This window comes from Antennarius striatus, chromosome 20 (assembly GCF_040054535.1).
Source record: "Antennarius striatus isolate MH-2024 chromosome 20, ASM4005453v1, whole genome shotgun sequence".
NCBI lineage: Eukaryota > Metazoa > Chordata > Actinopteri > Lophiiformes > Antennariidae > Antennarius > Antennarius striatus.
Window position 1 is genome coordinate 17,291,654 of NC_090795.1, and position 143,759 is coordinate 17,435,412.

Consider the following 143,759-nt stretch of genomic DNA (forward strand, 5'->3'; position numbering starts at 1 on the left):
ATTCATAAACATGTACATCAGCAGTTGCTGCTACGGTTGTTGCCAATACTTCTTTCCAATTATATTTCACCATTAAACGATACAACAAACAGCATTGGTGTAAAATGAAGCGTTAGACATGACTCACAAAGTTGTTCTGTTGATGTAAAATTGTACGTCCTACAAAATGTACCGACGCAATAACATTTTTAAACGGCGTCTTTCAGGCTTTTTGTTATCTTTGACAAAAGCTTTCATTGTGATTCATTGTATTCTGCACTAATATTCAGGCTTGCACTAAACAAAGTGAATCCAGGATATAGAAATAGGGTGGCGGTGGGGGGTCAGTAAACATACTTTTCCTATTCAGGCCAACGGCAAGGCCTCAGGCTGAAGTGCAATAGCAAAACAGTTCCCATCACTCACTCCCAGCTTCACGCGGAGCATCACATTTGTTTCATATGTCCTGCTTTTGAAAGTATACTTTTTCAACTTCACACCTTAAATGAAATGGCCTGATATTGAAAAGCGATGTTATTTGAAAGTTGTTAAGATGTTGTGCGAAATAAAGGCCGATGAGAAAGTTTTCAAGTTGTTGGAGTTGCAACAATGACTAAAGAAAGGCTTCACCCTCCCTAACAGGGCACACAGGGAGACCGGTTAGCCAGCCGAATCAATATGAGAGCTTTATGCCTCGGGAGCGAGGGAGGGGAAGAGCCGGGGTGGAGTGGAGTGGAGTGGGAGGAAGAGGAAGAGATGCTGGTGATTCATCAGGAGCACATCTCTGTCTTGGGTTGAATGACTTTTAAGGACTTCCTTCGACTCGGCTCCTCGGGAAAGCACAGCAGCTGTCTGTACCATAACCTCCCACCACAAGCTGTGTGTGCGTGTGTGTGTGTGTGTGTGTGTGTGTGTGTGTGTGTGTGTGTGTGTGTGTGTGTGTGTGTGTGTGTGTGTGTGTGTGTGTGTGTGTGTGTGTGTGTGTGTGTGTGTGTGTGTGTGTGTGTGAGAGAGAGAGAGAGAGAGAGCCCCCCTATAACACTCTAAAGGATTCTGCCCACTTCAGCGTTTACTGCTGAAGCAGAGAAGTTCTATAGCTCACCCAAAACCGGTTATTTATTTAACTTTCTCTGCAATTTTATAATTGCCTCGTACCAATTCATTGTGTCTGTTAAGGTTCCATCAGTAAAAATCCATTACCTTAGTAATTCACCACCCAGCACCTATAAGTTGAAGGTGTTAGTTCAGAGCAGCAGTATCTCTGTTAATGAGCTGCTATAATGATTTGCAGAAATGCTCCAGAATAAGGTCACGCCCTTTTCCTGATCAATATCCACTTCCTGATTCCTGGTAGGGTATTCCACACGTTTCTTCTCCCCAGACACATACACAAAAAATAATACTGCATGTTACTTAATTCAGTCAGTGAGACATTTTTACTCTAACAAATGTTGAGTAGATATGAAAGCTCTCAAATCTGTTAAAACAAACCTGAGTCAGGAGTAAAATGGAATATTTTCTAGTGCGTCTGAACGAATTGATTTGGTTCAATTACCTACACAAATTGAGTAATTTGGTCAGCGCCTTGCTGAAAGGCACCTCGGCAGTGGCTGGGAGGTGAGCTGACACCTCCCACCGTCAGCTCACACTCTGAGGGATGTCCTGGGGGGAGCGGGATTTGAACCCCCGATGGCTGGGCGATCCCTCTTCAAGACATTGCCAGAGTGAGGGACCAGCGCCCCCAAATCCTAAAAGGGCGGAATCGGTTCCTTCTGTTTACTTGATGTTTTTAAGTTGTTCGTTACGTCTCCAATACCATTGAGATGACTTGTTTAATAATTGCACGTATTAAAACTGATATTTGTTAATATATTCTCAAAAAGGTGGTGAAAAATACACTTATTATTACAAATACTCAAACCATGTAATCTGTGAGTCAAATAATACTTTATTTTAAGTAAGTAAACTTGATTTACATGTGTCTATTTCACACAAATATTCCTGTTGGAGTTTCACTAATTAATTTTGATGTAGTCAAATCAAATACTCATCATGATGATATTCAGAATTTTTATTGAGCATGTATAACTATATATTACTGTCACATTGACGAGGTCCTTGAATCAGCTTTTAGAGTAATTCCCAGCTCCTCTAGGGTGATGGAGACATTCCTCAGCCAGGAGATCGTCCCGTCGGTGGGTTCCAGTCTATTGCAGTCTCCTCCAAGTAGGATGTGCCAGTAAGACCTCCATTGCCTTCCACAGGTGACCATGAAGCAAACAACAAAAAGTAGAGGTTAGCAAGCCAGCTAATATTACTACTCTTGTTCAACAGCAAAAAGGCCAAATCTACATGTAAATTCCCCTACGGGGATCAAAAAAGTTCATTTTTTCTCCTCTTCTTCCTGCAGCTATTTCTTTTCTGAAGCTCTTGCCAACCACTTAAAGTCAGCATGACATTTGTTCTTTTCACCTAACTCTTAATCTTTCATTGCGTCTCTTCCTCTTCTTAGCGTGACATCCTGTTTGGTCTGTTTTCCTCTGCAGAGATGGCTGTAGAGCCTGCTGGCCCAGGTTGAAGTGTCTGCTCTGGTCGTTGGCCTTTCTGTGGTGCCGTTCCCTGACTGTATCCTCATCTGGTTCCCCAAGGCGTGGCACCTGGAAATCATCCTCTAGCATCCTGTAGACACAGAGCGATCAGACAGATCAACCACAGATTCACCCCTGGGACAAGAACACAGAGATCTTTACCCATTATTTGTCCAGCTTTGGGACGACAAGATATAAAGGACATCACATTACACTGAAATGCCCCAAATAACTAACATTTAAAAGAGAATGATTTCCTGCAGAATAACGAGAGGAAGAGGGAAGTCGGAGGAGTATGACGTAAAATATAAAAGAAGCTCTAGACTGGACGGCCTCTTCTGTGGATGAGTTAAGGAGCTACTTTAATAAGTTCAGGAGTGACTTTGATAAGAAGTTGGAAGAAAACCTGAAACCGGTACTAGACTGCATGGAAAAATGAAGGAAGACATGAAGGAAATGCAGAAAGACGCAGATGAAAAAGAACAAAGAATGGTTGTCCTAGAACAGGGACAACAAAGAATGGATGAATTGGAACAAAGCATTCGTATAAATGATGTTATCGTCACCGGCATGAAAATCAAGCTGAGGAATTACGACCCAGAACTGGCGTCGGCGTCTTTGGCGAAGAACGTGAATGAATGAATACATAAATAAATACATATATAAACTTTATGACACATGAACAAAGAAACAGACGAACAAATATTTACGTGCAAACCATTTTTATCAACACATCTTCGATGTGGAGCTGTTTTACATCAGAAAATAGCCGGTTTTAGCTCCGTGTGTACATGTAGCCACGGAGCTAAAAATGTGGATTTCTGCGTGGGGAGATAACATTAAGTCTGAGACGTTAAAGAGCAACATCCAGATGTTAGCATTTAAAAGCCTTTAGAGGCTAACACCTGGAAGTGGATGAACGTCTGTCAAAATTCAAAGGATGAACTGGTTGAAAACATGTCGTGTCTGAATTGGCTGACAACATATTGTAATGAGATGTTTGTTGATTCTGGGGGACGGCAATTTCACAAGCCAAATGGCTTCTACCTGTTAGCCCTTTCCTTTTTGGATGTTGTTGATGTTGTAAATGTAATGAAGGTCTGAAATCTGTTATATTAACATGTCCGGTGGAAAAAATTATATATATATATATATATATATATATATATATATATATATATATATATATATATATATATATATATATATATATATATATATATATATATATATATATATATATATATATATATATATATATAAGTAAATGATCTGTTAAAAAAATTAATAAGTAAGATTTTTAGGATATTTTAATCTCAATATTAAGCAGCATGTGAAGTTACAGTTCTGCTTTTTCCATCTAATCATCATTGCTAACTTTCTCACTCCAGCTGGGCTCATGGCATCAGACCTCCAACAGCTCTGTCAGCCTGTAATCAAAGCTAAAAGTTCATACCAGCCTGCTCCACAGTCACACTGACCATGTTAACATATGGATACTTCAATCTCATTGTACTGCTGTGAATAACAACACTTTCATCATCAGATATTTGGGTCATAAAAGTTTTTGTGTAAAACTTCCCTTACAATGAAGATGACTGTATATTTACAGTTGCTGCTTTATAACTTCCTTCCGCCCGTCTGATTTCTGAATGTCAGTACAGGTCATAGGTCATTTACAGCTGCAGGCTGCTACACTTTAGGAATAAAGTGTCTTAAAATCGTTTGTTGCGAGAAGTGGTGTCAAGTCGAATTAAAGTGAGTCTCGAATTGAAATGTACATCACAGAGTGATTCTTTCTCCTTTAGGCTCCTAAACAGGAGAAACCTCCTCCCAGGTTTATTTGATCCATCCAGCTTTATGTATTTTCCCTTCCTCCTCCAGCCAACCTGACCTGCCAGCCTCCATCAGATACCCCATCCGACTGCCCCGCTTCTCACCCAGACTCTGCACCTCCTCCAGCAACACCCTGAAGCCTCCTCAGCCTCCACCTCTTCAGCAAATTTACAAAGGAAGTGTCGAAACCATCTCCTCAGTCTGAGTCTCGCTCCCGGGTCCAGTTACCCCAACAGAAGGACGCTCACCCTTATATACAGTGATATAACACACACCTTACTGCACACTTCCATTAATCAACTGTTGGTGGTTGCGATGCATTGTGGGTAATGTTGACTCAGGGCTTTCACAAAGAGGAGTTGTTTGAAATGAATGATTTGAAGTAAATGTTGATGCTTTTGAGGCGATTGTTGTAGCATTCAATGCTAAATGAAGACACTCAATACAGTTTCAGTGTATTCCGAAGCTCTGAGTGTCTTTTCTTACAATTCTTCTCTAACGTGTTCCAGCTTTTCATCAGCAGACAGTGAGGCGGGGGTTCTCCTTTCATAAAGCCAGCCCTGCAGGATTGTGACCCTTTAACTGCAAAGAAAACACAAGTCTTTCTTTTTTGATCCTCTCTTCTTCTTATATTCCAGTCCTCACTTCTTTCCAGTTTCTTCCAGAACCCAAGGGAGTGAGGGGGAACAGAAATTGCAACCATGACAAATGGAAAGCCCCAAGGTAGCTATTTAACGTGCCCCCTTTGACATGCCCCGGGCACTCCTCATTGAGGGAACCCTGCTAACATCTTAACTCTTATTCCATTGCAAGTGAATATTTGATTTGAAGTCTTCAAAGGCAGAGCCGCAATGCATTGTAATTTCCTCTGCACAGCAGAGAAGATGAAGCAGACATAAGCAAACAACATTTAACAGCTTCAGATTAGTATAAATGACTCGAAATGATGCTCCGTTTTGTGTAGAAGCCTGTTTATTGTTTCCTAAAGTATAATAGAATATAAGAAAATCTTTTGATCCCTGCAGAATCTGCTCCGACTGTCCTACCAGCTAAGTCAAGCACGACAACATATAGTCTGAGTGAAACTAATTACTGGGGGTGAAAGAGAACACGGCTGAGCACCGACCCGCGTTCTGGATTATTGTTTGAAATAAATGCTGACGGAAGGTCATATTTCTACAGTTCATGGATAAGGAAATAATTCTGAGCATCTATTACGTTGACACCAGTCTGAAGGGAAACAGCACAGGATCACCATCTTCAGCTCAGACACCACTGATGTGAACACAGTCCCCACCTCCTTATCCTCTCCTCCCCTGGGGGGGTCCGGCTGATCTGGTTGGATGAAGCTGCAGTGGTCGGTCATCATCCCCCAAAAACCAGGAGCTCCTAATCCATACGAGGAACCTTCCTCTTCACTGACGATGAGCGTGACGATGAGACGGCAGCATCCCGCGACATCATCACATTTTTGTTCCTCTGGCTTCCTGAAAATGTTGCTTTTTGTTTTGTGATTATATCTCATCAGGTTTCAGCGATGTGAACCTAAAAAGATGTACAAGTGAAAATTTGACCTTGATGTATGTAGTTTTTCAAGGACAAAGTTGCGATCTAAATTTCATCCTCCTGCCTCCCTGAATATAACGACTTTCGTTTCGTCTTTCTATCTTATCTGGTTCCTGAGATGTGTGCAAAAGATGCACAAAAGTTGACATTTGACCTTGACCTTGTTTTCTCAAGGTCAAGGTTATCATCTCATCTTCATCCCCTTTGCTGCCTGAGTCATGTGTTTTTGGTTCCATTTTTGGTTCCAAGATATTTGGTGGACGGACGGACGGACGAACACTGACAGTACAACACATCACCGCTTTGCAGGATGTGAACACGTCTCTGCAGAGGACGGGAAAAGCTTCAAAACAAAAGCGTGGCGGGTTACAAACAGCTAACTTAAATGTCAGTCTGCAGTTATTATTGAACGGAAATAAACCTGTTCTCTGGATGACTTTAGAGCGTTTTCCACCACAGGAAATGTGCAGCTGAAATAAATGAAATAAGTGTTGTATTTAGGTGTTCTAGTTTCCCCATCCTAGTGATGTCAGCGCTGGCGCTAAGACTCGTCTCACTGTGACACCTAAACGGACCGGCCGTTATTAACTTTCTTCAGCGCATTTGTGATTTTCCCACAATGACAAGTCAGAAAGTTTTGTCAGGAAATGGATATTTTTAATTCTCATGGCTCAGTTTCTCTCACCCACATGTTTCCGTTTGGCAGGCCCCGTCCAGCCCGCTGAGGGTTCCCGTCCGGCCCCCTCCCTGTTTATTAATTATGTGACAGCAGCTCACTGGCCAGACTACAGCAGGTGAGGCTGGAGATGCTGGAGAATCACTCAGCTTGTCAATCAGATGGAAGACGTGACGTTTATTAGGAGAGCTGTGGGTTTGGTTTGACAGCGTCGGCTATTTAAGAATCTACATATTTTTAGGAGCAGCTTCACACTCACACGGGCTGAGGATGCTGGTGCGTCTCACTAAAGCACTGCATCAGAAGACACTGAAAACCATGTTCTGAAGAGGACGACAACATGGGATCAAAAACGGAACAACGGAGCGTCTGGACGAGCAAAATAAACATGTCGTCCTCTCAAGGCTTTGACTCATTAGTGAGTCAGAACCTCCAGAGGCTAACCAGTCAAACCGTACGTACCGGCTAGGCTTAAATCATTTCTATAACACTATTATATTCATCTCTGATGTCATGACATATGTAGCAGTAGTTTGTTCAGAGGGGCAGTGTAGTCTGTTCGCAGGTTTGTGTGACAGTCGCCATCTAGTGTTGAGGATGAGGTACTACACTCACAGGTTTACTCATTTGACTGCCGACACATCATTCTTTCAGAACGGTGTAAAGACCATTTTACTGACCACAAAATAGATACTGTAGAAATTAACTTTAATTTAGTGAAAGAATAAACTGATTAGTCATTTAAACTAATGCGAACCAAACCATCCATGACCACCAATAGCCTCCAGAGTTTCATACGGGTAGAATTGTTGATTACAAACGGTCAGAAAAATCCCCATTCGTGTGCATCTATCAAGTCCTAGTCTGACCATCATGTGGAGTACAAGCCTGACCTGCACACATGCTCTCTTGATATTTATTCACTTGCTGTCTTCTTACCCCACTTGTCTTCCTCCTGAATTTCTCTAAGTTGCTTCAAAAGTTTGGGATTATATGAACGCGGCTGTTATCTTTTGTAAATGACATTCATTTTACTCCAATATGTCAAATAATTGCAGGATTTATAAGCAGGATTTGTCTTAGGCTAAAGTAGTATGTACCATGTCATTTTAAAAAAAAAGAGTTTTAACTAGCAGCTCCACCTTTCTTTCTTTGCTGCATCTCATTTGTTTCATGTGAGCAAAATGTGAAATGGAAAAACAACCCAGGACGGTGAGTTCTGGCAAAATCCTCCACACAACGATAATGAAAGCAATGCATTTTTACTAAATGCTTGTCAATTACTTGGCTTCCTCCACTGTTATTTGTGTGCAACAGTTAACATGGGCTATTTTGGAGCGAGAACAAGCACGCGAGACGCCTCAGGAGCCGCTGGTTATATGTTGAAAGAGCAAACAGTGAGAGCGAGTTTATAATTGGCAGTTCATTCAAATGAGGCAGAGCAGAGGCAGTTGTTGGTATTTTGGTAGAGTAGAAACATTTCATAGGCAGAGTCTGTCTGAAACATCCATCAAACTGATTTTGTTAACATTCAAAATCATTTTTGGCTAATAAAGTTATAATTTATTGCATTATTGGCTGGATATTACATTATTGGTCTGTTAAAAAAAGCCCTAACCCTTAATCAAAAGTTATTATGTTATTGGTTCAGAACTTTTAATTATGTTATTGGTCTATTGCATTTGAAAAGGGGCAAATTAATTACAATATCAGCTGTTATCATTAATATTATTGGATTCCAGATGGTGAATTATTTCCAAAATGACACAAATTGCTGAAACACTTGTTAGTAAAGTCTGTGGCTTTTCATTCTAATGCTTATATTTCCAAATTTAAGTATTTAATAACACGTTTACAGACTTTGTCTGGGAGTTCAAGTTCAAATGGGGGCATGAGGGGCAGTGGGTTGGGGTTTCTGTGTTTCTGGGCCTCCTTGGGATAAAATAATTATACATATGGAATCAAAATGAAGAGAATGAGCACAGTTTGAAGAGAATAGCTTCAGACAATGTCACCAATGTCACATCTCCAACTTTAGCTGTCAGCGGTTCCGTGCGACACACACTCAGGCGTACAACATTCTACAACACAGACAGGAAGACATTTAAATGAAAAGTTCAGTAAACATCGGCTCACATCAGTCACCGGAGACGTTTCCAGATTTGTGCCAGTCTGAATCAAACACACACACACACACACACACATCACCACCACTTGTGCTGGTGTAATATGGCAGGTTGCATTGTGGGTACATGCCCTCTACTCATGTCATTTCCACAGCAAGCAGATTATTCCAATATCAGAGTGTGAAATTATCCCTTTAGGGAAAAACTGCATGTACTCAATCAACCTCACGAATACAGCAGAGAAGCTGACTGACCGTGTGTGTGTGTGTGTGTGTGTGTGTGTGTGTGTGTGTGTGTGTGTGTGTGTGTGTGTGTGAAACTCACAAGAGACAGATAAAAAGGTGAACACTCCCTCAGCGCACCTGGATAGCATCTTTAGTCTGAGACTGTCGGCGCGGTAACGACCACCATTACTCACACTCAGGGCCACAATTGTTGCTGTAAAATTGTGAATCTCCAAATTCTCCCAGGTAGGATGAGATCACCACAACATCAACACGTTATTGTGCTGATACCCCACCCCCACCCCCAGCCCAGAATAGTCAAACACTGTGAAAACCAGTCAGTGGGGGCTCCACAGATTGACACGCTAATGATGTTGCGTAGGTCAACACGCGTGTCACACGCAAAAGGAGAATGATTTAATGGTTTTCACCTCCTCTGGGAGCCCTCAGGTAAACAAGACTGCTAACACGCAAATTTAGAGAAATATGGATGAAATCTAGACGATGGTAAAAACATCGCAAGTTAACCGTAAAGTTTGTGTTCATTGTGTCAAGAATGAGAGTCAGCCCACAGCCCGCAGGAAATGTCTCACACTTTGTTGTTCTGCCTGTTGTACTGCCTGTTGTTCTGCCTGTTGTACTGCCTGTTGTACTGCCTGTTGTTCTGCCTGTTGTTCTGCCTGTTGTTCTGCCTGTTGTACTGCCTGTTGTACTGCCTGTTGTACTGCCTGTTGTACTGCCTGTTGTACTGCCTGTGCTGTACTGCCTGTGTTGTACTGCCTGTTGTACTGCCTGTTGTACTGCCTGTGTTGTACTACCTGTTGTACTGCCTGTTGTACTGCCTGTGCTGTACTGCCTGTTGTACTGCCTGTTGTACTGCCTGTTGTCCTGCCTGTTGTACTGCCTGTTGTACTGCCTGTTGTCCTGCCTGTTGTACTGCCTGTTGTACTGCCTGTTGTACTGCCTGTTGTACTGCCTGTTGTCCTGCCTGTTGTACTGCCTGTTGTACTGCCTGTTGTACTGCCTGTTGTCCTGCCTGTTGTACTGCCTGTTGTCCTGCCTGTTGTACTGCCTGTTGTACTGCCTGTTGTCCTGCCTGTTGTACTGCCTGTTGTCCTGCCTGTTGTACTGCCTGTTGTCCTGCCTGTTGTACTGCCTGTTGTACTGCCTGTTGTACTGCCTGTTGTTGTACTGCCTGTTGTACTGCCTGTTGTACTGCCTGTTGTACTGCCTGTTGTACTGCCTGTTGTCCTGCCTGTTGTACTGCCTGTTGTACTGCCTGTTGTACTGCCTGTTGTTGTCCTGCCTGTTGTACTTCCTGTTGTCCAGCCTGTGCTGTACTACATTTTGTACTGCCTGTTGTACTGCCTGTTGTACTGCCTGTTGTACTGCCTGTTGTTGTACTGCCTGTTGTACTGCCTGTTGTCCTGCCTGTTGTCCTGCCTGTTTACCGTGGGTCAGAGAGGACTGTGCTCTATCTGTGCTGTGTGTACATGTTTGGTACATTTATCAATAAAGCTGACTTTGATTTATTTTTTAACTTTTGAACTACCAGTGACCCTTTTTCTCGAACAGAGAGTCATTCACATCTACGGCCTTTGCCGGTTACCCCCCCCCCCCCCCCAAACCTGTTTCCTCTCCAACTTGTGTAACTGTAAGCCTTTGGCCAGGACTCCTAAAATAATATATAGAAGTAACAGATCTATTCCTACCAAGAGAAGCCTACCAACGTGAAGCCTCAGAGGAACGCCTCCTTTTCTCAGTATAGGTTATATTTTCCGTAACATAAGGTGACAGAGATGGGGTGTGGCCCGTGATGTGCCTGACCCGGTTACACCTTCCCAGTGTTAGTTTGGCCAGTTTGTACAGCTTCTCATCTCCTGAGAACTCCTGTGTCCCATAATTCACTTTGACATACAATCAAGAAGAAGGTTCCCTCAATGAAAGAACCTGAAAGAAGTTTTTTTTTTACAAAGTTTGAAATGTATTTCGCTTATAGGAATTGTAGACTTTGTACATTTTTGCAGAGGTGAATGTTTAGTTGAGTCGGTTCAAATCCTCCTGGGGTGTGAAGCTCATGTCGGCGTCTATAATCAGACCCGTCCCGACACGCCGTCCCAGGCGACGCTTGGTTCTGGTGGATTTATCGGAAGTTCACCGCTGCATATTTTATTGTAATCAATTCAAGATGAACTAATATGATTAACATGCTGGTCCGGGCCTTTAGTGAATGCAACGGGGCACTTCAAACATGAACGGGCATCTTCAGCGGGTATGTCAGGGGATTTCACTGGTACTTTATCATTATCACTAATGTTTAACATTTGTGCCAGTTATCACTGGAAGGCCAGTATTTTCTGCACTATAAGGCACACTGGATCATAAGGCGCACCTGCAATGAATGGCCTATTTGAAGAAAAAAAAATTCATACATAAAGTGCACTGGATTACAAAAGGCATCTGAGAACTCATCTTAAATGAATGGTCTATTTTAAAACTTTTTTCATATATAAGACATTTTGAATCATAAGAAATTGAGAAAATTAAAGGCTTTTAGGTGCAATTTATAGTGCAGAAAATACTGTAATCCAACATTTAATCCATGCCCATCCTGAAGTAGAAGCCCGTATCATCAGGTCTGCTGCATCCGCTGATGGAGATGCACTCACGTCACTTCAGAATTCATTCTGCCGTGACGTAGAAATCCTTTCAGAGCTTTTCTCTTCACAGCAGGACTCCTCTGCCATCGACCCGCCGGCGTGAAGCTCAGCGATGAGTCGATCAGGTAATCATTACGACGTAAGTGGTCTTAAATGTCCAGGAGGGTTTCTATCTCAGTTCTGCCTTAGATAACTTTAAAGATAAAACAGTGAAACTGTCGTGTTCTGTATGTACTGTACATTATATTCAGACATTTTCATGCAGTATTATCAGCCTGTGTTTGCTGACGGCTGGAACATGGAGGACTGAGATGTAGAAACTTCCCTGAGACATAAAAGTGCTTTAAACAGTCTATCAGAGTGTGGGAGATGGAAGGTGGTTTAATATCGGTGTGGGGAGGGTCATAAACTTTTGCTTTTTGTCCAGTTTGTAAGGACGGAGATCTTTGTTAGTGGAAAACCATTTGTGGAGTCGACCCTGTTATTTCTCAGACATCTTTCTAATTATTTGTTTGTGATCAGGTGGGGAGTGGAAGTGGGAGTCGGTACATTTAGCTGTTCTTTGTCACCTCACATCCACCCAGTTATATTGTGTGTCAATCATAACCAGTGTTTTTACCTCACAGATTTCATCTGGATCCATCGAACCTGTTCTGTCACTCGTTTTACAAAGTAGCAGCACTTTTCTTTGCTGCATGAAGAATGGACTTCTATTTTCAGTCCTACATCCAATAATACACTCTATTGTTCCAAGAAAAAGGGAAATGAGGAGGGGGTTAGGAGCACGTACTACCAGGAGCTACTGTGATTTAATGGATTATCATGTGGTTAACCATCATTTGCTATTTTTATATGCACCCTACAGACTGAAGGTGGTTTGACAGAGGCATGGATGTGGTTGGAACCAGCCTAGTTTATCAAGATTATTAGTTTATATAGTTAGTTCTGAGATTGAGGACGACGCCTACATGAAGCAAATAAACGTGTATTTCTCTTAAAGAACTGCAGCAAACGTTCAGTCAGCGTCGGACATAGATCATTATGGTTTATTTCTCATCCCGTCCGCTCACATATGCTCTGTGTTAACGTCTGCTGTCAGCGTGTGAAGCCCGGGTGGAGCTCTCAGCTGTTCTCATCAGCTGCTCGTGTTGATCTGGTTGCTGTCTTATTAAATATGAGTCAACAGCAGATTATCTGGATGTCATTCCTGCTTGAAATGGAAAAATCTACTTTTTTTATGTTGGTTTTTGAGTAAATAGAGAAGTTATTGACTTTAACCATCAATTATGTTGACACTGATTTAGGTTTTGGACTGAAATAAACAGCAAGGATTGAATATTATCTGCATTAAATAAAAGTAGACAAATACATTCTCTAATTTTCTTCTGTAAGTTATAACTTTAGCAGTAATTAATTATTTTTTTTTAATTTTCAGTATGGTTTTTTGCTTCCTGGCTCTGCTGACATTTATGAATGCTCAGCTGGTTTTATAATGAATGCATTCACTCAAATGAAATGTTGAACAGAGAGTATCATCAGAGCAGGAACTAGTTTAAGGTGCCACGTTAACAGGTGACGAGTGTAGCATCAGTTACCATGGTGATCTGGTGTCTTTTGACAAACCACATTCTACTTTGTCATTTGTTCTGTATTTGTGCTTCACCTCCGGTGGTTTCCTATTATTCCACAGTAAACTCAGCAGGCTCTGTGACAGCCAAGAAAAGTGGGATGTAAACACTGCAGGTTTCAAACTTTGAATCTGTTTTATGAGAAAAGAAGCACATTTACCACCTTAAACCTGGAGGACAGGATCCAGAGTGTTTCATTGCAAAACCCAGAATATATGCTGATATATACTTGACAGTTATGTGCTTAAGATGGAATGTGTTCATGACTTCTGAGTAAATATTTGATGATGTTCTTTACTGATGTGATGTTTGGTTGTTCCTTCCCATCTTAAGAAACGACTACAAAAGGCTACGGAACAGTTTTACAGTGGAAAAATGATGTGGAGATGGAGAACTAAACACAGTGGATCGCATGAACAAGAAGACACATGAAGAAATGTGTTAAACACAAAGAAATGTCCAGATAGTTCACGTTTCAATGGAAAACTATGAACAAAAACGGTGGAAAAAAATACTGTATATAAAGATCAGTGATCCCTAGGAGCTGCAGCCACTGCTTATTATGTTCCTACAGGTTTATCAGTGTGACTGTTTAATGTACCATGTAAAGTAAAAACAGAAGACAGGTAAAGGTGAGGAGTCGTAGAAGTCGGAGCATTCGTGTCAGCTGATGTTGTATGGCACATCAAAAACATTGATTTGAAGTTCAATTCTGAGGCTGTTCTGTAAATAGCTTTAAATAAACAATAAATATAGCAACATCTGATCAATCCGTATCAATTTCAGACTTAAAATAGTGTACCGATTTAAGCCCCACCCATTTCCAGTCAAACCACACCCACTTCCGGTTTAAACCCCGCCCATTCCGAGTACAGATGCGGATACAGATAATGTTGATGGTTGAACAGATACAGATGTTGGTGTACTCACTCATCACCAATTGCCACTCCCTTTGGGAACTAATAAAGTTCTGAGATCCTTTGAATGAAACCCTTCCCTATGAACAAGGAACAAAATAAGACATCAAAGTGAAATGTGGGCAAAACAATAGCCGTTATATGTGAGGGGTTTCAGTTAAGTTAGATGAGATGCTAATGACGCCTGCAGGGAATCAGGGTACCACCATTGAACTCACTGGTAAAGGTAACTAAGAAGCTTTAAAGCTCCAGTACATCCACCAGGAACACACCTGCCTCCATTCAGCCAATTCAATCATTTTAAATTGATATCCAACCATCCATTTTCCTATAGACAATACACCATAGTCGTCCCGTCTTCCATCGTTTTTCCGCTTTGCAGGTCATCGTTGTTGCTGGAGCCGACCCCAGCTAATTACGGGCGAGAGCTGAGATACCAATACACGTGATGACGGTGCATTGTGGGAATATGTCGATATATTTGTGACTAAAGAATGAGAAATTATAACTCTAAGGTACAGCCCATTTGATGCATGATAAAGAAAAGGCCATGTATGTTTATTTTAGCATGTTTGCAATAAAAGTTTCATGTCGGCCTCTGTCACCTCTGTACCAACGTGTAAATGTGTAGATGTTGTTTGTGTGGTGAAATGCTTTGAGTACAGTCCATTTAACATTACATGCATCACAATATAAAGGTAGTCCTCAAGATACAAACATTCGACTTGAGAACATTTGGAGACACAAAGACGTGCACCGCTATATCCGATTATGTCCTGCAGTTCCACTTCCTGCCACAACTCCCTCTGAGCAGCACTGCTGTGTTCACACACCTTCAACACTCGTCCCCCCCTCTTGTTGTTTGTTGCTGTCTGTTAGCATCTCAGAGTGTCAGGTTGTACCTTTACTGTAAATGAATCTGAATGAAAACGATCATGTGAATCACGAGTGATGCTTAACGGTAAATATTGGAACCATACGTACGTATTTTAATATGATTATATGGTATTACTTATATATTGTTCAGCGACATGATATTATGTGCTTTTAATGGTTTTTCTAGTGATTTTAAGGGTCCAGTGTTTGTGGTGGACAGACGTTAAATCAGGTGAAACAATGTTAAACTTGATTTTTATTTTTGTGTGTTTTTTTTTTTTGGACCGCCATATAATCCAGAACAAATTCAGTCGAAACACCCTGTATCTGTATTTTATTTTATTACGTGTTGTTTTTATGTTCTGTTATTGTTTCCAGTCAGTACTAGGGAATAGTACTTTGGTACTTAGAGGAGTAACATTTAATGACATCAAATGGCGATTATAGATTGAAATTTCAGAACGACTTACGAACAATTCAAGTCTGTTGGATAATATTTAATTTAAACCTGATAATTAAAGGCATTTTGCTGAAGAACACAGTTTGCTAATAGTTGTACAGATAAATTAGCCATCATGACATCACTGCAATGTTTACAACAAATGGGTAAAAACATATTTAGTGCAGGTTTAAAGATAATCTCTTAAATGGATTGGGTTGTTGTCATCAATGGTTCTTGTGCTGCAGTCAGTGAACACATTCACTGAATGGGAAAATAAAACCTCTAGTTATTGTCACTATTGCGTTTATTGTATATTGAATACTGTGTCACCCTATGACACAAACAGTAAATACAGTTGCAGGCAGTGAAGCCCTCTCTGTAGTAGAAATGATATTTCCTCTTGTAATTACATTCTTCAGTGGCTCAGGTCGTTTCTCCACTGCTTTGTTTTCACCAGTGACATGTGGTGAGGTTCACGGCGGTGAGGCGCTGACGTTAACGCCAGTTTTACGAGCCAAACAGAGTTGGGGCTTTGCCGTTATTTTAGAGTCCGACAGAAAAAACTGGTCAAAAATCATTTACGACAAAAAGTGCAGCAGCTAGCGGCTGAGACTCTCCTCCGATTGGACCACCGATCGAAACAAGTTTTAATTAATAAAAGAAACCCAACATCGGCTTTGGAGACCAGATCAATAAAATAATCCAGCTTTTATCCACATGAATAACGCTCACATGGGAGCCTCAGTAGTGATCATGGATCATACATTCAAGCAACAAGGCAGCATGATGCATTTCTTCATTAAGTCCATCAAATAATTTTGATCTCCATTTGGGTGAAGCAGAAACTTGTAAAAGAAGAGTAGAGAGTGGAGTATAACTTTATCGATCCCTTAAGGAGGTTCCATCAGGTAAATTAATTTCTCCGTCGCACACAGCACAGTAAGTACACAAAACACAGAAAAAGCACACAGAAAGCACCAGCACATAGAAAGTAGTACAACACCAAATAGAAAGACTAATAAATAACCCATCAAGAATATATAAATAGAAAAACATAAATAGGCATAGAAATAACAAATAAACAGGCCTGGTCACACTCCCTCCCCAACACACCACAGCGAACGACAGGACGCTGGCGACCACAGACTGGTAGAACATCCACAGGAGCTTCCTGCAGACGTTGAATGCCCTCAGCCTCCTCAGAAAGTAGATCCTGCGCTGAGCTTTCTGGTCCAGCTGCCTCGTGTTGCTGGTCCAGTCCAGCTCGTTGTCCAGCCACAGCCCAGGATATTTATAGGTCTGCACAATCTCCACCTCCTCCGTTCCTATCAGAACTGGTCTAGGTTGGGGTCTGTCCCTCCTGAAGTCAAAGACCAGCTCTTTAGTTCTGGAGGTGTTGAGCTGCAGACTGTTGCTGTGACACCAGTCAACAAAGTCCTTCACCAGGCATCTATACTCCTCCTCCTCATTGTCCCTGATACATCCCATGATAGCTGTGTCATCTGAGAACTTCTGGGTGTGACACAGTTCTGAGTTGTAGCAGAAGTCCACCGTGTACAGGGAGAAGAGGATTGGGGACAAGACAGTCCCCTGTGGAGCACCAATTCAGCTGACCAGTGTCAGACGTGATGTCCTTTAGCCTGATGACCTGTGGTCTGTCAGTGAGGTAGCCTTGGATCCAAGCAACCAGGCCGGGGTCCACTAGTATTTGTGAGAGTTTTTCCTGTAGGATACAGGGCTGGTTGGTGTTGAAGGCACTTGAAAAATCCAGAAAAAGGATCTTCACAGTGCCGCTTTCCCTGTCCAGATGCAAGTGGGCTCGGTGTAGCATGTGGAGGATGGCGTCGTCCACACCGACCTTTTCCCGGGAGGCGAACTGTAGGGAGTCCCCGGCATGTGGCACCTGAGGCCTGAGGAGATTGAGGAAGAGTTGCTCCAGAGTCTTCATCAGATGGGATGTGAGCGCCACCAGTCAGAAGTCGTTCAGCTCGCTGGGCCGGTTCTTTTTGGGAACTGGAACGATGCACGACGTCTTCCAGAGGGGGGGCACCTTCCTGAGACGCAGGCTCAGGTTGAAGACCCGTTGTAGCGGCTCCCCAAGTTCAGCGGCACAGGCCTTGAGTAGACGGGGGCTCGCCCCATCCAGTCCTGTGGCTTTTCGGGGCCCAAGCTTCCTCAGTTTTCCTCTTACCTGGTCCGCCGTGAAGCAGGGAGGGGGTGGTGGTGGGACCTGGGGGGTGGGGGGAGGGTGTCTGACAGAGAGGAGGACTTGCAGGTGAGATAGTGGGGGAGGGAGGAGTGTGGGGAGCTAGGATAGGTGGAGGTGGGCTTGAGGGAGGTAGAATAGGTGGTGGGATGGGGGGAGGAGGACTGCTCCACTGCTGCAGAGAGGGGGTCAGTAGGTTTGGAAGGACTGAATCCTCACCTCATGACGTCCAAAATTCACTCACATTTTTGTTGCTTTGATTCCCTCAAAGTCTGTCTCTTCGGCTGCTGCCGAAAATGTTCTGACTTTGGAAAAGGTTACCAATTTTTATCACCTTTCTTTTGAGACGTCAGCTCTCAGCCTCATCCCATGCTGCCCTGAGAAAATGTAAGTTAAAAAAGAAAAACCCTCAAAGGCCTCGCTTCATGAAAAAAAAATAGAATTATAATTTATTTATTCAACCAAATATTCAGCATAAGTCAGCGTCTATTCTCCACAGGCTGATGGACAGTCCATCAAAGGTTATAAAACAGGAGTTTAAAGTCTCCAGCGTTTGGATTTTACTATAGAAAGGAAATTTATTTTTAGTTCCACATTCCTGGCCTCCATCCACATCAGTACAGGAACTATCTGAGTTTTATTTTCAGTTTACCTGGAAAAATATGGATTTTCTGACCACCATGCAGATCTACAGACGAGCCACGCCATCCGCTGGTTCATTTTCTTGTTCCAGTTATTCAGGATTGAATCAGAACAATTCTTTTCACGCTCATTCATCAGAAGCTGCCCTGGGTAATCAGGAGGTTGTGGGTTTTGCCACTATCTACAGTTCTGTAATGACGCCTTTAATACTCAATAACTCTGTCGTACTCAACTGTCACTCTCTAAGGACTTCATTCAAACTGATTCCGGCAGAGCGGCTGTCAGGGGGGCCCAAGAGAACGTTTTTTAGGTCAGAGGAGACATGAAATCCAGACAAATGCTTTTATTGTTTTAAAAGGATTGGTCCATTTTTTCAGTTTGCACATTTGTGGCATTGTTAACACCCCTCAGCATCCACTGAATATGATGTAATTCACCAGGTGATTACTGCTGATGGGGCAATAATGAAACAATTAGGTAACGTCTGTCTGGACGGAGGTTAAAGTGTACGTAATGACGGGTCAGTGTTCTTGTAAATCATGTTGTTTTAATGTGCTCCATACATTTACATAGATAATTATGTATATTCACACCCTGCCCAGCAGAACCAGTGTGATATGTAGGCCAAAGGCAGCTTGACTGCAGCAGCTGGGGATTAAACACCAAAGGAACCTCAGCAAAGAGACGCCGACACTTCATCCAGAAGATAAGAAGAGTCAAACACTGTGAAACCATCTGACGTGAAGTACAGATGTGAAAATGGATACAATTCATTTGTAGAAAATAATATAATAATAAATAAAAAAGCCTTCTTAATAATTTGTAGATTTGTTTGATGAATTAGACACATTTTTTTAAAAACGCTGCATGTCTTTTCTAATCAATGCAGAGGAAATTATGAACAAACACTCTCCTGGATCCACACCAAAGTTCCTCTCCTGCCAATGTCTCATCCTTCCAACAAGTTTTATGACAATCTGTGCAGTACATTTAGCATATTTCTGATTATAAGAAAATAACAACAAGCATTGGCAAAAAACCTCCACCTCCTGTAGAAGTAAGTAAAGATATCACACGACTTCAGAATGTTGCTTTACATGACATATGAACATAAACATGCCGAAGTGCATCAGACAAAGGAAACACGTGTTTATCTGTTTATTTTTTAGTATGTACAGACATATGTAATATGTGCATACTGGCCCGAGCAAACACACACACACACACACACATACACACACACACACACACACACACACACACACACACGAGGGGCCTGTATACATGCAAATTCAGACAGAATGATGGTGCAGTGGTGGGTAGCTACGTACCGCCCAAGGAGCAGCTTGTGGGGGTCGGTGCCTTGCTCAAGGGCACCCCAGACCGAGCCCCTGCCACCTCCTGCTGTTGTTGCAGCGATGGTTCTTTAAACAGCTCTAATGAAGGAGACGCGGCTCTGGGTTCACCGATGAGGCAGTGGACTGAGAAAGAGGAAGAAATGGAGCAGATCCACCGTTTGAGTGGAGACTAGACCAGAGGAGCTGGGCTCATCAGCACTGGGCCGTGGGTGAAGCTGTTAATGACGTCCATAATGTCATTATACCGACAGGGTAAGTGTGTGCTCCTCTGCTTTACTTGCCGTTTGCAGACGAGTTCCGTATAGCTTTCTCCCAAACGCAGTATTTATGATCCGATCCTACTTTTGTCTCTGGACTCATCTGTATTCAGATCTGCATCCTCCCACCTCCATCCCTGTGTGTTACTTCCTGCTGTCAAGCATTTTAACTGGGACTTAGAGTTGCAAGTTTCTCTGATGAGTTGAGGTGAAAGGTGCGACCAGTTAAGACAACCACCATGTGGAATATTTCAGCGGTCATTGTCCATCGCTGTGCAGTAAGAACAGCCATCACTCCAGTGGAAGAACCAGCTGTAAACCTGTCAGAGATGAGAGCTGGATCCTCACAGGGGAGCGGAGCTGGAACGCCACGCCAAGCACCGTGGGCAGAGGCAGCCACTGGAACTGCCAACCCACTGGTCCAACCAGTCACCTCCTGATCCTCCTGTCAGACACCCAGTCGCTGCAGCGTCCTCACACCGTCCAGCTGCTACGTCACGCTTGGTTTTCAAATCAGGAGAAAATGCAGAATGATTGAAACACGGCGCTTTCAGGCAACACGTTGAAGCATCATGGAGGACAGGAAGAGCTTCCTTATTAGCCAATCAAACGGCCTCCCCACTCTGTATTACTAGACGAGTCTGGTTGTTATGTTGTTTTTCAGCAAATAGACTGATGAGCATTTTAAAGTGCAGTAAAAATCCCAGACATGCATGCAGACAAGCGTACCGGAGCTACTTGATGGCTCATAATAATGTTATCTCTGCCTCGGTGGGGTAAACAAACACGAGTGCAGATTCCGGCGGCTCTCTGTACGAGTCTCAGCGGAGGAACGAGCCGGCTAATTAAAACATAACCAGCATCGCATCTGTTTGTGTGTGCGTTTCTGTTTCTTTGCATATGTCAGGTGAAGTAATGCGGCCGGCGGTAAACACCAAACACTTTGCAGTGATGGCCGTACTTTAATGTGGAAACACAAACACTCCATCCACACACTGATGGTGTGATTATTCCGTAGCCATTCCGCTGCGCCATTAGCATTCACTCCACAGCGTGGCATTTAAAGGCAAACCGCTGATTTTCCACCATCAGTGCATTGTGGGTAGTGTGTTCCGACGAACAAAGCTAAAAACTCTCCTCATTGTGCCGCCGCCCACGCCCACGCCCACTCGCTTTCCACTGAAAACCTCTGAGGAACTTCAAATACAGGTTGTGCTTCGGTATCGTCGTCTCCAAAGATCCTCGACGTCTGATGGAACCAGAGCGACACAAAACACCTTTTATGAAAAACAAAAGAGTTGCTGATGAAAAATCAACTACAATAATGTTGAAAAAAGTACTTTGGTACAAAGAACTATTTAGGACAGGACCTGACTTCCCACAAAGCACCAATTATGGAATATTATGTTAGGTTTTCTAACTATAGACCAGAGGTTCTTCACCTTGTTGGAGGTACTGAACCCTGTCGGTTTCATATGTTCACTCACCGAACTCTTCTTTAGTAAAAAACTTTTTTTTTAAATGTCAAATTTCAGACATAAGTGTATGTTTTACTGGTGTATTTAATGAATTGTGCATTAATGTCACCTTTTACAAAGAACAAAACAAAGACAGTGCATGAACTCACATGAAATGACCTACCTGTAAATCAGTGTGACCTCTGCTGTTGTCATAGAGACCAGTTCAGATATGCGTGGCTTCACCTTGACAGGTGTTACTCTGATGTCATTTTACACCAAAGTCTGTTTCTGTTGTTTCCATCAGCTTCAGGAAGTGTTCCTTTATTTCTACCAGCACCAGACTAGAGTTGTTCACCTGACATTCAGATCCTGCAGAACGCTGACTCCCATCACGTTCTGTTATACAGTACAGGTACATTCAGGTTACACATGTTCGTCAGACCACTTTGTTTTTTTTGCTCAACATAGTTACGATGGACTAAAATATTAAGAAGTCAATCAGATGACGTACCATCATGACAGGCATAGATCCACTACTGAGTGTGTAAAATCACCTGTAGCACAGGTAGGCTAATCGATGTAGCGTCACGTGATCACCTGCAGCCAGTGATGGCTAAGGGGGGCGTGTCATCACCTATTGACACGATGTGTCAAACGTACACAGTGATTCGTGGATGTTTGGCAAAAACACCCGACACATTGTGTCGGGTGTTTTTTCTTGACCCCCGTCTCCGCCGAACCCCTGAGACCCACTCACCGAACCCCTGGGGTTCGATCGAACCCGGGTTAAGAACCACTGACCTAGAGTAATACCTCATGCATTCACGCATCAACACACGTGGCTTCACCTCGGACTTCCATGAGACACAAAAGTGTTCAGGGTTTGGGAAAAGGTAATACAGATAGAAGGTGGTTCAATATCAGTGTTGTATACGTTTAAATTACCGTAAATCACAAAATAAAGTATTTGTCGTTATATCACAGATTTCGGTGGTTCCTTGAACACATTAACAGTGAGTAACGAGGGATCACTATAGTTCCAAAAAGAATGTTGGTACTTTTCTGTTTCACTTGGTTGTGAACAAAAGAAATATTTCCCCTGACAATCCAGCTTTATGGTCACCTTTGACATATTTGTTGATGTATGTAATCTATATCCATCATCACAATTTAAACTGTATTAATGCTCTACATGCATTTCAAAATAAAAACTCAGCTTTTTTCTGTATCAAAAACGTCAAACATTATTTTGCTAATTCTCATGGATTAAAAAAGTGACCATAGATTGAAAGAGGAGCATCACGATCGCTAATGTAAGGACACACAGAGAACGGAGCTGACACCTGCTTATCAATACGTTTAATAAATGTGACGACTTTGCAACACAAATGTTGCTAAATTGACTTTTACCAGGTTAGCAGGCAGCATTTTGTTAGTAGTGTAGCGACAAATGTACAGAAACCATCACTGTAACACGGAAAGTATGAGAAGTTTAACAATGAAAACCAAACCTATCTGTGTGTGTGTGTATGTGTGTGTGTGTGTGTGTGTGTGTGTGTGTGTGTGTGTGTGTGTGTGTGTGTGTGTGTGTGTGTGTGTGTGTGTGTGTGTGTGTGTGTGTGTGTGTGTGAAAGAGAGAGAGAGAAATGGAAGAACAATTCTTTTAACGAATCTTAATCTCTGTTTACAAATGGGACACTGGTTTGTTCATCATTCCACACACACACCATGTACTTCATGCTGGATCATACAAACCAAACAGACACTAATTCTAACTTAATTAAAACACAACCAAGTATCCACCACAGTAACAAATCCCTAGTAAACACACACACACACACACACACACACGTTTGATGTGGATGCTGGTGAAATGAAGACGTGTCGATCCGGACCCTGGAGGGACATTGAGTCTGAACCGTCCTCCAGCCTGAGGCCACGCCCACAGGAACCTCCACTAGAGAGCCTTCACCCAGAGACATGTCAATATTACAATTTGTACGGAAACTGATGATAAACTTTATATTTAAAGTGAAGCGCTGAGCGTGCATTCGCTATGATTCCTGACAGATCTTTATCCACAGTGGACATGAGAGTCCACCATGTCCTGGTGTGAAGTCACCATAAATGATTTTTTGATTGGTGTTGAGATTTGCTTGAGCGGTTGCTGTGTGTTCATGTCTATTTGTAAGACTGCCTCGGGTTCCAAACTGGCTTCACACACGTTGAAAGGGGAAGGAAGGACTTTCAGCGTCTTTGTTGGACATTTAGGATTAGTGCAGTAGATGTGTTCTCATTATTCTCTTCTATCTGGGCTTGATAAAAACACAGAGAGGAAGATAAGAAAATACTCGGTGGGAATAATGAAACATGCACCAGCGGATGAATTACATTTGATCTGAAATTGGAGCCAAGGCAATCTGTAATTAGTGTACTGAAGTAATGCAGTGTTCACCGCTGTGTGCAAACCACAGACACTGACGTCCTACAGACTCACAAAAAAAGGAAACAAAGGAAAGGAAATTCTACCTACGGACAGCAAACAGACACAAAAAACCTTTTTTCCTGGAACATAAAGGCTACCGGATAAGACTCAGTTCTTTTTTAGATGTGAATAATGTAGTCACTGGTGTAGGACAGGGAAGAGCAGAGTGAGAAATCATCAGTGCACTTAATTCTATAAATATTCCCACAAAAAAAAAAATTTTTTTAAATCTGAACTAAATCTGAGAGTACACTCAAAAGACTAGCAGATGGAGGAGCGTGTTGGAACAACAGGTATGGATGATGCGTCATATCGAGGTTCCTCTGGTGGACAGTCACCTACCACAGCTTCGTCACTCCTTTTATGTCAGTTTTGAGCTTCATTTTATATGATTGGAAAATCAATGAAAAGGAACATTCAGCTTTCGAACATTTGGAGCTACAAACAAACACGTGTCGCTATATATATATATATATATATATATATATATATATATATATATATATATGTGTGTGTGTGTATACTGTTGTCCTGCAGTTCCGCTTTCTGCCACAACCCCTACGGAGCAGGGGTGGACAGTAACGGAGTAAATTTACTTAAGTACTGTACTTACCTGTAAGTACAGATTCTGAGGATTTTTACTTTACTCAAATATACTAGAATTCTTTCATACGTATTACTCTTACTCGAATACATTTCCAAGGCAAAGATTTTTTTACCCTTACTCGAGTTAATTTCTGAGAAGGCTCATGAATACTCGTTACTTTTAGGTTTGCCTGTTATTGCCCCCCCCCCCCCCTAAAATGCAATTGGCCACAAGCAGTGTTCAAAGAAGGAAATCTATCACAGTACACGTTCTCAACTGGGATTTACGTAAAAGTGGAGATACGCCACCCCCTACACAATCAGCTCAAAACAAGACCGCGGTGGCGATGGAAGAAGAAGCCTCCGTTGAATCTGATGAACATGATGAACCGGAGTTTTATGAGGCGGAGGAAGAAAACCCATGGCATCGTCTTAAAGATACTGTATGTTCGAGTTTGTAGAAGTGAAAAAGGACAACGGAGACTCAGACAAGAAAAAGTAGATTTTCAAATGCTTATTGTGTTCACTGAAGAAAAACTGACAAAAGTCACACCTGGAGACCTCTGGTCACTTCATTTTACAGAACTACAGACTGACAGAGACTGGAGGACACAGGGCCACAGAGACACACAGACCGGGGGCCAGGGGGAAACACACAGACAGACAGACAGACAGACAGACAGACAGACAGACAGACAGACAGACAGACAGACAGACAGACAGACAGGTGGGGGGAGACAGACAGACAGACAGACAGGTGGGGGGAGACAGACAGTATGTTGAGACAAATATTGTGGTCCTGGGACATGTCCTTCCTGTAAACATTGAGTTGTTGAAAGCAGAGATTTAGTTTGTTGTAAAGCAGTGGTTCTCAACCAGTAGTCCACCAGGGTGTCCTTTAGGGCAGTGGTCCCCAACCCCCGGGCCGTGGACCGGTACCGGTCCGTGGGCCATTTGGTACTGGGCCGCACAGAAAGAGAAAATAATTTACATTACTTCCATTTTATTTATTTCTGTCTGGAAGATGATTTATTTTGAAAAATTTCCCAATTCTCTGTCACATCCGTCTACGTCAGTGGTCCCAAACCACCGGGTCGCGACCCCGTACCAAATCGCGGAGTAGACCGACCGTCTGACACACACTTCAGGTGTCATATTCTCCCGTTACCCCTAGATGTACGTTGAATGCACTGATTGTATGTCACTATATTTCAAAATAAACCTCATCAGTGCAGTCACTTGAATCGAGTTTTTAATATAATTATTTCTTAAGATTATTTAGTTCACAGAAATGTTGATAGTCAATTTATGACAAAAAAGGTTGTTTACTGTCTGCTGATGTCAGCATTTTACATTGAACCACTGCGGATGATTTATTATTAGATTACAGCTGTCCTGGCATCATTAACTATTATCGAGCAAATGAAGATATCGTGAAAATATCGTCTAAGATGAAACCGGTCCGTGGCGCAAAAAAGGTTGGAGACCTCTGCTTTAGGGGTTCCAGTTGGTCCCCAGTTAAACCAGTTGGTTGGGCCTGTATCCATTTGGTCTTGTGTGTGTATGGAAGGGGGGGTTGTTTAATAAAATGTGAAAATGACATAATTGTCCTCTTTGATGATTCCATTAATTTTATTTCCATTGTTATAGATGTTGGGGAAGGCTTGGTACAGTATAACATGATGGTTCTACAGGCAAGAACATCAGTGCAGGTGGTTTCAAAGAGTTTTCTCTGAAACAAGACATACAAGGTACTATATACTGTATACAATTGTAAAATGACAGTAATTCAGTCAGGTCCATTCTCATCAAAGATTAAAAAATAGGAATTTACTCTTACTCTTACTTTAAGTACATTTAAAAGCCTTTACTCTTGGATACTTAAGTACTTTTAAAAGCAAGTACTTTTTTACTCTTACTCAAGTAATGTATTGACTGGGCTACTCTTACTTGTAGTAAATGTTGACCAGAAGTATTTGTACTCTTACTCCAGTACTGGGGTCAAGTACTCTGTCCATCTCTGCTACCGAGCAGCACCGCGCAGCTCCGACACTCGTCTCCTCCTCTTGTTGTTGTTTGTTGTCTCTGTTAGCATCACTGTTGTTGTTGATGATCTTAAAACCTCCAGGAGAGTTCCTTGAAGTGTTTCTTCTCCTCCTCAAGGATTAAATTATATATGTGGGCAAAAGTTTACTGTCAACCAATCAGAATTCCACACGATAACGTGAATCATGAGCGACACATAGCGTTACTTGGAATCGTACGTATATATTTTAACATGGCTATATGTTTTTAATCTTATTGATTCTACAGTAACATGATATTATGTGTTTTAACGGTTTTCTAGTCAAGTAAAGTGATGTAAACTTGATTTTTATTTTTTTGTCTAGTTTTGTTAAACTGACGTTATATTCAAGAACGACTAAACTTGTCTCTGTATTTTATTTAATATGTGTTGTTTTTATGTCAAGTTATTGTTTCTGCTCAGTCTTAGTATTTCGAGATGTGATGACATTTAAGTGACCCCCAAATTGTGATTATAGATAGAAACTTAATAAATGATGACTTACGAACAATTCAGTTTGTGAACAGCTCTCGGAACCAATTGTGTTCATATGTTGAGGACTACCTGTATATAAAACGTGACGATACATGATCAAAAACCTCCTAGATTCACGTGTTAGATGAGGTGGGGGAAAACACAGCCAAGTGGCCACCACAGGAATAAAACCCTCGTTTAAATGCTTTGACTGATGTGTCTGCTGCTGAGAGGAAGACCTGATGATCCACAGCCTGGGGGGACAGCAGTGGTAATTGACTACCTGTTGATAATATTTCTCCATAGCCTGAGGTCACTCCCCAGCAGGACGCGGGAATCACCAGTCCAGACCAGTCACTTAGAGACTCGTCAATAATATTAGTATTAAAAACAGCCTGAGTGCTGATCCGGCCTTATTTTCTTGCAAACACATCAGACGACGTTACCTTCAGGAGACCCCCCAGCAGAGAACAGAGGAGGAGTCCTCACAGCGTGTGTGACCTACACAATGCGGTGTTGATGGTGGCGATGCAGCAGAGGATACACACGAACATAGAACTCAGCCGATGGTTGAGTCAAGAGACCAAACATATTTGCTTTTGAAGGAGCACACAAGCATCTCTGAGATGAAAGCTTCTGAGCTTCCTGGCCTTCAGCAGACCGCGGTGAATGAAGCAGTGATTCTGTCCCAGCATGCAAACATACAGTGTAATCAAAAACAAGCAGCGATAATCAAACGCTTTTATTCTAAAACTTGGCTTTCTTTCACCGAGTTCAGAGTCAAAGAGCTTCTTCCTGCAGTTCTCAGAGCCTGTGGTGTTCTTTTCTCTTCAACTCATTTCTTTTCCAATCATCGTGCTGATGGAGCAGCGCTGGCAGGTGGAGGGTCTCCAGCGAGGGCTGGGGGGAGGGAGGCGGACGGGGGGGGGGGCACCAGCAATGAGAGAAAGAAGCGACTGAATTATTTCTCTTTTCCTAGAGTTGAACTCCTTTTGTACGTGCATCCTGCGTTGTCCACACACACTCTGATGTCTGTGGAAAGTTTGGTATGTAGTATACAGCTGCAGCCGGGGGGGGCTTCTGTTAGTTAAAGGGAACATTTTATAAGCATGTTGTCAAATAGAAAAGGGATTGCAGTCCTTTAATTATTGACTGTTTAATCTTCGTGCTGCTTTAACACCACCAGTCGCTCCTCTTGGACCCGGGGGTCAGATCTCTGTGGCGGCAGCCTTGTCCTGTACAGGAGGATTGGCTGGAACACACGATGGTGGAGGGGTGGAGCACGATCCGGACGAGGAGTTGTTACCTTCTGGTCCAGATCTGAACAAACTGATGACTTTTTAAGGTGTTTTTTCATGTTGAACGCAAAACTACTGACTTGGATTTGAACCCAAATTTAGTGACGTTAATCCTCGGTGGACGTTTACGTCCTCCAGAGAGTTGTTCTAGTTGGATCAGAATATTTAACTCCAAATAAAATACATTTAAAGGACTCTTTTTATCCTTATCTACACAATATTGCAAATCTCAAAAACTTGTGTTTCCTCCAGCAGAACTGGCAAACAAATTATGGTTCATCACTAACTTATATGCTATATGTTATATGAAAAACTGAATGCATTCTATTTGAATGGATTCTCTGAGAATCAATTCAGATTTTGGTATATTTAAACCTGTCTGAAACAAGGAAACTACCTGATGCACATTCAGACCCCAGTGCCAGAGCAATATTTAGAGAAACACATAACTGGAGAAAAAAAGCCTTTGGCCAGAGAGGATTACTGGCAAGCAGGGAAATATTTTGTGTTTAATCCGTAGAGCAGAGAAAGATCCCCCCAATCCTGGCAGGAGAATACCCGAACAAAACTTCCAGGAGCTCACTGACCTCAGGCTACTTTCACTTCTCTCAGCGGTGATAAGGTCATCCTGAGACTGCTTAAGCAGCAGCTTGTTAACGGGGGTGAGTTGTTGGTAGTAATTTGCCCTATTTGACTCTTTTATAAGCACCTGGAGGACAAAAGCCTCATTTAATAGTTGTAAACTGACTTAATGTTTCCTTTTTACACAGTCTCTGATTTCAGCTCCTAAGCTCTTCTCAGCTTTATGTTTACATTGTCTGGTGGCCCCAGAGCTGGGGTTTACGGCCCCTGGTAGTCGCCCACTGGGGCATCACAATGGCGCGTTCTTCCCCTCCATTGGCCATCTTTTATCCCTGTTGGTGTCACTATAGACAGATAAACATTTCAGTTTTCTTACCACAATGTTTTTGTCTGTCGTGTCCAACGTGATTGGGCACCTCATGAGTCTGGCGTTGATGTTCTGTCCCGGGGTGGTGATAGCTTCCTGTGGCTGGATTCTACTACAAAAACACATCACGTGTTGACTCGGGAGGACGATCTTCACCTCTTCACCCCACCCTCCAGACCGTCGACACATTCCAGAGAGGAAGTAGAGGTGAGAGATGAAGCATCTGAAACATCCACTGGCAGTAAATGTTTCTCAGATTTCATTCTCTGACTTTCCTCCATGTTCAGAGTGAAACCTCCCACTTGTTTGGATGAAGATACTGGATCACGTTAGGACTCATCGTACTGATGAGGCTACCTGCACTAGGTGGATACACATCTGCAGAGCAGGGAAAGTGTAACTGTAATAGTGAGCCATAATAGTCAGATATAACTCAGTTGTGATTTGCAACCTTCAATGGGTTGTTCAAGCTGCTGTGGGGGGGGGGGGGGGGGTTTCTGTGCTAGGGGGTTCCCAGGTGCACCAGCTGTATTCACTGTAGATCCGAGGCCATGTGGCCCCGTGTGGTAGCTGCTCTGACAGTACATAAACCACTGTGTGTGATGAAGGAGATCCACCTTCCTCCTGTGCCACAGGAAGTCGAGCCTCTGCTTGAAGGAGGGACATGTCAGGGGGGGGGGGGGTCAGCAGGGGTCCTCTGTGATGTGTGGCCCCAGGAACATTGTTCTACTCATGCCAACCATGGTGAGCACCAGTAGGTCTTTTTAACATTTAGAGAGGGGGGGGGGGTCCTGCACCCTGTGAGCACTGACCCTCCCCCACCCTGACCGCTGTGACTTCATCAGCAGTTTGATGGTGAGGTGGAGGAGGATGAAGATGATGTGCAGTCGTGTGTCAGCAGGGTGGGCTGGTGTGGATGGAGCACGTGTGTGTGTGTGTGTGTGTGTGTGTGTGTGTGTGTGTGTGTGTGTGTGTGTGTGTGTGTATGTGTGTGTGTGTGTGTGTGTGTGTGTGTGTGTGTGTGTGTGTGTGTGTGTGTGTGTGTGTGTGTGTCTGTGTGTGTGTGTGTGTGTGTGTGTGTGTGTGTGTGTGTGTGTGTGTGTGTGTGTGTGTGTGTGTGTGGGTAATGATGTGGAATCCAGGTCACTTTTTCGCTTTACAGGTAGTCCTCAACATACAAACACAATGGGCTCTGAGAGGTTGTTCGTAAACTGAATTCCGATCTATAATGGTATTTCAGGTTATTTAAACATCATTTCTATTCTGAACAGGGAAACACGATTCCCTGAGACTGACCAGAAACCATCACAGGACATAAAGACATCACATAATCAAATAAAATGCAGGTAGAGGTTGTGTGAAGTGAAGTCATTCTCAAGAGTATGTCAGTTTAAAAAAAAAAAAAAAACATGAAAAAATAAGAATAAAGTTTACGTCATTTTACTCGACTAAACATCTGTTCACCACAAATATTGGAATCTTAAAATCACTAGAAGACTATTAAAAGCCCCAACAACAGCAAGATAGGGAGATGAGTGTAGGAGATGCTTGAACGCAGCGGTGCTGCTCGGCGGGGGTTGTGGCAGAAAGAGGAACTACAGTGGTTGGGGGGGGGGGTTTGTTTGTACCTACAGATGTTCAGAAATCGTATATTCGTATCTACTTGTACTTAATATTTTGTCCATATCATGAAAATGAATGACCCAAACAGAAATGAATGCTATTTCTATGTTAAACATTTAATTCCACCGCTTTATAGCAGCAGAAGAAAAGTGGGATCGATTTTTTTTATCCGTTATTGTATAGAAATTATTTAATACTTTCCATTAATGACACTACTTTCCTCTAAAAAGCTGCTTTTTTTTACTTTAATAGTTCGTTTACACATTTATGTTTCATGTATATAATACATCCAATAGTTTTTTAGAGAACCGAGCTGGCTGAGTCATTCCACAACATTCAGGAGATGACGTTTTTCCCCAAACATATTAAAAGACTTGAAGACGCAGCGTGTCTCTTAAACACAGAGCAGCCTCTGTGCAGCAGGAGGAATTTAAACAACAATCTGAGAGGACGCATTCATCATCGGCAGCGAGATAAAGCGTGATCTCAGTAATCACCTGCTGGCTGCTGTGCTGTGGGCAAACTTCACTTCACTGTGTTCACTATCATTCAGTCCTATAGCACAGCTCGCTCTCTTGTTTATACTATATAATCTACTGGCATCACAAGGGGAAGTGGAGGATTTCAAACATGGAAACACTGAATAAATCAAATTATCTGTCCCACATGATTCCCCAGTCCATCTACTAACACAGTCTCGCCTCAGAGATGTTTTAACCTCACATCCAGGTAGAGGCTGGGCATCAAACTCTGATTCTATCAGAATCCTGAAGAAATCTTTTTGACACTGGAACCAGTTTGTGAATAAATTCCACCAGTGCCATTGTGGTGAGATGTAGCGTCCCTACCTTCCAACTCACAGGTACCTCTAACCATGGAACACAATGAAAAGCTAAATAAATCCACTCCATGGAGCCCAGCCAGCAGAGCTCCATGGAGCGGATTTATTTCTCTGACAAACGTTGGGTCAGGACAGTGTTGTGTCCGCGCCAAACTTGTTTTGTACACGGAAGGATGTGAAATTAACATTTGAAACACTTTACCTCCGCTGTAGCAGCGACATCGTAACATGACACAAATGAGTGACACAGTCTGCGTGAAGAAGGATTCGTACGACGGGTGGGGGTGGTCGGTTTGGGTGGGGGTGGTCGGTTTGGGTGGGGGTGGTCGGTTTGGGTGGGGGTGGTCGGTTTGGGTGGGGGTGGTCGGTTCGGACCCCACCTTCAAAGAACTAAAACATTTTAATTCCAATAACTGGAACATAAAAGAATTGCCATCAGATTCTGTCACATCTAAATGATGCCTCTTCCTGTATTTAGAGTGACATTTTTGCCAATACTTCTATTAGTAAATTAATTGATTAATCATCTTAGATGGTAGTTCTATGCATTTAGTATGGTTCTACTGTTCAGTTTCTGTGTCTGAGACTTTAAAATAAACATTTTGACCACACAATTCAAAGAATAAAAAACCCCTAAAATGAAAATTCAGTCATTGTCTTAAACTCAACTGATCCCAAACCGTAACTGACGGTGAAGTTCTATTTTTGCTGCATCCTTGAATTTCTATTTTGTGTCTGGAAACTTCTAGGCAGCTGATTTATCAACATATATCCACTCCTTCAGGCTTCCATAACTATGCAAACATTATTTTAAGTTAATATGAAGATATCTTTTTGAGTCGTTTTATGCGTGGTGCCATATAAATAGAGAATGGAGTCTTCCTGTGTTTGTTTATCAGCGCCTGCAAAAAATGTCTTGATTTTTAGTTGTGTCTGAATTTTTCCTTCAAAATGCACAATTTGAATGGTAATTAGCTGTTAGTTACACCTATAAACTCCTTTCCTCTGACTGAACACAGGACTGACGACTGCTGTCCTGTCATCTTGACTGAAATGAGATCTTACGTGATAAGCATTCAAAGTTTCTTTTCATAGCACCTCCTGCGTAGTTCCATTTGGTCCTCGGACTACAGAGGACCTCAGTGAGTGATTATCAAATATTTAACACACCATTTTACTGCTTTACTATTGACTCATGATGGACACTTTAAATATTGTTACACAGAGGCAGCTGTGAAATGTTAAAGGTCAGGAATAACCAGAAGGACGCCTCTGTTGGAAACAGAGAGCTGAAAGTAGTGTGAAAAATTAAAGGCTGTCTCAAAACGTGTGCTTTTTGTCAGAACACTATTTTCTATTTCAACTGAGAAAAATTCATGAAAAAACATATATTGTTGCCCCTGGACCGAGGGTCACCAGTTAGAGGCCTGTGGGCCAAACCGGCACCGCCAAAGGCTTTTGTCATAATGGGGTAAAACGGTCTATTTTTGAACCTTTACCATCAAAGTGATTTTGAACAGGCATGTTGTGGACAGCTCAGACGAGCCGCAGCATGATGATGAACAGCTTGGAGCTCTGGTAGTCTTACATAGAAACCAAGAGCTTTCATGTAAGACACTGTTGTAGCATGAGTGTTGTTGGACTCCTGCACCGTGTGCATGAACTCGTCGACGCTGGGGAGAATCACCCTGCTGGGAAAATACCCAGAATTCAATCTAGGTCTTCATGAAAAGTAAAACTCCCCTTCTCATTTTTAAACTCAACAAGCCATACTTTCTAGCCCCACCCCCACCCCCCACCCCCACTCCTTCTCTGTTCCATCCCAGTACAACTTCTGATTTCCTCAGTAGAACACATCTCTTGTGTTACAGTGGTTCATTTGAACCTCTCTGTTTCTGTTTCTTTGTCGACTCCTTCTGATTCACAGCACCGGTCCTCTGTCATTTCCTGTAACTGGCATCTTGATGTTTGGTTGGATCCAGAGTGACACCCCCTCTTTGGTCAAACCAACGTCCAGATGACTAGTCTGGACTTTGGTCTGGGGGAGGTTAAGATTAAATGAAATGAGATAGTACAGTATAATCCGCACCATAAGGCGCACTGGAGTATAAGGCGCTGCCATTTCTAAAACTTTTTCGTACATAAGGCACATGTCAGGCATCAAACTGACGTCTGAAATAGTGATCCCGAGGCGCTCAGGTGAGTGACGTGGGCCTGATGCTGTGGAACAACAACCTGCTGAAGAAGAACTTCACAAAGTTTTTCTGTTGTTTCATGCAGGTTGTAAAAACCAGGTGAAAATCATCACACATCTCCAGCCAGCTTCAGGTGGGGGTGTCGAACGTGGAAGAACAAGAGACTAGTGAATTACTGAACCGCTGCACTGACACCTGGGTGTAACACACAGGTGTTACATTGGTTTCCATGAACTGCAGCGCGTTGAGGGGATTTACATGTTGTGGCTGATGGAACTGTGGGAAGTCATTTTCTCCTCTCCTTTTGTTAGGGTGCTCTGATGTGTCCTCTCTCTGCCACGGGGGGAAATAAAGGAAGCAATGAAGCGCATTTCCTCCCTATTCAGGGGATTCAAGCAGCTCTGATCACGGCTGCCACTACGACACCGCCTCACCCATCAGGCCCCCACCCTCCTAAGTAATAAGAAATATTTGACAGCTGCCATGGGTGAGGAAGAGACGGTGTGAATTGGATGGAAAGGAAGAGGGAAACATTTAAACATACATGACAGTTATCCCTATCAGTCTACATCACCCAGGGCTCAAACTCACAACCCGACAAAGAGACGTTCTTGTGAAACTACCAGACCACTCGTAGATGTCCTCACACACACATTCTGACAGTCATCCGGTCAGCATGATGAGCTAGATTTCAGAGTGTTATCAGAAGTCGTCTTTTGTACTTTAAACGCCTGGAGCGTTAGTTTTTTTGTTTCCCCCATTTACTGCAACAGTTTTCACAGGCATGTGATTCAATATGTCGTCAAAGAGAATCTGTTTACGGGGAAATATTTTGCAGGATTGATCGTTTAAAAATCAAGCTGGATCATTTACGGAGGTCAGCGTGAAGATGAACGTTTGACATCAATTCAACAAAACGTGGCTTTAATTAACGGTCCTGTTTGAACGGTGGACCTCATGTCTTCAGTCAGCCCAAAGCGCCTCAGAGTTTCTGCTCCATTAGGCTGACATTAGGTCACGAACACGAAGGAGGTTTTACTTTCTGCTCTAGCTCCTCTGTATGTTTGTTAGTCAGCAGAATAACTAAAAACCACATTGATTTCGATAAAAAATGGTGTCAAAGATAGAAATCCTTAACTGTTGGTGCTGATCCACGACTACTGAGTGACTGACACGGGGGATGTGAAGGTTTTCTACACATTTTCCCCAATCAAAGAAACATTTTCAGACTAATTTAAGAGACGTGATGCATCACCAGACACATCAAACATACATATGTTGGGATTTTTTTACCTTTAGCTTTATTTAGTTACCTTGCTGTAGAGCCAAAACTGAAAAACCAAACTAGATGTTCAGGACATCAAGCTTGGGATCAGACGAAATGGGGTTAATTTTTATGTGTGAGACAAAAGAGCAAGAAGAACACAAAGAAGATGGAGAACTTCCAATTCCCTTGTAAGAACTAATACGTTTTGTTTGGATTAAATACTATTAGTATTTGAATTTCACTGACCTAAACTATGTTTTCCCTATTGTTCATTAGAATTCATTTGTTGGTTTGGTTCTTGGTACTATTATGCAGAAACTGCAGGGAGGAAAGAAGGAAGTGCTTCAGACCAGGAAAGATCCCAGTGTACACTCAGTAGCTCAACCTGGATGCTAAAGTTTTCCACAGTTTCGACATTTTCCCCAAAAATACATCAAATCTGAGCTGATTTTCATTCAAATTTGAGGAGGGTTGGGTCAGGAGAGAAGCCTTTAAACTTAGTAAGTTAGGTTATCAAACCACTGTCTCACAGTAATACAGTGTACTTGATTTTGTAATGAAATTATTATGGTATGTAATAGATGATAGAGTCACCTATGACAATATAGACTGTGAATTCACTGTGAAACTTCCTATAAACTATGATCCCCTGCAGTGAGGACTCTTTCCTGGTGTACATGTGATGCCTGTTGGGCAGGAATGGAAGGACATTTGATATTTTGCCATTTGGGCCTGTCTTGTCTCAACAATGCTCCCTGTAGGCTACTGTCCTTATCAAACAGCCACATATGCAGGACGGCTTCAGCTATGTGCCACAGGTTTCTAGCTGACTTTGAGTGTTGGCTTAAATCGGAGCAGTGTTGCTACCGCGACAGCCTAGAGGTGTCCCCTGAGCTGCCTGTTCATGCTGGTTCCACTAATCTTGCTCCTGCTTCTTGGTATTTAACAGCAGTGTGCACAAAGTTCTGTGGAATAACTTATCATGTGGTATTTATGACTCATTTGTACAGTTTTATAGAAGGGTCTTGACCAATCGGTTTTGAGCATGTGCCACAAGCAGTAAAACTACCACCAATAGTCCAACCTTTGCAGAGGGAAACACAAAAACATTGAAATATGGTCGAGCACTTTTGCACCATGTCCAGGTATTGCATTACAGCCATAGAATGTGTGGAACCCAATTATGACCATCAACTCTGACCATGGATTAAAAAATGTGCCTCCCCCAAACCCCCTTAGATCATTTGCTTTGTTCTCTCAGTAGCTGTCTGCCTGTGTAATCTGATAATAGCCTTTTAACATACAATCAAATATGGAATTTTAAAAAGTGTCTGTTCAAAAATATTTGCTGACGTTCCATCATTAATTTCTGTCTTTTTTCAGAATGGAAACATTCCCTAAAACACTCCATATCTGAAACGAATGTTCTCCATTTTGATCCCTAAAGTTTTTTTTCATTCACCTAGCCAACCCTGGAACTAGTGGAGAATCCCGTGGGACGACTGCCTCCCGTATTGCAAACCTCCGCAAACCTTGGAACTACAATCTAAGTTTTGCTAAAGTTTGCTCAATCACTGAACTGTTAGCTGAGCTGATTTCTTCAGGGTATTTAATATTTCCTAAGATGCCGTCTTTATCCTGTGGGACTGATGAACACTTACCATTCCTAAAAAGTCTCGCCTTTGCCTAAAATCCCAAATTCAAGAGCAGGAAGCATTTTTTGAGCAATGTCTTCAAGTTTCCAGAGCAGCTTACACACTCAAAATAGCCAATAATTACAGAGCACTTTAAAGCATCGCGTGTCTCTTATCACTCTGGTTTTGTAGGGATGGTGTCACACTCAACTCAACAAATCTGTCAAATCAGTGTATGCATGCGTTTGAATCATTAGCTAGGGTGTGCATTCTTAATTTCCCTTCAGGGATCAAAAACAGTATATTTTAAAAAATAATAATAATAAAATATTTTTTTAAAATATATATGTGAAAGTCAATATCCAGTTGTGTTTGCAATGGTTTGGATTGTTCATCTTAGTGAACTGGATCCCATCCTGTGTTAGGTTCTCCAGAATGTTTCTGACTACCTTTGTGACTGTTTTTTCTTGACTAAAAGGTGATTTGAACCCAATGTTCATCATCAACCTGTTGTGTCAAATCACGTGTTTAAATGTATTCACACTACAGTGATCCCTCGTTACTCACTGTTAATTCATTCCAGGAACCACCCGCAAAGACGAAATTCCAACATATAGCGACAAACTATTTATTTTATTATTTATGGTAATTTAAACATTTATGAACCCCCCCTATACTGATATTAAACCACCTTCTACCTGTATTAGACTGTTTATAGACTGTTTCAAGCACTTTTGTGTCTCCGAGACTCACGAAACGCAACGCATTCTATTGCCTTCAGCCAATAGAATGCGAGTAGGGTATCAGGTGACTACCTACTAAAAATCCGTGATGAGGTGGAGCCATGTGTGTTGATGTGCGAATGCGCGAGGGATTACTGTACTCGCTGTGTCAGTATGAAGTACACTATGAGTGCCCAGATGACATACTCATACGTCGAGTGGGCACAACTCGAACTCAAAGGTTGCTATTCTTACGACAGAGTGGAAAGGGTAGAGGAGGGGGGGTCTCATGAGACTAGTTCAAGTCTGTGAAAATGGCCGCAGTTACAGCAAAGACCAGCAGAACAACACACAGTCCAGACAACACCAGCACACTCCACCGTCTTCCAATGGAAGCACATGATTTCAGACACTTCCCCTTGATGTGGGATGTTTTCTCCCATGGTGCACTGGGTCCTGTCCCCGTGGTATCTGGAGGTGCTTACTGTGGTGTCATCCTATCATTCAGAATGTCTTCACAGCTCTGTGTCATCTTCTCTCCCTGCCTCCCTCTCATGAGTGGGTTTGGAGAAAGCAGACAGAGTGATCACATTAAGTGAGTCCTGGGTGCAATGTGTGAGTCTTGTGTTGGCTCGGGGTCGTACTGTTCACCCTATATTTAGCTGGCTGTGCCACATGTGCTATAATTATATTTTCAGTGGTGGTAGGAGTCCTGGTCTTGACACAGGAGGTGAGACAAAGTCCCTACATGCTCCTTTCCTGACTGTTTCCATCTTCTATGACTAACATCCGTGTTTGCTTATCTCCAAATGAAACACACCTATACGCATTCATCTAGAGGTTCATTATTGACACATCCCTAATTGAAGTAGGGGGTGTGAGTTCTGCACTGATACAAGTAATGGGTGTTTGGGCTGCAGGAAACGAATGAATGTCTTCATTCTGGTGGAATTACCAACAGGAAGGGAGTGCTATCAGAGAAGTTATGAGCTTATTATGGTGTGTGTCCTACATACAACCTGCATACAACCTGCATACAACAGGTTTCATGGAACACTTGATGACCTGCAGACATGTTGTGTCATTACATAGCCTAACATGTCAGATAGATAGATGGATGGGTGGGTGGACGGACGGACAGGTGTGTGTGTGTGTGTATGTGTGTGTGTGTGTGTGTGTGTGTGTGTGTGTGTGTGTGTGTGTGTGTGTGTGTGTGTGTGTGTGTGTGTGTGTGTGTGTGTGTGTGTGTGTGTGTGTGTGTGTGTGTGTGTGTGTGTGTGTGTGTGTGTTTGCACCCTTTAAGACTATAGATCTGGTCCAGTGGTCCGTGACCAGGATGAAAACAGCATTGTTCCTCCTGGACCTGAGGTTCAACTACTGTCAGGGTACGTCCAGGGCAGGATTAATCAATCAGCCAGTTCTATGATTATATACTCAAGTCATACCCAATATACTCAAGTTATACCCAATATACTCAAGTTATACCCAATATACTCAGGTTTTCATTTCCTACTTCTGATAACTTCAGCAACACGTTCAACCATTATGCAGATATGCATCAGAACATGCTAGAGCCAGAAGACGTACTGTAAAACCTAGAGTTGGAGCAGTAGTACCTGTTGTAGGAGTATCAGTTATAATAGTATTGTCAGAAGATAGAAGTACACGGTAGTAGTATTAGTGCCAGCAGACGCACAATGAGTGATATTACATCATGTTACAAGGACAGCAAATTTTGAAAAAGAACAAAAAGAGAGAGAGAGAGAGAGAGAGAGAGAGAGAGAGAGAGAGAGAGAGAGAGAGACAGAGAGAGACAGAGAGAGAGAGAGAGAGAGAGAGAGAGAGGAGAGAGAGAGAGAGAGAGAGAGAGAGAGAGAGAGAGAGAGAGAGAGAGAGAGAGAGAGAGAGAGAGAGAGAGAGAGAGAGAGAGAGGGAGAGAGACAGAGAGAGAGAGAGAGAGAGAGAGAGAGAGACAGAGAGACCTGACTGAAGACATTCTGTTCATTTCAGAGTCAGCAGACAGTGTTCTGTTACACCGAGTTCAGAGACGACCAAAGACTGCAGCCAGTGTGTCACACACACACACACACACACACACACACACACACACACACACACACACACACACACACACACACACACACACACACACTCACACACACACACACACACACACACACACACACACACACACACACACACACACACACACACACACACACACACACACACACACACACACACACACACACTCACACATTAACACACACGCACACTCACACATTAACACACACACACACACACACACTCACACATTAACACACACACACACACACACACACACACACACACTCACTCACACATTAACACACACACACACTCACACATTAACACACACACACACACACACACACACTCACACATTAACACACACACACACACACACACTCACTCACACATTAACACACACACACACACACACACACACACTCACTCACACATTAACACACACACACACTCACACATTAACACACACACACACACACACACTCACACATTAACACACACACACACACACACACACACACTCACACATTAACACATACACACACACACACACATTAACACACACACACACACACACACTCTCACTCACACATTAACACACACACACACACACACACACACTCACTCACACATTAACACACACACACACTCACACATTAACACACACACACACACACACACTCACACATTAACACACACACACACACACACACACACTCACACATTAACACATACACACACACTCACACATTAACACACACACACACACGCACGTGCACACATACACACGCGCATACGCACACACACACACCTACCTCCTATGTAAAAACAATGTTGTGTGGTGGTGACACACACACACACACACACACAGACACACACGCACACACACTAACACATTAACACACACACACACACACACACACACACACACCTACCTCCTATGTAAAAACAATGTTGTGTGGTGGTGACACACACACACAGACACACACACACACACACACACACACCTACCTCCTATGTAAAAACAATGTTGTGTGGTGGTGACACACACACACACACACACACACACACACACACACACACACACACCTACCTCCTATGTAAAAACAATGTTGTGTGGTGGTGACACACACACACACACACACACACACACACACACACACACACACACACACACACACACACACACACACACACACACACAACGTGACGGACAGAGAGCTGAGAGCCTTTTCATCGAATCAGGAAGAGGGAACCCGCAGTGTGAGAATGACCACACTGCCCCCCAACGGCAGACCGCGGTATTACACCAGGGAACCACAGATGACTTCATCCTCCGGTGGCTCCCACTATGACAATGCTTTTATCATCCATGCTCCTCCCTCCAGTAGTGTCTACCATTATACATTATACATTATACATTATACACATTCATGATACATTCAATATGTTCTTTATGCCTTAATCAATATACAGTATTTGTAATAGTATCAAATCTCAAAATTGAATTCTGTTGATCGGAATGAAAAATCAAAGAGAATCATTTGACATCAGAGTGAAATTGTTAGTGATATTTCTTATTTTGTCAAATTAGAGGAAAAACTAAATAAAAGTAAAATAAATATAGCAGTGGGGCGAGGAAAAGGCTCAGTCTGTCAGATTACAGTGCCATTTTTATTACAAGAAAGAATACAAGAAACATCTTTTCATAGCTAGTCGATATAACAACATCTTGCTGTTGTTGTGTGATTGTTGCATTAAAGGACTGAAAGACCAGAATCATTTGTTCAGTATTTCCAACCAGAACACTGCTTGTAGGAGCAGCACCAGGTATGAACAGTGATGCACGAGAGCAGCGGAGGGGAGGAAGGAGCGGGGCAATGCATCTGTCCATAAGCAGGTAATTACACTTCAGAGTAGAGAGGCACTCAGTGGATCAACTACCTCTGCTGGGACACTCCAGCCCCCCCCCCCAATGAGAGACGTTACCAGTTTCTGTCCCAGTGAAGATCATCTACCATTTATACGAGAAAATTACAGATTTTATTCTAACAAAGAGGAGAGGAGCAATCACCTGAAAATAAAGTACATTATTCAACACATTCAAGACGACAGGAACTGTGTCTGAGAATGAAATGAGGGGGTTCACATGAGGACTACTAATGGTTTAGATGCACCACACACGGTTTTCTTTCATAGGATTTGAAATTCATCAACATATTTCCAGTTCACAGGAAGGGCTGGAGAAAACTAAAGATCTGTAGTGGATCTGGAAAAACATATGGACATGTGATCAAATATGGCAATAAAAGATCATTACAATTACTTACATAGAACATTACAATAATGCTAATATTTTGTAACACTACACGTGAAAGTATCTTCATTTCTCTCATGTATGTTGCTCTATTGTAGAAACTGTTTGACTCCTGCCACGACACGTTCATCCTTCACTAACTGAGGGTTTACTTGAGTGCTTTGAATTTTTTAGAGCCTCTAAAAATAAATCCAAAGTTCCTGACTTTAAAGCCCACATCTGTTAGCATCTTGTGGTTTAGTGCTCTCCCCAGGTGCCCTTGATGTTTGGACAAACTCTCTGGAGAACCACCCTTCTAATCAGAAACAGAGAATGCTTTTTAATTATTCTCCACAGTGCTTTGCATCAGCAGCCCAGAGCAGAATTTACTGAAGCTGGTGTCATTTTAAAGGTAAAGGGAGAGATCTGGCTGCTTTAAGTGCAATTAAATTACTGTCACTCCTGTAATTAAAACCCCAACACCTCCACAGTCCTCACATCAAGGGCTTTCCGTCTCTCACTGCTGCTAAATCACAGTTTCATTAATTAGAAAACAATGTTTTATTGTCAATAAAGCAATCCAATGTGTCTTCCCAACTTTTTAATGAGACTGTATTTGCTTCCAATCAAATCTTCTTCTGCTCAATGACTGACCTGAAACAGATGACATCATTTGTGGCTACTTACATTTTAATGGCAGTTAATGTTTGATTTTTAATTAATAAAGCATCCGAATGGCTGTTGAAGAGCACTCCTACTGAAGTAGATAAAATAATTATCCCACTTAATGACAAAGTTACTCCTAAAATATGCTGATAAGTGATAGCAGAGCACATGTACTGGCTGTGTAAGGAGACTTCCACATTAATATCCATAGCTGTGCTTTATTATCAGAGGTAGTCCCATTAGTGGTGGTCACCATAACAGCATCGATCATTATCCAGCCTATAATATCCACAGGGATTGTTCCTGCCCAGCGTCTACCTATAGCTGCTTAAAAAGGCAGAGTAACTGAGTCACTCTTCTTCTTAATGCAGACACAGGTTACTGTTTGGATGCTGGGTGACATTGGGTGACATTGGGTGACATTGGGTGACATTGGGTGACATTGGGTGACATTGGGTGACATTGGGTGACATTGGGTGACTTCTAAAGATCCCCCTACTGCTGGAATCTCCACCGGTGACTGAAAACGTCTTTGTCAGGTCGGTCATGATGTCTGGACTCCTTTCTGGTTAAAACAAGGACCTTCCGAGGTTCTTGATTGAGGGGGTCCAAGTGGACTATTGACAGTATGTAACAGCATCCAGAATTCATATGTTATACATCTACCTCAACGAACATCCCAGCGTCTTCATCTATTTTCTTTTGTTCATTTGTTTCTAATGGATGTAAGCAGACAAAGGGGAGTAAAAAGTCTTTTTTCCTTTTTTCTTTTTTGCCTTTTAGCAATTAGCATCAGTTCAGTTCAAAGTTTAAAGCTGCTGTAAATACAAAATGTAATCACTCTCATCCAAGTCCTTCTTCACTTCAGTGTGTGTGTGTGTGTGTGTGTGTGTGTGTGTGTGTGTGTGTGTGTGTGTGTGTGTGTGTGTGTGTGTGTGTGTGTGTGTGTGTGTGTGTGTGTGTGTGTGTGTGTGTGTGTGTGTGTGTGTGTGTGTTTGAATGTGCTTACAACAAGTTATTTTATATTTTCTGACGGTTACACAGACCCAGTAAAACAAAAGGTGCTGGTAAGTGTTCACTCCTATAAATATTACTCTATGTAATATAATTACTCTATAATTATCATGATATCATGTACAGATTCATGTACATGATATCTATATTATCTTTTCCTGCATGAGACTCACAGGGTTTTTTTTATATACTGTATATATTTTAGGGTTCATAGGGTTCATCCTTGAAAGAGTTAAATCCCAGCATCACATGTTAACTATTATCAACATGTAAAACAAGTAAATGTCTTTTCAAACTAAAACGTAAATAATAAAATGGGCTCTTCTATCAACTTATGGAGACAATTCAAAAGTTGTGAATGTAATTCTAAGGAACATTTTCATCAGTTAATGGCAGGACCGTTTAGTTATTGATTGCCTTGAAGATGTTGACTCAACGGATATGGAAATGTAAAAAAGCACTTGAGTGTATTTTTTGTGCATATAAAGAGCTGGACCTGTTCTTGGTTTTGTGCAGTGCATTAAAACAGGTTACAGAAACAGAAGCTACATTCGTGGGCAGCTTTACAGGATCGGTATGTGGGACTGATTTATTCTAGACGCCGCATGAAATGTCAAAACCATCTGTCGCAGCCGCATCAAATTGATTTTAAAGTTTTTTAATAACTGAATTGTGTTAACAACAATACAGGCTGTTACACACCGTCTTTATGTTCTGTCGTGTACTGTGTGACCATCATGAGGTGATTTAATGGGACGGATTCAGTTCAATCCAGGACAGGATATTCAAAACGCCTTCAGTCAACTCGCCCCCGGCCTGATTTATGTCTTTTTTCTGTTAAATAACCAATTAAATAATCTCTCCTCCAGATACACAGAACAACCCAAGAAGAAGATCACTCCCCGGAGAAGTTTAACAGGGAGCAGAAAAACAATGGAGGGAAGAAGGAAGACAACTCAGTTGGTAGACGAGGCTGTTATCTTCACAATGTGGGGCAGGGGAATACCGAAAGGTCAGGAAATGTTAAATAAATTAACTTCTTTCAATTACAGCTTCTCTCTCTTGCTCACTCTCGTCTCCTCTTCCTCCTCTTTGTCTTCCTTGCTGTCTCTCTGTTTTTGTTGGAGATGAGGTGCATCACGGGGGATCCTGAGGCAATTCCAGGCCAGTTGAGGTAACATGTCCCTCCTGTGGGTTCTGGGATCCCACTGTGTCTGGGAAACCTCCAACGGGAGGCGTCCCTGTGATCGGCTTGAACCACCTCCTTTGTGCTTTTCATGCTGAGAATCAGCATTCTGTGTGTTCTGTCTCATTATTTATAGAATAATCTATTGATAATTTAATGCAGTTGCAATTAAGAAAGCAACTGCCAGTCAGGTTAAGATTGGAGGTAATATAGTAGAGTAATACTACTGTAGTAACAGAGACTTCACAGTGTGGAGACGCTGCCTCACACAGCTGTCGTCCCATTAAAGTGGGATTAACCACTTGTTTTAGATGGAATGAAGCTTTAGAAATGAACTTCTTTGACAAATTGTACTTTTATTAAACAGCACATTTTACAAGTCATTCAATGTGCTTCTCTTTAACTAATAGATAAAAATGAGGTACAAAAACTATGAACATAAAGCCCATAAATATAAGGAGTTAAAGGAGTGAAAGAGGGGGCAGATGTCTGAAGACATTCCGTGAGGGTCTTCCTCCTGCTCCTTGATTTTTTTTATCCTGGATGACCTGCAGATCTGTGTCCTGGCAGGAAAAGCCATGGATCTCCATCCCAGGATGGACTGTAGAAACTCTCTGGTACCCAAAGAGAGGAACACACTTTTAACTGCCCCCAGAGCAGCTTTCAGACCAACCCTAAGTACTTCCGTCTAGAAGGCCACGAGACAAATCCATTAGATGTGTCGGTACATCCGGGCTGTAGAACTTTATTCTACAACTCAGATCCAACCCAGATTGCGATCTGACGGATGTTTGATTTTTGTATTTTTGGTTGAGATCAAACTGAAAACTTCTGACCAAACAAGATGTTTTTTATCTCCGTCACCTCCGTGATGCGACACGGTGACATCTGCTATTGTGACTGAAAATGTCTTTTCCTGAGATTTCTAAAAGTTCAGATTCCCTCTCAAACAGATTTAATAATGGTTTTATCCATCCTCTGTGAAAAAGAAGCCTTATTTAAATAACATATATTGAAATTGTGTCAGTAGATGTTTTTGTTCAAGAGGAAACGGATACAAACGCAGACATTCTTTTATACTCTCCAAACTATTCCAAAGGTGTTTACTGTCGAAACCTGTTGTGTTTCTTTAGTTTGGAGACAAGCTGAATGTGTTTTTAATTAGAGATGACTTGTTCTCTGGCAATATAAAAGTATTTCTTTTTTGTGTTGAAAAATCCATTTCTCAGAGGCTTGCTGAATGGACAACAGGTCTCATGTGGTATCATCTGCAATGCATGAGAAACACACTCTCTTGTCAAGCTATTGAATAAAAAAAATTATTGGAAAACAGGAAAGAGAGTGTGCTCAGATCCAAGGACAATCACACACTCAGCCTTTCCAGGAAAAATTCTGAACTTGTTCTCAGAATTTTATCTTTGGTCTGAGAAATCAGACTTCAGACTCAAAGCCAAGAACACAATCTAAGATGGAGGAGAAGATCAACTTCATTAATCCCCTTAGCGGGGAAATTACTCTTCTCACTCTATACATCACTATTGTGTGTTACATACGGGATACATTTGGCCCCTGAAACACACAACACACAAGGGGCCTGTCAGCATGCAGTTAGTCAGCACAACACAACACAACAGTACATGGGGAGGCAGAGTCAAGGGCAGTTACTTCTGGTAGCGCCCCAATGGAGCAACTCGTAAGGGGACAGCGCCTTGCTCAAGGGCGCCTCGGCAGTGGCCGGGAGGTGAGCTGACACCTCCCACAGTCGGCTCACACTCCAAAGGTGTCGGATGTCCGGTGGGAATGGAACCGCCGATGTCTGGGCGGTGTCTGGTTGGGAGACGTCCGCTCTCCAAACTCACACCTACAGACATTTTAACCAGAACACCCAGAGAGAACCCAGAGGGACAACAGACAAACAGAAGGGACTCAAACCTGGAACCTTCACCCTTCATTCATTCAAGTAGATCCAAACCCTCCTGCTCTTTCTCAGTCACACTGTTGAGGTGGTAGGTGTGACGGTGTGGCTGTCGGACATAAAAAAGCAGTTCTAACTTTCCGTTCCCTCGTGCCCAGCTCTGTGTCTCCAGCAGGGATGGAGATGAATAGGCAGCTGTTGCTCTTTGTACCTCAATGAATCACTTCTAATAGAGGGAGCTGATGGGGAGCAGGGAAAATGTAATCCACAACTTGAAGTAGGGGAAGGAGGAGAAGGTGACAGTGTAAGCCTGAGGAAGGGTAAGCTGGAAAAGACAGAGTGCATTGAAATGAAGAGTCATGAAAAGGAATCAGAGATCATGTGAAGGGGGTGGAAAGACAGGTAGATGCAGAGATGTCAGGGGGTAAAAAGAGCAGCCAGCCAAGAAGATGTAAATGTTGGTTACTCATTTACATTCACAGGGGCGCCTTCTTTCTCTCCCACTCGATCCTTCTTTCTATCCTTTCCCCTCCCACACAGAATGTGAACTTGAACTGCGTAGTGTTCCATTCTGCAGTGATGGTAAGGCTACAGAACAAAGATAATGGCTGCTGACAGGCCCAGCGGGACTCTAAGAGGGAGCGGGTATCCTGTGGCCATCCAGCGCATTGACAGCCTCCCTCCAGCAGGTGACAGCACACCAACGCACCATCACGTCTTATTTCAAGCTGAATCACCATTAATGATTGAAATATGATGTGAATTGTTTTGTTTTTTTTCTTCTGGGTAACTTAATCCTGGAAAGGAAAATAACCACAGCTTCAGTCTGACCAGCAGTGACGAGACGTTTCACGTCTGCTTCCAGAGAGAAGAAACACTGGATCATTTGACCCATTTCAGCTGGGATGAGTTTCATGAGTCACAACCTACAAAATGTTAGACGCACACAGTAATATACAATAACATAATACACAATAAATAGTATTTACTATTTACTTATGTTATATGTACTTTTAAATACTGTCACGGCCCCAGGACCCATTCATTGGGAATGTGGGCGCCCTCTACTGGCAGGGTGGCTGTATATAATATAATGTAATTCAATGTGTTAATCCTTGCTTGTTATATTGTAGCCATATATTATTGGAAGTTGGTTTATGGTCATTGGGCCTTGCAGGTTCAATAAAGCAATAAGAAATATAGATTATTTGTTCATGCGTGTATATTTAATATAAATATATACATATGTGTTTGTGTGAGTTTCATAGGAGGATTAGTGGGGAAAAAAACAAGGTCTGTGTTGTGAGATAAAAGTCTGAATTTCCAGACGTGATCACAGCAGCAGCACCGGCTTCATCCTCACGTCTGGATCGGTAACGCCTCATCACTGACGACGGGTTGTTACTGTACGTCATTCCCAAAGCGCCGACATGAAAACACAGCAGCAGCAGAGACTTGTTTAAAGCAAAATCAATCACAAAATAACGATACAGTTTGTATTGTGTCATCAAAGCTTCCTGGAACCCTACTTTCAATGTGAAATATGAACTGTAGCTGTCGAGCTGAACGGGCTGGTCGGCAGCATCACTCTGTGCAGCGTTCTCTCTGCTGGAGATGATGGAAGCTTCCAGGTGGCAGGTGAACACCATCAGTAGGGTTATTCTGGTCAGTGCTGGTAGGTGTTTGCAGCGCCTTCCCCCTGCATGACAGTGTGAGGAGTTTCAAGCTCCCCCTGAAGTAGCTAAAAATAAGTAGCCCTGAATTCTGAAAAATATTCTGGCTTGTGTGTGAAATCTTTAATGGTTCCGTTGTAAAAAGCACATCCAGTAGTGTTTCAGCTCCACTGACTTGGTTTGGCCCAGACGTCTTTCTAAATCTGCATGGGACATTTTTGTACAGCCTCATTTTAAGGCTCTTTTTAAATTGATTCGTTTCCTTAGCTTAATTTTCTCTGCCCTCCAGTGCAGGTAAGCACTGCATCAAGTACAATAGTGCCACCATGTGCACTCCTCACAGTAACGCACAGTCAGGACACTGAGCAGCAGCCATCTAAAGCAGCAGGATCCAGAACCAGTAACAGAACTGGTGTCAGGATGGAGTCTGTTCCAGTTTGGTGTCCAACAGGTAAAAGACAGTCACACATGTCAGTGCCAATAAATTGTCTTTACCTCATTTCTAAAGACACATAAATCTTAGAAAGAGGGAACAAAAAATGAAACTAAATACAAAGTGAGACGATCTCTATGACACCAGGCTGGATGTGTGCACACTGTGTGCACAATTATTAGGCTGCGTAAGTTAGTAAGTGTATTTTGACCATATCATATTTTTATGTACATTATCCCTCTCCAAGCTACATAAGCTTAAATGTTAATTGGATTAAAGTATTATCAAGTCTATTGTGTGATGAGGGAGGGTGTGACCTAAACTGATGTTAAAAAAACCTGTATGAATAATAATCAGGCAACTTTTCTCCCAGGGTGTACAGGCAGAGCAGACATTTAAGATGACTATTAAAGGTCCCCTATGCCACTCTTTCAGATATGAAAGGAAATGTGACTGGAATCGGATTTGGCTGCAGTCTGATCGCAGCCTAACAGGCACGAACAAAACCCAGAGACAAATCAACAGCAAAAAGTCAACAGAAACCTTAAAGCAGACAGAATAATGACCCCATCCTGACCTGATCTAAACCCCACTGACAACTTTTAGGTCCTTGGTAATTGTGAGGTTTAATGCACTTCTTTGATCACTATTTGTGAGGTTGTGATTGGTGCGAGCTGGTCTTCAGCAGATCCAGAGACTGATTGACTCTGATTGGAAAGCATCTGATAGTGATTGAAAAGAAGGGTGGCCATCGCTCACTGGGATCTGTTTTTTTTTAAAGTTCATTAATAATATTGTTTTTTGGGTTTTTTTCACTTCTGATGAGATGGAATTTAACTTTTCCTAAATGTTTAGTAACATTTTGGATTGACAGAAAACACTGTAGGTGTACATTAATTAAATGAATCCTAATTCATTTGGAAATTCAGCTAGTATTCTAATAAATGGGCTACAAACGGGTTTATGTTGGAAAGCCACAGAAAGCTTCACAACATAATTTTGTAAAAAAAACAACAACAAAAAACTGAAGGTGTCTCCTGTTTGTCTTAAAGTCCAGATGTTTCCTCCGGAATATAATCTGTCATGTGTTTACCTCTTCCTGTCTGAGCGACACAAAGTACTCATTCCTTTATGTATTTTCTATATTGTACTAATAAGTATGACATTGACCTAGTTTTCCACAGGTGAAGGTCGTCGTCACATTGTTGTGCCTCTGGCCTCCTGAAAATGTTGTTCTTTGTTTTGTGATTACATCCCATCAGGTTTCAGAGGTGTGTACCTAAAAAGGTATGAAAGTGAAAATTTGACCTTGACCTAGTTTTGTAAGGTCAAGGTCATGATCTAATGTTCCTCCCCTTGCCTCCCTGAACATAACGCCTTTTGTTTCCTCTTTCTCTCGTATCCGGTTCCTGAGAGATGTGCAAAAATATCTCAGGATAGAAAATAACTCAGACCGTAGATCAAAATTTTACCCTGACCTACCTAGTTAGTGAGTTAATCTGAAACCTTACTTAGTTGGTTCCAAAACCAGTTAGTTTAAACCTAGTTAATGATAATATTTCACATTAACAGTGTAAACATAAACAATAAACATAATTAATAACATAATTAACAGAAGCACACCGTTTATGTTAAACAACAATTCATAACCTAGTTAGCTGTTCAAAACGTAGTCAGTTCCAAACCCATTTAGTTTAAAACCTAGTTTGTTAAAAACCTAGTGGGTTAGTTAGTAAGTTCAAAACCTAGTTAGTTTAAAATCTAGTTGGTCAGTTTATAACCTATTTAGTTAAAGACCTTGTTAGATCAAACCTAGTTAGTTGGTTACAAAACTAATGAGTTAGTTCAAAAACCTAGCTAGTTTAAAAACATGGTTAATTCAAATCCTAGTGAGTTAGTTCAAAACCTAGTTGGTGCCAAACAGTTACTTCCAAACCTAATTAGTTAAGAAAATTAGTTTAAAACCAAGCTAGTTACTTTATAATCTCATGAGTTTAGAACATAGTTAATTTTAAACGTAGTTAATTTTAAACGTAGTTCATTTTAAAAGTAGATAATTTTAAACGTAGTTAATTTTAAACGTAGTTCATTTTAAAAGTAGATAATTTTAAACGTAGTTATTTCAGGTCTGGAACACGTGTGTTTGTGTTGAGCCCTGATTGTTTCCCTGCTGCTGATCATTGGTTTGGTATCACACTTACAGTCAGTCCTGCACCATCTGTCACCAGCATCACTGAAGGCATGCTGACTGTAAGCATTAATTAGCTTAGCTGCATGACCCTAGTAATTCACTACTTATGAAAATTGTTAATGTTATACAAACCATTCCCTAGTTTCACTGGCTACCTTGTGTATTTAGTTAACCATGAATAGGATACAATAGAATACCGTTAATGTCATCATACACAAGTGTACAATGAAGAAAAAAACCCAAAAAACACTATATATGCACAATAATACTGTGATTTAGTTATGGTGTCCATAAAAGATGGATGAAAGATTTAACGCCAGGTAAACCTTGAAAGAACATATGATTTATATTAATTTATTCACTGCACCTGCTAAGTAGGGTAATTATACCGTAAGTAAAAACTATTGAATGTTTCCGTCGGTCTCTCTCTCTGGAGTGTGTGGCGTCACTGCGCATCTATTCACTACATTTTTTTGCTTTTTTTATATATTTTTATGCACTTTTGTGTAACATAATTTAACCACCATTACGTTTTGGAAGTTTGTGAGAGGAATGGATGAGAATATGGTATCTTTGAGTGTTTATTCATTCTGTTTTTTTTGCTTTTCGTACCCGTCTTTCCTCTCAGTCAGTGACAGTTCCATTGCAGTTACTTTGGTAGTTTGTGGAGCTTTTGCGGAGATCAGGAGGCGATATGGGAGCCGCGAGACGGGCAACCGCAGACGAAAGAGCCGCACTGCCAAAGCTCACCCAATTAAAACGGTGATCGTATCGAACGCACCGCCGTACCTCAGCGACGAGGCCCTGGGGAGGGAGCTGTCAGGACACGGTCGGCTCCTGAGTCCTATATGTTCCCGGCCGGCGATGCCACTCAGGCATGTTACGCCTCCCAGGGACAGGTTATGATGATCCCTAATCGGATCAATGAAGAGCTGAACATCACACTCACGTTTAAGATTGATCATTATGATTACCAGATTTAGGTCACCAGTGGAAACACAAAATGTGGGGGAGGGACATCTCATCCACAACTGTCTGGAAGGAGAGGGTGAGCGCTGGCCGTCGGCTGCTGTGGGGCAGGCGACTGTGACCGTGGGGGGGCCGGGGGCCGAGGCCGCTAGGCAGCCGGCTGCTGTGGTTACTGCAGAAGGAGGAAAAAGATGATATTGTGATAGATGAGGAATTATTAAAGATAGCTCCTAAGAGTAAAAAAACACTGACACAAACTTAATACAGCAAAGAAAACGTTACAGAAACACCTGAGACACCTTCTGATAGCAGCAGCTCTCAGAACGAGAATTAAAACAGTCTGAAAGAAGCCAGTACAGAAAAATATTAGGTGGGGTTTTTTTTCAATTTTGTCTGCTTTTTTTAAAAAAAACCCTGTGTTTTAAGTACTTTGAATGTGTACTTGAAGAGCCTCTGGTTTTAGTTTGATAAATGTTAAAAGATTAAATGTTTTCTTTTGTTCAGTACTGTTGAAATCCGACCATGATTTGTTTTTGAGATGTGAATTCCTTTTTGCGTGAATCTCTTTTGGATTTTGTGTCGACGTGATTACTTTGTAATTTGGCTTGGAGGTTGTCGGTCGGTGGAAGGAACACTTTGAGGAACTCCTGAATCCAACTACCCCAACTGACCCGTCCTCTGTTGCAGAGGCAGAGCTGGAGGATGATGGGGGATCAGAGTCAATCTCTCAGGGCGAAGTCACCGAGGTAGTTAAACAACTTCACGGTGGCAAAGCCCCGGGTGTTGATGAGATTCACCCAGAAATGCTGAAGGCTCTGGGTGTTGAGGGGCTGTCGTGGAGGACACGCCTCTTTAACATTGCGTGGAAGTCTGGGACAGTGGTGAAAGAGTGGCAGACTGGGGTGGTGGTTCCTCTTTTTAAAAAGGGGGACCAGAGGGTGTGTGCCAACTACAGGGGCATCACACTCCTCAGCCTCCCTGGGAAAGTTTACTCCAAGGTGCTGGAAAGGAGGGTCCGGCCGATTGTCGAGCCTCAGATTGAGGAGGAACAATGTGGGTTCCGTCCTGGTCGTGGAACAACGGACCAGCTTTTTACTCTCAGGGATCCTAGAGGGGGCTTGGGAGTATGCCCATCCAGTCTACATGTGTTTTGTGGACTTGGAGAAGGCGTATGATCGAGTCCCCAGGGATATACTGGGAGGTACTGCGGGAGTATGGGGTGAGGGGGCCTCTCCTCAGGGCCATCCAATCCCTGTACGCCCAAAGTGAGAGCGTCGTTCGGGTTGTCAGCAGTAAGTCGGACTTGTTCCGAGTAGCTGTCGGCCTTCGCCAGGGCTGCGCTTTATCACCAATTCTGTTTGTGATTTTCATGGACAGGATATCGAGGCGTAGTCGTGGTGAGGGGGGGTTACAGTTTGGTGGCCTGAGGATTGCATCGCTGCTTTTTGCAGATGATGTGGTCCTGTTTGCGTCATCAGCCTGTGACCTGCAGCGCTCACTGGTCCGGTTTGCAGCCGAGTGTGAAGCGGCGGGGATGAGGATTAGCACCTCCAAATCTAAGGCCATGGTCCTCAGCAGGAAACCGGTGGACTGCCTTCTCCAAGTGGGGAATGAGGTCCTTCCACAAGTGAAGGAGTTTAAGTATCTTGGGGTCCTGTTCACGAGTGAGGGAACAACGGAGCGTGAGATTGGACGGAGAATTGGGGCAGCAGGAGCGGTATTGCAGTCGCTTTACCGCACTGTTGTCACAAAGAGGGAGCTAAGCCGAGAGGGAAAGCTCTCCATCTACCGTTCAATCTTCGTTCCTACCCTCACCTATGGTCATGAGCGATGGGTCATGACCCAAAGAACGAGATCGCGGATACAAGCGGCTGAAATGGTCTTTCTCAGACGGATAGCTGGTGTCTCCCTTAGAGATAAGGTGAGAAACACTGCTGTTCACGAGGGGCTCAGAGTAGAGCCGCTGCTTCTTCACGTGGAAAGGGGTCAGTTGAGGTGGATGTGGGGGGGAAAGGGAAGTTTGGGGCTCCCTGTTGAAGCTGCTGCCCCCGCGACCCGACTACGGATAAGCGGTGGAAGATGGATGGATGAATGAATAATTGCGATTTTAAAACTCAAAAATCTCTCTGCCTCTCCTTAATTTTGTCTGTTGTTTTTTTTTTAGTTTGATAAATGTTAAAAGGTTAGATGTGTCTTTGTTCAGAAATCACACAGTACTATTGAAAATCTTTAAGTGAATTTCTTTTGGATTTTGTATCAACGTGATTATTTTGTAATTTGACTTTTATGTATAAACGTAATGTTAAAAAATAAAAAAAACTCTCCCTCTCCTTAATTCTGATTGTGACTTGAAGGACGCTTCATGTTTAATAAATTCCACTTGTGGTTTACTTACTACCTTAAGATTGGAATAAAACTTAGTATCTATTGTAATGTGATATATATGTAATGTAATATATAAATATATGATATATATGTAATGTAATATATAAATATATGATATATATATAATGTAATATATAAATATGATATATATGTAATGCAATATATAAATATGAGTACTGTTAACATTTAAGGCATAAACACGAATAAAAAAAATACGCGGCAGAAATGGATGGATGGACATATAAAAATAAATAAATACTCTAAGTCTTTATTTATCACCTGACTGCTGTCCCAGTATTTTTGCGGCAGGCTGAAATGAAGGCTGTCGTCATGGCGCTCTGCCTCTGCTGTCATCGCCGTGAAGGGAACCGACAGGATGGAGAGGGTCAGGGCTGCGTGCTCCGGTCGGAAGCGGAGATGTGACAGGCGCGCCCTCTGATTGGCTGTGAGGCGCTGGTACCCAGCTCCGTCAAGTGGCACACATTTACGTCAAGTATGACACCAGTGGGCCCTTCAAAATAAGACACCGTTTTATGTTGGAATCGCCTTAAATGGTATTAAACAGTTATTGGGATCATAAATATCCTTAAAAAACAAATAAAATTCATTTTAAAAAATAAAATACACTTATTATTGCAAGTATTGATTAAAATCCGCGCTCTGTGTTTGCGCCCCGTGTGCCGGAAGTGGCGGCCGTGTGTCGCGGAGCTTTACTTCGGTGAGGCCGGAGGAGAGGATGTGACTGGAGCCTCCGTGTAGCGTGCCTCATCGGGTCCATCGCTCCGTTCGGGTTCCTCCTTTCTTTACGGGGTTCCGTGGAGATTAGCGTGGCGTGTACCTGTCTGACGTCTCGTCTACGAGCCTCGGAGGATGATCCACCGGCAGGTCATTTTGTCCCAGGTAGGTCGGCCCCATTGTTGCCGTGTAGCGGGTGATGCAGGCGGGGGTAGCAGCGGGCCGTCGCCCCGTGACTTCAGCGGTGACACCGTCTCCTCTGCTGGGGAAACGATGCCTTGAAGTCTAATTTAAAAACGAGGTAATAAGTCGGATTTAACGGGTATTGATCATGAGAGGACACCAGAGGTCGTCTTGTTGGTGTTCTCCAGATGGTGCTGGTGTTGGGGTTCACCTCACGTCCACCCACGGATCCCCACTAGCCTGTTTTCACGTCCTTGCTAGGAAGCGACATCCATCTGAAAGTTGGAGTTGGTCAACTAAAAAGGGGAAAAAGGTGTTTAATGTAGGCTGAATATATCAAAACAGATTTATTTTCATCATGTATTATTGTGACATAAACCCGGGGCAGGGGCCGGCTGCTGTTGGGATCAGATGTCGGGGCCATCCTCCCTGCTGCGCCCTAGTTTCTCTAGATGTAGGACGAACCAGCGTCCTGGTGAGGAGGCTCCCCCGGGTCGGGGTGGGGATTCCCGTCCTGAAAATCCTCTTAACTACTGGAGGAAACCCCACGGACAGTCTTTGTTTTTGTCAAATCAGAATCCTGTAATAAATCCTCAAATCCTTTATTCATAGAAATCATGTAATTCATCAATTCATAGGAAGCCCTTACATTAGTGGGAAGTAATGAATTGGAAACCTTCACTGGTTTATTGACAAGTTATTCTATTTATCAGCTGTTTGCAAAAAAACAAATAAATCAATAATTGTTCACTAATTTCAACCGGTATCACCAGTGTTTACCCAGGTACAGATGAAGTGTTTTTAACTGACTGGTCCTCTGATGGTCCAGGATGTGATGACCAACATATCATCCTAGCAGCTATAAGCTGCTATAAACCTGATTTATATCCAGACGTCAGATTCTGGCTGAACTTCGTTCCTGAGGAATCTTATCTTATTCCTCGTGGACGAGGGCCTCATATCTGGTTCATCTGCAGCTACAGCATTCCAAGCCTGACCATTTTTCACATTCTAGACTGACTGTGACAGTCGCTCTAGAATCTGTGGTCATGTTGGTCATGTCTTGAACTTTTTCAGTTGCTTTGAATGCACTAGCATGCATTTAAGAATCTAGCCTTGGTGCTCTAATGTATGTTTGGGATTATTGTCCTTTTGGAACGTCCAATGACAGTCAAGCTTCATTTTCCTCACCAACGGTGAGACAAACTCTTGTAGGATTACTTGATCCTTGATGGAATCCACCTGACCCGCTACACACTGAAGGTCTCAAATGTTCCAGGAAGCAAAGCAGCTCCAGAGCATCACCTAGCCTCTGCCATTTCACTGCAGGGAGGGGGTTCTTTCCATTTTTTACCGCTCCATGATGCGTGAAGCTCTTCCTTCTGGCACCTTGCTCTTGCGCCGCGTACAGTGACGTCACCGTCCGCCATATGTTTGGAGCTGTTCAGACTGAGACATGTCCGTCCATATCCGATATAAAACTACCTCCCGAATGTGGTTTCAATCCGTTCCGCAAAAATCAGATATCATGTGGTATGGGACTGTTCAGACTACAAACAAGATATCCAATGTCAATTTGGACGGGCAAAAAATTGGATTTTGGCGACCAGTCTGAACTGACAAAAGCAAAATAGAATCGCCAGTGCCAGTTCTATGACGGCTGATTTTCAACAGCTGATTTGTCATGAGACATGAACCAAGAGTTATTTGAAAACAGTAGTGTCATTAAAAGAAGCATTTTTGTATGAATATGAATGCAAAATTGCGTTATTTAACCTGCTGGAGAATCCATCCTCTAACAGTGAGTTACACATCTCTATTAGTTGTTGGTGAGGCTAGTAGGTCTTAATGTGTATGGCTGCCTATCAAATCCTACTGTGCAGACAGAAATAAAAACATTCTTTTAATATGCAGCTTTACTTTTTGAACGTTAGATCACATATTTCCTGTAACTGATGGTTTGTTTCTTGTAAAACTAATGTAAAAGGTATGCAAGCCTTTAATCAATCCTACAAACAAGGAGGGTGACCTGGGTTCCTGTTTCTCAATGCTGTTTAGACACGTAAATATGCAAATAATCTTTTTGTGTCAGTTAAGGATGACGACGTTTTTGCTGCTGCTGATGTGACCATCCGTGGAGAATAGTTTTAATCAATAATAAACAGCAACTAATTACTGATGTAACAGCAAGCAGTTGTTGATCTTTTGCTCAATCCATGAAACGACATCATATCTTTAGAGTTCTGTACAAAGCATTCTGTGCTGTTGCTTCCTTTCTCTGTCCATACTGAAAATGAAAAGGAGCATTGATGTCCCGCCGTCAAGGTGTGTTTTATTTCAGTGAATCATGTAGGACACAAAGTTTTTTGTGTCTTCCACACTGACCATGATTAAACATGAGCAGACAGTGTGATGATGCTAACCACGCTATATGATGGTGTTAACCTCTCTCTAGGATGGTGCTGACCTCTCTATAAGTTGTGAATGATGATAATAACTTCTCTTCACTGCCTGCCCACTGGGAAAAATTGTACCTGTGTTCTTCTTCACCAATCTGTGTAAAATGCACATACATGTAAAGTGGGCTAGTTGTTGCTCCACCTGTGACCGGGTGGTAAGGACAGGTAAGGATGTCTGTATACATTATGTGTGTGACTAAACAACAGTGGCAACATTCACAGCAGTCCTGAGGCTCTTGTACATCATGCTATCTAACAGAACACGGGTGCAGCGTTACTGTTGAGTGTAAAGAAACAGTGGGGGTGTAGAGAAGGCTTTAAGTATGGGGCTGTTGTGCAATCTTGTGTTAAATTTGTTAATACTTTCCTATTACAATCACAAAGTAAGGAGTGTGACAAAGGAGACGGGTGTAGGGGTATCAACCTGTAGCATTCAGCGAAAGAAATGAGACTAGATCATATCCAGCTCCTTATCTTAATGTCCCAGTGAATCAAAGTCTGTGAACTGTCAAAAATGATGAAATATTGTGACTACATTTGAAATAAATGTTTGCTCCTAGAGAGAGAAAAGAGATTATTGGATAGACCAGAATAAATATGTCCGTCATGAGTGAAACAGTAATTACATCTTATGTTTCTCTCAGCTGAGAGCCACGATATTGAGTAGAACAGTTGTAGTTTGTTCAGATATGTGGGCTTTTCCAGACATCTAGAGAGAAGGGAAACAACACACACGCGTGATGGTCGAACAATAACAGCAAAAGCTTTTGAGATTTAAAGTGGAAAAAAAATTGTAGACTCTTAAAATGAATTGAACAAAAACACAACTATCGGACCTACAGACTCCCTCCTACCACCAACTCAGGGAAAGACACAGTAAGGCCTACCTGGCTGAACTACTGTTAACTAACATAGTAACTATTGTGATGATGTGTGAAGATAGGATGAACATGACAGAGGAGGGCCTGACGAATTGTGTTACATCATACATTAACATTTCTTTTACAGCAGCAATTTTCATTAGTTTGCTTTGAAGTGATTTGGCCCACTTGAAATGAAAAAACCCAAAATCTTGTTTTTTATGAGATGTTATATGTGAGGGTCCTGCTTTGACCATGGGACGAGCGCTGCTTTGGTCGGTGAGGTCCAGTTGTGTCCTGGTTTAGGGTCCTGTTCTGGAAGAAATGACACTGACATAACATTTTGTTCACATTAAAACATTCACATTTTGCACGATGACGTGTGTTGTTGCTTGTGATACAGAATAAATTCCTGTAACTTTTGGTCTGTACAGTATGTAATTACTTTTTTTTAATTGGAATTTCTACTGCCCAGAAATTATCTAGTAGTAAGAGAACTTAATGATTTATATCCATAAATTAAAAAAATATTATTAATAAATTTCATTAAAATATGCACAAATCTGACCTAAACTTTACCTTATTTTTCACCTGGTTGTACTTTGTCCAGGTTAATGGCTCCGTCTGCATCTTGCTTTGAACTTTCTCATAAAGAAAATAATCTCACGCAGTTTCTCCGCTTGTTCTTCTATTTGCATAAACAGTACTCATTCCATCTTAAAAGAACCGCATTTCTTCTTTACTTTGGCACAGAAAACAATATTATTGGTCAAATTAGTGAGATTAGGTTTGATATTAGATATTATTTAATATTTTTGAATATTTTTTATTTTTAATGCACTGCGTAGATTTTCTTGTGCGCAGAGAAGGTGCGAGCTGTGCACAATTGTGCAAGCATGCAGCTTAGAGGGAACGCTGACAGGGACAGTCACAAGGGAGATCCCTCCAGAGATGATGACGCCTTGTTATCACAGAAGTAAGGCTCACTGGACTACTGTAGGAGATTTCAGGCGTTGATGAGCCCCGACGAATAGTTAAACCACATCTTAGTGTGAAGGAAGAAAAACAGTCAGAGATTAGTGACTGTAGCAGGCTGGTCGTGCACACAGAGTGTCGCCTGTAAAATGTCTTTTTCCTCAAGAAGTAAGTGTCATGAGCCGAGTGAGTTTGAAGCCGTTGGGTTTCTCAGGTGAAAAGCTGCTCTGGGTTCAGATGTTTGCTGGTACTAGGTGACGTTTGGGTGAACATGAACAGAACCAAAGGTAAACGCTGTCCTGAACTCTTCTTTAATACCCAGCTACAGGATGGGGTTTTATTCTGTGTCCAATTCACCATCCCTTAATGTAGAACAGATGATCAAAGTGGAGTAGAGCTGAATCTTCAGGTGATTTGAGCTCTATTTAAATAGTTTGTTGTTACTCTCATCATTAATGTGAGTCTGTCAAACCTATTCCTGTTCCACATCCCCAAATCCTCTAAGGTGATAGTAAAGTAACTTTACACGCAGCATTAATTATATGGTGTTCTGTTTATGGTTTCATCAACAGAAGGATAGGACTTCCTTAATAACTTGCTGCGTCCCAATTCAAATGTCACAGAATCCCATTACTTTAAAGGAAACATGTATATCCATAAGCTGCAATCAAGCGTTGCTGTATATAGAATCTGTATTGATTTATAAAGTGTATGCTGCCCTGTACAGAGATGCACTGGAGGACCTCAGGGCGATGATGTCATGTTTGAATCTCTCTAAATGGTCTTGAGGGCCTGAGCTGTCAGACGGATGATGGTTGCCATGCTCATTTTCATGAATTGATGTGGGGAAATTGGTTCCAGCAGCAAGAAATACTCATCAGCCTGAATCAGGATGTCTTTGTCTGTATTGGGTGAAACATTTGTCTGCCAATCGGAGAAGAGCTGCAAATGGGTCGTCCATGTAAAATTTGACATAGCAGACCCAATGACGTTTTTCCTGCAATGTTTGACACAGCCTCAAACCATGACAACAGAACAAGACCTGGAATTGAACCCAAACTTTGGCTTGATTGCCTGGACACCATGAAGTTCTGAATCTGTGTGAATTCTGGTTCTGGATAAACATGTGAACACCTTCAGCTCAACAACATCTGCCATTCAGTAATTTCAAAAGTGATGCAGAATTTGGTTGTTTGTTCCTGTTTATCATTTTACTGTCCTCTTTTCTTTTGACATTTCAGTAAATATGATGTTGATTTAACTGACAGGTGGTCATTTTATCCATCCATAATAATAATAATAATAATAATAATAATGCTTTATCGTTGTCCCACAGTGGGGAAATTTGTGCGATAATGACATATTAATATATATCATATCAAAACTTTACATTTTCTATTTACACTGCAAAACTATACACTACAAACTACAGAACTGCAGATTACATTGGTCATCCAGATTTTGAATGTGGTGTTCTCTGACTGGTCCGCTGGGAGGATTGCTGGTTGTAGACTCTGACAGCCGTGGGCAGGAAGGACCTGCGATAGCGTTCCTTCACGCATCTCGGGTGAAGCCACCTATCGCTGAAGGAGCTCTCCAGTGATCTCAGTGTGCCCTGCAGAGGGTGGGAGTGGTTCTTCATCATTGATGACAGCTTGGCTGTCATCCTCCTCTCCACCACCACCTCCACTGAGTCCAGGGAGCATCCTAGGACAGAACCCGCCTTCTTAATCAGCCTGTCCAGTCTCTTCCTGTCGGCCGCAGTGACGCTGCTCCCCCAGCAGACCACCGCATGAGGCTACTACTGTGTCATAAAAAGTCTTTAGGAGTGGCCCCCGCACTCCAAAAGACCTCAGCCTCCGGAGCAGATAGAGTCTGCTCTGACCCTTTTTGTAGAGGGAGTGAGTGTTGGTACTCCAGTCCAGTTTATCGTTCAGTTGAACACCCAGGTACTTGTAAGAGGACACCACCTCGATGTCCGTACCCTGGATCTTCACCGGTGTAACCGGGCAGAGTGATCGCCTGCAGAAATCCCCCACCAGTTCCTTGGTGGTGGATTTCACTAAACTATACTTCTAAAACTGTCTACAACTGTAGGTAAGAACAGGACGATATGCCATGTCTTGATGCAAGTGTTGCACAAATTTGGTGGATATTGGGTTTAACAGTATCAGAAGCATCAAACCCCAGTCTGAGGGTCAATCCAGCACTTGGGCTCACAGTGAAATGTCCACCACTACCTGCTGGTCTTAACAGACATTCCATACATCAGTATGAACCACACCCTTACTCAACAAACAATTTAACAAAAGATACACAAGATCTAAATCTTTAAGAAGTCACCTGCTGCATTTACTTTAGATACTCTGTTAGACAGCTAGCTAGGACACCTAGCTAGTATCCGCACAAGGACTTGTGCAGAGATTATCGGATCATTTTGAAGTTTCCATTATTTTATGTGAATATTTCAGTTCATACTATCTACAAAACTGGTTTCTCACAGCTGGATCACAATAATTGAACTGATGAGTCATGTTAATGGTGTCAAAGGGGTCAACAGGATCGCAGGGATTAGATCGTAGCTATGGTTAGTCATGCTTTGGTGGACAGTGAGCTGAGACGTAGCACTTGGCTCTTTAGGAGATGCTTTCTAGGTTATTATTCATCTGCTTTACATATATTCTCAATTAGTAGTCATGTTTTCTTGGTCGTGATTATGGTGCGTATCCATGCGAGTGTTGGAGAAAGTAGGAAGAACAAGTGATTATATTCCCCTGGAGATTATGATTTGTGTCAATTAATGCAGCGATATGCGAGGGCACCACACTAATGTGGCACTACTTGACTAATGAGACTGCAGGGATTGAGCGTGATTGGGAAACCTTTTTGTTAGCGCCTGTACTCTTAAATATTAGCATAGTGTGCCAGATTGTGCACACACTGTGTTTACACTTCTGATTTCCCTCCTCTCTTGTTAGCGTAGAAACAGAACGATACTGCTAGAGACGGCAACAGGATGGTGTCGTTGGACAAGCAACAAAAAGACAAGAAGGACATCAGGGGAAAAGATCACGTTAACTTGAAAGTTTTTTTTGGATTCACCCACTTTTTCCTCTGAAGCTGGATCACAAACGTTATGTAGACCATCCTTGAGTACAAAACAGCCAGTACATTCTATAGAACGCATTCTTCCACTCGAAAAAGAAAAGCAAGACTTGCTTTTCAGACGCTGACTGATGAGTTCATTGATGTCAAACTGTTAAATGAAAAATGTTGTATGATAACAAAAATGAAGGATCTGTTTAAATGCAGGTAGACCGCCTTCTATCCTTGTCAAACTTTAAATCAGACTAAGATAACTTGATGCTGACTTGGAGGAATCATTCTGAAACGCTTTACTGGACAAGGCCAGTGTGTTTCCTCTCCACCTAACCCAAGTAGGGGATAGTCTGCAAAGCCCCGTTGCCACAAATATGAAAGTGCCTGATTGGTTTTGTCGCCCATTCTGTTAATAAGGTGTTTCAGTGGAGGTCAGAGGTCACCACCAAACCATAATTCCTCTTCCACCACACGTGACAGTCAGCACTATTCTTTGCATCAGCTACTGTTTTCCTGGTGTCCGGCAAAGCCAGATCCATTATTCAGACTTCCAGAAATTGGAGTTTGATTCATCCTTCAGTCAATAATTTAAGCTCCTCCAGAAAACTCAGCAGTGGCTGAAATTCAGACAGTTCAGTACGTTCAGACTTCTGATCAATTTTCATTGTTTTCCTGCATAGATAGTGAAGTGAAATGAGTTTGTCAGCCACTAAAGAATAACGACCCACACACGTTTAGCATTAAGGCGACAAGTGGAGATCTTAGCTCTTCTCAAATCAGAGGCTGGGTTTATGGTTGATTTTGTTCCAACACGAACTAACCCCCATCTCCTCTAGTTGTGTAGGAGACGACAGTCAGCATGGATCCCATTAAACTCAGACCCTTGGGGTCAAACCCATCAGACATCCTGACATCACCTCTTGTTTCTGTTTGTCCATCTGTGCTTCTCCCCCCTCACATATTCATGTTCTGATCTGACAAAGATGCAGAATGAAAACATGATGCTGCTGTTTTTGTCGTTCTTCTGACACACACACACACACACACACACACACACACACACACACACACTCCACCTTCACCTGCTACATTGGCTGCCTGTGCTTCCTGGTTCTGTGTTTGTAACTCGCCACCCTTCTCCCACTTCCCTCAGGTTTTGCTCTGCTTTGGGTTGACTGGTCATTATGCTGATGCAGCTCTGTAGTATCAAGGTCAGTGTCCCCCCAGCCGCCACAACACCCCCACCACCCTCTCCCTTTCCCTGCTTACCCCCACCCATCTCACAGGTTGTCTGGAGGACTGTTGGTTGTTTCCACCTCCTTTATTGTCAGTTTATTTTACTATTATTCAAAATATAAAAATTGCTTCATATGATGTTTTTACAAAGTAATTGGAAAATATTTGGTGGTATGACTTTTCATTAATATTCATATCATGATCCAAATTGTGCATTTCTGCATGCATAGTCCTTGAGCATTGACAGCGATGTGGCCCCGGCAGAGTCGGGCCCTGGAGCCGCCTCCTAACTGGAGCATCCTCTAATCTGAGCTGAGGACCCAGGATGCAACTCTCCCTGCCTCAGAAGGGGTTGGTGGTGATGATGCTGCGTCGAGCAGCGGTCACAAGACACTGAATTCTGATTGGGTCTTTCCACATCTTTAGACGAGGTTTACATCTGCTTAAGGGTTAATCATTTTTAGTTGAATCCTGGGTCTGACAGTAGTTTTATGATCCTGCCAAAGAAATGTTTACACACCCACATCTCCTGAAACAGACAGCATTCAGTTAAATATATTTCTCTGTGCTTTGCAGAATAAAATAAGTCTAAAAGATGTTGGTAGTTTTAGGATTATCATCCAAGAAATGGAAACACAGAAAAATTAATTTAGTCATTGTCTTTTGTAAACTATGTGTCAATAAATGATCCTCCTTTTTTGTAGGAAACAGTGGGTGGAGGCAATAACTTAAACATCAACTACATATAAAAAAAGACATTTAAGATAGTTTGTTTTGACTTATCGAATATTACCTATTCTGCCCCAAGATTGCATGTTATAAACATTATAATAACCCCATGTGGGTCTACTGAAACCAACAAAAGTAAGTAAAAAAAGATAATTTCACATCTTCCAAAGAAATTTTTAAAAATGATGTTTAATATTCTGAAGTATTCTGGGATTGAAATGATAGATGAAGGAATCATTTCTGCTGCTGGGAGATAGCTGCAGATAACGTAGTTAAAAGTAATTACCTCCGTCCTCTCCGCCGTTAATCAGAATGAACGTTTTCTACGTAGCGGAGCCGCGATCTGTCCACTGTGATCAGCGTGCATCACTGGGCCCATTATACACACGTGTGCAGCAGCACTCCTCCTCCTCATCACTCAATCAGTGCGTTTCCTCACAAGATGTCAGACGGAGTTGTTGATGGAACGGAAGAGATGGTGGAGGAGAGGGTCTGGCCTTCAGCTGGGAGGGGGGTAACATCCTCAGTGGAGCTGTTGTCCACTAACAGTGAATGATTCAGAATTTCAGACAATCCCACTAGGCTTCCTTTGACTCTTCCACGTGCCTGTAGATAAGTCGCGTTCCTTGAGAGACACATGTTATGGATGGAGTTCATGCATGCACTAAACATACATTTCAGAAACGGTTTATCTCAGGGTCACACAGAAAGACGAACGCCCACTAAGCCACATTTTATTGGGAGGAAACTGGAGAACCCGGAGAGAACCCATGCAGACATGGGGGGAACATTCAGACTCCATACAGAAAGACTCCAGGAAGAATTGAAATCACAGCACTGCCCGCTGCACCATCATGCTGCCTTAAACAATTCAATTTTAACCAAAAAGTTAACATGTTTTCCTGAATCATGCCAACCTAGTTCTCACACACACACACACACACACACACACACACACACACTTCACATTTGTCAAGCTGTTCTGGTTGTTTGGGATCAGTTGAGTAACGGTTTTGTATCTAACTCAGTGTTTTCAGACTCCATCCTGCCAATAGCCAAAGCTGCTCCCGTCACGCCGTCTGAACTGCGTCATCATTAGTTAGTTATTATAGTTATAGTTATAGTTTGTTTGCTTTTGTGTGCAGAGGTCCAGAAGATGTGTAATGCATGCGTGTTATATTTGTGTTTGTGCAGTCAGTGTGATCAGTGTCAGTGGTGTTCAACCCCCGGGTCGTGGACCAGTACCGGTCCGTGGGTCAATTTGTACCAGGTCACACAGAGAGAATCCAGAACTTACAGTATTTCTGTTCTATTTCTGATCTTATTCTGAACATTTTTTTTTTTAATGACTGGATTCTCCCCCACATCTGTCTGTGAGTCACTCTTTACGTTTGTCAAGATGCTTGCCTTGGTCACATGACTACAATACTTTCTTAAAGGGGCCGCTCCGGCCGCTGACACAGAATCCAGTTCAGCTAAACTGAAACTCCCAAGCTAGCAGAACCAAGAAGAAACAAATGTTGGTGCGATGCTACGAGGACACTGCTAATGAAGTTGATACACATTGGATTCATGTTTACAGTTCACCATCGTTCTTTGTTAATGCGTTCCAGGAACCACACGCGATAAATGAATTCCGCGATATAGCGACAATTTATCTTATTATTTACGTTAATTTAAACGTTTCTGAACCCCCCCATACTGATATTAAACCACCTTCTATCTGTATTACCTTCAAAACACTCTGATAAACTGTTTAAAACACTTGTGTGTCTCACGAAAGTCCTAGACTCATGGAACGGAGCGCACTTCAGGATGCTGTCAGCCAATAGAATGCGTGTATGGTATCATGTGACTACCTACTAAGAATCTGCAATGAAGTCACAAGCTTTGATGTGTGAATGCGCGAGGGCGCACTGTAATATTATATTTAGAAAAAATCGTTTTCCTGCTGATAGAAACCACAGCAGCTGTTGTCGGGTTCTGACACCATGAAGCACATGTCAGCACATCCACCCTCAGACAAGCTAGTGTTTACCTCCATCTGAGGAGGAACACTTCATCCACCGACAGGATTGAGCCGGTATCCGTCAGCATCCCTCTGACACACTCAGGCCCCATCCACACGTAGCCGCATCCTTTCGAAAACGCAACTTTTTTCTCACGGTTGTTCCTTCCGTCCACATGACAACGCAGATATCCAGGACGAAAACACAACTGAAGCCAAAGTCAAGTTTTTTTGGAAATGCCGGGTCTGCGTTGTTGTGTGGACGCTGTAACCAAAATTTTTTCCATCCATGTGCGTTTCCCTGCAGTGAAAACCGCTATTTTCCGACGTATAACAACTTTGTCTAAGTGGGGTGAAAAAAGTCACGGTTTCAAAAAGATCCAGCTACGTGTGGACCTTCTCTTAGTGAAGTCTGTACCTCACCGTGTCATTATTCTGGGTTAGCTTAGCCGTTACATGATACTGTTTTCATCACGACTTTCAGAGCAGGCTTGTAGTTTATGACAACACAAATGATTGAGACTAATATGGTACATCAGCACCAGCCAGATGTACCAATGCGGTACTGTATCCGGTAGGTTTTGTGTTGCCCTACAAACAGAACCAAGTTTTATCCTTTCTGAAACTGTTGATGCTTTCTGATGAGCTCTGTTTCGTCTGTTTGACTGGAAGCTCTTTGCTGATCATTTTGTCGTAGAACTTGTACCAGAATCGATTCCTGGGCCTGGCGGCGATGGCCTCCCCGACCCGCAGCAGCCAGACCCGCCAGCGCTGTAAGGATTCGGTTCGTCACAGCTACGGCCCGGACAGCTACGCCGTCAACGGTCTGAACCAGGAGGCCTTCATGCTGGGCCTTTCAAGGTCGACCAGCGACACTGACCTGGTGTCCCCAGACGCGCGCTCCACGCTCACTGTCAGCTCCTCACACTACTCCGTAGGCCAGTCTGAAGACCTGGTCATCACGTGGGACATCAAGGAGGAGGTGGACGCAGGGGACTGGATTGGAATGTATCTCGTTGGTAAGGAAACACCCTGGAACTGAACATTCAGGTTGTGTTGTTACACTTTGAATGGTGAACATTTCTGTACTTTTAAAGATGTTCTTCAAAGTTGCAGCAACAAACAACACAACAAGCTCTGCTGGCGTCTTTGGAATGACTCATGTCTGTTTTAGGACATGGGAAACACTGACGTGATTTAAAACGTGAACAAAACACAGTCAGCGTCTTGCAGTGATTTTAAAGAGGCTCAATTTGTGACCAAATAAAATCAAACGTGTTTAGAACTCACAAGCTAGAAAAAGACCAAAGAAAAACCTTTAGGAAGTTTCTCTGCTCAGGGTAAAAGAGCCAATGAGGAGACAGAAGAACCAAAGACTACAGAGAAAAAGAAAGCTGCTAAATACCCGTTTTTATGCTGGTATCATCTAATTTTTTTTGTATTCACCCCCCACACCTTAAAGTCCTGTCCATGAAGATACTGTCTGACTTTAAACTGGTCCGTGGAGTAAAAACCAATTGGAGACCACTGCCGTAATGGAAGCCCTGATAATACTTATTGCAAAGTCATCATCCCTCATTCACACCCCTCACTGTTTGCCAACCACTCACTCCTCTAGGTTGCCATGGACACAAGAGCTGGGCAGATGCTGCTTTATTCATCTTGACATTTTACCATTCACACATACGGACAACTAGAACCTCGGATTTTCAATACGGCACAGGTTGACCGGTCACAGCGTAGAGGGTTTATCATTCAGACGACAACCTCATCATGAACGGTACAGACAGAAGCAAGTGAACCCCAAACCCACTCAGTCACTCAGAATGAGTGACAGCTGGTGACCATCAAAAGCTGCCTGGACTGGGACCTACCCTCTATGTCCCCCCAGCCTACACTCATCCCAGTTTGAAAGAACAGAAAACTGTTTGTCTTCCTCATGTTGTGACGTCTCATTCTCATTAATTATCCTATTTCATATTTATGTTGTTACTAATGATAACCACCTGAGCACAAACAGAACCTGAAGTTGATGGACTACGTTATTTTACAGGTCTAAAGCTATTAGGTCACATATAAGTTGTGTCCAACAAAATCCCTTCTTCTGGCCTCATCATGAGGTGACACGCTCTTTTATTTAGCGCTTATAATTGATGGGTGTGTTTTAAGTGAAACAACTCAAAATTGGAATGAATGAGTGAATGCACCAATATTTATCAGCGAGAGGAAGACCGCTGAGGGGTTGCATCCCTGTTTACAACACACGGATTGCAGTGTGTGGATCGGGTCCCAAAATGCATCATTTGGGTTAATAGTGGACTTGGATGCAGGTGGGTTAAATGACACGATACACAGTGTTCATTCTCCGAACCCATTTTCCACTTTTGTGGGTCACGGGGGTTGCTGGAGCCTGTCCCAGTGCACTAGAGGACAACAGATGGGAGATGCTCCTGACCAGCACATCACAGAACCACAACTGAAGACGAGCAACCAATCACACTCTACGAACAATTTATATTACAGTAAACCTTCGTTACTCGTGGTTAATGCGTTCCGGGAACACCTGCGATATTGCAACAAACTATTATTTATGGTAATTTGAACATTTATGAACCCTCCGTATACTGATATTAAACCACCCGTTATGAGCCATGAGGCAAAAGCAAGGCCCGGACCCCTGATACAGAGTACAAGAGCAAAACGTTTATTAAGCACAAAGTTACAACAGAAAATCACCTTCAAGGGAATAACTTACCTAATAAAGTAACAACAGAGAATCATTGTCTGAGAAATAACTCCAGCTAACAAAATAAGAGCGGAAAATCACCTTACTCAGGAAAATACTCGCAAAGACCAAAAAACAAGACACTGAACACAAGAGGGAAGGTGGCTAAATAGGCCCCAGGTAGTCAGCCTGATGAAACTCAGGTGTGGAGACCAGGCTCCGCCCAAGAGACCAGACCCGCCTCCTGTCATGCATCAGCACTGCAGACCAGGGGAGGGAGATTAGAGCAGAGAAACATGACCAGAGCAACAAACACAACCATGAGACCACCGTCTATCTGTATCACCTTTTCCCACACTCTGATAGACTGGGAAAGCGTTTCTTTAATACACGGAAGTGCTCTGTGCTAAGTGAGTCTTGGAACGCAGCGCACACGGATGCTGCCAGCCAAAAGCATGTGCATACGGTGTCATGTGACTACCTACTAAAGAGCTGCAATCTCGTGAAGTGTGAATAAGTGAGGGATTACTGTACTCCCTTTAGGTTGTTGGTTTGACCTCCATCTCCTGCAGTCTACATCTCAAAGTCTCCTTAAGTAAGATGCTGAACCCAAAATGTCTTTGTGAGCTCAGTGTTGGCGTCACTGCTCCTGACTGTCCCCATGACAACCATAAAGTCTATCTTCATCGTCTTCTGCACACTTGAAGGCTAGCACATGTAGTCCAGGTTCACAAACAAACTGTTTGCAGTTAAAGATCCTGAACACCATCAGAAATGTCTAAAAGTGATAACTGAAGAGGAAAACCACTGTATGTTTCCTTATATATATTCTAAGACACGACTCAAAACGTGACATCAGTCAAAACACGTTTGTCTTCTCCTCGCAGACGAGACTTTGTCTGAGAACTTCCTGGACTATAAGAACCGAGGCATCAATGGGTCCCACAAAGGACAGATCTTTTGGAAAATTGACTCCAGCTCTAACATCACTGACTGTAAGTAACAAAACACTTTTTGTGCTACAGACTATGAAATAAACTTGTACCAAACTGGAAAGTCATGATTAACAAAAGTCCTACAAGTCATATGCTTCTTGTTTACTGGTGCCTGTCATTCACATTCCATCAGCTCTTCGTTATCCATAAACTAGTTATCACATGAAGTTCAGAGTTGCTCAACAGAAAGACTACTAGAGTCACTAAACAAAAAGGAAGAAGGTTTGAGGTTTAGTGGTGGACCTGCTTTAGGTTGGTGGATGGCTGAGAACATGAACCAGTGTAGTTCATGTGAGCATCCAATGTTACAACTACTACATTGTTCTACAATACTGGTGCTCTAATACAAACATATCATGTTTGATGAAATCTGATCAAATCCCTCTTGTCAAACATTTTTAGACGACTGATATCGGTGAGACAAACCAGAAGTGAGAGCGATCATGATCTAGCCAGTGTGCGTTATCATACACTCGAAGCGTTCTGAACAAGAAGAACCATTTAGTAGTTTTAAAAACTTAGTTCAAAGATGACCTTTTTTATTGAGTGACAGGATCAGTTTATGTACTTTATCCATCAGAGTGGAATCGCATTCACCAGAAGACTTTATCATCTAAACTAGTTCAGGACAGGAACCTGGCGCCAGTGTTGTGTCTGTCGTCTGTCCTTCTTCCCTTTTCCTTTGTAACTTCTGTGGAGCACATAGATGTACAGTAATGCTGTACAAACACATTACAGCTCAGTGTTACTGGGAACACTAATATGTGAATGTCATTATGGGATGGGATTGCTGTGTGTTGTTACAGTGATTATTAGCTTTAATGGCTAAAGGTTCCAAGCCAGCGGCCGATCTGGCTCACATCTGCTCTTCCTGTGTACGTTCAACACATTTAACTTTGTTCTGTTAGCAGCGTGTGCAGTAATGGATCCTCATTCTCATTCAGAGTGTACTTAAACTGAGGACTCATCACGTTCATTGTGGCGGTCGTACCGTCATTTATAGTTGAACAAACATTATTGACGTCACAGTTTTCTGACAAATACACAAGTGTGTAAACAGTACCAACCTGTGTTTTACCCACTCTATCTTATTGATGTTTCTAGGGTTAGGGTTACATATGATTATTCTGACTCATCTTGATACCAGTACAGAATCTGCTAAATTGTCAAATGGAGACATGATTTTTTTTTCAGTAAGTATAACAGACATCAGCATCTCTTTAAAGGTAGAACAACAACAACTAACTGAAGAGAAGTTAAAGTACGTCCAGTTAGGACAAAGAATGAATGTAGTAATAATTGCATACAAGGCAGTTTGCCTAATTAGAGCAGAGACATTCCAAACTGGGCCCAGCAGATACTGGAAAAACACATGAACCAAGAATATCACGACAGGCAGGTGTGTGGGAAGCCTTCGTGAAGCCCTCACGATGCATTCTGTCTTTATGTATGAAGACAGACTTTATTTATCTCATCCAAACACTCCAGATCAGCGCGTTGAGGTGAAGAGGAAACAGGAAGTTTGGGGCGATTCCGTGTGACGTGAATCAAATTGTGTTCCACAGATCTGTCCGTCTTTTCTCAAGTCCTCATCGTTCACATCAGCAGTGATACAACCAAAAACTGGTCACATGGTTAAACAGGAAGTCATTTACGCTGATTTAATGTGAACAGAATCGAATGTGGAATATAAAGTTGTGTAAATATTTCTGAGTCTGTCAAACCATCTCCACCAATCAGGAGCTGATGTTCTACCCATCTGTATCTCCTCCTCAGCTGAAACCCAGGTGTGTTTCCGGTACTACCACGGTGTCACCGGCGCCCTGAGAGCGACCACACCCAGCATCACCATCAAGAACAGTCCTGCACCCGTGAGTTTCCCAGCACCTCACGGCGTGAACCCCGTGTCACACGGGGTTCACGAAAGTACACTGTTACCTTGGATCATAGGGTGGTGTAATAAAGTTAGCCATCCATCCATCCATCCATCCATCCATCCATCTTCTTGTAAAAGAAACAACCATAATCCTCTCATCTACAGCCATTTTTCCTTCTTGCGGAGAAGAACCCATGCAGATACGGGGAGAACATTCAAACTCCAAACAGACATCACAATGCTACCCGCCACGCCGTCATGCTGCCTGAAATAATTCAATTGTAACCAAAAAGTTAACATGTTTCTTGAATCATACCATCTTGGTTCACACACACATGCTTTTCTCACACTTTTCAAGCTGTTCTTACAGGAGAGATTATGTTAACTCGGGACTGGTCATTTGGGATTAGTTGAGTTAAGGTTTTGTAGCTAAAAAACACGCAAAATACACAAGAAAGAAATCAACCCAAGAACCTTCTTGCTGTGAGGCGACAGCATGAGCAACCGGTACCCACACTGAAAACAACAAAACTAGTATTAAATGACTGAATAAATGAAGTGTGCTGACGAGTAATCCTAACATCACAAATCCTGCCGATATGATTTCCGGGGTGGCAGGGGCTCAGCGGTGGAGCGGGTTGTCCAACGTTCACCTTGAACGAGGTGCTGTCCCCCCTTCAAGCTGCTCATTTTGGGGTGTAACAAGAAGACGCTGCCCATCGCTCTGCCTCCCACTGTCTATTAAATTGCATGCTTACAGGCCCCTGGTATGTGTGTGTGAGTGTGTGTGTGTGTGTGTGTGTGTGTGTGTGTGTGTGTGTGTGTGTGTGTGTGTGTGTGTGTGTGTGCGTGCGTTTGTGCGGATGGTGTGTGTTTGTCTCTGGTGTAGCCCCTCGAAGAGCTGGTTCTCATCTGGGGTGTCCCCACCTCTCGTCTGTAGCCGGTTGAGATGGACACCAGCTGACCGTGACCCCCATGAAGTAGCTGTGGCGTTGGTATCACATGATGGTATTATCTCCTTCACAGGACAACGGATGGATGACTCTGATTGAATAACTCCGTTTCGTAGGTTCTCCCACCAGCATTATTGTTCAAATGTGTGGGCGGGTGTCGGTCAGCCGTTTCAGTCGTGCTGAGTTGTGTGTTATTCCATCCCGCTTCTAAGAGGTGTTGTGATTGTCAGTGTTTGTGTGTTAGTCGTCCGTTAGTCCAACAAATACCTTTTCAACCGCTGCAGATAGAAAGATGACACAGAAGCACACGACTCAGGCAGCAAAGGGGATGGAGATGAGATGAAGACCTTGAAAAAACTAGATCAAGGTCAAATTTTTATTTTTTGTACACTCCGGAACCAGATTAGAAAGATGAGGGAGAACGCCAGTGTGAGTAAGACCATAGATCAAAGCTAGTGCGCTGATCAATAACAGTAGGTCAGAGCACTAGCTTTGATGTTTGACCTACATAAGTAGGTCAAGGTAAAAATTTTAATTCAGGGGTGTCGCGGGACGTTGCAGTCTGTGACTGCCCTGGTTCCAGTTGTACATTTGAATCAGAACACGGGTTAAGGGAAGTCGGCTTGAGGTTTGTGTTTACGGCGTCAGGGGAGTTTTGTCCTTGACTGTCTGGGGTTCAGGACTACGTCTCTGCTGCTGCCTCTGGTGTCTGATCCAGGTGCTCTGGATCTGTGGCCCCCATGGCTCCACATAGTTTGGACAGGGCTTACAGGACGCTGTGTGAGCATTCGTATCCAGTCTTGTTTCTAGCGTGTTGTCACTGTCCTCTGAAGCCGGCGTTATGTGGAGGGTGTCCAGCTCAGTGATTGGATTTCACTGCTTGCTTTTCCTTTCCGCTGCTGAAGCCCCCTAGAAATGCTGATAGGCCTAGAACTTGATCTGCACTTGCTTCCGGAGGACAAAGGATTAAAAATAACTGCCATAGGAGGAGAGACGGGGCAGGAGGCGAGAGTAGAGACAGCACGAGTCTCCTCCAGCTAAAAGAAATAAGAGGGGGGGAACGGACGGGTCAGACTGGACTAAAGATGGACGTACCGTGGAGACACTCTGATCCGTGTTGGTGTTTTGTGTAGCTGCTGTGATTTTGTGTGTGTGTGTGTGTGTGTGTGTGTGTGTGTGTGTGTGTGTGTGTGTGTGTGTGTGTGTGTGTGTGTGTGTGTGTATGTGTGTGTGATGGACAGCATGTGTCTCCAGCTGGGGCTGCTGTCTCCCACCCATCCTGAGACAAGGAGCAGGAGAAGGACGAGGCTCAGCTGGATAGCCTGGGTAACCAGAAACGTTCCCTCTGTGCATGCCTTCCTCTTTCATGATGAGCTCATGAAAGCTCAATCATCATCATCCTCATCCTCATCTTCCTTTGTTCCTTCTTTTCATTGATAGGCGTGCGTCTGATTGGTCGGGTGCAGGTCATTCTGTAACATCTGATCTAATGTGGAACAATGTGGCTTGTAAACAGTTGTTTTGTCATTTAAATGGTGAAACTTTATTGGACAGAGTTCAGAAACAAAACAATAAGTTTCCCTTCCCATCAAAGCTCTAAGTATCAGTGACAGAACAAGCATTAGATGACAGTTTTTGGAGAGGACCTGGATCAAAACCGGGTTATTATTCAGTGTAAAATCAAGACGTTCTTGACTTCTTTATCATCTGTTTTGCTTTTGTCAGATACATAATGCTATGTTCTGTTTGTGTTGGGGTTTGTTTTGTGTGTTAACCTTCCAGTCTTTAATGCCAGATTACATGAATCCATTCCTTACATCCTGCTCAGCGATGACATGGTGTAACCGTCAGTGTCCGTGTGTCCGTCCGTCCGTCCGTCCACCAAATATCTTCACAACCGTTGCAGATAGAAAGATGAAACAAAAAGCACATGACTCAGGCAGCAAAGGGGATGAAAATTAGATCACAACCTTGACCTTGAAAAACTAGGTCAAGGTCAAATTTTCACTTTCATACCTTCTTAGGTACACACCTCTGAAACCTGATGAGATGTAATCACAAAACAAAAAGCGACATTTTCAGGAAGCCAGAGGCACAAACATGTGATGACGACCTTCACCTGTGGAAAACTAGGTCATACTTATTAGTACAATATAGAATTCACTGCTGCGACCGTGGGTGAAAGTAGGTCAGGGTTAAATTTTGAGTTTGGGGGTGTCGCGGGATGTTACAGTCTCTGTCTGCCTTGTTCATTCATTCATTCATCGTCAACCACTTCATCCACTGTCGCGGGTCACGGGGGGTTGGAGCCTATCCCTCTCTTAGGGCATAGGGGGGTGGGGGGGGACCCCAGGCGTGACGCCAGTGCACCGCAAGGGCCACACAAAGACACAGACAACCACGCACACACTCACACCTACGGGCAGTTTGGGACCGCGAATTAACCTGAAACGTGTTTTTATAGGTGGGAGGAAACCAGACAACCAGTCCATAATATTTATTTTATCACATGATGTACAAATAAGAAAGGAAAAACACGCCTGTGTCTACATTCTGTATTTTCCGCACCATAAGGTGGACTGGATTATGAGGCGCATTGTTGGTTTTTGAGAAAATGAAGCGCTTTTAGGTGTTCATTGTAGTGCGGAAGATACTGTAATGCTGTCGCTGTTGTTTCCTGGTTTGCTTTGTTCTAATGATTATACAAAAAGTACTTGATAGGATTTCCTGGAACTTTGTGGAGGAAGAACTTTTCCCATTTTGGTGCAGATTATTATAAAGTCGAGGATTTAGGAAAGTTTCTCATTCAGTTTTTTAACGTATTTTTGTGATATGGAAACTGGTCTTCATTGAATGACACATTATGTAAGAAGAATAAGTGACTTATCCAAAGGTGTGGGGGTCAGCAGGACGCCGCCACAGACACCTTGATGCAGATATAATGTTAACAACAATAGAAGTTATTGTTTGCCGACCAACTTCTTCTTTAATGTGAACAATTAAAATATCAGCGGTTTAACACTTCAAGATCTGCAGAGTTAAATGCTAAAGCAGCATTTTTGTTTTTTCTTATGATTTAATGTTGTTATTCTCTGACTCACAATAGGCTCCTTTGGGGTGTGTGGTGTCTGCCTGTGTGTGGGCAAATGTAGGAGTGGGAGGTAGTTCAAATTGTACATATAAATATTTTAAACGTAGCAATACTGTTTTCCAGCCTGCAGCCATGGCAACGCAACACACGTCAATGTTTCACCAAGTATTCTAAAGTTGCATGACGTGAACTGTCCACATCCAGATTTCACATGAAGAGTAATGTGTGTGTGTGTGTGTGTGTGTGCGTGTGTGTGTGTGTATGTTTGTGTGTGCGTGTGTGTGAGCGTGTGTGTATCTTTGAATGAAATAAGTTGTGTCTCCTACAGGAGAGTCACAGGAAATAGAACTGAGTTAATCATCAGTGCAGATGAAGACATGTTTTTCTTGGCTACTTGTTAACGTGTCTTGGCGTTATATACTAGTTATATTACTTATATTACCAGAGTAGTCGTGCCTTGAGATATGAGTTTAAGGCGTTCTCTGACTGAACTCGTAAGTCAAACAACATTTCTCCATTTCAAATAACTAAAATCATTTTAATCCATTCTGGCCTCGTGAAAAAGCCCCAAATCCCCTAAATTATGAAAAACATTTTATCAACCAATAGACACACAAAGTGTATCATTAATTATGTATGAGTTACGTAAACGATGATAAAGAATGAAAAGGAACGCAAAAGTCAGGAGAACACACGAGTTATGTCTTTACTCCACCAACGAGAACGAGATCCGGTCTCACTGATGTCGTATCCATCCGCCAACACGTGGTTAAGAACGAGATCCGGTCTCACTGATGTCGTATCCATCCACCAACACGTGGTAAAGAACGAGATCCAGTCTCACTGATGTCGTATCCATCCGCCAACACGTGGTAAAGAACGAGAGCCGGTCTCACTGATGTCGTATCCATCCGCCAACACGCGGTAAAGAACGAGATCCGGTCTCACTGATGTCGTATCCATCCGCCAACACGTGGTTAAGAACGAGATCCGGTCTCACTGATGTCGTATCCATCCGCCAACACGCGGTAAAGAATAAGATCCGGTCTCACTGATGTCGTATCCATCCGCCAACACGTGGTAAAGAACGAGATCCGGTCTCACTGATGTCGTATCCATCCGCCAACACGTGGTTAAGAACGAGATCCGGTCTCGGTGATGTCGTATCCATCCACCAACACATGATAAAGAACGAGATCCGGTCTCACTGACGTATTCATCCACCAACACCAGTGGTGTCTTGAAGCACGACTCTTATCTTGGATTTCCTTGTGTGCTGACCAAAACTGTGAGGGGGGGGGGGGGCTTTTTGTATCTCAAATAACTGGTATGTTGAGCAGCCCTATCTTGAGGTACTACTTACTCTAATTATACTCGTTAGCTTGTATGTATTTATCCATTCCTGTAAATAAAGTCAACAACCAGATCTCCATCATGATAAATGTGTTTTGATGCGTGTACTCCCCAGGACTGAGGCCCCCCAGTGCTGACGTAACGTCCTGTGAGTTAAATCTCTCAGCCTCTCAGTCTTAAAGGCACTGACATGGATCGTGTGTGTCTGACCAGTAATCAGATGTGGATCCACTTTGTGAGTTCAGACTGTCTCCAGTCTCCCTGTGGCTGCTGTGAGGAGCGTCTTTATTACATAAAGGCACTCAAAGATGGTCGTAAAATACTTGAGCCTATGTTTAATTTTTTATTCAATAAAAATTAATGTTGTGATATTAATACAAAAACCACTCACCCAGAGCCACACCCTGTATGTCCAAGCATCACTTCTAGATTAGTCCTGGAATTTTACAGTTCATAAAAGTTCAACTGGCAGGGTTTTGAAATAAAGAAGCCAGATTCTGGAAGTTGCGATCATCCAGCGTTAAATCATAAATACAAACACATGCATGAATTTTTCTGCATCTTTTAGACACAGAATGTGTCTCATGTTTGAAGTATTATTCAAATGAAAGAGGACGGTCCTATGAATTTGCTATAAGGGACACCAACCAACATATTTCTGATGTGTTGGGAGCTGACGCAACACAGAAGTATTTACACTCTCGTCCACTTCTTCCTCTCTCCATCAGCTCACCCCACACACACACACACACACACACACACCAGTGCTCCTCCTCTTCCTGGCTGCAGAATCAATGTCACGATAATGAAGACAAAGTATTGATCCCAGGACGCTATCAGAGGAGCTGAAAGTGGAGCTGTAGGGAGGTCGTGTTGTAGCGATGCTGGATGCTTTGTGCCTACCTTCACACACACATTTGAAGTCACGTCATGTAGGTCATCTTCCTTTGTTGGAACAGTTACTCAATTGTTATTCAGTCGCAATTTAATCTTACATTTAATTGCTATGAAATTTTTATTGGTCAATTTTTCCTTTTTCTGTCTTTTCTAAAGCGTTACCTGTCTTTGTTTGGCAGCAGTGACCCACTTTTGTTATAGCCGTCATTAAGGTTTCATGGAACATCATTCCAGAACCGTCTCTATAACCTTGTTTGTGTCTGCAGATATTAAAACCAGTGGTGAGTCCTGAAGTTAACCACGGACTGGGGAACAGAAGACTGATTAACTTTTCCCTGTCAGGTAGGCCTCAGACGTCAGGACTCTTATTCTTTGGTGTCATTCCTGTTCAGACCAGCGGTCCTCGTCTGACCCCCCCCCTGAACCACAGCTCTCTGCTCCAGTGTCTGCTGCGTCTCTACAAACAGTGGTACAGGAAGATCAAGGCCGGCCCGAACCATTATTCATTTTGCTTTTTTGCTTCCAAATTCCTCCCTCAGACATCCAGGCGGTCGGTTTGAAGAAGGGGATGTTCTTCAATCCTGACCCCTACCTGAAGCTCTCCATCCAGCCTGGAAAGCACAGCATCTTCCCCTCGCTGCCACACCACGGCCAGGAGAAACGCTCCAGAGTGGTCTGCAACACGGTCAACCCACAGTGGAGTACAGAGGTGCACACACACACACATACACACACACACACACACACACACACACACACACACACACACACCTTTGACTCGTTAGTGATCAGTTTCCTTTTAACAAATTAACATTTTTTGGATAAAATATGAGGTCAGGAATCAGTTTGGTTGACAGTGTGTGTATTTCTGCTCTCCGCTGTGCGGTAGGTTTGCACAATTTAAATATATATTGGTATGTAGTATCGTGATGTCAGAGCGATTGTGTTCTAGACTTTGTTTTCTGAAAATCTGTATTCTGGTAAAACTTAAAAGTACAAAAAAAAATAGGAGAACTTTCTTGTAGCAGAACATAAATTCTCTTTAATAGCAAACCACAGTCCACCAGGAATGTAGTCTGTAACTTTATCAGGACACAGAAATCAAACACACCTCACGGTCCTGCTGTAGTCATGCTTTAGTCATGTGATCGTATGTTACGTCAACACACCTGATGACGTTACACTCGTAGCTCGCACTTTTAAAAATGATCTTACTTTCACTTTTGTGTTCAATTTTAATTTTTTATTTGAATGTTTTTCCACATTTGGTCTACGAGATAAATGACACCATTGTAAGGTAGCTGAAACAGGTCTGCTTCACAGATTCACATTAGTACAGATAAATCGGTGGTCAGCAATTGTTTTGTATGGACTTCACACACAGTGTGTGGAACAGTCCATATGTGCCTCTAGTGGTGGACTCTCACCGTCCTGTCTCCAGGTGACCTGGATGTTTCTGTTTCCACTGGTAATATTTATCTAAGAACCTCCAGCAACAGCGCCGCAGCAAGATGTGTGAACACTCCTTCTTCACATATTTTTTTTATTGCTTTTCTGTGACAACAAATAAAATGCTTTTAATATCGGTAAAAAGTATTTGCAGTAACCCTTCGCTTATCCGTACGGCTTATACGCACGGCTTCACTACATGGCGGATTTTTAGTAGGTAGTCATGTGATACCATACAAATACTTTTCTTTAATATAAAAGTGCTTTAAACAGTCTATCAGAGTGTGGGAAAAGGTAATACAGATAGAAGGTGGTTTAATATCAGTGGGGGGGGGGTTCAGAAACTTTTATATTACCGTAAATGATGAAGTAAATAGTTTGTCGCTATATCGGGGAGTTTTGTTTTTTGCGTGTGGTTCCTGGAGTAACGAGGGATCACTGAGTATAAATAGTAACAGCAGTAAGTGCAGTGGGTATGATAGGCTGAAGAACAACTCAGAAAGAGTAGATGTAGAGGAGGGGATGTGATTCAGCTGAACTCTTGTTCACTACTGGACTTAGTGAGACACAAACTGTCCTGAAATAATTAGTTTCTCAGTATAAACCCCTCACAGCGGCTCTACAACACAAAGGGATGTTTGGTTGCAGCAGTAAAGAGGATCAGTGTAATCCATGAAAATCGTGTTTGCTTTGTGTAAAACAACATCCGTCAATTGATTCTTCTTTTGTTTTGTTTTTTTATTTCTGGAATAAAACATGTTTCTGGAAGGTAGCGCTGATCAGCCAACTGAAAAGTTTACTGGTCGGAGCAAAATGATCTTAAGAAAAACTTAAAATTTGGAATGTGAGGTGTGATGTTGGGAGTCATCTAGCAAATACACATCCAGCATAGGAGGTAATAGAGAACAGAGGAACTGCAGGCTCCAAGGTGTCCTGGTAGGGCTTCTGATGTTAGTGGTAGGACGTTAGACAACAGAAGACATGTGACAGAAGACCTTGACATTCTTGGCATGTTGAGGTTCCTGCAGAAGGGGAAGTACCTGCAGTCCAGGAAAAAGAACAGGTGCTGATGTCGCCCTCCAGGATCACCAGTTTTAAGATGCAGGAACACAAACCTAACCTTCTGTGGTTCTGGTGGGTTTCCACCAGGGCTGTGAACCGCTTCATGGAACGAAAACGAAAATGAAAACTTTATATTTTTTAATGTTCCGGAACAGAAAATAATTGTAAACCGGTTAATACCGGGTTTTGTTCGTTCCTGAAAAAAATATTTGACCACATGTTTCACTTCCTGACAAGTAGCGGCTATCAGCAGCAGGTAAGAACAGGGAGGTCTCCCAGTCACCATTAATCATTACAGGTGAACACTGAGCGTGTCAGTCTGAACATGTATGATTTAGACATGAACTCAGTGGCTGCAGTCATTTTCAGAGCAGTGTGTTCCCGTACTGCCAGCGCTTTGTAGTAATACTGAGCTATGGGAGAAGAACTATGAAGATCTGTTGTTCAGCAATAAATGACATGGTGGAAGTTATTCTGTTCTAATGTCATGTAGTGTCTAAGTAGGAGGCATAAGCCTGAACTACATGATATAACTGTCATAAAGCAGAGGTGTAGTGCTGTGGTACTGTTTACTGGAGGGTGGGGGCATATCTATAATTATAGTCCATAGTATATTAACTAATTGTTTTAGGTGTCAATTTAAAGTCCTTAAATTACCGTATTTTGTGCACCATTCAGCTCCTTGTTTAAGAGGCTCAGTCTAAATAACGGAGTTTATTTCTGTACTTTAACCAGACACACGGCGCTCATTATTGTTCGGAGCACGGTCGCTAACGGAAGCAGAAAGGTGACTGTGGTTGAACTGTGTTGTACTATAAATTTAAAAAAATACACCGACATTATCTTTTAAATCTGTTTTTATTTCTTTATTTAGTGATAAATGTGTAGTAAATCCCTGAAGTCCTCGTCTCCGGTCTGCATTGAATCTGTCGGTAGTTTCTCCACCGCTGACCGGCTGGTTTCCGGGGGTCTGTCCGGTAATGATGCGGCTTTAGAGAAACATCGGACAGAAGTCTGAGCAGACACGTTAGTCCAGGACCCACAATCCACCACATGTTGGGGGGTGTAACTCCTCTGCACTGCCCCCAGTCCTGGTAAACGTGTGTTCACGTCTCTCATCCATCGCTCCACGACCCCCCAGCTTCACTTTAAAGCCTCTGTTCACACCGATGTCCAGCGGGTGGAGGTCTTTGGTTAATCCTCCAGGATGAAGACAAGCTCCGAGTTCAGCCGCTGGACGTGTTTCTGACAGAAGCTGTGGTGTGGGGGGGACATGGAGTCACAGATCAAAAGAGATGTTCCGGTCTCATTACGTGAACCGGAACAACCGGAACTGATAGCCTGGAGTTTACGTGTTGTGCCGTAAGCGTGTCTCTTCACTGACGCCATCGTCGGGGGTCTTCAGCCAATCAGATGTGGTTACCAGCATACCTGCGGTCCAGTCCCGGTATCCCCCCTATACCGGTACCTACCGGAGGTGTGCCGGACGGAGCCTCGCGTCATGTTCTCTGATTGGTCCATCGCTGCCGGCGTACGTAGTGACGTAATACGTCCTCTGGGTGGACAATGGTCGGTCTGGAGGATCTCTGACTGACGTCACAGAAACATTTCTACAGATTTCTGAACTCAGTGAACACAGAAGACGCTTCATGTCAGAAGGAGCAGCGTTGGTTTTTGAGAAACTTTAAGGCTTTTAATCGCGTAAAATACGCACCTACATATTTATATTTACAAGGAACGTTATTAACCAGTTCAGGAACTTTATTTTTTTGTTCTAACCGGTTCAGGAACGTCAGTTCATGGGTGGAACGCAAAACCAGAAAAGTCATAATTCCGTTTCGGTTCGGAAGAACCGATTGGCAAAACATTCTGGTTCAAAGCCCTGGTTTCCGTACATCAGTGGACCGTCTGGAGAAGTCTTCTGTCTGACTGCAGCACCTCTCTCAGACTCATTCTGTATGCTTTGTCCCCCCAGCCCCCCCTGGAGACTGGGAAGTGAGAATGCAGAGGTCCTCTTGGCAGCATCGTCTCCACTCAAACACACTTTCCTTTTCCAAACAGCTCCCATGTAGGGAGTGTTTTCTTGGCAGCAATCTACTGTTTTATAACGCTAATGGGTCATACTTGCTGAGTCAATACTCTTTCCATGCAGCAGTCCAGTGCTGTCCTGACTTAATACAACTCTGCATCATCATATAATTAAGTAAAAATGATTAAAAAAATACTATACAAAACCCCAAGTAGTGGAATAGAATCTTTTTCAGATATATTCTAGAATTAGTGATGCTTACAGGAGGGGGCTACACCCCGGACAAGTCAGCAGGACATTCAGGTGGACTGGAAATCAGCAGTGGTGTGGTGAGATATGATTCATAGCTATTAAATTAAGTTATCAATACTTAATATTTGGCTCCAGTTTAAATCTTCTTTAAACTTTACAGTCTAAAAGTCTAAACATAACCCAGACAAACGGTCAAGACTCGTGTGGCATTTGGTCTCCTGGGTGATTGACAAAGCTTTTCACAATCTGACTTAATTCACTGCTGATGTGTGGACAAGGAATTTGATGCCAGCATCACAAAGACACCAAATGACAAAAGTGAGAATTGAAATAGCAGAATAATTGTATTCCTCCCTGTGATACTTCCTTTTTTAACCAGAACTCTACTCTACTACTCTAAATATTAAAGTACTATTCTCTAAGACTGACCAGAAACAATTACAAGACATAAAAACTGTCACGGGTGTGGTTAGGACCCACGAACAGCAGGGGAGAAGTCACATTCAGGAGAGTAGGACAAGTGAACAACGACCTTGCAACAAACTGAGGTCAGAGTAGAGGTTAAGTAGGCGGAGCCTAATTGGAGATGGAAAACAGTTGCTGAAAGGAATGAGTGGATTGAGTGGTAGTGGATTCATTTACAGAGGACAGAGAGGAAAGGTGGAACTGGAGACCACGACTTAAAACATCACGTCATGAAATAAAATCCTGTAGTACAGTAATGGAACTTTAACAGCTCCACCTCTCTGAATGGATTTTGTCCTGGGGGGTGTAAAGGCCAAGCCCAGCTTTAATCCCCCACACTGACAGGAAATGATGCGCTGATGCACTTCCTGGTCATCAAAAGTCAGACACGCCCCTTTATGTTTGATGACTCTATTTTCTTTTAAGTTTCTCAGTTAACACGACCAATAGTTAACGTCAAACAGCAAAACTCCCTGGGTTCAGTTTTCAGCGGTCAAAAAACCTTCATGCTTCCAGGCAGGAACCTAAACCGACACATTGGTTCCTACATCATTTAGTTCCTACAGGAGGACAACATTGGTTCCTACATCATTTAGTTCCTACAGGAGGACAACATTGGTTCCTCCATCATTAAGTTCCTACAGGAGGACAACATTGGTTCCTACATCATTTAGTTCCTACAGGAGGACAACATTGGTTCCTCCATCATTAAGTTCCTACAGGAGGACAACATTGGTTCCTCCATCATTAAGTTCCTACAGGAGGACAACATTGGTTCCTACATCAATTAGTTCCTACAGGAGGACAACATTGGTTCCTCCATCATTAAGTTCCTACAGGAGGACAACATTGGTTCCTACATCATTAAGTTCCTACAGGAGGACAACATTGGTTCCTCCATCATTAAGTTCCTACAGGAGGACAACATTGGTTCCTCCATCATTAAGTTCCTACAGGAGGACAACATTGGTTCCTACATCATTTAGTTCCTACAGGAGGACAACATTGGTTCCTCCATCATTAAGTTCCTACAGGAGGACAACATTGGTTCCTCCATCATTAAGTTCCTACAGGAGGACAACATTGGTTCCTCCATCATTTAGTTCCTACAGGAGGACAACATTGGTTCCTACATCCATTAGTTCCTACAGGAGGACAACATTGGTTCCTCCATCATTAAATTCCTACAGGAGGACAACATTGGTTCCTACATCATTTAGTTCCTACAGGAGGACAACATTGGTTCCTACATCCTTTAGTTCCTGCAGGAGGACAACATTGGTTCCTACATCCTTTAGTTCCTACAGGAGGACAACATTGGTTCCTACATCCTTTAGTTCCTACAGGAGGACAACATTGGTTCCTACATTATTTAGTTCCTACAGGAGGACAACATTGGTTCCTACATCATTAAGTTCCTACAGGAGGACAACATTGGTTCCTACATCATTAAGTTCCTACAGGAGGACAACATTGGTTCCTCCATCATTAAGTTCCTACAGGAGGACAACATTGGTTCCTCCATCATTAAGTTCCTACAGGAGGACAACATTGGTTCCTCCATCATTAAGTTCCTACAGGAGGACAACATTGGTTCCTCCATCATTAAGTTCCTACAGGAGGACAACATTGGTTCCTACATCATTTAGTTCCTACAGGAGGACAACATTGGTTCCTACATCATTTAGTTCCTACAGGAGGACAACATTGGTTCCTCCATCATTAAGTTCCTACAGGAGGACAACATTGGTTCCTCCATCATTAAGTTCCTACAGGAGGACAACATTGGTTCCTCCATCATTAAGTTCCTACAGGAGGACAACATTGGTTCCTCCATCATTAAGTTCCTACAGGAGGACAACATTGGTTCCTACATCATTTAGTTCCTACAGGAGGACAACATTGGTTCCTCCATCATTAAGTTCCTACAGGAGGACAACATTGGTTCCTACATCATTTAGTTCCTACAGGAGGACAACATTGGTTCCTCCATCATTAAGTTCCTACAGGAGGACAACATTGGTTCCTCCATCATTAAGTTCCTACAGGAGGACAACATTGGTTCCTCCATCATTAAGTTCCTACAGGAGGACAACATTGGTTCCTACATCATTTAGTTCCTACAGGAGGACAACATTGGTTCCTCCATCATTAAGTTCCTACAGGAGGACAACATTGGTTCCTACATCATTTAGTTCCTACAGGAGGACAACATTGGTTCCTCCATCATTTAGTTCCTACAGGAGGACAACATTGGTTCCTACATCCTTTAGTTCCTGCAGGAGGACAACATTGGTTCCTCCATCATTTAGTTCCTACAGGAGGACAACAATGGTTCCTACATCATTTAGTTCCTACAGGAGGACAACATTGGTTCCTCCATCATTAAGTTCCTACAGGAGGACAACATTGGTTCCTACATCCTTTAGTTCCTACAGGAGGACAACATTGGTTCCTACATCCTTTAGTTCCTGCAGGAGGACAACATTGGTTCCTACATCCTTTAGTTCCTACAGGAGGACAACATTGGTTCCTACATCCTTTAGTTCCTACAGGAGGACAACATTGGTTCCTACATTATTTAGTTCCTACAGGAGGACAACATTGGTTCCTCCATCATTAAGTTCCTACAGGAGGACAACATTGGTTCCTACATCATTTAGTTCCTACAGGAGGACAACATTGGTTCCTACATCATTAAGTTCCTACAGGAGGACAACATTGGTTCCTACATCATTAAGTTCCTACAGGAGGACAACATTGGTTCCTACATCATTAAGTTCCTACAGGAGGACAACATTGGTTCCTACATCATTAAGTTCCTACAGGAGGACAACATTGGTCCCTACATCATTTAGTTCCTACAGGAGGACAACATTGGTTCCTACATCCTTTAGTTCCTGCAGGAGGACAACATTGGTTCCTACATCCTTTAGTTCCTGCAGGAGGACAACATTGGTTCCTACATCCTTTAGTTCCTACAGGAGGACAACATTGGTTCCTACATTATTTAGTTCCTACAGGAGGACAACATTGATTCCTACATCATTTAGTTCCTACAGGAGGACAACATTGGTTCCTCCATCATTAAGTTCCTACAGGAGGACAACATTGGTTCCTACATCATTAAGTTCCTACAGGAGGACAACATTGGTTCCTACATCATTTAGTTCCTACAGGAGGACAACATTGGTTCCTCCATCATTAAGTTCCTACAGGAGGACAACATTGGTTCCTACATCATTTAGTTCCTACAGGAGGACAACATTGGTTCCTACATCATTAAGTTCCTACAGGAGGACAACATTGGTTCCTCCATCATTAAGTTCCTACAGGAGGACAACATTGGTTCCTCCATCATTAAGTTCCTACAGGAGGACAACATTGGTTCCTACATCATTTAGTTCCTACAGGAGGACAACATTGGTTCCTCCATCATTAAGTTCCTACAGGAGGACAACATTGGTTCCTCCATCATTAAGTTCCTACAGGAGGACAACATTGGTTCCTACATCCTTTAGTTCCTGCAGGAGGACAACATTGGTTCCTACATCATTAAGTTCCTACAGGAGGACAACATTGGTTCCTACATCATTTAGTTCCTACAGGAGGACAACATTGGTTCCTCCATCATTAAGTTCCTACAGGAGGACAACATTGGTTCCTCCATCATTAAGTTCCTACAGGAGGACAACATTGGTTCCTACATCCTTTAGTTCCTGCAGGAGGACAACATTGGTTCCTCCATCATTAAGTTCCTACAGGAGGACAACATTGGTTCCTACATCATTTAGTTCCTACAGGAGGACAACATTGGTTCCTACATCATTAAGTTCCTACAGGAGGACAACATTGGTTCCTCCATCATTAAGTTCCTACAGGAGGACAACATTGGTTCCTCCATCATTAAGTTCCTACAGGAGGACAACATTGGTTCCTACATCATTTAGTTCCTACAGGAGGACAACATTGGTTCCTCCATCATTAAGTTCCTACAGGAGGACAACATTGGTTCCTCCATCATTAAGTTCCTACAGGAGGACAACATTGGTTCCTACATCCTTTAGTTCCTGCAGGAGGACAACATTGGTTCCTACATCCTTTAGTTCCTACTGGAGGACAACATTGGTTCCTACATCATTTAGTTCCTACAGGAGGACAACATTGGTTCCTCCATCATTAAGTTCCTACAGGAGGACAACATTGGTTCCTACATCATTTAGTTCCTACAGGAGGACAACATTGGTTCCTACATCATTTAGTTCCTACAGGAGGACAACATTGGTTCCTACATCATTTAGTTCCTACAGGAGGACAACATTGGTTCCTACATCATTTAGTTCCTACAGGAGGACAACATTGGTTCCTACATCCATTAGTTCCTACTGGAGGACAACATTGGTTCCTACATCATTTAGTTCCTACAGGAGGACAACATTGGTTCCTCCATCATTAAGTTCCTACAGGAGGACAACATTGGTTCCTCCATCATTAAGTTCTTACAGGAGGACAACATTGGTTCCTACATCATTTAGTTCCTACAGGAGGACAACATTGGTTCCTCCATCATTAAGTTCCTACAGGAGGACAACATTGGTTCCTCCATCATTAAGTTCCTACAGGAGGACAACATTGGTTCCTACATCATTTAGTTCCTACAGGAGGACAACATTGGTTCCTCCATCATTAAGTTCCTACAGGAGGACAACATTGGTTCCTCCATCATTAAGTTCCTACAGGAGGACAACATTGGTTCCTCCATCATTAAGTTCCTACAGGAGGACAACATTGGTTCATCCATCATTTAGTTCCTACAGGACGACAACATTGGTTCCTACGTCATTTAGTTCCTACAGGAGGACAACATTGGTTCCTCCATCATTAAGTTCCTACAGGAGGACAACATTGGTTCATCCATCATTTAGTTCCTACAGGACGACAACATTGGTTCCTACGTCATTTAGTTCCTACTGGAGGACAACATTGGTTCATCCATCATTTAGTTCCTACAGGACGACAACATTGGTTCCTACGTCATTTAGTTCCTACAGGAGGACAACATTGGTTCCTCCATCATTAAGTTCCTACAGGAGGACAACATTGGTTCATCCATCATTTAGTTCCTACAGGACGACAACATTGGTTCCTACGTCATTTAGTTCCTACAGGAGGACAACATTGGTTCCTCCATCATTAAGTTCCTACAGGAGGACAACATTGGTTCATCCATCATTTAGTTCCTACAGGACGACAACATTGGTTCCTACGTCATTTAGTTCCTACTGGAGGACAACATTGGTTCGTACATCATTTAGTTCCTACTGGAGGACAACATTGGTTCCTACATCATTTAGTTCCTACAGGAGGACAACATTGGTTCCTACGTCATTTAGTTCCTACTGGAGGACAACATTGGTTCCTACATCATTTAGTTCCTACAGGAGGACAACATTGGTTCCTACATCATTTTTTTCCTACAGGAGGACAATATTGGTTCCTACATCATTTAGTTCCTACAGGAGGACAACATTGGTTCCTACATTATTTAGTTCCTACAGGAGGACAACATTGGTTCCTACATCATTAAGTTCCTACAGGAGGACAACATTGGTTCCTACATCATTAAGTTCCTACAGGAGGACAACATTGGTTCCTCCATCATTAAGTTCCTACAGGAGGACAACATTGGTTCCTACATCCTTTAGTTCCTACAGGAGGACAACATTGGTTCCTACATCATTTAGTTCCTACAGGAGGACAACATTGGTTCCTACATCATTTAGTTCCTACAGGAGGACAACATTGGTTCCTACATCCTTTAGTTCCTACAGGAGGACAACATTGGTTCCAACATCATTTAGTTCCTACAGGAGGACAACATTGGTTCCTACATCATTTAGTTCCTACAGGAGGACAACATTGGTTCCTACATCCTTTAGTTCCTACAGGAGGACAACATTGGTTCCTACATTATTTAGTTCCTACAGGAGGACAACATTGGTTCCTACATCATTTAGTTCCTACAGGAGGACAACATTGGTTCCTCCATCATTTAGCTCCTACAGGAGGACAACATTGGTTCCTACATCCTTTAGTTCCTGCAGGAGGACAACATTGGTTCCTACATCCTTTAGTTCCTACAGGAGGACAACATTGGTTCCTCCATCATTAAGTTCCTACAGGAGGACAACATTGGTTCCTACATCATTAAGTTCCTACAGGAGGACAACATTGGTTCCTACATCATTTAGTTCCTACAGGAGGACAACATTGGTTCCTACATCATTTAGTTCCTGCAGGAGGACAACATTGGTTCCTACATCCTTTAGTTCCTACAGGAGGACAACATTGGTTCCTCCATCATTAAGTTCCTACAGGAGGACAACATTGGTTCCTACATCATTTAGTTCCTACAGGAGGACAACATTGGTTCCTCCATCATTAAGTTCCTACAGGAGGACAACATTGGTTGCTACATCATTTAGTTCCTACAGGAGGACAACATTGGTTCCTACATCATTTAGTTCCTACAGGAGGACAACATTGGTTCCTCCATCATTAAGTTACTACAGGAGGACAACATTGGTTCCTACATCATTTAGTTCCTACAGGAGGACAACATTGGTTCCTACATCCTTTAGTTCCTGCAGGAGGACAACATTGGTTCCTACATCCTTTAGTTCCTGCAGGAGGACAACATTGGTTCCTACATCCTTTAGTTCCTACAGGAGGACAACATTGGTTCCTACATTATTTAGTTCCTGCAGGAGGACAACATTGGTTCCTACATCATTTAGTTCCTACAGGAGGACAACATTGGTTCCTACATTATTTAGTTCCTACAGGAGGACAACATTGGTTCCTACATCATTTAGTTCCTACAGGAGGACAACATTGGTTCCTCCATCATTAAGTTCCTACAGGAGGACAACATTGGTTCCTACATCATTTAGTTCCTACAGGAGGACAACATTGGTTCCTACATCATTAAGTTCCTACAGGAGGACAACATTGGTTCATCCATCATTTAGTTCCTACAGGACGACAACATTGGTTCCTACGTCATTTAGTTCCTACAGGAGGACAACATTGGTTCGTACATCATTTAGTTCCTACAGGAGGACAACATTGGTTCCTACATCATTAAGTTCCTACAGGAGGACAACATTGGTTCCTCCATCATTAAGTTCCTACAGGAGGACAACATTGGTTCCTCCATCATTAAGTTCCTACAGGAGGACAACATTGGTTCCTACATCCTTTAGTTCCTACTGGAGGACAACATTGGTTCCTACATCATTTAGTTCCTACAGGAGGACAACATTGGTTCCTCCATCATTAAGTTCCTACAGGAGGACAACATTGGTTCCTACATCATTTAGTTCCTACAGGAGGACAACATTGGTTCCTACATCATTTAGTTCCTACAGGAGGACAACATTGGTTCCTACATCATTTAGTTCCTACAGGAGGACAACATTGGTTCCTACATCATTTAGTTCCTACAGGAGGACAACATTGGTTCCTACATCCATTAGTTCCTACTGGAGGACAACATTGGTTCCTACATCATTTAGTTCCTACAGGAGGACAACATTGGTTCCTCCATCATTAAGTTCCTACAGGAGGACAACATTGGTTCCTCCATCATTAAGTTCCTACAGGAGGACAACATTGGTTCCTACATCATTTCGTTCCTACAGGAGGACAACATTGGTTCCTCCATCATTAAGTTCCTACAGGAGGACAACATTGGTTCCTACATCATTTAGTTCCTACAGGAGGACAACATTGGTTCCTCCATCATTAAGTTCCTACAGGAGGACAACATTGGTTCCTCCATCATTAAGTTCCTACAGGAGGACAACATTGGTTCCTCCATCATTAAGTTCCTACAGGAGGACAACATTGGTTCATCCATCATTTAGTTCCTACAGGACGAAAACATTGGTTCCTACGTCATTTAGTTCCTACAGGAGGACAACATTGGTTCGTACATCATTTAGTTCCTACTGGAGGACAACATTGGTTCCTACATCATTTAGTTCCTACAGGAGGACAACATTGGTTCCTACATCATTTAGTTCCTACAGGAGGACAACATTGGTTCCTACATCATTTTTTTCCTACAGGAGGACAACATTGGTTCCTACATCATTTAGTTCCTACAGGAGGACAACATTGGTTCCTACATCATTTAGTTCTTAACTTTCAACCTGACCTGAACTGTCTTCAGTCTCCATGTTGGTGAACGTCTCCATGAACAGAAATGCATTGTTGGTTCATTTCCTGCTCAGAAGTTCACAGAGATGTGGAGAAAAGAAGGAGGAAACGCTGCAGATGACACCAACAGGAAAGACCAAAAGACCACAGGAAATCTGACATCAGAGCAAACTGTTCATTTAGTGATCTGATGAGTCATTTTAACATGACACGTGAAATCTGAATCTGTGGGTGTTAATGTTACGCTGCTTGGCAGGGTTTGTGGCAGAAAAAGGAACTCCTCTGGTTGTCCTCTAGTTGTCTGGTTGTCCTCTGGTTGTCCTCTAGTTGTCTGGTTGTCCTCTGGTTGTCCTCTGGTTGTCCTCTGGTTGTCCTCTGGTTGTCCTCTGGTTGTCCTCTGGTTGTCTGGTTGTCCTCTAGCTTGGTTCCACTCGTTGTACTACAGGTTGTACTCGTTGCTGAGACAACAAACACTCTGTCCTCTCCAGTACAGACTGTCTGTCCATCGTCCACCGGTCACAAGATGTTCGTTCCATCTGCTCCCTTCTGCCTCAGGTTGTAAATTATTCACTCGACTCCTTTTCATCCTCCTCCTGTCTCACCGTCACGCTGGTCCTCCAGCTCAGGCTCTAGCCATGATCCTCTTTGAACCACTGCATTTCATTTTATTTGTTGCTGCCAGGTACACTTTTTAGATTTCTTTATTTAGCAGCTTCCTTCTTGCTGTGTGTTCCCTCATCCGCGTTTCCTTTAATCTATTTGGTATCTGTTTTCTCGCTCAAGGACTGAAAATTGAATATCATAGGGAGTACAAGAAAACCAGTGTGATGCACACAGCCACTGTCAGTCCTTTAGGTTCACTTAATCAACGAGTAGACGTGTTAAAATAGTGAAAAAAGGTAAAAACAATACAAATTAAAATAATAGTTGCAGATAAAATCAAAGGTGAACTCTCATTTACATTCAGACAAAAACTAATTCCAAAGCAGAATCATTCACACGCTGTTTCCCTCAGTTTTGTTCATCATGAAGAATCTTTCCAAAATGTCTGCAGTCATTTATGTGATCAACTTTTTCATCTGAGATCTCTTCCAGACAAGTTTTGTTTTTTGTTTTTTTTTACTTTAATTATTTTGGTTCACAGGTAGAGTATTTTGCTGATCTGACCCCCCCCATTTGTGGCTTGGGAGTTCCTGGTATGGGGGTTTATCCTTTGTGTACAGAAAAAGAAAGTTTGCTGCTTCTTCACAGCATCTGTAAAAGTTAATCTCACGGTTTCTGCTGTATATGATAAATAGAAAAGCGTGATAATGTTTAGGTTTACATAGCAGAACGAGAATGTTCTCTCAGATGTTTCATTCTGTAATTCACATGTAGGAGCTAAAGTGAAATAAAACATGGGTTTGATTGGCTCTTCCTTTGTATTTCCTGCGTGTGGCATTGAACTAAGTTTCGTGCTTTTTCTACAGGGCAGATCTGATTGGCTTGTTCTTCTTTTCCTGTCAGCTTTTCCCTTCAGGGGTCTCCACAGCCAATCAGTGTCCACCATCTAACCCTGTCTTCTGCATCCTCTTCTCTCACACCAACTACCTTCATGTCCTCTTTCACTACATCCATAAACCTCCTCTTTGGTCTTCCTCTAGGCCTCCTGCCTGGCAGTTCAGAACTCAGCATCCTTCTACCAATATATTCACTATCTCTCCTCTGGACATGTCCAAACCATCTCAGTCTGGCCTCTCTGACTTTATCTCCAGAAATCACAATGTCATCTGCAAACATCATAGTTCATGGAGAGCAGATCTGATAGGCTGAAGACACTAAATAAAATGTGCTTACTTCTTGCAAAATATGAGTTGACACAGAAGAAGCGGGATAACCAGACCTCAACAACAAACCAGGAAGCGGGTTGTGTTGTTCAGAGAGTGGATCTGTAGCGGTTCTCCATAGGGACGCTGCTGCTGCAGGCCTGTTCTGTTCTGTAGCACAGCAGGACTCCCTGAAGCTCCACATCCACACATCAACAGATGTAGGAGGCTTTAATAATACCTCTACGTCTCAGGAATATTAGATCTGATACAAAGATGAGCACCAGTAAATGAATCGTGAATGAATCTGCTGATATCATATCATTAGTACCAATGTTCATGTCATTGTTTTGAGTCTGAATGCCTGACATTGAGGATGTGTCAACAGGCTGTCAGCAGCGCCCAGTATTTGATCGTACGTTGGGTCTGTTGTCTGAAGGGACGTGAACAGAGACACAAATGATTCATTTCGTCAAATCTACAAAGACGTCTTTAATTGGCTGGGGGAGAGAAAATCCAACAGGGACTGTGATCGTTGATCGTTGAGTCCAACTCCAAACACACAGTTCATGAACACAAACGCCTGGAGGAGATCTTACCCCAACTCACCATGAGTCCATCAGACACGTTCATACAGCAGGCAGGATGAATCATATCAGCTCAGTGTTCCCTTAACTGTCCTTCAAATTAAAAACACAATTTCATGACTTCATCATTTCAGAAAGTTCTCTGGGAGAGGCTTTTGTTTTCTGAGGGGACAGAGGGAACTAGCTGCATCTCAGCTGTGTTCAAACAACCTCAGCTGTAAAGCTAAAGCTTAGAAAAATCAAAAGACTGGCGACCGAACTGAGGTGAACCTCAAGCATTCAGACCCGCATTGGGACCGACATGGGTTTAATGGGGATCCGTGTGGTCTTTTAGTCTCCAACCCAGCTAACATCTTGGCTAACATTGCTCCAAACACTGTAACAGGTCGACATCACACTGAAATAACTGCTGGCACATGACTGTTGACATGGTGTTTACTAGCCCTCAAAGCTGTGTTAGTCATGAGACGTTCTCAGCCAAAGCAATAGAACGGTGAGTCGTTTTTATCTGCCTGAGGAGTCAGCAGCAAGCAGGGAAACAAGAAAACAAAGTACAGCGATCCCTCGTTACCCGCGGTTAACGCGTCCCAGGAACCACCCGCAAAAAGGAAATTCTTTGATACAGGGACAAAACATTTGTTTTATTATTTACAGTCATTTAAACATCTATGAATCCTCCCCATACTGATATTAAACCATCTATATCACCTTTTCCCACACTCTGATAGACTGTTTAAAACACTTTTAAGTGTTTCTTACATTTCGTGGTGTTGTGTTGTAATTGTCAGTGTTTGTGTGTTCGTCCATCTGTCTGTCCGTCCACCAAATATCTTCACAACTGTTGCAGATAGGAAGATGAAACCAAAAACACATGACTCGGGCAGCAAAGGGGATGAAAATGGGATGATGACCTTGATCCTGAGAAAACTAGGTCAAGGTCAAATTTCAACCCTTGTACACTCAGGAACCGGATAAGATAGGAAGAAGAAACAAAAGGCGGGAAGGTGATGAAAATTAGATCACAACCTTGACCTTGAAAAACTAAGTTAAGGTCAAATTTTCACTTTTATACCTTTTTAGGTACACATCTCTGAAACCTGATGAGATATAATCACAAAACAAAAAAATAACATTTTCAGGAATCCAGAGGCACAAAAATGTGATGACGACCTTCACCTTTGGTGTAAAGCCAAATCCTCGACAGAACAATATAGAATTCATTGTTGCGACACTTATGATAATTGGACAGGGTAAAATTTTGAAATCAGAGTGAATTGAGTGAAGTGTCTGAACACACTGATCCATGACTCTCATCCCTCTGTGTTTCCAGAGGTTTAACTTTGTGTCTCTGCCCACCGACGTCCTGGAGATCGAGGTGAAGGATAAGTTTGCCAAGAGTCGGCCGATCATCAAGCGCTTCCTGGGGAAGCTGTCCGTCCCGGTCCAGAGGCTCCTGGAGAAGCATGCCATTGGGTAAAACACACACACACACTCACACTGTACACTGAGAGCAGGTAGTGTGTGAATCATCCACATGAATATCTCCTCAGCAACGAATGATTCACACCTGTAGAGCTATGGAGAGAATCCCACAGTCACAAACCCACACAGACAAACGGCTGAGAGGAAGGCTGTGGGCAGCTGGAGCCAGTTCAGATGGGATGTGACCATCTGCCCTCGGCTGCATATCATTGGCTACCAGGCAGCTTTTGTGTTCTTGCTTGTCAGAAAGTGACATCAAAGCAGCTTTCCCATTTGTAATGCGCCTCTAATCTAATCTAATCTAATCTAATTCTAATCTCGTTTTCTGCGTCCACAGGGATCGGGTTGTGAGTTATTCTTTGGGTCGCAGGTTACCAACAGACCACGTCTGCGGCCAGCTGCAGTTCCGCTTTGAGCTGACCTCTGCCATCCACCCAGGTACGCGGGCCATCAGGGACACGGGTATTATCACCGAAGCTCCGTCTGGTCACAGTCACACTGATGATGTCTGTCTTTCTATGGGGGACGTCAGAGTCTCGCTGCTTTGGTGGTACAATCACACAAAAAGAAGTATTTCAAAGTGTTTCTACTGGTCACAGCAGGGCAGGAAATTTAGATTTAACCCTTTAAGGCCAGGTGGATCATATTAGATTCACTCGGCCTTTCAGGATTTTGAGACTCCTACACCAGCTTTGACTTCCCTAAAGAAACTGATGTGTATAGTGTATCTGCTTTAAAAGCTTGGGACGCAAGCTTATATTAACGCTGCAGTGAGAGAGGAGTTAGTTCGACCCCCCAGAGAACAAGAAGAGTCCTGTTGGGTTTGTCTGTCTGTTAAAGCGCTTTGGAACGTCTGCTGATGGGATTAAGTGCCAACAAAAACACCAAGCGACATTCAATGCTTTCTTGAACTTTTTTTATATTGTACTATTGTTAAACTCATTCCTTGCGTACGCTTCTATCATATATTCTGTTATTACTTTGGGGATGCATACATTTTTCTGGAGGTAACAGGAACTCTGCGTGTTCTGCTGTGTGTTCTGTTCTCAGATGATGAGGAGGTCTCCCTGGTCATAGAGGAAGCCTGCCCTGATGCAGAACACGCAGCCAATGACGATCCAGCTGCTGACGCACATGACGATGACGCACAAAGTGTGGGACCTGACATGCCTGACCTTCCAATGGATGCCCCCCCTGACCTTGAAACATCTGCACCAGTGGAACCCACAGTGGAGACCTCCATTCCTGAGGCGAGCCAACCTGCTGAGGAGGAGGAGGAGGAGGAGGAGGAGGAGGAGGCTGATGCTGCGCCCCAGGCTGAACCAGGAAGTGTGGAGGAAGGGAGCACAGTGAGGGAGGATCCCCCATCTGCAGAACCTCAGGTGGATCAGGAGGATGGAGCTGCAGATAAACAGCAGGAGGAGAACAGTGAGGCTGGGAAAGAGCAAGGAGAGAGAGAGGAGACACAGGAGGGAGATGAGGACGAGCAAAGGGCGGAGTCTGTCCCTCCAGCTGAGGAGGAGGTGACAGCTGAAGAAAAGGAGACGCAGGTGACACAAGATTCTGACAGTCCTGTAACAGCAAACGACAAACAGGGACACATCACACCCCAGGAGGCCTCTGAAGACCCCCCAGAGGAGCCCCTCCTGGAGGCGCCAGAGGGACAGGGCAGCGCCCCCTGCCCCTGCCACTCCCTCTTCTCCAACTACACCTCCCACGCCCCGTCGCGCAGGAAGAACCGCCCCTGTTCCCTCCCGGTGTCGGAGCTGGAGAATGTGATCGCCTCGGCCTGTGGGGAACCAGAGACCCCCAGATCTCACTACATCCGTATCCACCACCTCCTCCACAGCCTCCCCTCAGCCCAGAACCGACCCCCCAGCCAGGAGGAGGAGAACGGGGAGATCGAGGACCCAAATATCACTGAAGGCACGACGTCCACATCTCCAACAGTTAAGACCTCAGGAGACGACGGGCAGGAGGACGAGGACGAGGAGGACACGACCCAGTCTCCTTCTCAGGTGGGGCTCAGCCTATGTAGGCCTCCTTTCTCTGAAGCTAAGTGAAGCCAAATCCAAGTTTTAACTAGAACCGAGGCAGTCAGAGACTGCAACATCCCGCGACACACCTGAATTCAAAATTTTACCCTGACTTACTTTCATAGGTCAGGGTATTGGTGAACTACGGTCTTATTCACACTGGCCTTCTCCCTCTTCTTTCTGTCTTATGCGGTTCCTGAGTGTACCAAAGTTGAAATTTGACCTTGACCTAGTTTTCTCAAGGTCGAGGTCTCATCTCATTTTTATCCCCTTTGCTGCCCGAGCCATGTGCCTTTAGTTTCATCTTTCTATCTGAATGGTTGTGATGACAACGAACGAACATACGTATGAATGAAAGAACGAACAAACGTACGTATGAACGAACAATCGAACGAATGTACGTACGAATGAACGAACGATTGAACGAACAGACGAACGAACAAACGAATGAATGAACGAACGATCGAACGAACAGACGAACGAACGTACGTACGAATGAACGAACAAACGAACGATCGAACGCAAGAACAAACGAGTGGACGATTGAACGAACGTACGTACGAATGAACGAACGATCGAACGAACAGACGAACGAACAAACGAATGAATGAACGAACGATCGAACGAAGGAACGAATGGTCGAATGAATGCCTATGTGTAAACGAATGGACGAAGAACAAACAAACAAACGAACGCAAGAAGGAACAAACAAACAAACAAACAAACAAACAAACAAACGAATGAACAAGCGAACGAACACAAGAACTCAACAACACTGACAATCATAAGACATCCTCTTAACAGGGTGTAATTGTCCAGTACTCTGTCTGTTCTTCCTCGTTCTGATGTGTGTCCCTGTGATGTTTGTCTCCTGGAGGTCCCAGAGTGTCCGGGCCCCTGCTGCCGTCGCTCGCTGCCCCGCAGCCTCTCCATCGAACGCCTGTCGGAGCTGAACCAGCTCCTGGAGGGGGAGGGCGTGGGCTACACGCCGGTCCGGAGGGTCTCCCCCTCCTGTCTGGAGAGCGATTCAAGTCACGAAGGAGGGAGACGAGTTGGCGGGAGCGTCCACAGACCTCCCGGAGAGAACGAGTGTGAGTTCTGCGACACCTCCTGTTACAGCACCTCCTGCTACAGCACCTCCTGCTACAGCACCTCCTGCTACAGCAACTCAGGCCACGAGGGGAGGAACCGCTTCTGCAGCCACACCCGCCTGTCCTCGGTGGACAGCAACCGGCTGTCCGGCAGCACCGTGTTCTCCTCCCAGGATGAAGACGACGACGAGGAGAGTCCCTTCGGTTCCATCCCTGACACCTGCCCTACCACGGAGGGGCCGGAGACGGGCGGGGCAGGTGGAGAGAGGAGGAGCGACAGGGGGAAGGAGGCCAGGAGAGGAGAAGAAGGGGAGCCTGCTGCAGCGGGGCTCATCGGTAGGAACGACTTCATGACTGAATGTGAGCTGAAAGGTGACAGGAAGACATTCTGGGGCGAAGAGAGAGAACATTCAGAGTGATTTTAAGAAGGTTTAGATTTTATTAATAATCCAGAATGAAAATGAGATCATAGGAATAGAACTCCCCTTAAACATCCCCTTCATTACGCCCAGTCAACTGAGTCTTGGGTTGGGTAACAGAGGGTTGCTGGTTCAAGGCCCACGTGGACCAGAAGATTTAGAGTGTGAACTGGTTGTGCAGAGGTGAGAGTTCACCTCCTGAGCACTGCTGGGGTGCTCTTGAGCAAGGCGCCGTCACTTTATAAGTTGCTCATTGGGCGCAACATGAAGGAGCTGCTGTTACAGTTCCATTATTTGCATGCATACAGGCCTCTTTTGTGTGTGTGTGTGTGTGTGTGTGTGTGTGTGTGTGTGTGTGTGTGTGTGTGTGTTTGTTACGAGCCTGTGTAAATAAACAAGTGTGTAATATAACAAAAATATAAAATTTCTATGAGGATCAATAGTTTAGTTCTTTTTTAGTTGGGTTGAACTTTGAATAGTAGTGAGAAACAAAATCTTCTGAAGTCTAAAGAGCGTGTTTTGACGCAGCCACATGGCGACTCGTCAAGGATGTACCCCGCCTCTCAATCGTCTTGTTTTAAGACGATAAATGAACGACTGAGTGAATGAATGATGGAAGGAACGAATGAATGACTTAACGCGATGCAGTAGAGGTCAGCTGGTTCTCCAGGTGTGAAAGGATGAATAGAGAAGCTGTGTTTTGGTCGGTGGAGAGAAGACGTCTCATTCACTGGTCTCGTTGTGAACAACCTCACAGAAAACAGAAATGACAAAACCAATTATTTATTTAAAAAGAAAGACATCATTCAGCACAGAATTTACTCTTTAGGCTTATAAATTTAGATTTAAATAAAGCAGCCGCACAAGAATTATTGATAAATTATTTTACATTACGATTGTTTTGATGGAAAATTAGGTCAGACAAACAAAAACACACACACACACACAGAGTATATAATGTTGTCGCATGAACACCAAACTAAAGTGGTCCAGTGTTATCATACATCATGTGTAGACAAATCTTTAAATGTGTATATACTGCTGTCCATCCCTGTTGTAAAATCTTAATCGACTTTGTGGGAAACCAGATTCTGTTGAGCTCATTCAGAGATTATTTTACACGAGCTTCACACACATTCATAGATGATTTTAAGTAAAAAGGCCCCATAAGATCAGAGCTTGAGTAAAGGGGGGGCGTTATTCAGACGATGACAGTTTATCTGCTGGTGTGATCAGTTCAAATGTGTCAGACGGGTTGCTTCCTTTGACATGACACGAACACAACGATGTTCTCGGCTCTTTGTAAATATCCCCGCCGTGTCACTGTGGACGTGTTCCTGGCTGGGTTCTTTATCTTGGCGCTGGTGAACTGTAAACTGACTTCTGTTCGGCTTCCTGTCGTTATCGTTCCACAGCCGTCAAGAGGCGTGAGTGAAATGAGTGATCGGTCTGATAGACCTCAGCTCTGCTTGTCAGGACGATCGTAGAGGTTCTGTTAAGAGTAAAAGACCCAATGAGATGATTGATTGGAGTAATTCATCCACATGAGAAGTGTCGAGTTGTTCTACAGATGTCCATAATTTAATACTGAGTTTAAATGTCCGATGGAAAAGTACAGACTATGTGAAGTCTGGATGGAGTGTGTGTGTCGTCTTTAGGGCTGGCCTGAGCTCATGGGTGTGATCCGGGTCAAATAGAGCGGGATGTTTTAGGGTTCATGAACACTAGGTGGAGCCGTTTCCCCCAGCCTCTGGTAATTGTATGGTCCTGTCTCCCTGTAGGCTCAGACCTCTCCCCTCCTGTCGGCCACCTTCCAGTCCTGCGACCCAGCCATGACCTAAACCATTTTCCTGCTGCCACAGACCCAGCCTTACCTCCAAGTAAGAACCAGCACCTTACTCTGGAGCCACGCCTCTGCATCTCCACATGTCTGCTTGTGTGTGTGTCTTTACCTGCATGCTAACTCCACCCCCTCTGCTTTTGGCTTCATCATCTCACCCCCACCCCCCTCCATGCTTGTAGTTTTAGGTTTGGATTGGGAGCTTTGTGCTGCTTAGTTCTTGGTCTGGATTGAACTCAGTGGTGATTGTAGAACGGCTCGCCGCTCTCTGCTGCTTCAGAGCGGGACAGGCTGATGGCTTTGATGTCTGTTACGTCATCATCAATCTGAGCCTTAAACCAGGAAGGTGCGCGCTCTGTTTTCTGGTTCTTCTTGTCCAGGTGTACAGCATCAGTCCAGAACAATCCCAACATGACCTCTATCATCACACCACAACTACTTCCCTCAGTGATAATGTCAGAATATTTGCGACTTCCAATGCTATGAAATGTGTATCATTCTACAAGTCGTATGGGACTACCAATGGGATGGCGCTGTTAAATCGGGATTACAGAGAATCAGTTCTAAAGTAAAAATTCTGAATCTTTTTTACATCCCGCGAAGCGGCGATGTATTTTAACGGTCAGTGTTTGTGTGTTGTGTGTAGTTATAGTTTCAGTAGTAAACTACTTCCAAACACTGTAATAGGAGAAAGTAAATTTATGAGGTAAATGAATCGAATCATCCTTGAAGAATGAAATGAGCCATGTTTTCTTTACAGCGAGAAGGAAAACGATTCTTTATAACGCTGGACAATGAAAAGCAAGAGGAAGTAGAATTATTGGTTTATACCAACCAGCTTGAGTTAGATCCCCCAACATATGATTGTTCAGCACATTCTTCACAGTAGACGAGAAAACACGAGTGACTGCCACTCATCCCTCTGTCGTCACAGACTGGGAGGCTCGCATCGACAGCCACGGCAGAGTTTTCTACGTGGATCACGTCAACCGGACCACGACCTGGCAGAGACCGAGCCACAGCGGGAAGTGTCACCACGGCATTCCCCGTTCGGGATCCAACCAGCAGATGGAGCAGCTCAACAGGAGGTCAGAAGGAAAACCCAGACAGTCATCAATGCATCCACAAGTACCGGCAACATGTCTGTCTCTGGACTGGAGACCAACTGTAGACACTGTAGCCTCTAGAAACCCTTGAGTTGCTCATAAAATATGTTGGTAAAGAACATTTGTTACATGACAATGAGTAATAAAAAATAAAAGGGCCTCACAAGAACTATACATTAACACAATACAACCCAAATAACGCTGGGTTTGTCATACAACTTCAGAGTTCATTTCCCCTCCACAAAGCAGTGCATCCCTGGGATGCGCTTCAAGAAAAATGTGTGCATCCCAACATGATGTTTATGCATCCTAAAAGTAATAACAGAATATATGATAGAAGCGTTTTTGCCAATAGTTCAATATAAAAACAAAACTGTTAATTTAAATGTGTTTATTAATAAAATCATAACTGTTTAAGTACAAAGAAAACTAGAGTAAAGTTAAATATTAGTTTTATCAAAATGTTAAAGTCTGAAAGTCATTTAGAAATAGTTTTAGAAATAAAGATGTAATACAGTTGTTGTTTTTTTCAATTTTGCTTTTAACTCAATAGTTTTCTTTACCTTTAATTCATATATTCTCCTGTGGACCTTCACACACATTTCAGTAATAACTGTAGTAATATCTGTAGTATTATCTGCAGTAATATCTGTAGTAATATCTGTAGTAATATCTGTAGTAATATCTGTAGTAATATCTGTGGTAATATCTGTCTCTGTTCATTAACTTTTGATTGTTTTTTATTTAAGAAATTACTCATTGTCACTTGCTCTTTTTTCAACTTTTGCATCTTTTTGGGGGGCATGGTGATAATGAGAGACTAACTCCTCTCTCGCTGCAGCGTTAAAACCAGCAGACGTCGTGTTGACGTTCGGTCGGTTTTAATAAGACAGAATCACGCAGGTGAGTCTCGTGACCAGAAACTCGCACGAGATCAAAACATAATGGAGAATTCCAGGTTCGAAATTGAAGTGGAGAAATGGAAAAATTGTGAATATTTTTGTTGAATGAAGGTGCATTTTTTTCATGGAAAAATGTAGCATTGAATTTTTTTTTTATTGTAAGTATTCAAAGCTTGCGTCCCAGGGATGCATGCTGTCTGGCGATCATGCATCCCTGTCAAAGAATGTGGACACACACAATTGAGAACGCTGCAACTTAAAATAAGTCTTTCTGAGAAGTGTGGTTTTTATACCTTCATCACCTGTAAGAGTACCGTGTTTTGCTGCAGGTACCAGAACATCCAGAGAACCATGGCCACTGAGGAGGACGGTGGAGGTCCGAGGCTGGAGCGGAGCAGCAGCACAGAGACTGATTCAGATTCTCCTCAGACAGGTTCGGTCCTCCTCTCATGGCCTCAGATGACGATGGATCAGAATGAACGGTCCCTTCTGCAGAGTTCACGCTCATGTTCCTCAGTGTCATCCTTCACATCATGACATACTGGATGAGAACACACTCCAGGCGTCCTGCTGAGTCAGCCACTTGCTCTTTATCTGTCTGCAGGCCCGGCGTCGCCCGTCAACCACCAGAAGATCAACAATCTCCTCCAATCACCTGCTGTCAAGTTCACCACACATCCAGAATTCTTCACTGTGTTGCACAGTAACTATGTGAGCACTACACACACACACACACACATGCACAAACACACTTGTGAACTGCTTGTGACTGACTGTCGTGAGCGATGCACTCTAACGATCTAGGGGTGTCAAACTCATTTGGATCGAGGGCTAAATCAGCGTAACGGCTGTCCTCAAAGGGCCAGATGTAACTAATAAATGTAACTCAATGTAACTCAGTGTAATGTAACGTAAATGTAACTTATGTTTGTTAATTTATTACTTATTCAAGTTACAAACATTACAAACATGTTTGTTTGTTTCTCTGTTCTAACATAAATCCTTGTAATTTGTCAGGTTATTAAACCCACAGAACTCCATCAATCAAGGATCAAAATACCGAAGAGAATAAATAAAAAAATTAAAATGGGCTTAATTACTGCATTGTGGGAAGTGTAGTTTTGGGTCAAAGCCACATAAAATGATGTGGAGGGCCACATTTGGCCCCCGGGCCTTGAGTTTGACACGTGTAGGCTGTGTTAGTGAACACCTAGTCTAAATGCCCGGCTACTTCCTGAACTTGACCTTGTGGCCGTCCTCCATCAGGCGGCCTATCGGATGTTCACCAGCAGCAGCTGTGTGAAGCACATGATCCTGAAGGTGCGTCGAGATGCCAGGAACTTTGAGCGCTACCAGCACAACAGAGACCTGGTGGTGTTCCTCAACAAGTTTGCAGACACGCAGCTGGAGCTGCCTCGAGGCTGGGAGATCAAGACCGACCCCCAGGGAAAGGTAGCCGCGAGCGTCCTACTAGAGCTCTGCCGTACCCTTTGGTACCACAGACTGAGAGGCCACTGCGCAGGACGTGAAACTAAAGTTCACTGTGAAGGAACAGTTTACCAAAAATAAAGGTCACCCAGGAACTGTGAATTAACACAGACACTAAACAGTTTCCATTTTATTCGTAGATAAAGGTCAAATAATTTCAGTTTGAGGGATTTGTTCTCAGATCTGAACTTCAGGAGGAGTTTAGTTGTTATTTCATGACGCATAAAAAAAAGACATAGAAAGTTTCAAGGGGGGTGTTTTTGTTGTTGTCACCAGAAATTATGTCAACTTAATTTCACAACTTAATTTCCCTGGAAAGGAAACTCAAATAATTTGAGTGCGTGAACGGATTTGGGTTTGGATGAATGTGAAATGAATTAGACCAATGAGAACGCCCGCAGCCGTTCATGACAAACTAATGAATGAATGAATGAATGAATGAATACTGGACTCTGATACTTGTGTGTTGAAAGTGCATAATGTACAGCTTCCCTTCCTGCTTTCTTTCCGTCAGTCCTTCTTCGTGGATCACAACAGTCGAGCCACGACCTTCATTGACCCCCGCATCCCTCTGCAGAACGGTCGTCTGCCGGGACACCTGGCCCACCGGCAGCACCTGCAGCGGCTACGCAGCTACAGCGCTGGGGAGGTGCTCACTAGTTATACACCGTTATGTACGGAACATGAGCTGCCTCCTACAAGATCATTCCAGAAGGAGTGCTGACTGTATGAGGACCAAACATCCCATAATAGCACCACACTGGGTTTAGTCAGTGATAATCACCACGTACTAGGGGGGTCTGATGCCCACTGGCTCCTGCTGATGGTCTGAACCCAAGACCAACATTGGTTTCAAGAAGAACAACGGAAGCTACATTTTTTATTAAAATGTGAAAATAATTTGCCCATTATTTTATAAATATTTGACCACATCCAGCGTTGGTCCTTCATGCCAGACGATAACTCACAGATGACATGGGAACATGGCACCCGTCTACCTGACTCACTTCATTATAGTGACGCTGTGGGGGGGTACGTGAGGCTGAGTGTCTGTCCTGCTGTCATGTCCACAGGCTTCTGACGTGTCCAGGAATCGAGGGGCTTCTCTGCTGTCCAGGCCTGGAAACAGTGTGGTGGCCGCCATACGGGGCCAGCATCACGCGGAGTCCCCCCAGCTGAACGCTCCCTGTAGGCCCCGCCTCATCATCCATCACTAACCAACATCAACCTAACATCAGCCCTAGCATTAACGGTCTGGTCTGTGTTGTGTCTCCAGCCTACAACGATAAGATCGTGGCGTTTCTACGACAACCGAACATATTCGACATGTTGCAGGAGCGACAGCCCAGCCTCAGCAGAAACCACGCACTAAGGTAACCTGTCAGTCCTTCGGGGGTCCTCTGGTTCTACCATTAGTATGTCTGGAAGTGGGGTGTAGAGGGCAGGGGTAGAAATACCGTTTAAATAAAACATCGCTTGTAAGTCCGACTACAGCAGACCTCGGTTTACGACCACAATCTGTTCCTGAAGGCTGTTCGATTAGCGATTGGTTCAAATACATTTTTCTCATTACAAATAACGTAAATGGTCTCAATTTGTTCCAAGACACTAGAAAACTACCTTTTTTCAACATAACATGTTATTTCATGATGTCATTTATGTATCAAATTGTATATTAATGAAACATATCAAAGAAATGTAAAAGAAAGAAGAAAACATGAGAAAGAAAGAAAGAAAAAACATATAATGAGGTTAGCCTGAGGTACGAGTTCCCGACTGAAGTTTACGGTACCGTAACTCGTACCGTAGGCAATGGAACGCAGACTAAGTGAAAAATTATTGAATACAGTCAACTAAAATAATAAGTACGTTACCGTCACGTTTTCTCTCCACTTTTCTCACCTTTATTGCGCTTGGCGGTGAAAAATAATAATATAAATGGATTTATTTTTAGATAGCGCTTTTCTGGACACTTAAAGCCACTTTCCATCGGATCCGTTATTCATCCACTCCTCATTCACACTTGGTGATGGTAAACGTGTGTAGCCACAGCTGCCCTGGGGCAGACTGACGGAGGCGTGGCTGCCAATCTGCCCCTACGGCCCCTCTGACCACCACCATCAGAACAATCACACACATTCACACACCAGCGATGCCCCACTGGAGGCAAGGAGGGTAAAGTGTCTTAACCAAGGACACAACGACAAATACCTCGGCGGGAGCGGGAATCAAACCGCCGATCTTAAATCATTGGACGAGCTTCTCTACCGCTGAGCCACGGTCGCCCCCAAAAGGCGTTCGATTCGAGTTGGACTTCCAAATATTTGTTCGACTTCTAAGACAAAAAAATTCTGAATTTTTTGGTTGAATTCCGATTTGTTCGATGTCTAAACCGTTCAAAAACCAAGGTTTGCTTGTACTCCCCCCCAGCGAGCTGCCCCACCCCACACGCATCACAGAATGTGGACATTTTTAAAAGCAAACTCAAGACTCACCTTTTTAACTCAGTGAACTCGTTCAATAGTAAACAATCTTTATGCTGCTTCATGGTGGATTTATTAAGACTTGTTTGTTCTTCTTTCCCCCCTCACACCCACACTCCCTCCTGATACTTTTTCTTCTACCACTCCCAGTCTCCTCCTTCCTTTTTCCCAATCACAGATCTCTAAACGCATCTCAGTCGATGTTAGAATTTTACTGAATGAATTCAGCTGCTGAGATCTTGTCGTGTTTGCTGCTCAGGGAGAAGATCCACTACATTCGAACAGAAGGAACTCAGGGTGTGGAGAAGCTGTCGTGTGACGCTGACCTGGTCATCCTGCTGAGGTAGAGGACGTGACTCCAGCTTCCTCCTGCTGGATCCACACCGGTAACGTCTCAAATCAAATAACGTCTCCTTCGCTCTGCTGCGTCCTGCTGCAGTTTATATGAAGAGGAAATCATGTCCTACGTCCCTCCTCACCCCGTCTACCCCGGCTTCGGTTTCTCTCCACGCTGCTCCCCCGCCTCCTCCCCACAGAACTCTCCTGGTAGGTCACGTGTTGGTCACTGCTGTCTGGAGATACATCTGTTGGGGAAAGTTATTGTCACACACACACACACACACACACACACACACACACACACTCACACTCACACTTACACAGATACACACACTCTCACACACACACACACTTACACACTCACACACACACACATACACACACACACACACTTACACACACACACACACACACACACACACACACACACACACGCATGACAGCACTGTGCAGCCATATCTCTGGTAACTCCTGCAGTCTGTATGTCAACACACAATAAATACAGTTCAATTCATATCAGGATCAGTAATGATAATAATAATAATAATTATTATTATTATAATTATATTATAATATAATTATAATATAATTATAATTATAATTATAATATAATTATAATATAATTATGATATAATTATATTATAATTATAATAATAATAATTATTATTATTATTTTGTTTCACATTACCATTATGTTTTTGTTGATATATAATATATTCATTTTTAGTTAACTTTATTTTAAATATTTACATCTGTATTTTTCTTTTATATAATTAGGATGCCAGTCAGTACACAAACATAACAAATGTATCAGTTTATGCTGAATTTGACTTGTTTTTATGTCTTTATGCAAATGGTGGAGGACCGGTTTGAATCAGAGTGCAGCTGGATGCTGCCAGAATTGATTTTTCCTGAACCTTTGGGCTACCTTAACCAATTACAGCTGAATTGTGACATTACAATTTGCATATTGCGCCCAAAGATCTCTAGTGCGCCTTTCGGGTACATGACATGTACCTTAGCCAATCACAGCTGAGTTGTCACGCAAAACCAAGAAAATTAAGCACAAAGTTAAAATAAAAAATAGATTTTTTATTTTTTCTTGGTAATATTTCCAAGAAAAACAATACAAGGAGGCACACAAAAAGTTTAATGGGGTAATATCAGGTACAATTTGATTTCTTGATCAAGTTAACTACAAGTTACAATTAATATTCCATATCTGTAATATTCAAGACAGGAAAATATCTTTATCACATCAAAAAGGTTCTTTAATTAAATTTTTTCTTAAAGTACCTTGAACACCATGAGTATTGAAAACTTCAAAACGTGTTTCCTGAAGTTTGCTTTTTGTAAAAGTTTTGGACAAAAGTCCAAAATTCATGTGAGAGGCTCAATTCAATAAAATGTACGGCATCTTTTCTGGGCCTCTGTGTGTGTGTGTGTGTGTGTGTGTGTGTGTGTGTGTGTGTGTGTGTGTGTGTGTGTGTGTGTGTGTGTGTGTGTGTGTGTGTGTGTGTGTGTGTGTGTGTGTGTGTGTGTGTGTGTGTGTGTGTGAGATTGATGGGTCAGTTCAATGAGGAGAACTGGGTCACAGCAGGGGGTTCTGGCTTTTAATTGTGTGTCCTTCATTAACACTGCTGCTGTCTGGAGTGGAAAAAACACAGGATGAATTATTGTCAACTCAGCTCCACATTGGGGGGGGGGTCATGTTCCTTCCTCAACTGATTAACTCTGGTGTGTTTTCTGTGATGATTGCTGTGTTCCTGAAGGGTTGCAGAGAGCCAGGGCTCCAGCTCCGTACCGCAGAGACTTTGAGGCCAAGCTCAGAAACTTCTACCGGAAACTAGAAGCCAAGGGATACGGCCAGGGACCGGGCAAGATCAAGTAAGGCTCAAGTTACCGTAATCCATTTGTTGACCCGACATGAACTAATCCCCCACAGTGCAACAGGAATGGTGTTTGTTTCTGTGTCTTTGGTTCGAGCGGGGTGTGATGTTTGGCTCCTCCTGCTTGCCGTAGGCTGCTGATCAGGAGAGAACACTTGTTAGAAGGAACCTTCAACCAGGTGATGGCGTACTCCAGGAAAGAGCTGCAGAGGAACAAGCTCTACGTCACCTTCCTGGGAGAAGAGGGGTAACACACACACACACACACACACACACACACACACACACACACACACACACACACACACACACACACACACACACACCATGAACAGTTTACGATCTGTTTCTGTTCAGTATGTGATGAAACAGCCTGTGTGTCTTTGTCCGTCTCCAGACTGGACTACAGCGGTCCCTCCAGAGAGTTCTTCTTCCTCTTGTCTCAGGAGCTGTTCAACCCGTACTATGGTCTGTTTGAGTACTCAGCAAACGATACGTACACCGTTCAAATCAGCCCCATGTCAGCGTTTGTGGAGAACCATCTGGAATGGTGAGCTCTGCAGGAAACGGTCAAATGAACACGTACACACATTCAATCGGTGTTCTGGGGGTGTTGACTCCTAAAGCAGAGCACTGGTCCTGCTGGTAAAGGTGGGGTAGATCCGCCGCAGCGACGCAACCCGGCCCACAGTCACACACAGCGCCACAGACGCCAGCAGCGTGGAAATCCTTCTCGGGACAGATTCTAGTACGATCCAAAGTTGTTTCAGTCAATCCAACAACTTTGGATGACCGTGACCTGGATAACTGGGGGCCGACGCAGATTCTTGTTTGACCAATCGTGGGGCGCAATGAGACGCCTTGGGGGTGCATGTGACCCTAGTAAATGGGTACGGCTAAGCTACCGCTTGCTTTTACATTGACGGAACAGACTAGAGCAGGGGTCACCAAATGGTCCGGATCTGGACCTGAGATGGTTCTGTCCGGACCCGTGACCACTCCATGATAAATTCACCAGAGTAGATTTTCTTGGCACATTTTTACTTGCAGTTATCGGCTACAGACGGCGGGCGCTGCTCCTCCAGTTAATACGGTAATAGCTCCACTCAGTTCAGCCAATCAGATCGTTTGTCTACCCTGCACTGTCAGCGTACCAGGAAGTGAGACAGCTCTCTACCGCTGAGAGTTTACCGCTACAGGGGCACAGAAGAAGGGAGACAGCAGCGCTCCAAACGAAGGTGCCTGTGTGCCTGTACACAAGGTGTTCACAGACACACAGACACTCCTTGTGCACGAGGTTACTTGTGCACAAGCAGATGACTGTCAGGCCTCATGCTGCTTTCTCTCATGAAGAAAGTTCTGTTTGCGTTTTTCCCCTAAAAGATTTTTAACAACATTTTATTTTTAACAACATTTTTTTAACAACATTTTATTCATGCTTTCTGAACATGTTCATGTGTTTTACTTGAAGTGCCGACTTCAGTTCTTTTGGCTGGGACGTCTTTAATTTACGAGAAAAAGGATTATTCAGCTCTTTTTGCACTTAAAAGATAAAAAAAATAATTCTGAGGTTTGTGTGTTCTTCAATCCAACATAAAGGCTTGAAATGTATTTTCCTGGGTCTACTTTTATTTATAGTGAGGTCAAAAGCTAGCTGTGCCCTCACTTTAACAGATCCTGCATTGAAAATTGATAATAAATGATAATGTGGATGCAGTGGCTGTAGGACACGAGTTGGACTTGTGTTCGGACCTTTTACTAAGAGGACATTTTTATAACCTCACCTCCGTGACTTTAATTTAAACGCCACTGGACTAGAGTGTAGTTGCACATCTGCTACAGTAGGTGGCAGTGGTGCTTTCATGTCTGCATGTAATATGCTAGTAACTGATTAGTAGAGTATGTACAGGGAGACTTAGCTTGTCTGCTATTATGTAGGGTAGTGGTGCAAAATAGTTTTTTATATTTTATGTTTTTATTCAATATTTAATAAATATTTTAAATATTTTTCCTGGGGGGGTGAACAGAAACCAATTGAAAAGTACTGGTTACATCTACTTCTCCTTGTAAAACATCGACTGGTCACTCGATTCACTTGTTCGTGTGTGTGTGTGTGTGTGTGTGTGTGTGTGTGTGTGTGTGTGTGTGTGTGTGTGTGTGTATGTGTGTGTGTGTCCAGGTTCCGTTTCAGCGGTCGTATCTTGGGCCTGGCTCTGATCCACCAGTACCTCCTGGATGCTTTCTTCACCAGACCTTTCTACAAGGCGCTGCTTCGACTGTTAGTACTCACACATTGGTCATGTGACTTTACTCACACACTGGTCATGTGACTTTCACGTCTGTCAGAGGTCAAACCTGCAGTCTGACACTTATCTACAGACGTATTGTGTTCCATCTGACAAGTAAAGGACCTGTCTTGATTTATTTGTTCTTTCATACAGTATAACCTGACAGGATCGCAGGTCAGAGGTCAGGGGTCGTTGGCTGCAGGACAGCCTCTGGTCTTACTTGTATGTCTTCTGTTTTAGTCACTGTTGTCATTGACAATGACAAAGATTTTATTTCCCACAAGAGACCCCTATCAGGGTATAAGAGAAATTACAAAGAATTTGAGCTGTTTGTAATATAAAAAAAAAACAGAAGTAAATATGTGGCCAAAAATATGACACCTACTGGACAATATGACAAGAAAAAAATATTTTTTTATATAAATTACTATGACAGATAATCATGGGAATGCAGGGCAAGAGCTATTTCCTAAAAATATACATCAGTTCTTTGATCAATTTAACAAGGTTTGACAGACTTTTTTTATTGGAAGATGAGAATAACTGCATGAATTTTAGGCAATTTGGACTTTGATATTTGCGTCATAACCAGGAAGGGATGTCAGTTTAAAACTATTTTTATTGCTCTGATCATAATTCTGACTAAATACTGATGTCAGTACCACACAGTGTATTCTTGTGTTATGGAGACACGCTTATCAACAAACGCATTTGAATTACATCCATGTGACTCGAGTCAAGCCAGAGGCCTTTCTCTGGGTGTGTGTTTGGAGCATGGACCACAGAAGGTGACAGTGTGTGTGTGTGTGTGTGTGTGTGTGTGTGTGTGTGTGTGTGTGTGTGTGTGTGTGTGTGTGTGTGTGTGTGTGTGTGTGTGTGTGTGTGTGTGTGTGTGTGTGTGTGTGTCCTCCCCACAGACCCACAGACCTGTCAGATCTGGAGTATCTGGATGAGGAGTTCCACCAGTCTCTGCAGTGGATGAAGGACAACGACATCACGGACATCCTGGACCTCACCTTCACCGTCAATGAGGAGGTCTTTGGCCAGGTGTGTGTGTGTGTGTGTGTGTGTGTGTGTGTGTGTGTGTGTGTGTGTGTGTGTAAACTGTTTAAGTGTAACATGTGAGCTCCACACCGACGAATGGCTGCGTTGCCAGGTGACGGAGCGGGAGCTGAAGTCAGGAGGCTCACACCTCCAGGTGACTGAGAAGAACAAGAAGGATTACATTGAGAGAATGGCCAAGTGGAGGGTGGAGAGAGGCGTGGTCCAGCAGACGGAGGCGCTGGTCAGAGGCTTCTATGAGGTAAACAACACCATCAGGGGGACGGCCACACACAGGAAGCCCTCTGATGGTGTGTGTGTCGTTGTGTGTGCAGGTGGTCGACTCGAGGCTGGTGTCTGTGTTCGACGCCCGGGAGTTGGAGCTGGTCATCGCCGGGACAGTGGAGATCGACCTCAGCGACTGGCGGAGCAACACGGAGTACAGAGGAGGTGTGTGCCCTTCAGCTAGCAGCTACATGCTAACCAGAGGGGGGAGCAGGGGGAGGCCCATCAGTCTGGTGTGGGTCCATCTGGACTCACATCAGTTTGACTTTTTACGTGAGCAATAATGCTCTCAGCGTTTCAAATAGAATGTAGACTAATACGTGGGTTCACCCCCCCCCATGAAAGTGGAACTTGTCTTGGTTTTGGTTTCGTTTTTCTTGATGTGTTTTGTAAGGTGTTATTTCTCTTCTTGCATTTGTTCTCCTCCTTCCTGTACAATTAACTTCTTGCAGTTAGCTTCTCATGTCCCTCATTAGCTTCTCATGTCCCTTGTTAGCTTCTCATGTCCCTCATTAGCTTCTCATGTCCCTTGTTAGCTTCTCATGTTCCTTGTTAGCTTCTCATGTCCCTCATTAGCTTCTCATGTTTGTCCTTAGCTTCTCATGTCCCTCATTAGCTTCTCATGGACCTTATTAGATTCTCATGTCCCTCATTAGCTTCTCATGTCTCTTATTAACTTCTCATGTCCCTCATTAGCTTCTCATGTCCCTCATTAGCTTCTCATGTCTCTTATTAGCTTCTCATGTCCCTCATTAGCTTCTCATGTCCCTCATTAGCTTCTCATGTCCCTCATTAGCTTCTCATGTCCCTCGTTAGCTTCTCATGTCCCTTATTAGCTTCTCATCTCTTCTATTAGCTCCTCATGTCCCTCATTAGTCTCTCATGTCCCTGATTAGCTTCTCATGTCCCTCATTAGCTTCTCATGTCCCTCGTTAGCTTCTCATGTCCCTTATTAGCTTCTCATCTCTTCTATTAGCTCCTCATGTCCCTCATTAGTCTCTCATGTCCCTGATTAGCTTCTCACGGCCCTCATTAGTTTCTCATGACCGTTATTAGCCTCTCATGTTCCTCGTTAGCTTCTCATGTTCGTCATTAGCTTCTCATGTCCCTCATTAGCTTCTCATGTTCCTCATTAGCTTTGCATGTTCCTCATTAGATTCTCATGTCCCTCATTAGCTTCTCATGTTCTTCATTAGCTTCTCATGTTCCTCATTAGATTCTAATGCCCTTTATTAGCTTCTCATAGCCCTCATTAGCTTTTCATGTCCCTTATTAGCTTCTCATGTCCCTCATTAGTTTCTCATGACCGTTATTAGCCTCTCATGTTCCTCGTTAGCTTCTCATGTTCGTCATTAGCTTCTCATGTCCCTCATTAGCTTCTCATGTTCCTCATTAGCTTTGCATGTTCCTCATTAGCTTCTCATGTCCCTCATTAGCTTCTCATGTCCCTCATTAGCTTCTCATGTCCCTCGTTAGCTTCTCATGTCCCTTATTAGCTTCTCATCTCTTCTATTAGCTCCTCATGTCCCTCATTAGTCTCTCATGTCCCTTATTAGCTTCTCATGTTCTTCATTAGCTTCTCATGTTCCTCATTAGATTCTAATGTCCTTTATTAGCTTCTCATGTCCCTCATTAGCTTCTCATGTTCTTCATTAGCTTCTCATGTTCGTCATTAGCTTCTCATGTCCCTCATTAGCTTCTCATGTTCGTCATTAGCCTCACATGTCCCTCGTTAGCTTCTCATGTCCCTCGTTAGCTTCTCATGTCCCTCATTAGCTTCTCATGTTCGTCATTAGCCTCACATGTCCCTCGTTAGCTTCTCATGTCCCTCGTTAGCTTCTCATGTCCCTCATTAGCTTCCTGTGTTCTGTTACTTGAAGTACATGTGTAAATTCTAGCCACTGGTCAATAGCTCCACTGACAGTCGAGCTGATGATGATGACTCATCAGGTTACCATGACGGTCACATCGTGATGCGGTGGTTCTGGGCCGCTGTGGAGCGCTTCAACAACGAGCAGCGCCTCCGCCTGTTGCAGTTCGTCACCGGGACGTCCAGCGTTCCCTACGAAGGCTTCGCTGCGCTGCGGGGATCCAACGGCCTCCGTCGCTTCTGCATCGAGAAATGGGGCAAAGTCACATCGTTACCCAGGTGCCTCCTGTCCTCACGCTCCTTCTGTCCCAACATCGCTCTGTCGCTCCAAAAGTGGTTCATTGAGGGGCGCACCACTCTACCCCCCACTGCATGCCTAAAGACCCCTTGTGTGTGTGTGTGTGTGTGTGTGTGTGTGTGTGTGTTCAGGTCCTGTACACACTAATATGTATGCATGTGATTAATTACAGTGATATCTCTGTACTCGACCGCCTCTATACTCGACCAAATCGGTGCTCGACCAAAAAATTCGAGTAGAAAATGTATCGGACCCCGAACAGATTTTCGGTACTCGACTAGCCGAGTCGACCCGAACGCGCTCCTCGGCTGCGCTCCTCGGCCAGCGGGTAAGCGTCAGTTCGACTCAGACCGCCAGCGGAGTAACACGTACGCAAATTACGTACGCAAAGACGTACGGAAATTATAGCAAAATATGAAAGTAGTGTACGAGTGTCCGACCTCGCGTCGCAGTACGAAATGGCAAAGTCAACCATTTCCACTATGTTGAAGCAGAAGCAACTGACAATGGACAGGTTCCTTCTTAAAGAAAGAGGAAGGCTACTGCCCAGCCAGATTCACCTCCACGGAAGAGAGAGAGAAGGGAGGAAACCCCTGGAGGTGCGTTACCTAGTGTCATCATGGAAGGGATTCCCCTTCCATGATGACGCTAGTGCCATCAACCACTCTCTAAAACGTAAAGTAAATTATACAAAATGGTTTATAATGCTTTATCTTTATCATGTACTGCTTGTGCACATTTACGTCTTCATTGTTGTTTAGATACACGTTCTTATAATATTTTAGGTATTTTTCTAAATGGTAAGAACGGATTAAAATACTTTCCATTATTTCTTATGGGAAAATTGGTTTCGGTGGTCGAACAAATCGGTGCTCAACCACCACCTCAGAACGGATTATGGTCGAGTACAGAGGTATCACTGTACTAGTTTGTGCTACTAATTACCCTTTGGGGATTATAATCAGTACATGAAATAAATAGAATATCACATGTATGTAGTTGTTGATGCGCTAGTACGATCCTGTCTGCTCTATAACTTCCTGTCTGCTCTATAACTTCCTGTCTGCTCTATAACTTCCTGTCTGCTCTATAACTTCCTGTCTGCTCTATAACTTCCTGTCTGCTCTATAACTTCCTGTCTGCTCTCTCAGGGCTCATACCTGCTTCAACCGTCTGGACCTGCCCCCGTACCCGTCCTACACCATGCTGTATGAGAAACTGCTGGTTGCAGTGGAGGAAACCAGCACCTTTGGCCTGGAGTGAGACACGAACCAACGCAGCAGCCAGTGGGCTATAATGTGTGTATTCAGCAAACGTGGGCGTAATGCTTCATGGAGCTAGCTGGATCGTACTGGACTACGTTTCTGGTGACGTGGATGTACTGTCTGTGTGTCACTGTTGTGGTTGTGTGTTAGTCTGTCAGTTAGCTGCAACGATCTTCATGACGGCACCACAGCTGGACCAGACGTCCTTTATGATAATCACTGAAATTGCAGAATATGAAACACAGATGTTCTAAGTCTCTCTTTATGCATTTAAAAGGGTAAGAAGGTGAAATCAAGGCCATTTACAGTCCTATGTACCAACATGCGTCATCCGTCCAATGAGGAGGATGCATGCAGCAGCAAGAATAGTAAAAACTAGAATTACACAACCAAACAAGAACAAACACGTTAACACATTTTTCCATGGCATCTAGATCAAATATATTTATTATAGGTGAACTCTTGAATTCACAGAAAAGATTTCAGCAATAACGTTTTAAAATATATATCTTAAAGGAGGCTGATAGGAACAAAAAAAGAACACACACACACAACACAAAGCTTTAGGCTTCTATGAGTATAGTTCTACTTTAAAATGTTGTCTATTCTCGAAAGAAAAATTATAAATTTGATTTTCGTCCTTTAAACTTCTTTTTTTTAATCTTTCCTGTGAATTCAGGGTTGAATGATGAGTGCACACTAATTCTCAGGTGGTTTTCTGCTCTTATAAATTTAAATAACCTTTAATTTATGTAGCTTTAGAGAAATGCAGTGCAGATTTCTAAAAAAGGCAATGATCATGTCTGACTTTTAATCTTAGCACTAGTAAAGTCCTGAAGAGGGTTTGAGACTGACGTTAGAGACATATATGATGGGACTTTGTTTCAACACCTTTGGGCTCAAGGTTCGATCTTAATCAAATTCAACATGATTTCTGCTGCTCCTGTCTGTCCACTCAGAAGTGCAGCTAACGCACACGGAGACTTCCCTCAACCAGAAGGAGCTTCTAGGTTCATCATAGTCCTGCACTTTACACTGTGGTTTAGAAAAGACGCTACGCTATCATGAGCACTGGTTTAATGACAGGACCAGCCAAAGGTGAATGCAAAATATAAAGTTCAATCACGTTCAGTCAGAATCTATCAGTTTATAACCAACTAGCTCCGCGTGTGATGAGTCAGCCACACACATTCGGTCATTATAAATGAAGTTAACCGTAGTAATCAACCGAGGCTGTTAAACAAAGACAAGGCGAGTGCTGGACTAGTTCACTGTTAGAGGTCGTAGTTGTGTGACGACTGCAGGAACACCTAACAGCCAGTTGACCTTTGACCTGACTCACAAACACTGACAGCAGATCCCCTGGACGCTATAAATCCTGTACCACGTCTGACACTCATGATGCCCCAGGACTTGGACAGCTGGACCGTCCTTGTTCTCCCCCAGACGGACACATGAAGACCTCCTCAGTCTCCTGACTGATGTCATGTCTCCTCCATCAAAGTGGCCATTATTTCCAACACAAGGGCTTGTGGGATTCCCCCCGTAGAGAGTGTGACATGTCGCCCAGCTAACAGGAAGTGGGTGATTTCTTAACAATAAAGGACTTCGTACAGTCATGTGACCACAGCGATGCATCGGCGCTCAGTTTGTTGACTGGGAACTGTTAGTCTTATTCACGTCGTCCACTGGTGAACTTCTTCTTCTGGGACTGTCTTTGCATGGAGCTGGTGCTCCAACATCTGAACCTTTACTGTCACAAGCAGCTTGACTGGAGCTCCACCCCCCCCCCCCCCCTCGGCGTAAACTGTTGTAAACTCATGCTGTGTAGGGCCTGTGGACACACACTGTAATATATGCAATTGTTGAGACCTTTACTGCAATCTGTTCCACAGTCTACCACGTTCTTCCAACAATGGGCGACTGCAGCGTACCCTCAGCCCCCCCATCTACATCTGTAGTCCAGTAAACTGTGCCTCAGTGACTTCCTGCCCCATACGTGGCCTGTTATGTCATAGTGCCAGTTAGCATTTTAGCCTGGTGTTAAGAAAGTTCTGGTATTGGATTTGGTTCTTTATGAAATCTTTTTGCATGTTTTCATGCGTGCTCCAAACACATCAGGTGTTTGCAGGAGCCTGTGGTTTGGGCCTAGCGTCCTGGACAGACAGCATATATCTCAAATATAAGTCATTAATGTCAGCTTAATACAAATACAGCTCAGTAGAATTAAAAAAAATATCTGATATACAAATATAGGTGCTGATGAAAGGTCAGCGAAGTTTCTCTGTCATCAGCCTCACAGCAAAACTCTGTTGCATCACTGTCCTGTACGATTGGACTAGATTGGAGCTCAACCATTGAAACACAACCAGGAACAAACATAAAGGACTCCAAACAGTCTATAGAGCTCCACATCGCACCAGGTTTTCACCATAGTGTCCAAAATAATCATTCAAACTGCAGAAGATGTTCAACCTGTGTGCTGTGGAATCGGATGAGGACGTGGTGCGTTCGGAGGACTGGGGGTTTTGTGCAGCGGCTCCATCAGTCATTCCAACTCCCCGTCTTCTTTGATGCTTTGCTGTGAAGCTCCAGAAATGTTTGTGGATTTAGAAACTCCATGACTTTCCATCAGTAAGAAGATGAGGTTAGTCTGACATGTTTGTGTATTTTCTGTGGTCCTATTGTCGCCCTACACCTACCATGAAGTAGGAGTTCGTCATTCTCATCCCAGCTACACCACACTTCCATGATGACAATCCGTCCTGAACCCTAAACCTGCACGGCTGAATTTTTGTCTGCTCCTTAAGACACTGAGAGGAAATACAGAAACATTATTAAAAATGCATGTAGGCTCCTTCCTGTGCTGTAGGCCTCCCTGCTCACCCCACTAACCAAACACTACTGGTTGACCTGGACCAGCTGTGGCCTTTCAACGTTTTGTTCCAGACACTGCAGAGGTTTCACTCCTGTAGGGTCTGCTGCCACAACATAAAACGTCATCACGGTGTTGCTTTCAGTTGGGGGTGTGCTCTATGCACATTTTTCAAACCAGTGGTCCCCAAACCCCAGGTCATGGACTGGACTGGTACCGGTCCAAGGGTCAATCAGTACAGGGCGTACAGAGTGCGTATCTGTTCACTCGAGGGTTGGGTACTGAACTCACAACCTTTAGGGGTATTGACAGGATAATTTGCGTTGCAGTTCACAGAAAGTGAATCACGGCCATGTTTGGTACCAAAGAGTGCAGCTGATCTGAGACTCATTAATACCCCATCTGCACATGGAAATAGGTTCACTTGATTTATGCAGATCATTTGTCGATGCCCACATCCATGCATCCTTTATGTTGGAATGAATTCATGCACAAGATGCAGGTGGAGAGTCAGAAATCTAAACAATTCCAAGTAAGACAACAGCAGAGGAGGGTGTGATGAGGTATCTAGAAAATAGAAAGCAGCTAAAGAGGTGAAGATACATTTGGCCGTGGTCTATGAGGACATTAAATGCGTTGAAACGTGAAGATTGAAAGTTTTTTTCTGTCATTATTTTCTTCTGTTTTGCTCTGTACGCTTTTGTCGTGCCCTGTTTGAAGTATACTGCCCTGCACAACACCTCTCAGTAAAAACACCGAACCAACACCTCCCACCAAACAACACCATTCCAACACCTCTCAGTAAACAAACACTAAACCAAAACCTTCCAGAATACAACACAACCCAACACCTCTCACCAGACAGCACCAAGTCAGAACCTCTCACCTGAAGAAGGCAAATCAAACCCTGAGTATACATTATAGCTGTGTAGTGCAAGCATCACAGCTAACGTTAGCACGCCTGCAGCCGGCACGACGCTCACCAATGAACGCTGAACGTTAAAGACATCTTCATCATCACATAATCAGTTAATTGTATCAGATGTTGTAGTTAGTCACTCTTTTCATCAGACTCTGTGCTAGCTGTCATCTTCACTGGCGTTACCCAAAGATTAGCTTTGACACATTCAGCCACTGACTGGTTCCAAACAAACATGTTGTTCACTACCCCTAAATTTGTGTGTATGGTGTCTGAAATGTGAATATGCAACCGTTAGGGCATGAATTGCATCTTATTTATGTGTGAATGCTGCAGTAGGGACAATATGGCAGGTAGTACTCACGCTCCAGCTGCTCCGAGTGTCTTCTTTTGCAGCGGTGATTGTGTTACAACAAATCCAGTGACTTATTTTTCTAACTGAAAGACTAGAGGAGTGGGAGACGGGGCCACTGTGGACCGGAACCACACGTCCAGCTGAGAATCCAACTCTCATCAACCATCAGCAGTCAGTTGGACCTCAACAACAACAACTCAATACACACATGAACTTTTTTATCACTTCAAAGGCTAAAAATGTGTGATTTCACCTAAATGGTGCTTTATTTGCATGCTAATTGCAGAAGTGATCACAGGGGGGTGACAGGGCACTATGAAAGGGATGCTCACCACCAACAGTCTTCTTCTCTGCAGCTCCACTCATCCTGGGCAGCACTGAGGCCTTATCCACTCCAACCCCGTGGACAAGGCTGTGGTCACGTTCATCTTCCCTGTATTTATTTTCTACGATATTTTCTACTCTTCTTCACAATGTATGAATTTATAAGTAAAGGGAAGTCAGAGGCTTTCCTTGAATGTTCTGTTTTTTTGCTTTTTTTTATGTTGTGATGAAGAAGCTGCAGGTGGAGAATTTACCTTCAGGTTTGAAGCCTTTGTGTTTTGATATGTATGTAAATGTTTTCTATTATCGATTAAACTGATTGGTTAACTATCAGTCAGTGCAGGAAATGCACTACCGTGGTTTATCTTTGATTTTCACAGCAATGTCTGATAGCGTTCTCTTTCTTCTTCTTATTTTTATGTCACTGGGCTCTTTTCATGTTCAGAGACACGTGTGTTCAGCTTGTGATCTGTGCTTTGGTGAGTTTATGACAAAAGGTAACGTGTGTGAAAATAAGAGAGTTTTGTATGTAGTTTGTTGAAGCTGTAAAGACATTGTATGTAAGTTTCATGGAGTTGATATTTTGTCTACATCCATTGTAGATTTGAAACTCGTTTGATAGAAGGACGGTGAGGAACACTTGATGACAGTTATTTGCATTAATATCAACTATTCTGGAAGTACAGTAATCCCTCGCACATTCGCACTTCAAGATGCCCGGCTTCACTTCATTGTGGATTTTTAGTAGGTAGTCACGTGATACTGTTCGTGCATTCTATTGGCTGACTGCATCCGGAAGTGTGCTGCGTTCCGAGACTCACGGAACACAACACACTTCCGTGCTTTAAATAAACACTTTAAAGTGCTTTAAACAGTCTATAGAGTGTGGGAAACGGTAATACAGATAGAAGGTGTTCATAAACGTTTAAATTACCATAAATAATAAATAGTTTGTCGCAATATCATGGAATTTTGTCATGTGGGGGTGGTCCTGGAATGCATTAACAGCGACAATCGAGGGATTACTGTATTTCAAGAAGCTTTTGGAGAAGTAAAGAATCCTGATTTCTACAGATAGGTCAGGTTGTGGTGAATTGTAGCAACTATTTGCTATTTGTGTCTCTAAATGTATTTATTTGTGTATATTCGAATTTTCAAAAGGGAATTTAACAAAGAGAATATGTGAATAACTGAATGGATGGTGATGACTGCAGGGATGTGACACTGAAGCATGCATTTTTTTTCATGTTTCATGTTTCATGTTTCGCGTGTATAGATTATATGCATTTGTACATGATGCTGAAAACTACACTTCTGATTTGTGTTAGAACGGGTCGCTCAGCACTTAGGCTGTGCTGTCACTCCAAACCCCATACAGCTGTTCATGAGTCTCAATAAAAACACTACTTTGTTACATCAGACTCAAAAAAAGTGACATAATAAAATGTTTGGAATTAAGTTATTTCTGATTATACATTGTATTTCTAAAGAAAATACACACAAAAATAAAGATCAAATTTACGTCGTTTTACTCACCTTAAAATCTGTCCACCACAAATATTGGACTCTTAATACCGTTAAAGACACGTTCAGTTCGCCCTCGTTCCTCGCGGTTAATGCGTTCCAGGAACCACATGCGAATAAGGAATTCTGTGATATAGTAACAAACTATTATTATTATTTATGATAATTTAAACATTTATGAACCCTCCCCATACTGATATTAAATCACCTTTTATCTGTATTACCTTTTCCCACACTTTGTTTAAAGCACTTTTGTGACACTCACGGAACTTAGCGCACTTCCGGATGCCGTCAGCCAATAGAATGTGCATGCAATATCACGTGACACCTACCAAAAATCCGGGATGAGGTGAAGTCGCGAGTGTCGATGCACAAATGCGTGAAGGCGCAATGTATTATGTTACTGTACAATAAATAAGAATAAAAACATGATCATATTAAAATACCTACGTATAGTTCCGATATCTAAAAATGATATCTTAAATGATCGTTTTGAAATCAGATTAGTTTACAATAAACTTCTGCTCCTTATAATTTAATCCTTGAGGAAAAGAAGGAATTATATCATGGAACGCTCCACCAGTTTTTAAGATCATCATCTACAACAGTCAGAGTCAGCTGCTGATGTTGACGATCCACTATGGTACTGTAGCATGTAGCAAGTAGCTTACCTTTAGAGAGGAGGACTAGGAGGGAGGACATTTTGTCGGTCAGAGTCAGAGTTGTCATCAGAGAGATGGTCTCCACTGCCACTAGTCTTTGTTTTATCATCCATGACAAACAGTTAAGTATCCAAGGTACGAAGCCTGACGCTCTGAGATGCTAACAGGGACAACAACAAACAACAACAAGAGGGGGGGGCAAGTGTTGGAGCTGTGTGAACAGCGGTGCTGCTTGGCAGGGGCTGTGGTAGGAAGTGGAACTGCAGGACAACAGTTGGATTTAGCAACGAGCGCTTGTTTGTATCTCTGAATGTAAATTGGATGTTCGTAAGTTGAGGACTACCTGTATACAGCACCTGTCAAACGTTTTCCTCTTGCCTGAATGGAAACCGTCTCCAGCATTTTGACTGTTACCTTTAAGGGCATCAGTCAAAGAAAAGAGCACCCATTGTTCTACGCTGAGACAACCCATCAAATGTTCAGGTGGATAATCAATGTCAAGAGCCGCACACATCAGGAGGAAGGACGTCTTTCTTTTACACATTCATGGATGTGATGAAGACGATTCTTAATATTAAGTCAACAGGTATCAGATTCAAATAAATCTAAATGTCTAAATGTCTTCATTTGTTCCCATAAAAAATGGGATGCAATCCCGGATATGTCACGAACAAGTAGCAGAGATGAGGAGGAATCTGGAGGATATCCACATAACACCGATGAACTGTTGATGCCAACGAGACGTTTTGGTCCCCTGATCGGAACTGACCTGTACAGTTGTTAGCACCAGGTGCTAATTTATTTATTTGAATAAATGTTAGGGTTAGGGTAGTTTTTAAGTCATTCATGAGATATCTCTGATTAAACTTGGTTAGAAGTTTTTCTTGTCGTTTGATCTGGAAAATTTCCTGATTGTTGAAAAAGTGTTCTTGTTTTTCTATTGAACACAGTAATGAAATCTGAGGCCTTTAAAAACTTAACTTGGGGCCTGTTGCTTTTATATATATATATATGCAAGATGTAGTCTACCTGTGTGCTCCTACCTCCACTCTTATAGGTCACCCTATGTTCCTGCCTCTTCTGGAAGAAAGTATTCACTACAGCCATTTCCATCCTTTTTGCAAAGTCAACTACCATCTGTCCTTCTGCGTTCCTCTCCTGGATACCAAACCTGCCCATCACCTCCTCATCACCTCTGTTTCCTGCACCAACATGTCCATTGAAGTCTGCTCCAATGACAACTCTCTCACTTCTAGGTATGTTCTGCATCACTTCATCAAAGTCCGACCAGAATTTCTCCTTCTCCTCCAGCTCACATCCTACCTGTGGAGCATACCCACTAACAACATTGAACATCACACCTTCTATTTCTAGCTTCAGACTCATCACTCTATCCGACACTCTTTTTACCTCCAGGACATTCCTAACAAACTCCTCCTTCAAGATAACTCCTCCTCCATTTCTCTTCCCATCTACACCATGATAGAACAACTTGAACCCTGCTCCTAAACCTCTAGCCTTGCTACCTTTCCACCTGGTCTCCTGGACACACAGTATGTCTACCTTCCTCCTCTGCATCATGTCAACCAACTCTCTACCTTTTCCTGTCATAGTTCCAACATTCAACGTCCCTACTCTCAGTCCTATACTCTTGGTGTTCCTCTTCTCTTTCTTCGAGCGAACGCACTTTCCTCCTCTCCTTCTTCGACCAACAGTAGTCCAATTTCCACCGGCGCCCTGTAGGTCAACAGCGCCGATGGCGGTCGTTGTTAACCCGGGCCTCGACCGATCCGGTATGGAAGTCATAGGTTTGATTCGCATGCTTTGATTTGGCAAAAGTTTTACACCGGATGGCCTTCCTGACGCAACCCTCTGTATTTATCCGGGCTTGGGACCGGCACAATAAGACACTGGCTTGTGTCCTCTTATGGCTACATTACGCATTAACCGCGAGTAATGAGGGATAACTATATATACAAAATATAAACACAACACTTTTGTTTTTACGTAATGTAGCCACAAGAGGACACATTGTGCCGGTCCCAAGCCCGGATAAATTATATTTGTGTGTGTGTGTGTGTGTGTGTGTGTGTGTGTGTGTGTGTGTGTGTGTGTGTGTGTGTGTGTGTGTGTGTGTGTGTGTGTGTGTGTGTGTGTGTGTGTGTGTGTGTATATATATATATATATATATATATATATATATATATATATATATATACCTGTATTTATATAGAGAGAGGGGGGGTCCTCAGCCCCCCCTCCCCGTCCCGTCATCTGGACGCGGACTGAGCGCGTGCCGCTGAGCCGCCCTGTGATTGGTCCGACCGCCTGTCTCTCCGCACCGGTTGCCTGGTTACTGACAGCCCGGCTCCAGGGGGGAGGACAACCTGAGCCCAGCCGCCCCACCGGGAGTCTGTCCTCCGCGCCGCCCGACAGGAGCGTCCAGAGTCCGGGTCGCGTCGAGCCGCTGCCCCCCAGTGACGGCCGTGTCCAGGACTCCGTGCCGCGGACACCGCGTCTCCCACCGCGGGCTGCTCAAACTTCTCATCCGGACTGAAGCGAGCCGCCATGATCCCGGAACGTCCCCGCGCCGGGGAGTCGAGGAGCCGGACCCCCCTCCAGCCTCCCCCGGCCGAACCGAACCGGGACCGCAGCGCCGGCGGCCTGTTGTCCCGCATCAAGACCCCCGTTAGCAGCGAGCCGTTCACCGACCACTACACCGTCATCCCCGGGAGGGAGCTGGGCAGGTAGGACCGTCTGACCCCCCCGGAGGACGCGTCTGTCCGGGTCACGTGGGGACCGAACCCTCACCTCAAAAAAGTTCTCTTCAGTTCACGTGTCTGTGGTGAGAACTGAGATCAATCAGAACCAATCAATCAATACCACACCAACAGATTATCATCAGATTATCATCAGATTATCAACAGATTATCAACAGATTACTGCTGATGTCAGATGATGGAAAGGGTTTTGGTCTCGGTCACTGCTGTGACGTCATAGGGGGACTGAAGTGCGGTTACCTGCTGTAACCATGACGACCGACCAATGACCACCACTGGTATACCAGTTGTTTCATCCTGCTCTCATACGGCTGTGTGTGTGTGTGTGTGTGTGTGTGTGAGTGTGTGTGTGTGTGTGTGTGTAGTTTTGCGTAGCATGCCTGACATTGTGACTGAGATTAGTTTCTCCACAACAACATGAAAGCTTGTATTAATCTGCTGCTCTGATCTGCAGCCTTGTGGTCACAGATCAGCTGACAGTCGTTCAAGTTCATGGTTCTCCTGAGGTCTGGTTCCACTGGTTCCACACAGAAGTCTTCTACTTCTTCATAGGTTGACACACCACGGAGGGTTCATCCTGGTCTGGCGGCGGATGTGAACCCTTCATGGGAGTTGTTCTACAAGCCACCGTCAACAAAACATGCTGGGGATCTCCAGTGGAGGATTGTACACGGCGCTGTGGCCGTCAACTTTTATTTTGAGTTTGAGTCCAAGTATGTTGGAAAACCGTCCGTTCTGTGGGAGACTGGACAGTCTGGTCCTGGTTTTAGAGAGAATCTCTCATCCGTCGTGTTTCTGACAAACAGGTTTACATTATTGGTTTGAAATGTAAGAAGTATCAGAAAAAGGACCGGCAGATCCTCAACTTTCTTCTGGGCCAAACAAAGATGGTGATTTATGTAAGCAGGACGAAAACGGTTGAAGGTTCGTCTGACTGACGGATTTGAACTATATCAGAGCGATCAATGATTTAGACACCTTAAGGAACCCCTGGTTTGTCAAAGGTGTCTTATGTTCCGTGTTGAGTGAGGAACTTGTGTTCAGCCAGTGGTTGGTTAAATTCACATATATTTCGCTTATTTTTTGCTTTTGCTTATTTTGCACTGGCGTCGCACCCGGAGTTTCCCCCACCTCGCGCCCTATGAGAGCTGGGATAGGCTCCAGCTCCCCGTGACCCGGCGCAAGCAGATGAAGTGGTCAGAAAATGAATGAATTAATAATTAAAATTATTAATAATAATATTTTGTTTGTTTATGTTACATTACTTGTTTTTTGAAACGTGAGCTCTGTTTTGCGTGAATCTCTTTTGGATTTTGTGTCAACGTAACTATCTTGTATTTAGACTTTTACGAATAAACGTGATTTTTAAAAATCAAATCAAAACCTTCTACCTTCACGTACAGGTAGATGCTGGCAGGACGTACATTCACGTGTAGTAGGTATGCGCTGGTTCTGAGAACCTTTAACAAACAGGTTCATGTTTTCACCGTGGAACGACAGTCAGAAACCAAGAGTGGTTGTGTTTTATTCTCAAATGGAGGAGTGTTGCGTTCATAGAACCCAACAGAATCAGTTTGACCCAACCCAGGATCCATCCACCTCCCAGGTGTCAGATCACAGGGTTTTTCCCAACTCTGTTGTTTTCAGCAGAGACCTTGTCGTGGCAGTTAACCGACGTAACAGTGGATGAAGAGGAGGCCGGTCTCCGGCCGTACAGCCGGGGTTTTTTCCTGACTGACTCTTGGCCAGTTTGCCAGTGTGTCTATGTGTGTAGCTGGGGGGCTGACGATGGGAGGGTTACAACTAGCGGCCTACATTACGTCTATGTAGGGAGAACCAGATGGCAGCAGCCAAGCTCCTTTAGAGACCACCAGGCTCTGGGGTCCATATGGTTAAGACCCAAAAGGTCTTAGTGACAGAAATGGCCCTTCTCTTATTGGCCCATATGGTGACGGGCGGAACTCTTTACTGATTACGTGGGTGGTGTTGTCTTGTTTAGACTAAATATGCCGACAGCTGTCATTTTTTAGCGATTTCTAATTTGGAGTCATTCCATCTCAGATCGGGGAACGGTTAATGTGCTTTGTTTGAGGAGGTTAGGAAGGGCTTCCTCTGGTCCGACACCACACAATGTCACTGTCATCAGTGTGATCATTACTAGTTAGGTATAGTTTATATGAGTTATATTAGATAGACTCTAACTTGTCTTGACATGTGGAGTCCCAGAGTCATTCTGGTGTGATAGAGCTCAAGGGCACTTCAACAGCAACAGCTGTACCGTTTGAATATGTTCAGTCATCTGACACGTCATCGGTTGTTTTGAGTTCACATCCTGTTGTACTGACCCACACAGAGCTGCTTCACACTGTAAACACACACACACACACACACACACGCACACACACACACACACACACACACACACACTAAAGCCATCTCTTTCAGGGTCTAGCCTGAACGAGGCTGTTGGCTTTGGAGATGTGCTGACGCGGCGTGTCATAGGGTGTGGTGGCCCAGTTTGGTTTCTAAAGGGCCAGCCCAGACTCCCAAACCAAACACCAACCATCTTCTGTTCCCCAGAATGACCACACGTGGACCATGATGCATTGCTTCAGGGGTCCTTAAACCACATTAGTTGTGTCTTGTCAGAGCTGGACACAACTAAAAGCCCTGAACCTCTCAGCGGCTCAGTTTTTGTTGTTTCTAAAAGTCTGTGTCCAGTCAGGCACAGAGCAGATGCTAACAGCGTTAGCTAGTGCATCGCTACTTTCAAACCATTAGATTAGTTTTTGATGACAGTAAAGATTTCAGTGTGTGTGAACCACTGTTTACAGATAAAGATAGAAGCTCGTATAAAATGATTAATCAACTACAGCCTGAACAAGAGTTAGTACATGGTTTAGAAAATCAGGAATGCCTTTTGATTCGGGACATTAATTAAAGATGCAGATGTCTGAGTCTGTTCTCAGAGACCTGAGTTCACGTTGGAGCCTGTGGCCCCCAGCGGCTCCGGCCTCATGACTCTCACGAGTCCAGCAGCCCCGTCCGGAGCTCCAGGCCCGGGGCAGCCGGTCACGCTCTGCTGCCTCACACAGCTCCACACACAGTCTGAGTCATTGTGTTCTCCTCCTGCTGCTCTCAGCCGCGGGTTCATAAAGAATGGAACCAGTTTATCATCTGCTACAATCTGCTCTTGTCCCGCAGCACCGTAACATCCACCCTCGCTTATAACCTGTGCCCCGGTACGAGCAAGAGGCAGCACGGCTTTTACACATTTATACTCCACCACATTTTTACCACAACATCAAGTTCACATTTCACCACATCATTGGAATTTATGACAATCATGAACTGCAATACAGGTAGTCCTCAACCTAAGAACACAACTGGTTCCGAGAGGTTGTTTGTAATTGAATTGTGTGTGAGTTATTTATTAAATTTCAATCGATAATCACCATTAGAAGTCATTTAATAGTCATTAGTACTCTAAATACTAAAGTACCACTCCCTAAGACTGACTAGTGTTCACCACACTTTCCCTCCTCGATGAGATGACAAAACGAGGATTTGGGAGTTCTGGAACTGTGAGGCAGAACCGTCTGTTTGACGTCCCATTCACATCTCAGAAGACCGTCATGAACCTTCATTATCCCACTGGTCACAACTGTGACCGATCATAAAACACACATTTTCACCTACCTTTCCACGAGAATTTCAAAAAAGCATGATTGATTATTTCAAAGGGTTACTAATGACACAGGATTTGGATATTTTTATGTCTGGAAAAATTTTGGGAATAAATGGGTGAAAATCAAAGTGTCTAAGTCAGTGGTTCTTAACCTTGTTGGAGGTGCCGAACCCTGCCGGTTTCATTTGCTCACTCACCAAATCCTTCTTTAGAAAAAGAAAAGTCTTTTTTTTTCAAATTTAAGACATAAGTGTATGTTTTAATGGTGTATTTAATGAATTGTGCATTAATGTCACCTTTTTCAAAGAACAAAACAAAGACAGCACCCCTAGCGATTGGTCACATGCAGCAAACTCCACCCTTTTTATGTGAGTGCGCACAGATCTAGAGTGGACAAGCCTGGATTGAATTAGTGAGTTGATAACCGGCTTTATGGTACCGAAAATCCGGAGGGCGGATGTCTCGTTAAGTGAAGCCAGATACGTAGGAGGAAGCCTGGCTAGGTTAATCCAGCTTTATGGTACAGGCCTCAGTTCAGATATGCGTGGCTTCACCTTGACAGGTGTTACTCTGATGTCATTTTACACCAAAGTCTGTTTCTGTTGTTTCCATCAGCTTCAGGAAGTGTTCCTTTATTTTTACCAGCACCAGACTAGAGTTGTTCACCTTGACATTCAGATCCTGCAGAACGCTGACTCCCATCACGTTCTGTTATACAGTACAGGTAAATTCAGGTCACACCTGTTCGTCCGACCACTTTGTTTTTTTGCTCAACATAGTTACTATGAATTGGAGCTGGAGCCTCAACTGGCATAGGGTGTGAGGCAGGGGACACTCCAGGCACAACGCCAGTGCACCGCGAGCCACACACAAAGACATACAACCATGCATACACACAATCACTCGTACGGGCAATTTGGGACCGGCCAATCAACCTGAAGCGAATGCTTTTGGAGGTGGGAGGAAGCCGGAGAACCCGGAGAGAACCCACGCAGACACGGGGAGAGCATGAGAACTCCACACAGAGCAACCCCATTTTCTAAAAAACTTCCCGTGGGGGGCCCCCCAGACCCCCCTGTGGGGTTATCACCCCACGCCCACCCACCCACCCCCCCACCGCAACGAGCGTGGTTTTACACCCCCCAACAATTGGAAACTTGCATTCACTATGTGAAGTTACAGTCATACAAAGTATTACTCAATGTTTACTTGTACGTTTTACTTGCTTTATATCAAGCTGCTGTTTTGGAAGAAGAAGAAAACACTCCAAAAAGCTCTCTACCAGTTTTTAAGTGCATCCAACGACAGTGAGTCACTGTTGATGTTGACAATCCACTGTACGTTTCTGTAGCATGTAGCATGTAGCTTACCTTTAGAAGAAGGGGAGGAATTATTGTTGGTCAGAGTTGTCATCAGAGAGATGGTCACCACTACCACTATCTTCACTAGTGTTTGCTTTATTATATATCACAAACAGTAAAGAATCCAAGGTACGAAGCCTGACGCTCTCAGATGCTAACAGAGACAATAAGAAAACAACAAGACGGGGGGACAAGTGTTGGAGCTGTGTGAACACAGCAGTGCTGCTCAGAGGGGGTTGTGGCAGAAAGAGGAACTGCAGGACAACAGACATGGTGGCGCATCTTTGAATGTTCGTATGTTGAGGACTACCTGTATTTACACTATGGCCCACTAAATCATTAGTTCATTTGTCTTCAGCTGTTTATCCACTTTGTGGGTCATAGTGCTACAGGCAAGAGGCAGGGTACACCCCGGACGACACGCCAGCTAATCTCCATTGAAACATTCTATGCAGACAAAACAAATATCTTCAGCACTCACCTGAGACAACTACCATTACTGAACAATTTTTTAAATTTGTTAACCTTTATTTACCCATTATGAATTATAAAGACGAACGTTGTTTGTTGTGTGATTGGATGACATGGAGTCAAATTGATGCTCCTGATTATTGGTGCATTGACATCCAACATGGGCGACACGGTGGCTCAGTGGGTAGATCTGTTGACTCACAGAAAGAAGGTTCAATCCCCTTCAGATGGGATTGCTATTGTCCTGTCTGCAAACCAATGTCTGGACAGATGACAGCCGCCAAAGGGAGGCGTGATGTGGGTTTGGCGTCTCCATCACCAGGGTTCCCCCTGGGCAACAGCGCCGGCCAGGCGTCATCATCCTCACACAACGACACGGGTAGCCTCGAATAGAACTGGGTCAAGGCAGAGAACAGAGATAGAGAACAAGCCGGACGGATGAGACGGATGAGAAATGACATCCTACATACGGCCAGACAAACCCCCATCTGGACGATAAATTTCGCTAAAATAAAACGTATCACACAGATTGTGTTCAGTGTAACCCATGTGTGCCCGCACCTCTTTGTGTGTTGTTCTATGACCAACCAGAGAACAGAGTAGTAGATGAAATCTGATGGCATTGAATAGCTGAGTACAGTAATCCCTCGTTACTCGTGGTTAATGTGTTCCAGGAACCTTATGAGCAAAGACTAGCGACAAGCTGTCATTTTGTTCTTCTTCTTCTCCTTGGGGCTTTTCCCTTCAGGGGTCTCCACAGCCAATCAGTGTCCTCCATCTAGCCCTGTCTTCTGCATCCTCTTCTCTCACACCAACTACCTTCATGTCTTCCCTCATTACATCCACAAACCTCCTCTTTGGTCTTCCTCTAGGGCTCCTCCCTGGCAGTTCAGAACTCAGCATCCTTCTACCAATATATTCACTATCTCTCCTCTGGACATGTCCAAACCATCTCAGTCTGGCCTCTCTGACTTTATCTCCAGAACCTCTAACATGTGCTGTCCCTCTGATGTACTCATTCCTGATCCTATCCATCCTGGTCACTCCCTGAGAGAACCTCAGCATCTTCATCTCTGCTACCTCCAGCTCTGTCTCCTGTCTTTTCTTCAGTGACACTGTCTCTAGACCAAACAACATCGCTGGTCTCACCACAGTTTGGTACATGTATGGTAATTTAAACATTTCTGAACCCCCCCCATACTGATGTTAAACCACTTTCTACCTGTATTACCTTTTCCCACACTCTGATAGACTGTTTAAAGCACCTTTATGCCTCACAAAAGTGTCTTGCAACCCGTGTTGTTTCCTGTATCATGATGTGGTGAGGTACCTGTTAGCACAGTAGTCGTCTGACTGCCGCCTATGTCGGTCATGTGTTTACTGCCCTGTCGCTCTGCCCTTCCAGGGGGAAGTTTGCTGTAGTCAGAAAGTGCGTGGAGAAACGCACAGGACATGAGTACGCAGCGAAGTTCATGAGGAAGAGACGGAAAGGCAAAGACTGCCGGATGGAGATCATCCACGAGATCTCAGTACTGGAGCTGGCAGCAGCCAGCCCCCGAGTGGTCAACCTCCATCAGGTCTACGAGATGGCGTCCGAGATGGTTCTCGTCCTGGAGTTGTGAGTATCTGACGCCCTGACAAACACGACACCATCACATGACTCACTAAGTTTATGTTGGCTCACGCTGCCACCAGAGACGTGAGATGATAGAGACTCCGTACCCAAAGGAGTCATGAGGCAGCCAACCCTACCGTCAACGGGGAGAATATGTTGTACGGGTAGTCCTCAACCTACAAACACAACGGCTTCCGAGAGGTTGTTCATAAGCTGAGTTGTTTGTAAGTTGTTGTTTAGGAAATTTCTATCTATAATCACCATTTGAGTTCATGTGACCATGGAGGACTCTGAGATTCACCTGAGAGTGAACAGAGAGAAGCTGCAGCCTGAGAGGAGGGGTCAGAGACCCACAGGAGACAGTGATGAAAGATATTCACACACACACACACACACACACACACACACACACACACACACACAGTCTAGTATATAGTGGGTTGGGTTTCTCCGTCCCAGCCCAATGGCTGAGAGGTAAACAGTATCATATACTGACTACAGCTTAATGCTCTAAATCCATCAGCAACACTTAATAGAAAACAACTGGAGCACAGATCAGTTTGACCTAGTATGTGGGATTCACACACACACACACACACACACACACACACACACACACTGACACACACACACGTGGCTGTATGGTGTTGGCTGCATTAGTTGCACCACTTGTCGATGAACTCATTTCTCTGGTCATTTATGAGCCATGCCTGACCTGTTTCCCAGTGTGTGTGTGTGTGTGTGTGTGTGTGTGTGTGTGTGTGTGTGTGTGTGAGAGCATTTAGATTTCCATCACTATAATTTGAAGTTGTAATGGTTCAGTGTTTGTGTCTTTCTGTCTTTGGGTTTTGTCGGTTTGCAGTCATCGAAGCTGCTGCCAAAAGACTACAGTGTTCTACAGGATTATGGTCTGTCGGCAGCTCGCGCCACCCAATACAATCTGTCCTGTTAAGGAGAGCCCACAAATGCCCCTTTAAATGCCCCAGTGTGTTTGATCCTCCCCCGCATTAGTCCGTCCCAATCCCAGTTTTTGTCCATGAAAAGGATAATCCCAGAATTAACTGCTGCCCTGAAGGACTCTAGAGTTCACGGTCAGTCCCTGACCAGAACCAGGACACCAGTCTACATCATAAACCCTGTCAGGGATACTTAGTCTAAGTCTAGAGTCTAAGTCTTAGACTAAACCCTCAATGTTCCTCAGCCATGGAGGAACATGTAAATGTGTGTCCTTCATGGAAACGTTCCGTGTTCAGCTCATTTTAGCGTGTTCCACCAGACACCGGCTGCCTGAGGCGTGACGCAGTGCTAACCCCGGCTTTAAGGATGTTATGAGTTTATGAGGGGGGCATTGAACCCATCTGATCACAGGAACCCCACCCCTCCCTGTGTTTTATTTTGTTGACAGCTGACAGATATTTCGGGCAGTGGGGCAAGTGGGGATTGAAGGGGAGGGGGCAGATACAGTATTCTACAAATGAGGGTCAGCTTGACATAGAAAACCATTCATGCCATCATTGGGGGAGGGGGTGGAGGGGGGTGAAAAACACCAACTGGGCCGGAGCTACTTTAAGGCTGGACGGGAAAGACAAAGACTAGAATGGTTTAGGGGGGGGGGGTACAGAAAGAGGACGGAGGAGAATGAATGGGGGCGCTTTAACAGGTCCCCCCCCCCATCTGACCTCGCTGCTGGCGGCGCTCCAGCCGAGGGTTCATCATGTCAGTGGAGCTGCAGGAGCACACGTGACGGCCAGAAGCGTGCCGAGCCAAACACACGAGCGTTCACACGGACCGACGGGCTGGAACGTAAAGACGGGGCTCACCGCGGGGGCTCTGCACAACCAACAGGAAGTAACGTCTGCAGAACAGGAAGTAACGTCTGCAGAACAGGAAGTAACGTCTGCAGAACAGGAAGTAACGTCTGCAGAACAGGAAGTAACGTCTGACAGCTAGGTTTGATTGACGTATTGACCCAGAATCCTGTTCGTTTGGCCTCCAGGTGACACAACACCCTCAGACGGTCATTAAACAGCAGGGGTGTTCACGGGTCTGGCACGGTGCAATGCATTCTGGTTATTTTTAATCTTTTGACACCCGGAGAGTTCCTCCTGTCTCGTCTCCGTGTTGATGAGGCTTTTTTTCTTCTTCCACCATCTCTCTGACAGCTTCCAGCCAGCCGGTCGCCCAGAGGAGTCCTGGGTCCTGGCCCTAGTTTCTTCCTCAATGAGGGCGTTTTTGCCTGCCGCTGTCGCTTATGCTCTGGAGGGTTCTGTTGGGTTTTGCTGTCTGTTAAAGACCCTCGAAATGTCTTTTGCCATGATGAAGCGCTATATAAATAAAACTTGATTGATTGATTGATTGATCCGCGGTACACTGGCGTCGTGCCCGGAGTGTCCCCCGCCTCACGCCCTGAGACTGCCAGGATAGGCACTGGCTACCCCGCGACCTGCGTTAGCGGATTAAGCGGGTTGGAAAATGAATGAATGAATGAATGATTGATTGATTGATTATTAACTGTCGTAGAATCAGAGGACAGCAGCTGTAATATACAGAAATAACGTGATAATGGTGTGTCGTCTGACATGAACACACTGGTTTGTTCCTGTGTGGGTCTCGTGGGTCCACCCAGTGGGGGCCCACAGCTCATGTTGGCCCCCCGGGACCTCATGGCCTCCTAATTTGACCCTCAGTGAAACTAGTGGTGATGTCAGACTCCAGGCATGTGGTCGGTTACTATGTCTGTGCAGCGCTTTGAGCCGTTAGCGTGTGGGAAACTCCTGTTTTGTGGACATGAATGCGTTTTGGGTGAGGATGAGGAGCCAATCAGAGCCCCCCCCACCTTCATCACCCCCTGTCTCTGTCACGCACATTCAGCCCTTTGTCTTTGCTTTGGGGAGGGTTTCTCTGATGAGCACTGATAGATGTTTACACCAGTCCTACCTTCAATCAGATGAGGACTGACCCCCCCACCCCCACCCCCGTCCCTGAGTGTTATTCAGGTTGACTGGGGTCCATTAAATTGATCCACTGCTTTCATTAATTACATTTTCAATCGTTCAGATCGGCCCGACTCCCCCCCCCTGAGAACTGTGTCACAGTGTTGTTGTGTTTCAGTCACGACCTCTGACCCACCAGTGGGTGCTGGTATCTGCATCGACCGTGTGTGTGTGTGCGTGTGTGTGTGTGTGTGTGTGTGTGCGTGTGTGTGTGTGTGTGTGTGTGTGTGTGTGTGTGTGTGTGTGTGTCTCCACGGTAACAGGTTATTGAGTCATGATCAGAGCTAGCCTGTAGCTGTTGACTTCCTCCAACAGGAGCTCATGGTGGATGAGATGGAGCCGTTTGATTGGAGGATACATTTCAAAACACTTCTTTTAAAACGAGCAAAATCAAACCAACCTTCAGCGATCCCTCGTTACTCTAATGGGTTCCAGGACCCACCCACCCGCTAAAACGGCACTCCAGGATTTGGTGGAATTACCATAAATATTTATTTTATTTACAGTCATTTAATGTTTATGAACCCTCCCCATATTTCCCCAAAAGTGTGGGAAAAGGTAATACAGATAGAAGGTGGTTTAATATCAGTATGGGAGGGGGGGTTTATAAATGTTTGAATTACCATAAATAATAAGATGAATAGCTTGTCACGAAATCGCGGCATTTTGTATTTTGCAGGCGGTTCTGGAACGCATCAACCACGAGTAACGAGGATCACTGTATGTAGATACGGGAGTGTTTGCAATGAATGCACCTGAATGCACCTGAATGCACCTGAATGCACCTGAATGCATCCTACAGGATGATTTTTGGTGGATTTAATGACAGAAAATGTTCAAGAAAACCGTGTTTCTTTATGAGCTCCGGCTTCACTCGTCCGTCACTCTGAGTTCGTTGTTCCAGGTCTCCGTCTGGTTCCAGCCTCAGGAACGTGGACCGGATGGCCCTGATGTTGATCCAGTCCTAGAACCAGACGGACTCAGATCGGGGTGTTTGTGTTCCGGTCCGGCTCCTGGAGCTCCAGTCGCTGTCTGTTGTTGGACAGACTGGATTAAAGTGTGTCTGATCCTCTGAGGAATGAACTTCCATTCCAGCGCTTTGACTCACGTGGAGGAAGCTCTGGTGAAACTCTGGTGACCCAGATTAGAAACTAATCACACACACAGCCCCATGGCTGACCTAATTATTGATCATTGTTCACCTTCTGTGTGTGTGTCAGCGCTGCTTACTCCACTTGTTCTCATTAGACTTCCAGATGCTCTCAGCCAATAGAAAAGCGCGTACGGTGTCACGTGACTACCTGTTAAAAATCTGCAATGAGGTGAAGCCGGACATCTTGAAGTGAATGCGCGAGGGATTACTGTAATCTGTTTTTATCCCCTATAGACATGCAGACTTTACCTGTGTGTAATTAATTATACATAAGTTACGTAAACAATCAAAGTATGAAACACAAAAGTCTCGTATCTCAGATTAATGCTCATTTATATAAATAAAGTATATACTACTACTTCTTCTTCTTCTCATTTGTCAAACAAAAATCTGTGCAGAGCGACCGCAAGTTTGTGGTGGCGTTCATTCACTTTTCTAACACAAATCTGTAATGGAGCTGATCTGCACAGGAGGCTGGTGCCCCCTCCTGGCAGGAGACCTGCAGGTGCAGCCTTTCACATAAATATACTTTTACATTGATTATTTCTAAATAAAAGGGTCAGTGGAATAATAATAATGACGTCTACTTTTCAAGTCACTTTTCGAAGTAGAAGGTCTTCAGACTGATAAACGTGCGGCGCCCCCCGGTATCTAACGGCCCCCCCTGTAGGATGGAGGTCCAGTTGGGACCGACTGACTGACCCATGCAGCAGGTTTTACTTCCACACTCATTTTCCAGTGTTTTGACCTCACTGGGGTAATGATCTGTTCTGCTCACCTTGAAAATCCAAAGCACCCCCCCGCACCCCCCCCCCCACCCCCACCCCTCCTCAGAGATAAAGCCTAATTCAGCAGCGCCCTGAGGGGACACATCTATTCCTGACTACCCAGTTTGTCCACCAGGGTTTATCTCAGGTCAGAGGAAATGGAAGGATCTTTGATGGGGGGGGGGTCGGTTTTCTTTAGAATCACAGCTGTTTTCTCTGGTCAGAGTCGCGACCAACGGTCTAATGGGTTTACCACACGGGAGGGTGGAGAGCTATTGGTGTTACTGGTTAGTGATGTATAACCTGGGGGCCTGGGGGAGGATTTTGAGGTGTAGAATGCATCCTAATCATTGAAGGGGGGTTAAGTATGAAACCTGTGCTCAGCATCAGGTTAAGGTTAAACGTGTGTGTGTGTGTGTGTGTGTGTGTGTGTGTGTGTGTGTGTGTGTGTGTGTGTGTGTGTGTGTGTGTGTGTGTGTGTGTGTGTGTGTGTGTGTGTGTGTGTGTGTGTGTGTGTGTGTGTGCAGTGCTGCTGGAGGTGAGATCTTCAGTCAGTGTGTGTCTGATTGTGAGGACGATGCCTTCAGTGAGGAAGACGTGAAGAAGCTGGTGAGGCAGATCCTGGAGGGCGTCTCCTTCCTCCACCAGAACCACGTCGTCCACCTCGATCTGAAGGTGGGTCAAACGCAGCATCCCTCTCCTGATTGGCCAGTTTCATCCGCCAGTCATCAGTGAACACGTTAACCCTTAACACCTGACTGCTACTGAGGAGAAGACCTCCAGGTGGAGGTGAGAACCCTAACAGGCTGTGGTTTCCTCTCAGCCTCAGAACATCCTTCTGACCAGCAGCTCTCCTCTGGGGGACATCAAGATTGTGGACTTTGGGCTGTCCAGGATGGTCAGCAGCCACCAGGAGCTCCGAGAGATCATGGGAACTCCAGAATACGTTGGTGAGCTCATGATGAACGGAACCTTAACCGCCGGGCGCTAACGTGTGCCCTGAGTGACGTCTGACATGCCTTTGTTCTCGTTTTTAGCGCCGGAGATTCTAAATTATGAACCCATCACCACGGCGACAGACATGTGGTAAGAAAACGTCAGTCTGTGAACGTCGTTGGGACTCGAGCTGGATCAGACCCTTAGAGTTAGTCTTCATGAAAGAAAAAGCACATTACTCAGCAGCAAAGGGATCAAAAGAAGATGGTGACAGAAGATGAAAGAAATGTTTTCTTTTTTTTTTCTTTTTATGTTAGAAATTTTTATTTTATCTTTTTTTTTTTTATTTGTTTTTGTTTTTTATGTATTTATTTTTTATTTATTTATTTATTTATTTTTGCACATATCTCAGGTACCTGATAAGATAAAAAGCCGAAACTAAAGGCGTTATATTCCGGGAGGCAAAGGGATGAAAATTAGATCACAACTTTGACCTTGAAAAACTAGGTCAAGGTCAAATTTTCACTTTTATACCTATTTAGGTACACGTCTCTGTAAGCTGATGAGATATCATCACGAAACAAAAAGCAACATTTTCAGGAGGCCAGAGGCACAACGTGTGATGATGTCACGGGATGTATTTTCTGTAAAGACCAAACGTATTGACGACATGAACGGGTAAACCTGTGTGAGCCGTCTGTTCAGTCCAGGACGTTCGGTCCAGGACGTTCGGTCCAGGACGTTCGGTCCAGGACGTTCGGTCCAGGACGTTCGGTCCAGGACGTTCGGTCCAGGACGTTCGGTCCAGGACGTTCGGTCCAGGACGTTCGGTCCAGGACGTTCGGTCCAGGACGTTCGGTCCAGGACGTTCGGTCCAGGACGTTCGGTCCAGGACGTTCGGTCCAGGACGTTCAGTCCAGGACGTTTGACTGAGACTCCAACGCTCTGAAGAAGAAACTCGAAATAATGAAACTTGAAACAGCTTCTACTTATTCACTGTTTCCTCTGCTTCCTGTTGATTTGTCCTCTCCGTTCTGCTCCTGTTTGCTGGACCCCCCCTGCTCTGTGCCGTGTGTTCAGGAGCATCGGCGTCCTGGTCTACGTCATGCTGACGGGACTCTCCCCCTTCCTGGGGGAGAACAAGCAGGAGACGTTCCTCAACATCTCTCGTCTCAGCGTGAGCTACAGCGAGGAGGAGCTGGACCAGGAGGCCCTGACCTTCATCCAGACGCTGCTGCGCAAACACCCACGGTCAGTCCCCCCCAACACACACTCACACACACACACACACACACACACACACACACACAGAGCTTAGAAGACATTTTTGTCCAGACGTCAGCAGATCTGTGAACACAGGAAGTAAAATTGTGTGTGTGTGTGTGTGTGTGTGTGTGTGTGTGTGTGTGTGTGTGTGTGTGTGTGTGTGTGTGTGTGTGTGTGTGTGTGTGTGTGTGTGTGTGTGTGTGTGTCCAGGGATCGGGCCACTGCAGAGCAGTGTCTCAAACACCCCTGGCTTCAGCCCTCAGGCCCTCAGGTCCTCCACCGTGACGACGAGGCTCCGCCCACAGAGGACCGGGACACACCCACCTCCACCGGGGCCCTCGACCCCCCCGGCAGCACGGCCCCGGCTCAGGAGGAGGAGAGCGGGGAGGACGGAGGAGACGTGGGGACGGAGGAGCTGATCGTGGTGGCGGCGTACACCTTGGGTCAATGCCGCCAATCGTCTAGCTCCGCCCCCGAGAAGGAGGCGGGGCAGAAGGCCGTCTCCAAGCGCTTCAGGTTTGAGGAGCCTTTCAGCGCCCTTCAAGAAGTCCCAGGAGAGTTTATCTACTGACCCCCCCGCCTCACACCAGGACCACCACCCCGATTAGACCGCCCCACATGTATAGTAATAGTATCTCCCATGATGCATTGCCTCTGCTGACACCCACACTGTGAACCTTTAAACAACGGAAACAACTGGAAACAAGTTTCCTCTAATAGTTCACATGGTTTCCTTTAGGGGAACCCCCGGGGGGGGGGGGGGTGTAGGTTCTGTTCTTTACTACCAAACCTCTCTGGACCCCCCCCCCCCGACTGCTCCGCCCCCACCAGATGAACTGCTTCATGATCAGACCTCTTTGTTATTACTGTTATGGTGCTTCAAGTGTCACGTGTTAGTGAGAAGTTTACCGCCTGTGTTCACGGTGTGTTCGGACTGGTTAGACTGGAACATTAAAGAGACTGACTGTATAGACTGACTGTATAGACTGACTGTATAGACTGACTGTATAGACTGACTGTATAGACTTTATAGACTGACTCTATAGACTGACTCTATAGACTGTATAGACTGACTGTATGGACTGTATAGACTGACTGTATAGACTTTATAGACTGACTGTATAGACTGTATAGACTGACTGTATAGACTGACTGTAAAGACTGTGTAGACTGTATAGACTGTATAGACTGTATAGACTGACTGTATAGACTGACTGTAAAGACTGACTGTATAGACTGTATAGACTGACTGTATAGACTGACTGTATAGACTGTATAGACTGTATAGACTGACTGTATAGACTGACTGTAAAGACTGTGTAGACTGTATAGACTGTATAGACTGACTGTATAGACTGACTGTAAAGACTGACTGTATAGACTGTATAGACTGACTGTATAGACTGACTGTAAAGACTGTGTAGACTGACTAGAGACTGTATAGACTGACTGTATAGACTATAGACTGACTGTATAGACTGACTGGATAGACTGTATAGACTATAGACTGACTATAGACTGTATTGACTGACTGTATAGACTGGCTGTATAGACTGACTATAGACTGTATAGACTGACTACAGAGTGACTGTATAGACAGACTGTATAGACTGCATAGACAGACTGTATAGACTGACTGTATAGACTGACTATAGACTGTATAGACTGACTGTATAGACTGTATAGACTGACTGTATAGACTGACTGTAAAGACTGACTGTATAGACTGTGTAGACTGACTAGAGACTGTATAGACTGACTGTATAGACTATAGACTGACTATAGACTGTATTGACTGACTATATAGACAGACTGTATAGACTGACTATAGACTGTATAGACTGACTATATAGACAGACTGTATAGACTGTATAGACTGACTATAGACTGTATAGACTGACTGTATAGACTGACTGTATAGACAGACTGTATAGACAGACTGTATAGACTGACTATAGACTGTATAGACTGACTATAGAGTGTATAGACTGACTGTACAGACAGACTATATAGACTGGACGTCCACTCTGGTGGGTCTGTATGTAAATGTGTTTGAAGCTATAAGCTGTGTTACCATAGCAACAGATTTGTACATTATTGTCCTCTACTGTAAATAAACATTTCCACTCTGAACCGTTTTTGGCTCATTTGTGATCAGAACACAGGAAGGACATCACTGTTCTGGTCCACAGGACCCGATGAGGTATTGATCGATACGTATCAATAACCAGTCGTATCAACAATAGGGTTACGTATCAATAACCCTGATCTTGATCAGTTATTGATTTGTTTACGTGCTGGTTCCCGTCCAGCTGACCTGAGCGACGCCTCTGGTTGTGAGATGCAGGAAGTCAGAGCGATGGTTACCATGGTTACCAGAAGGTTTGGCCCCGAGACGACAAAAAGAAAAGCCTCAGGGGCCCCTGTGGTGGCCCTCAAGAGAGTCTCTGTCACAGTCATTCCACACACAAAAGGTTTTAATCCATGAATATAATTCAAGGTCTGAAAATTATCTCTTTACACGTGAAGACGATGAGATTAAGATAAAAACAAAAATGTAACATAACTTGGATGAGGGCAGCATCCACTTCCTGTGAAGGCAAGAAAATAAAAAATAAGCAAAAACATAGAAAATTACAGTTTTGTGTTTTTTGTCTTTGTTTATTCAAGATTTTATTTATTTACTTTCTGGTTCCTAATCCTAATCTCATTCTGTGAACATGTAAGGCCACATCACACGGACACGGACCCTGACATGTGACATTCCCTCCAGGGACCACAAGATGGAAGCAACGCTTCGTGTGAGAGGACAGAATGGAGCCCAGCGTGAACTCTATTCAGGCTTTGTGTCTTTTTAATGTGTTCTTTTTCTGTCCATCCAGAGCCGGTAGACGAGCTGCCGTCTGTCTGACTGATGAAGATGAGGATTTTTTTTTTCTTTGATATTCTTGTTTGTTTTCCATTAAATATGGAGCTTTAGGAATAAAATACAGAAACGTGTTTCATCCTCTTGTGACTCTTAGTTTTTGAATCTGATTTTTATTCTTGCCGCTAGTGGAAACAGTGAATTTAGAATTATATGTAGGATTGTTCTCCTGCTTTAGAAGTAGATATGTATTTTATGTGAAATGTAAATTTATAGTTGATAAAGTTCACTCGCATATCAGTTTACTTGTTTGTCAGCAGCTTTAATTCAACAGAATTCTGATGAACGGTAGAGTCGGTCCTCCCGGCCTGATCCTGTTTATTCTATTATTTTTGCATTTTCATAAATACTCTGAATGATGATATTAAAACCAAACCTCTCTTTGATTTTAACCATAACTAATACTGTAGTGATGTGACAAATATCAGATATGTTATGGCTATTTTTTTATGTTATGGGTATTTTGATACCCAAAAATGACATTTATTGGGGTCTGGATGATAAACAGCTTCTATAATATAATAAAGCATAAATGCTGCTGTTGATCAGGATGAGGGACGGTTCAGGAACTTTTTCCACTTCCCTCAGCATTCTTAGTATTT

At 43.6% G+C, this 143,759-nt stretch overlaps 2 protein-coding genes across 2 annotated transcripts; both read left to right on the plus strand.

Annotated features, from left to right (window-relative positions):
* Nucleotides 1-55,190: 55,190 nt before the first annotated feature.
* LOC137587865 (E3 ubiquitin-protein ligase HECW1) lies at nucleotides 55,191-117,088 on the plus strand. Its single transcript, XM_068304534.1, has 30 exons — nucleotides 55,191-55,274; nucleotides 63,839-63,896; nucleotides 67,356-67,677; nucleotides 70,271-70,378; nucleotides 72,155-72,249; nucleotides 78,815-78,890; nucleotides 79,088-79,257; nucleotides 95,751-95,893; nucleotides 96,240-96,340; nucleotides 96,953-97,920; nucleotides 98,816-99,365; nucleotides 101,230-101,328; nucleotides 102,223-102,376; nucleotides 103,626-103,729; nucleotides 103,901-104,007; nucleotides 104,563-104,748; nucleotides 105,299-105,433; nucleotides 105,858-105,972; nucleotides 106,061-106,157; nucleotides 107,527-107,610; nucleotides 107,707-107,813; nucleotides 109,379-109,493; nucleotides 109,629-109,742; nucleotides 109,893-110,045; nucleotides 111,675-111,773; nucleotides 112,701-112,830; nucleotides 112,940-113,086; nucleotides 113,160-113,274; nucleotides 115,060-115,258; nucleotides 116,429-117,088. The coding sequence occupies exons 2-30, from the start codon at nucleotides 63,870-63,872 to the stop codon at nucleotides 116,538-116,540; spliced, it is 4,932 nt and encodes a 1,643-aa protein (XP_068160635.1). The 5' UTR covers nucleotides 55,191-55,274; nucleotides 63,839-63,869; the 3' UTR covers nucleotides 116,541-117,088.
* Nucleotides 117,089-125,593: 8,505 nt separating this feature from the next.
* On the plus strand, nucleotides 125,594-142,364 carry stk17a (serine/threonine kinase 17a). Its single transcript, XM_068303937.1, has 7 exons — nucleotides 125,594-125,948; nucleotides 132,907-133,119; nucleotides 138,557-138,704; nucleotides 138,853-138,979; nucleotides 139,067-139,115; nucleotides 140,046-140,216; nucleotides 140,442-142,364. Exons 1-7 carry the CDS (start codon nucleotides 125,770-125,772, stop codon nucleotides 140,800-140,802), a joined length of 1,248 nt encoding a protein of 415 aa, XP_068160038.1. The 5' UTR covers nucleotides 125,594-125,769; the 3' UTR covers nucleotides 140,803-142,364.
* The last annotated feature ends 1,395 nt before the right edge of the window (nucleotides 142,365-143,759 follow it).

Excerpts from the sequence above, each read along its gene's own strand:
- LOC137587865 (XM_068304534.1), top strand. The coding sequence starts at position 63,870 with ATGCTGATGCAGCTCTGTAGTATCAAG. Across the intron at positions 70,379-72,154 it reads CAGCTCTAACATCACTGACT|CTGAAACCCAGGTGTGTTTC; the intron begins GTAAGTAACAAA and ends TCTCCTCCTCAG. Across the intron at positions 79,258-95,750 it reads ACCCACAGTGGAGTACAGAG|AGGTTTAACTTTGTGTCTCT; the intron begins GTGCACACACAC and ends CTGTGTTTCCAG.
- stk17a (XM_068303937.1), top strand. The coding sequence starts at position 125,770 with ATGATCCCGGAACGTCCCCGCGCCGGGGAGTCGAGGAGCCGGACCCCC. Across the intron at positions 133,120-138,556 it reads ATGGTTCTCGTCCTGGAGTT|TGCTGCTGGAGGTGAGATCT; the intron begins GTGAGTATCTGA and ends GTGTGTGTGCAG. Across the intron at positions 138,705-138,852 it reads TCGTCCACCTCGATCTGAAG|CCTCAGAACATCCTTCTGAC; the intron begins GTGGGTCAAACG and ends GTTTCCTCTCAG.